The sequence below is a fragment of the Nyctereutes procyonoides genome, unplaced genomic scaffold (genome assembly GCF_905146905.1).
Source record: "Nyctereutes procyonoides isolate TBG_1078 unplaced genomic scaffold, NYPRO_anot_genome, whole genome shotgun sequence".
Taxonomy (NCBI): Eukaryota; Metazoa; Chordata; class Mammalia; order Carnivora; family Canidae; genus Nyctereutes; species Nyctereutes procyonoides.
In genome coordinates this window covers 20736550-20880728 of record NW_026575041.1, presented here as the reverse complement: position 1 = coordinate 20880728, position 144179 = coordinate 20736550, and the positions used below count along the sequence as shown (strand labels likewise).

Below are 144179 nucleotides of genomic sequence, written 5' to 3'. Positions count from 1 at the left end.
TCTCTCCTTTTGGAAGAATGGGCAATACAGAAGGCCTAACATGTATTTGCATGGCTGGTTTTGCAATGGAGTGTGGGCATATAGGTCATAGAGTTGGAAAAAATGCACCTCTGTGCATGCAGCATCTTTTTTAGGAATCCCTAGAGAATCTGGGTCCTAGCTGCTGGGAATTCAACAGTCCTCCTGAGAAAGTGTCAAGTTCTCGGAATGCAGGAGTCACATGTTACAGTTCTTTTCTTTCTTCAGGAATGCTGGTGCCCAAGAGCTTTCCAATAAAAACCTGATGATTTGAAAAGCATGTGTGCCTTGTAATCATTAAGAAGGAATTGTGAAAACAAGGGGCTCTAGTAGTTGCAAAATAACATCTGTGAGGAGGGTGCCTGAGTGGCTCAGTTGGTTAAGCATCCAACTTTTCACTTCAGCTTGGGTGTTGGTCTCAGGGTTGTGAGGTCAAGCCTGAAGCTGAGCTCCACAGTGGGTGTGGAACCTACTCTTAAAAAAAAAATCTCAGGAGGGGAGGGGCAAGATGGCGGAAGAGCAGGGTCCCCAAATCACCTGTCCCCACCAAATTACCTAGATAACCTTCAAACCATCCTGAAAATTTACGAATTCGGCCTGAGATGTAAAGAGAGACCAGCTGGAATGCTACAGTGAGAAAAGTTCGCGCTTCTATCAAGGTAGGAAGACGGGGAAAAAGAAATAAAGAAACAAAAGGCCTCCAAGGGGGAGGGGCCCTGCGAGGAGCCGGGCTGAGGCCGGGGCGAGTGTCCCCAGGACAGGAGAGCCCCGTCCCGGAGGAGCAGGAGCTGCACCAACCTTCCCGGGCGGGCGGAAAGGGGCTCGCAGGGAGTTGGAGCAGGACCCAGGAGGGCGGGGATGCCCTCGGGCTCCCGGGGACACTAACAGACACCTGCGAGCGCAGGAGAGTGCTCCGAGCTCCCTAAGGGCTGCAGCGCGCACGGCGGGGACCGACCGGAGCAACTCGGAGGGGCTCGGGAGCGGCTCCAGGGAGGGAGCTGCGGGGCGGGAGCGCGAATCCCACAGCGCAGGCCCCGGAGCACAGGGCGCCGGGACACAGCCCAGGATCCGGCCTCCCCCGGGACAGGCAGAGGCCGGGAGGGCCCAGGACAGCAAGGACGCTCCTGCCCCGAGCTGAGCAGATCAGCGGCCCCGCCCCGGAGCCTCCAGGCCCTGCGGACGGAGAGCCGAGAGCCCCGAGCCCCGTAGTTCCTGCGGAGGCTGAATCCAGGCTTCCAGAGTTGCCATAGCAACTGCGACTGTTCCTCCTGGGGCCCCACGGGGTAAACAACCCCCGCTGAGCCCTGCAGCAGGCAGGGGCAGAGCAGCTCCCCCAAGTGCTAACACCTGAAAATCAGCGCAACAGGCCCCTCCCCCAGAAGACCAGCTAGAGGGACCAGTGATACTCCCCCGTGTTCCAATACAACTTGTTTTTGGCCACTCTGCACTGAGCAAAATGACTAGAAGGAAAACCTCACTTCAAAAGAAAGAATCAGAAACAGCCCTCTCTCCCACAGAGTTACAAAATCTGGATTACACTTCAATGTCAGAAAGCCAATTCAGAAGCACTATTCTACAGCTACTGGTGGCTCTAGAAAAAAGCATTAAGGCCTCACGAGACTTCATGACTGCAGAATTTAGATCCAATCAGGCAGAAATTAAAAATCAATTGAATGAGATGCAATCCAAACTAGAAGTCCTAACGACGAGGGTTAACGAGGTGGAAGAACGAGTGAGTGACATAGAAGACAAGTTAATGGCAAAGAGGGAAACTGAGGAAAAAAGAGATAAACAATTAAAGAACCATGAAGACAGATTAAGGCAAATAAATGACACTCTAAGGAAGAAAAACCTACGTTTAATTGGGGTTCCCGAGGGCGCCGAAAGGGACAGAGGGCCAGAATATGTATTTGAACAAATCCTAGCTGAAAACTTTCCCAATCTGGGAAGGGAAACAGGCATTCAGATCCAGGAAATAGAGAGATCCCCCCCTAAAATCAATAAAAACCGTTCAACACCTCGACATCTAATAGTGAAGCTTGCAAATTCCAAAGATAAAGAGAAGATCCTTAAAGCAGCAAGAGACAAGAAGTCCCTGACTTTCATGGGGAGGAATATTAGGGTAACAGCAGACCTCTCCACAGAGACCTGGCAGGCCAGAAAGGGCTGGCAGGATATATTCAGGGTCCTAAATGAGAAGAACATGCAACCAAGAATACTTTATCCAGCAAGGCTCTCATTCAAAATGGAAGGAGAGATAAAGAGCTTCCAAGACAGGCAGGAACTGAAAGAATATGTGACCTCCAAACCAGCTCTGCAAGAAATTTTAAGGGGGACTCTTAAAACTCCCCTTTAAGAAGAAGTTCAAGTAACTCTGAACGTGAATGGGTTTAATGACCCCATCAAAAGGCGCAGAGTTTCAGACTGGATAAAAAAACAGGACCCATCTATTTGCCGTCTACAAGAGACTCATTTTAGACAGAAGGACACCTACAACCTGAAAATAAAAGGTTGGAGAACCATTTACCATTCAAATGGTTCTCAAAATATACCCTAAAAACTACAGAACACTTCTGAAAGAAATTGAGGAAGACACAAAGAGATGGAAAAATATTCCATGCTCATGGATTGGCAGAATTAATATTGTGAAAATGTCAATGTTACCCAGGGCAATTTACACGTATAATGCAATCCCTATCAAAATACCATGGACTTTCTTCAGAGACTTAGAACAAATTATTTTAAGATTTGTGTGGAATCAGAAAAGACCCCAAACAGCCAGGGGAATTTTAAAAAAAGAAAACCATATCTGGGGGCATCACAATGCCAGATTTCAGGTTGTACTACAAAGCTGTGTTCATCAAGACAGTGTGGTACTGGCACAAAAACAGACATATAGATCAATGGAGCAGAACAGAGAACCCAGAAGTGGACCCTGAACTTTATGCTCAACTAATATACGATAAAGGAGGAAAGACGATCCACTAGAAGAAAGACAGTCTCTTCAATAAATGGTGCTGGGAAAATTGGACATCCACATGCAGAAGAATGAAACTGGACCACTCTCTTGCACCATACACAAAGATAAACTCAAAATAGATGAAAGATCTAAATGTGAGACAAGATTCCATCAAAATCCCAGAGAAGAACTCAGGCAACACCCTTTTTGAACTTGGCCACAGTAACCGGAGAAGGACAAACAGTGTATGTTCTCATTCATTTGGGGAATATGAATAATAGCGAAAGGGAATATAAGGGAAGGGAGAAGAAATGTGTGAGAAATATCAGAAAGGGAGACAGAACATAAAGACTTCTAACTCTGGGAAATGAACTAGGGGTGGTGGAGGGGGAGGAGGGTGGGGGGTGGGGGTGAATGGGTGACGGGCACTGAGGGGTACACTTGACGGGATGAGCACTGGGTGTTATTCTGTATGTTGGTAAATCGAACACCAATAAAAATTAATTTATAAAAAAAAAATCTCAGGAATTCTAGACTTCTAGAGTAATCTTACCTCAAATGAACATCAATGCCTAGGCCATATAACCCATAAACTATGTGTATATGCAATAAAATCCTTGGATGACTTGATCTATGTAAATGACTTTGTCTTCTGGGTCAGTGATTTTCAAATTGGGTCCCGAGACCATCAGCCTGAATATCAACTGGGAACTTGGTAGAAATGCAAATTGTCAACCCCTCACTCAAGAACTCCTGAGCCAGTTACTCTGGGGATGGGTCCCAGCTATCTGCTTTTAACAGGTTCTGAGGGAATTCTAATGAAATCTAAACTTTGGGAACCACTGCTATTATTCACCCCTATATTGATAAAGATTGAAGAAGTTATTGTGCTTTTCTGGACAAAATTCTACTTCTCACTAAATACAAATAACTCCACTAAAAATGTGGGATAGCAATGTAGATACTGATACCTGGCTTGTTTTTTTTTTTTTTTTTTTTTTTATAAATATAAGCTTATTTGGACACAGGCAAAATAATCATAAAATCAGTTCAAGAATTTCCCAAGGGTCCATTTTTCTTTTGATAGTTACGGTTTTGTAATAAATAAATTAATCACACTACCATCAAATAGGTAATTTCATATTCATTTCAGACATATACTTCATTTGTCACTGAGATTACCTGCAGGTGGATTTTTAATGTGGCACTCATCTCTTTTAATATAAAGTTCTTCTTCTAGTACTTCCTTAATTCTCTTATGTGGCTCAGAATACAAGAATTTCTTCCCTATAAAGACATTAATAAAATTGGTTACTTATGACAAATTATGCTGAATTTTCTAGCCATTATACCTACATGAGTAACTATTTCTTAAAAAGACACATCCTTATGTACAAACAGCAGATGATCCACCCTGCGACTCTATTTTGGAAAAACCCCTTCCACTGTAATTTTTGGTTCTTTTGAGACTTTACACTTTCACATAATTCCTGAACTTCATGATAAATTCTAAATACCTCTTTTAGGTATTATGAAGAAATATTTAGAGTTTCCTTAATTAGTTTCAAGGAAACTCATTTATTCAATAAATCCTCATTAAAGAATCTACTTACCTTGGACCAGGCATTTGGCTAGGGGCAGAAGTCAAGCAATGAACAAGACAGATGTGCACACAAGGCCTACAATCCAGCTACATAACACAGAACAACCTCAGCGTTATTTAATCACCATTTTGAGAGATAAACCTGAATTGCAGTAGTGAATCACTTATAGACAATGACTTTTTCCTAGTCTCTAAACCTGGCCCTATAGGACATCACTGCTTTGTGAAGGATTGGTTTATTTGTTCTAAGTACCTTAACAATATTTCTTCTGCTCAGTCTCCGTCTCCAAGCTCTGTGCCATGTGACACTATTCCTAGCCTCTCCTGTCAGGCCCCCTCTCTTGCTCTCTGGGCTCCATGGTGGCCCTTCTGTCAATTTCCCACATCACAGCCTATGTACGTTCAATTTTCTGCCTGAACTGCCTTTCCCCTAATATTTTTCCCCAGGTAACTTCTATTCATAATTTAAGTCTAGGCTTACATGTCAGTTCTCTGAGGAAACTTTCCCTGACTCTACAATCTTGCAATGTTCCTTGTTACTTTTTCTTATAGTACTCTCCTCTCTTCTCTCATTTCATTTATTGCAATTTGTATATGGCTTCATTTGGTTTATATGACATCATTTGTGTAACTATTAGTTGAATATATGTCTTCCTTTCTTCCTTACCAGACTGTAAATACCATAGGGCAGGGATGTTGTCTGTTCCGTTCATCAGAGTCCTAGAAGAGAATCTGGCATAGTAATAGACCAAATGTGTGTTCAAGAAGAACTCCCTGTTGTTAAAGTAGACTATTCTTTTTGATGAATGCCAGTGCAGCCTTGTGAATGTCAGGGAATGAGTAGTGATAGTCTTAATACTCAAAATCTCAAGGCAAGAAACCATGGGAAACCTAATCAACCAAATACTTTAGCTATTTCAGATAGGACTTTAAACTCACAATGGCAGGTACCTCATCTTTTCCAGACTAACCAATAAAGAATCACAAGTGAATATATTTGACTCATGTACAGACTGGTCCAAATGGGATAAAAGAGCTGCTGCCTCTGGCTATGGCCATGGGTCATTCCTAGTCATGAAGACTCACACACCCGCAGACACAAACAAGGTAGAATAGATATACTTTATGCATTTAATTTTTTCCTGCAAAAGTTAGGAGTCATTTAAATGTGGATGGAGGTTAGCATTACTCAAGCTTAACTTTGGTTTAAATTTTTTTTGGTGGGCAGCCCAGGTGGCTCAGTAGTTTAGCGCCACCTTCAGCCCGGGGTATAATCCTGGAGGCCCGGGATGGAGTCCCACATCAGGCTCCCTGCATGGAGCCTGCTTCTCCCTCTGCCTGTGTCTCTGCCTCTCTCTCTCTCTCTCTCTCTCTCTCTGTCATGAATAAATAAATACAATCTTTTTTAAAAATAAAGATAAACTTTTTTTTAGCTAAATCATGATCTTAAGGCAGAAAAGGGTTCAGGAAACATGGCTAAGAAGGAAGAAAATCCTGTAATAGATGAATAGACCAGAAGAGATCACCTGCTCTAAGTTCAGGTCCCTTGATGAATTTCAGCCCTGCTGCTACAAGAATTTACAGAGGAAATCACTAAAGGTTTTGAGGAAATATGAGAAATTGGAGTAGTAAAGAGCTTAGAATAGGCAAATACTCTTCCTAGAGGGAGGGAGGGAGGGAAGGAAGGAAGGAAGGAAGGAAGGAAGGAAGGAAGAAAGAAAGAAAGAAATTCTACAAACTCTAACATAGCAGCTTGATGTTAATCCTCACCAACATTTTGAGTCAACAGATGGCTTGTGAGTACAGACGACGAGGAGCGGTGATCACTAAGTGTTAAGGACTACTAAGGACAATATTACTCTAAACTAAACTGCTTTCTTTTGTTAAGAGATAATAATAATTGTTATAATTTATTGAATGCTACCATGCATATATAATTAGCATCTTACATATATTATTTCTCTGTCGCAAAATCACTCTATGAGCAGGTATAATTATTTCTATCATATAGTTAAGAAAGTAACTCTCAGGAAACACAAAACTAGTCATAAAAATTAAAAGCCATGCCTACCTGACTCCCCCAAACCCAAGTTATACTAAACTAGCTATATTAGGAAGATGTCGTAGCCACAATGTACCTGCATTTCAGCAAGGCATTTGATAAAGTGTATTTGTAGGAGACAGAATGCCCTCACCAAAGATGCTGATTGACAGGTCAGGGACTTCTAGAGACTCTCCTTGGAACTCTTGCAACTACCACATAATTTGCTAATTTGGATATAGGGAGGGACTACCAGTAAACTCACCAAATGTGAGGATGGCACAAACTTGCTGAATGGCAAACTCAGGATGCAAAGGCCTGCTTCTGGAAGGAAGTGCTAAAGTTCATAGAATGGTATTGACGGGGATAAATATAATGACTTGAATTTAAGATTAAACAAATTAACCGCATAAATAAAAGATAGAAAAAGCCTGGATTGGGCAGCCCGGGTGACTCCGTGATTTAGCGCCACCTTTGGCCTGGGGCCTGATCCTGGAGACCGGGGATTGAGTCCCGCATCGGGCTTCCTGCATGGAGTCTGCTTCTCCCTCTGCTGCTCTTGCTTTCTCTCTCTCTGTTTCTCATGAATAAATAAAAACAAAATCTTAAAAAAAAAAAAAAAGAAAAGAAAAAGCCTGGATCAAATGTTTTCAATTGGACAGCAGAGGAAAGAGAAACTAAGGGTGTCACAGACTGCATTTGTTATATGTGTTATTAATATAATGTACCTGCTAAAACAGCTAATTGATACTGAGTCCATTTAATAGAAGTAGAATGTTCAGATTGAGGGAGGTTATAGTCCTCCCACACTATCCTACCCTGATCATGCCTAGAATACTGAATTCAGCCACATAATAAACTGGAGAATGTTGGAAAGGGCTAGCCAGCCTGGTGAGAGTGCTACAAAGTATTTTAAAGATGATCCTAAAGTCTATGAAAGATTTGGTGGCTATTCAAAGAGCCACCTCCATACAATTTAAGAATGTTTTACTGGGAAAGGACCACATTCCACCTATGTGTATTTCAGACCAGATCTGTGATTAAGGAATAGAAGCCACAGAGAGACTGAAGACTTTTTGAAAAAAAAATTTTGGGGATCCCTGGGTGGCGCAGCAGTTTACTTAAATATGCCGAATACTTCAATATCCTGGATTTAGTTTCTCTAAGTAAGGCCTCTGCATACTTGATAACGATGAACGGAATGAGGTACCGTAGTCCTACTGGGGCTGATGCTGAGGGAAGAGGCCCTTTCTCTAGGAGACACTGGTTCTGCGGCTCCTTAAGGACGTGTCCGTGGAGCAGGCCGTGTGGCCCCCTGAGGCAGGGGAGCTGAGCCGCTTCAGCCCCACCCCCGCCCTCCCTCCTGGGGTCCGCGGAGACAGAGGGAGCCACTCCAGCGCCAGGCTGCTCTCTAGGGAGGCAATCAAGGAGGCGAGGCAGGAGGGCTAGAAACTGCGGGCGGTTCCTCTCTGGCCTATTATTTTCCCCGTCATCATTCCTTAGCACCTACTGTAAACCTGCAGAGCACAAGGGCTGTGAAATAGAAGTCCATGGAATGGGTGGCCCGGGGGCTCGGCGGTTGGGCGTCTGTCTCGGCCCAGGCCGTGATCCCGGGGTCCTGGGATCCAGGCCTGCGTGGGGCTCCCTGCGGGGAGCCTGCTTCTGCGTCTCTGTGTCTCTCACAAACACAAGCACACGCCCAGGCGTCCGTACACACCTTCCAGGCAGCGCCACGGCCCATCGGGTTGGAGGCTACCTTCCGTGACCCGCCCAGGCTTCCTGCCGCCCAGCCGGCCCGAGCCTGCCTCGGCCCCTCCCTCCAACCGCGGCCCCCGCGGCCCCGCGCCCGCCGCGCTCACCCTGGCCGCAGGACTGCTGGGGGCCGCCGCCCGGCTGCCCCGGCTGTCCCCCGTCGCGGCCCGCCTCCCGCGCCGCCCCCGCGGGCACCACCGCGGCCTCCTGCCGCCTCATGCCGCGCGGTCCGCTGCGCAGCCCGCGGCCTCCTCCCGGCCGTCTGCCGGGGAACGCCCGGCGTCCCGGTTGCCATAGCGACTGCGCGCCCGGCTTCCGCCCGCGCTCTCCCGGGCACCTCCCAGGCCGCAGGTGTCCGCGCGCCCCGAGAAGAGACGACCGCAGGGGCAGGGAGGGACGCGGGCAGGTACTGGACAGGCGAGCGCCCTGGGTCCACACAGCCTCGCGCTCCTCGCCGTCCCACTCCCTGCTACACACACGTGAGCACAGAAACGAGTGTGGAAGATTCCGAACTTTTGGGTTACGTTTTTAAACGACTCTTGTTTCCAAGCACCTTTGTGTCCACGATCTATTTCAAGCTGTATGTGATACCTAATTTTCAGATGAGAAAATCAAATTCGGGAAAGTTTGAGTAGCAAGGGGAAAAATCCAGAGCTCTGTTTTGGAGCACGAGGTTGCTCGTGTTTTGTTTTTGCAGTCATTAAGAAGTAAATTATGGCATAGTGTTGATTTTATAAACGTTGGGGCGCCTGGGTAGTTCAGTGGCTGAGTGTCTGCCTGCCTTTGGCTGAGGTCGTCATCCTGGGGTTCTGGGATCGAGTCCCGCACTGGGGAGCCTGCTTCTCCCTCTGCCTGTGTCTCTGCCTTTCCATGTCTTTCGTGAACAAATAAATAACATCTTTAAAATTTTTTTCTGAAGGTTAAATGTGCATTATTTTACAGAGTCAAATAGTTCTACCGACTTGTAATCAAATACAGGGGACCCCATATGCCTCCATTTCATCCCAGAAACAACCATTTTCACCCCTCTTGGCTGACAGATTAGTATTTACAACCCATGACCAAATGTTTCTTTTGATGCTTTTATGTTTTTCAGTTTTAGGCATCATATATCTATTTCCTACTTTGAAAGATAAAGATTTAGCTCTCCTTCATTATCCTCACTCACATGTATTTACTGCCCTCTCAAACTCCTAATATAGGTAAATTGAAATTCTAGCTAGAACATTTATATTCCTCCCACTATGTTAACTCTAGTCACAGCTGAGCTTTGTAATATCTTATGGTCGCTTCTCCTTTCTGCTTAACCTTTTAACTTCCTGGAGTTAATAACTGCCTTGGTTTTTAATTGTTTACAGCTATTGTCAGGATTTCCCTTTGCCCCTATGACTCTCCCTTGCCATGGATTCCTAGTTTTGAGTATCCCATCTTTACTGTTTCTTGGTATACTCACTAAATGGGTGAAGTCTAGCCCCAGTAGCTTTTTGAGAAATGGTATATGGGAGGTAAAATGTCCAAGTCCTTATAAGTTTTAAAGTATCTTTGTTTTACTCTCTACTAAATTGGAAGTTTGGCTGGGCAAAGAACTTTAGATTGGAAATTATTTTTCTTCAGAATTTTAAGGTCATTGCATCATTGTCTTTGTGCATCCAGTGTTGTCATAGAGAATTCTGCTGCCGTTCTAGTCCTTGCCCCTGGTTTAGGCCCTGGGTTCGTTCTTTCTTTCTTTCTTTCTTTCTTTCTTTCTTTCTTTCTTTCTAGAAATGTGGAGAATCTTCTCTTCGTCCTCGTTATTCTCAAATTTCATGAGGATACATCTTGATATGGATACATTTTTTTTAATCCATTTTGCAGGGCGCTCAATAGGTCATTTCAATTTAGAAATCCATGCCCTTCGTTTTAGAGTACTTTTCTTGAATTATTTTATTGCCATATCTTAGTTTTCCCTGCTCTTCCTGAAACTCCTGTTATTTTTATGTTAGAGTTCCTGATTTGTCCTCTAATATTCTAACCTGTTTTTCCTATCTTATATGTCTATTTTTACACTATTTTCTAGAATTCTTCGATATTTTCTGAATTCCATTTTTCACTTCTGCTGTCATGTTTTTAATTTCTCAGAGCTCTCCAAATATTCCTTTTTATAAAACATCTTGGCCTTCTATCATGAGTACAATGTCTTATGTATCTGAGAATATTAATAATATACTTCATTTTCAATGTTTTTTTCTTCTTGTATAATTGCTGCTTCCTCCAAGTTACCTAGTCCTGTCTATTATGGTCTCAGTAGCTTTCCTCAATCTTCAGGTGGTCCTTGACTTTCTTGCCTTATCTGGTAATGGAAAATAGAAATCTGTGCATATGGTAGGGGTTATTAACTGGGTGTTTCACTGATGGATGGTGTGCCTCAACTGTTCAGTTATGGAACCCCTGATGTCAGTGTATAAGTTCTTATCTCTTGACCCGCTCTGATTCTCCATGGAGTAAATCCTCTAGTCTCCCTGCTGGAGGGTGTGTCCTGGAAAATGAGTGGGAGAAGACAACTGAAGTATGTAAATATTCATGAAATTCCCCTGTCCAGAATGGTGGTCCTGCCCTCAGTTGTGATTTGTACCTTCCAGTCTAGAGGGCCTCTCTTTGGCTTCCTCCAGAGAATTACCTCCAGTCATCCACTGGGGTGGGAGTCATCCACTTAGCTACTCAGAATGGGGAAATGGAGGGTCTAACCTCTATTTTTTAATGTGGTAAAGTACCCGTAAAATTTAACCATTTTAAAGCATATAATTCAGTGGCATCAAGTATATTCATAATGTCATACAGACATTTCTAGAACTTTTTCATTTTCCCAAATAGAACTTTTGTAACCGTTAAACAAGAATTCCCAATTTCCCCCTCTCCTAACCCCTGGTAACTTCATTCTAGTTTCTATCTCTATGAATTTGACTACTTTAGGTACATACAAGTGTAATCACATACTTTTCTTTTGTTTCTGGTTTATGTCCCTTAGCATAATTTTAAAAAAAAATCATTTCTTTGAGAGAGAGGGAGAGAGTGCATGCACATACAAGTCAGCAGGGAGGGGCAGACAGAGAGAATCTTTCAAGCAGACTCCTCATGGGATGTGGAACTGGACACAGAGCTGGAACCCGTGACCCATGAGATCATGACCTGAGCTGAAACCAAGAGTTGATGCTTAACAGACAAGACATTAATGCTTAGCCACCCAGGTGCTGCACTTAAAATAATGTTTTTAAAGTTCATCTATGACATAGCATGTATAAGAACTGCATTCTTTTTAAAAGTTGAATAGTATTCTATTGTATGGATATATCACATTTTCTTATTCATCTGTTGATGGATGTTTAAGTTGTTTTCACTTTCACCAGTTTCCAATAATGCTGCGATTAACATTAATATACAAGTAATCTATTTGAGTTCCTTCTTTCAATTCTTTTGAGTACGTATCTAAAAACTGGAATTGCTGGATCATATGGTAATTTCATGTTTAACTTTTTTTTTAATTTTTTTTGTTTTATTTATTTATGATAGGCACACAGTGAGAGAGAAAGAGGCAGAGACACAGGCAGAGGGAGAAGCAGGCTCCATACACCGGGAGCCCGACGTGGGATTCGATCCCAGGTCTCCAGGATCCCTCCCTGGGCCAAAGGCAGGCGCCAAACCGCTGCGCCACCCAGGGATCCCCTCATGTTTAACTTTTTAAAGAACCAGCAAACGTTTTCAAGTGGTTGCACCATTTTACATTCCCAACAGCAATGTACAAGGGTTCCAGTTTCTCTGCATCCCTAATACTTGTTACTTTCCTTAAAAAAAAAAAAAAAAAGCCAGCTATCCTAGTTAGTGTGAAGTATCTTTTGTAGTTTAATTTGCTTCCCCAATGACTAGTGATGTTGAACATCTTTTAAGCTTGTAGGCTATTTGTATATCTTCTTTAAAGAGATATTTATTCAGGTATTTTGCTCGTTGGATTCTTTGTTGCTGTTGAGTTGTAGGTGTTCTTTATATATATTGAATATTAACGTTTTATCAGATACATGATTTGTAAATATTTTCTCCTATTTTATGAGTTGCCTTTTCATTTTGTAGATAATGTCCTTTGATTTTAAAAAGCTTTAATTTTGATTTAGTCACATTTATCTGCTTTTCCATCTGATGCTTTTGCTTTTGGTATCACATCCAAAAAAACCACTGCTAACTCCAATATCTTGAGGATTTTCCTCCCATATGCTTTCCTCTATGGGTTTTATAGTTTTAGCTCTTACATATAAGTCTTCGACCATTTTGATCTTTGTATTAACATTACAGTGTGATGTAGGAGTTCAACTTTATTCTTTTGCCTTTGAATATCAACTTGCCCAGGGCCATTTGTTGAAAAGACTACTTTTCCTCCATTGAATTGTGTTGACACCCCTGTCAAAAGTCAATAGTCCATAAATGTGAAAGTTTATTTCTCGATTCTTAGTTCTATCCATCCATCTATATGTCTATCCTTATGCCAGTACATGTCTTGATTAACATAGTTTGCCAGTAAGTTTTGAAATCAGAAAGTGTGAGGACTCTTTGTTCTTTTTGAAGATTGTTTTGGCTCTTCTGGGTTCCTTTCATTTCCATATGAATTTTAGCATCAGCTTGCCAATTTTTGTAAAGAAGTTACCTGGAATTTTGAAAGAGATTGATTGCATTGAATCCATTGATCAATGTGGAGAATATTGCCATCTTAGCAGTAAGCATTTTGATCCATGAAGATAAGCTATCTTTCCATTTATTTAGTGTTTTATTAATTTCTTTCAATAATGTTTTGTAGTTCTCAAAGCAGAAGTGTTGCACTTTAGTTTTTTCCAAAGTATTTTATTCTTTTTTATGGTTTTGTACATGAAATTGCTTTTTAATTTAATTTTGTTTGCTCATTGGTCCTTTTTAGAAATATGATTGATTTGTATATTGACTTTGTATCTTGCAGTGTTGCTGAACTCATCAGTCTTAATAGTTTCAGTGGATTCCTTATGATTTTCTGTATACAAGATCATATCATCTGCAAATAAAGATAATTTTACTTCTTTTCCAATCTGGATGCCTTTTGTTTTCTTGCCTAATTGCCCTGGCTAGAATGTCTGGTATAATGCTTACTGGAAATGGTGAGAACAGACATCCTTGTCTTATTCTTGATCTTAGGTGTAAAGCATTCAGTCTTTCACCACTAAGTATGATGTTAGTTTTAGGTTTTTATAGATGTCATTTATCAGGTTGAGAAAGTTCCCTTTATTCCTAATCTGTTTGTTGAGTGTCTTTTTTTAAAGATTTTATTTATTTATTCATGGTAGACATAGAGAGAGAGAGAGAGAAAGGCAGAGACACAGGCAGAGGGAGAAGCAGGCTCCATGCCAGGAGCCTAATGCGGAACTCGATCCCGGGACTCCATGATCCCGGGACTCCAGGATCTCGCCATGGACCAAAGGCAGGCGCCAAACTGCTGAGCCACCCAGGGATCCCCCATGTTGGGTGTCTTTATCGTGAATGTTAACTATAATTCTTCGTTTTGGTATTTTAGTGGTTGCTTTAATGTTTACAGTGTACGTCTTTAACTTTTCATGTGCTACCTTCAAGAGTAATATACTTCTTTACATATAGTTTTAAGAAACTTCCATTTCTCCCCTCTTAGCCATTATATAATTGTCAACATATATTTTACTTTTGGGATGTTATAAACTGTAAAAATTGTTAACATTGTTGCTTAAATAGTCAATTATCTTTTTATTTTTTTTGGAAGACTTTATTTGAGAGAAAGAGAGAGATCAGGGAGAGGAACAAAGGGAGAGGGAGAAAGAGAATCTCAAGCAGATTTTGTTGAGTACAGATCCCTTCGAGGGGCTCAATCTCATGAGCCTGAGATCATGACCTGAGCAAATCAAGAGATAATAGTCCATTATCTTTTTTAATTTTTCATTATCTTTTTTAAATACTTATTTTCTAAGTTTATAACATTTACTTGTAAAATCAATCTATGAGACCATTTAGGGCATATGGACAATCACACACATTTGTAATTAGCCACCTTAAACATTTTTAAGTGTTAAGTATCTTTACATTGTTGTGTAATAGAGCTCTAGAAATTTTTCATTATGTAAAACAGAAACTCTACACCCATTGAACACCAACTTCCTATTTCTCCCTTTTTCCAGCTCCTGGCAAGAACATTCTACTTTCTGTTTCATGAGTCTGAATACTTTAACTATCTCATATGAGTAGAGTCAGTAGTATTGGTCCTTTTGTGACTGACTTATTTTATTTAGCATAATGTCCTTAAGGTTCATCTCTATTGTAGCCTGCAACAAAATTACCTTCAGTATAAAGGCTTAATATCCTTTTTTAGGGATGATTTATTTATTTATTCGAGTAGGGGAGGGACAGAGGGAGAGGGAGAGAAATCTTCAAGCAGACTCCCTGCTGTGCTCAGAATCTAATACAGAGCTCAATCCCAGGACCCTGAGATCATGACTTGAACGGAAATAAGAGTTGAACATTTAACTGCCTGAGCCACCCAGGTGCCCCAGTCTTAATAGTATTCTATTTTATGTATATACTACATTTTCCTTATTTCTTTTTATATATATGCTATATTCATCTGTCATTGGACATTTGGTTTGCTTCCACCTCTTTTCTACTGTGAATATTGACGTAATGAAAGTGAATGAGCAAATATCTTTATATATTCTGGATATTAATTCCTTATCAGATATATGATTTGCAAATATTTTGTCCCATTCTATAGTTTCCCTTCCACTTGAAACTCTTCCAGATTTCTATTATCTATCTTCTGTATATTGATTTTTTTTCCTTGTCCCTATACTGGTTGTTCTATTTCTATTCAAAATTGGCTATACTAGATATCACAAGCATATATTATTCTACTTCTTTTCCTTTGAGGCCTAGTTTCTTGACAAGATAATTCACATTTGGTCTCTGGTTGCTTACCCATTTTTTATTTCCTACATTCTGTTTCTACTCTCACCCCTGTATTGAATTTAGTCTCTTAAAGGTCACCAAGTATCTCTTAATCTCCAAATCAGTCCATGATTTCTCATATCTCTTGACCTCTCTAATAGCATTTGACAATGTTTTATACCCCATTTTTATTGAAACTCTCCTCTTGGTTTCCAAAACTGTCCATTTTCCTGACTTTTTCGTTACCTCTCTAGTGGTCGTGTCCCCATTGCTGTCATCTTTCTTTTCAGAATTCCAAATTCATCAACGCAGACATTCCCTCAAGTTCTCTCTTTGCTCTTTTCTCTCTTTTTGCTATTCTGTTCAATTCCAACACTTTAATTTTTGCCTTAAGATGCAGTGCCTTTTAAATATCTCTAGATTCAATATTTATCCTGACTCCAAACCTGCATTTCTAACTGCTGGTTGAATGTCACAGTCATAAAACTTTGGAGCAGTGAGAAACCTAGAGATCATCTAGTTCAATATACTTCAGACTGTTCCACAGTACCTAATGGATTTCCTAGAGACAGATCAGTTGCTCATTTATCTCAGGCATCTCCATTTCTTTCTGCACTGTTTTTTTGCTTCATACATATTTATTGAATGATTATTTAATGTCTTATGGACATTAAAAAGATAGTAAGAGGATATTATGAATAATTTAATGCTAGTAAATTTGACAACTTAGGTGAAGCAAATTACTTAAAAAATAGAAATGTGCCAAAATTGGCACAAAAAGAAATATAAACTTAATAGAAGTAATTATAGAAACAGAATTATTAAAGATATTGACATTAAATCAAAACCTGTCCTGGAATGATATAATTCCAATCCTATCCAACTCTTGCAAGAGTTAGAAAAAATGTTAACACTTCTCAATGGACCTTTATACCAAAATCTGGAAGAACACTACAAAAAAAGCAAAAGTGTAGAGCAATCTCCCTCATGAAAATTGATTCAAATATTAAAATATAGCCAATATAACCCAGCATGTGAACAAAAACAGGTTAGCACATCATAGTAAAGTGATTGTACCAGGAATGCAAAGTTGGTTAAAGATTTGAAAATCAAGGAACATAATTTATTGTGTTAAGAAAATAAAAGAAAAAAGGGGATCCCTGGGTGGCTCAGCAGTTTAGCACCTGCCTTTGGCCCAGGGCATGGTCCTGGGGTCCCGGGATCAAGTCCCACATCAGGCTCACTGCACAGAGCCAGCTTCTCCCGCTATCTGTGTCTCTACCTCTCTCTCTGTGTCCCTCATGAATAAATAAATAAAATCTTTTAAAAAAGAAAGAAAAAGAAAATAAAAGAAAAATGAAGAAATTAAACTGTTTTTATCTGTCAGTATGGTTTACATACAGAAAATTCAAATGAATCTACAGATAAACTATTAGAATTAATAACAAGGTCACTGGACACACAATAAGAAAAAATAAATTAAAAAATAAATTTTTAAAAAGATTTTATTTGAGAGAAAGAGTGAGAAAAGGAACAGTGGGAGGGGCAGAGGGAAAAGGAGAAGCAGACCCCTCACTGAATGTGGAGTTTGATGTGGGGCCAATCCCAGGCTTGGGACTCTGGGATCATGACCTGAGCCAAAGGCAAATGTTTAACCCACTGAGCCAGCCAGGCACCCCATAAAAATAAACTTATCAGCAACAAATAAATAGAAAATGGAATATAAAAAGCTGTACCATTTACAAGAGCATCAAAAGCTATCAAATATAAGAATAAAATTAAGAAAAAATAAAAGAACGCTACCAGAATAAAACATTTTCAAGAAAAACTAATGAATATCTAAATAAATGAAGGACAACACCCCCAAAACAAATAAAACAGTTAAGAAATGAGCAGAAGACATGCATAGACATTTCTCCAAAGAGGAGATCTAGATGGCCAACAGACACATGAAAAGATGCTCAACATCAATCATCATCAGGGAAATGCAAATCAAATGCAAATCAAAACAATGAGATACCACGTCACACCCAACAGAATGGCTAAAATTAACAACACAGTAAACAACAGATGTTGGTGATGATGCAGAGAAAGGGGAACCCTCTTGCACTGTTGATGGGAATGCCAACTAGTACAGCCACTCTGGAAAACAGTATGGAGGTTCCTCAAAAAGTTAAAAATAGAATTATTTTATGATCCAGCAATTACACTACTAGGTATTTACCTAAAGGATATAAAAATACAGACTTGAAGAGGTGCACGCACCTTGATGTTTTTAGCAGCATAATCAACAATAGCCTAACTATGGAAAGAGTTCAAATGTCCACCTATTGGTGAACAGATAGAGAGGTGGGGGTAATATTCGTATATATATGAATATTACTCAGCAATCAAAAAGAATGAAATCCTGCCATTTGCAACTATGTGGATGGCACTAGAGGGTATTATGCTAAGTGAAATAAGTCAGTCAGAGAAAGACAAATATGTGATTTCACTCATATGTGGAATTTAAGAAACAAAACAGATGAACATAGGGAGAGGGAAGGAAAAATAAAATAAGACAAAAATAGAGAAGGAGGCAAACCATAAGAGACTCTTAAATATAGAAAACAATCTGAGGCTTGCTGGAGGGGAGGTGGGTGGGGGAATGAGCTAAATAGGTGATGGGCATTAAGGAGGGCACTTGTTGGATAAGCACTGGGTGTTATATGTAAGTCATAAATTCTACTCCTGAAACAAAAACTACACCATATATTAACTAATGTGAATTTTTAAATAAATAAAGGAATACATTATATGCAAGAATTGTATGGGGGATGGATGAAATAGGTGATGGGGATTAAAGAATACACTTATCATGATGAACACTGAGTAATGTATAGAGTTATTGAATTACTATATTGTACACCTGAAACAAATACAATATTGTATATTAACTATACTGGAATTAAAAATTTTAAACTTGATAAAAAATAAATATAAAAGAATTGTAATACAATCTTATAATTGTGTTAATTCTCCCCAAACTCATCTATAATATAACTCCAATCTAAATTTCAATTGTTTTAAAAGAGAAACTTATACATTCTAAAATTGAAGAGTAAATGCAAAGGATCAAGAATGGCAAAAACAACCTTGAAGAACAAAAACAAAGTAGGAATATTTACACTATCAGCCAGGCTTATTATCAAGCTATAGTATTAAAACAGTGGTACTCAAGGAAAGATAGATCAACAAAATAGAGTCTAGAAATAGCCCTAATCATATATGGTCACCAGATATATGACAAAGATGTGTGTGTGTGTGTGTGTGCGCGCGCATGCACGCATGCACAATTGTGTGGGGGTGGGGTGGAGTGGGAAGGTGTGGTCTTAGGTGGCATTGAATAAATTGGATATTCACTGAGAAAAAAATGAACCTTGACTCCTACCACACATCAAACACAAGTATCAATTCAAAATGGATTACATCACTAAAATAAAAACACCAAAGATAACAATGAAAAAATATGTTCATAATCTTGGGGTAGGCATGCATTTCTTCAAAAGGAGACAAAAAGGAGTAACCTAGAGAAAAACAATTGACAGATTAGAGATCATTAAAATTAAGTGATTCTCTTTACTAAAACCACCATTAAGAGACTGAAAAGGCAAAACCACAAACTGGGAGAACAGTTTTGCAATCTAAATATCCAAAAATGACTAGAATGCAGAATATATAAAGAACTCCTATATATCAATAAGGGCACACAGCCCAGGAAGACAATGGAGAATGATGTACAAGAACTTTACAAAAGGAGAGCCAGACAGTCAGCATATTAAAAATTGCTCCAAATCATTAGTCATCAGGGTAATGCAAATTAAAAGTGCAATGAGTTATTACCACACACTTACTAGAATGACTATTTATACAACAACAACAAACCAGGTGACAGTAACAAGGATTGAGAGGATACGGAGCAACTGGAACTATAATTCCTTGCTGCTAAAAGTGTTAATTGGTGTAACCCCTTTGGAAAGCAGTTTTGGCAATTTTTTTTATTAACTGAATATTGCCTGGCAGTCTTTTAAATTTTTTTAAATTTTTATTTATGATAGTCACACACAGAGAGGCAGAGACATAGGCAGAGGGAGAAGCACCAGGAGCCCAACGTGGGATTTGATCCCGGGTCTCCAGGATTGCACCCTGGGCCAAAGGCAGGCACTAAACCGCTGCGCCACCCAGGGTTCCCTTGCCTGGCAGTCTTAACACTAGTATACAAGTCTACAAAAGTGTATACTGTGTACACCCAGACCATATATTAGAATGTTTATGCCAGCACCATTGTAAAAGCTCTAAACTGGAAACAATTTAAAGCCCTTCAGAAGACAACAATAAAATGTACATATATATTATTGTGTGTTCACATAAAGAATACAGCAGGAAAAGAGATATAAACCCCAATACAGGGATCCCTGGGTGGCGCAGCGGTTTAGCGCCTGCCTTTGCCCAGGGCGCGATCCTGGAGACCCGGGATCGAATCCCACGTCAGGCTCCCAGTGTATGGAGCCTGCTTCTCCCTCTGCCTGTGTCTCTGCCTCTCTCTCTCTCACACTGTGTGCCTATAATAAATAAATAAAAAAAAAATAAACCCCAATACATGCAAAAATATGAATGAATCTCACAGATGTAAGGACGAGTGCATGAAGCAAACACAAAAATATACACAATAAATAATTCCTTTTATATAAGCAAAATTAGATGGTGGTGATACAAGTTAGGGTGGTGGTTACATTTGAAGGAGCTCTGAAAGGGAGTACAAGGTAGACTTTTGAGATGCTCGTTATGTTCCATATCTTGATCTGGGTGGTGGTTACATGGGTATGTTCACTTTTGTAGAATTCACCAAGATTTCTGAACTTTCTCTGTTTTCTGTACCTCTACAATTTCATACAAAAATGAAGCATATTTTAGTTAGAAAAAAATAGTATAGAAATATTTTTGCTCATAAAAAAAAGCAGTGTGGTACACTTTGATCACATAATAATGGATTATGCAAGTAAATTACGATTTCTTTTCTCTTTTGTTTCCAATTTCAAAAATTTGGAGAATAATTGTCAATTACAGTAACTATTTGTTTAAGTTGTTTATTTCGTCTTCCTCCTAAATGGCTTTGATTTTCTATTTCTTTTTATTATATGTGTTTTTAATTATATACCACCTCAAATCTTGGGAATTGATTTCTGATGAAAATAAGTACAACACACACCATTTTATCTAGGAATTGTGGTTACCATATTTCTTTACTTTTTTTAATTCCAAAAAACTAAAAATGAACAAAACCAGTATGCTTTTACTTTTTCAATTAAATGTAAAAGATGAGCATGTCCACTAGATGGAAGCAAACCCCAAGACTATATTTTTCTTGTAAAAAGTTAAACATTCTGTTTAATGTAAAAACATACAGTCTTTAGCAAAGAAATAAAAGCTTAATATACTACCAGTTAATAAATTGCTTTGTATTACTTAATGCTATGTTAGTAAAAAACTACAGGGATTAAGTTGTTTCACATTGTGTGTTTAATTTTACAGATTTTATTTATTTTTCTTTTTTTTTTTTTTTTTTAATTTTACAGATTTTAAACCCATCTCCAGAAGTCACCTCAGTGTCTTCCGCTTGGTAAACAGGGAAATTTGAACAAAGCAATGGATGTTTAATGATCTTGTTTTTTCTTGAGAGAAGTAGATGCTATCACCACTCTGGTTTCCTAGTCTAGATTCTAACAGTCCTCATCTAAATTATTTAAAAAGCCAACCATGTCCTTCTTATAGTAGCTAAGCCATCTTTTCAAATTTTTGAATGCTGTCAAATGGATTAATTATTTTATTAATGGAGGAAACATTCCCTCTTGTTATAAAGAGTTTTTTGCCTGGGATTGTAAAATTCCAGTGAGTTGGTGAAATCTTTCTCCTCCTCATCTCCCTCCCTCCCTCCTCCTCCTCTTTTTTTTCCCTCCTCCTCCCTCTCTCCCCTCCATCTCTTCCTTCTCCTTCTCCTTCTCCTTCTGCTTCCTCTCCTTCTCCTTCTTTTTTGATAACTCACAGGACTCTGCAGCCCCCAGAAAGTTATGCCCCTAGAATTCAGTGAAGAGGTTTTTACATGCCACTGCTTGTTATGGAAAATAATAAAAGATGAAACTAGTCATCTCTGGATATCTACTTTTAATAATCAACTTTACTGAAGTATGACTTATGTACAAAACCCTACATTCCATTTAAAGAATACAACCTAATGACCTGGGCAGTTGTATACATCTGCAAAACCACCACCACCACAGGACACAGAAGAACATTTCCATCTCCTCCGAAAGATTCTTAATACTGCCCTTTTGCAAACTGTCCCTGCTGCCAGGCAACCACTGCTCTGTTCTCTATAAATGAGTTAATTGTCCCCCCAAATGGATATTCAATCAGAACACAGCACTATTTCTTTAAGAGTATTTCCTACTGCAATCCTTGGCATTTTGTCAAAAATTAATTGACCATTTCTATCTGGATCTGTTCCTAGATTCTCTTTTGTTGTATCCATCTGCATGTCTATCCAATACCACGCTTTTTTTTTTTTTAAGATTTTTAAAAATTTATTCACAAGACACAGAGAGAGAGAGAGAGAGAGAGAGAGAGAGAGAGAGAGAGAGAGAGGCAGAGACACAGGCAGAGGGAGAAACAGGCTTCACTAGGAAGCCTGATGCGGGCCTTGATCCTGGGTCTCTAGGATCACGCCTTGGGCTGAAGGCGGCGCTAAACCGCTGAGCCCCCTGGGCTGCCCCAACATGCCTGCTTTTTTTTTTTTTTTTTTTTTTTTTTAAGATTTATTTATTTATTCATGACTGACAGAGAGAGAGGCAGAGACACAGGCAGAGAAGCAGGCCCCATGCCGGGAGCCCGACTTAGGACTCGATCCGGAGACTCCAGGATTGCGCCCTGGGTCAAAGGCAGGCGCTAAACCCCTGAGCTACCCAGGGATCCCCCATGCTGTCTTAATACTGCTATTTCTCAGTAAGTTTTGAAATCAGATGATATAAATCCCTCAGCTTTGTTGTTCTTAAAAATTGCTTTGACTCATAACTTTTTGCTCATTTATGTTTTATGCCATAACATGCAATTTGCTCCTAGTAAGGGTAATTTGTATGTCCCCAAACACTACCATAAATACACTACATAAAATAATTTGAGAGAAAATGGAATTTTTGTTGTAATTATTTGATAAACTAATTGGTGATACGTGGATATTAATAATCAAGGACACCACAGATGAAAAGTGGTATTTGAATGTGAGCTTTCATGGCAGTGGGTGATTTACTTAACCTCCGTAAGCCCAATTTCTTCACTCATACAATGGCAGCTCCCTCCAGGGGTTATCGTGGGGCTCACGTGAGATAATGTTAATGAGCTCCTACATCACCGTTGGCACACAGCAAGCATTCAATTGTTAGCTATTAATATTATTACAGTGGTTTGGTGCATAACATCTTGGACATGCAAGAACTTTTATAAACAAGATCAGATGAGATATTTCACTCATGCATTACATAAAAGATAATCAGGGAAGGCTAATGATCAGATGTGAATCTTTTTTACATTGATTTTGATAGATTTCATCTTAGAATGAATTTTTAATTAAAGTAATTACCAAAAAATTATACCATATTATTTTTACATTTAAATACCAAACTAAAATTTTAGATCTGTAATGACATTAAGAGATTATCTACTATTTCCCCAGCTGTTTACACTTGGAAGCTGCTAGCCCCTCCCTATTTCATTCTTCTCTGACAGATGTTGGCTTCTCTTATCCCTTCTAGAAGTAAAAAGCCTGTGTTATCAACCTAATAGCATTTTATGCAACACAATAAAAAAATTTACAGATGTAATGGTACAACCTATTAAAAATCAGGATTTATTATACCCATTGATATAATAATCCCAGAAGTTAGAATTTCCCTAAAAATAAATTCATCTGACCTAAGGGGTAAGTTTCCTAGAAGCCAAAGCTGGGAGTTAGAAGTGGGCTGTTCTTACCGATGATACTCAGTATTGAAGAATTATCTTTATTTTATGTTTTATCCCTATTTTTTAATGTATTCAAAGAATCTTATTAATACTAAAAATTTAAAATAGAATCAATAGGGCAGCCCCAGTGGCTCAGCAGTTTAGCACCGCCTTCAGTCCGGGGCGTGATCCTGGAGACCCGGGATCGAGTCCCGTCAGGGTCCCTGCATGGAGCCTGCTTCTCCCACTGCCTGTGTCTCTGCCTCTCTTTCTCTGTGTGTGTGTCTCTCATGAATAAATAGATGAAATCTTAAAAAAAAAATCAATAATTACCTAGTTTTTGAATGTTTACTGGTGAATATTTGGAACATAAAGAAAACATGCACATCAAATAAAATTTAATTGCATGCTAATGAAACAACTTTGAAGCTAGCCAAATTATGAAATCTGCCTTATGACATACAGCAGTTAACCTTTGGCAATGTCTGGATGCATTTCCAGTTGTCACAACTGGGGAGAGAAAGCAGGAGGTGCCTCTGGCATCAACTAAGACTAAGAATGCCGCCTCACAACCTACAATGCACAGGATGCTCCTCACAACAAAGAATTACTTGGCTATAGTGTGAGGAATGCTGACATGCAATTCCTTTTCTATATGGAACCCAAAACCTCCTCATTGTTCAAGGGTGCAGACTAAAATAAAAAGAATGGATGAAGACCCTAATACCTTTTTCTTCCTTTTGATTCTTCTTATAAGCTTTGCATATCTTCAAAAAAAAAAAAAAAACCATGCAAACCATGTGAAAGCAAATCTGAATTCTAATGCTTTTTTTCTGGTATGTGGGCCCTGAAGGGTCTGATTTTTGTATCAGGTCTTTTTTTTTTTAATATATTTTTTTAATTTTTATTTATTTATGATAGTCACAGAGAGAGAAAGAGAGGCAGAGACACAGGCAGAGGGAGAAGCAGGCTCCATGCACCAGGAGCCTGACGTGGGATTCGATCCCGGGTCTCCAGGATCGCGCCCTGGGCCAAAGGCAGGCGCCAAACCGCTGCGCCACCCAGGGATCCCTGTATCAGGTCTTAATATGATTCTCACAACAGAGCTGTCTTGGTCTAGAGTTGGTGTCCATCAGGATTCATTTTCTTCAGTGAGTTATTAAATTGAGATTTGAAAACACCTGATAGGCATCTTTTTTTTTTTTTTTTAAGAAGTGTAGGTTCCTTTCTTGATTTTTAATTCCTATTGCTTCTGTTTAAGGCAGCTGTGTCTGAAAACAGAAATCCAGTGACTGCTCAGGAGACAGTGGTCCTTATCAACACACATTAACTCTCCAGTGATGTTTGCCTAATTTTCAGACTGTAATTCGGTAGAGATGAAAGGCTGAACACATATATTATAAAGAGGAAAAAAACCCAATTAGGTAGCAGTTTGCTTTTATATATTTATTTACTTCATTAAGCAGATTTTCTAGCCTATAAAGCCTGCTCCTCTGAGATCCATTGGCAAATACAGCCATGTCATTAAATCCATAATGCCGACTATTAGATGTACCTGAATGTTGACTGCATACTTGGTGATGAACCAAATATGAGTGTTTTTGTGTTTTTATTCCATTTGTTTAACATTAACAAGACCTGTCCTGAAAGGGGGAAAAGTTAGGTACAAATTTAAAGAGGAACTCATGTAGTAGGCATTGAGGAGTTGTATATAGAATGAAAAGCCACTTGCAGCTTCTCAGCCCTGGATACACTCTGGAAACACATTTTCTCTCAGAATCTCATTTCCTCCCAGTCTTTGTAATTATTTGCTAAAATCATTTTTTCTTTTTTCTTACTCCTTGGGTTTTTTCCATTGGAGACCTCTGATGCCTGAAAGAGACCTTTGAAAATGGGATAAACAGTGTCTCCAGGAATGGAGGTTTTGGATTTTTGTCATAATAGATGCCAATGAATTGAAATAAATGAATACATCCATAGAATAAAGACTTGAAATCTCATCACTGTGGTAGGTTGTGGATCAGAAAGCTCCCCAGAGAAGCATATTTAAGGTTTAGAAAAATCAAACCCAACTCATTTCACTGTGAGGCTGTGAATTACAGTGTGCTCTTTGAACTATGACAGTCACCTTTCCTTGAGCATATAAGCGAATCAAAATGAAGCCTGTAGTTAGGAGAAACAGATTTTTAAAAAAAGTTTTTGGATAAACTCTTCCAGATTAGAGAAAATCTTGTTTGCAAACTGAGCTTTTTTTTTTTAAATCATTCTTAAAGCAAACTAAAAAGTACAAGTAAGTGAAAGTCAAAAGCACAATTAGTGAAGGGTTTCTGTGAGTAGGAAACACTAGTAAATACTAAGGAGAGTACAAAGGAAGCAAACAATACAAATTCTGTCCTCAGAGATGGAAGGGATTTCTTTATATGTGGAGTTTGCTCCTCAGCTCCGGTTGAATGCTGAGGTCTGAAACCAAGGGAGTAGTCACATCTCAGCTCCTTATAAATAAGGCCTTGTTGACCCCATGCATAAGTGAAAAGCTTACATAAAATCATGGATGCAACTCATTCCAAAGTAAGAGAAGAGCCACGGACTCTGACTTTCAGATAACCAGGTGGCTCATTTAGCAGTCTGCTAGGATGGATAAGGTCCTATTCTACTGTCACTATCTGTCAGCTGTACCTGTCATTTGGTATCCCTAAACAGGGCCATTTTTTTTAAAGAGAATGTGCGCATATGCACATGCACACATGGGGTGGGAGGGAGGGCAAAGGGAGAGGGAGAATCTTAAGCAGGCTCCATGTCCAGCATAGAGCCTGATGCAAGGCTCCACTTCACCTCCCTGAGATCATGAACTGAGCCAAAATCAAGTCAGACGCTTAACTGAATGAACCACCCAGGCATCCTGGGGGCAATACATTCTGCCAAGACCCTTGCATCACAGACACTGATACTCTGAAACTGAGGCATCTCCTAGTCAGAGATCACAGAATAATTAAAGCTCTCCTCATTCTTAAATCCTATTTGTCATGATTCAGTTCATATGTTAACTTTCCTGAGATGTTTCAATGTTTTTTTTAATCCCCAAACCACCAAACATATTTGATTAAATAACATTGTTAGTCTAGAATGAGTGGATCACATGGGCTGGCTCAAAAAGATTAACCTTGGTGAATATATAAGAAGAAAAGGCCCATTGGTTTGGTTCCCTTCCCATACCACGTCAGTTCTGGTGTCTTTGGGAATAGTCACAGAGAGGCTGGTAGTTGGCAGAAAACTCCGCTGGAGAAAGAATAGTTGCTCAATGCATGCTGAATAAATACATAGAGTATGAATCCAAGGAAGATATGTACTTGTTAAAAAAAAAAAAGAATTGGTGCCATTTTTGTTGTTCAAGACTTTTATTTTTTTCTGGATATTTATATTTATGCTTTGTCACTATCCACACTGTGGCTTTTGAAAGCCTGAGCCACTTTGTGGTTCTAGCCCCAACATAATCAACATCTCTTCACTTTTAGAATTCCTTTTCTCTTGTCTCTTTGACTTAGTATGATTTGTATAAAAGGAGGACCTTGGAAAATAAATACTTCCTGTGAACTAGAGAGACCATCTGAGCAGTGCCCCGAACAACACAATTAGGCAGGAAAAACCAGTTGGAGAGCAGATACAGTATGATCTCTTGGACCAAGGTAGAGTTGTGTGCATGTCTAAAAGGCCATGCTGACTCACCAATGGAAGAAGGATCATGTAGGTTGACCAGGGTGAGGTAGGACTGTCCACAGGATTGTGTGAACTGTGGTAGCAAAGGCAGTATATAACATTCACTGACTACACACTTTAGCTAACTACTTTCCTGAAAATGGTCTATGCTGTAAAAGACAAAGATCTAAGCTTTTTTTAAAAAATTTTTTTTAAACTTCTGATGATTCAAGTCACTAATAAGTTAGTTCTTATGGTTGGAAATGAAAGCAAATGGCTATGGTGATGTAGAGAAGACAGCTGAACTGCACCAATATACTTGAGATTTTTAAATTAAGTTCTGAGTTACCTCACCTTATAAAAATACATGTCAATATACTAAATACTCCACAAAGATCCAGGATGGGGGATATTTAAAAATACACTTCTCTTGGATCAGCACCAAAAATATCATTAGTTTTCTATACAACCCGTTACAAGTGTTTGCATTAAAATTATGTCTGATAAAAATTACAAAGTCCACATAGATAGGTAAAGATATATCCAAACAACTTTCAAATACATTTTGACATCAAGGTTAGGCGATTCGCTTGGAAGGGCTTTAGAATATGTACTAGTGAATTTCTACAGTAAAACTTTTGATGGCAACCTTGTATCATGGGGATATTTCCTATCTTACACAAAGGAGGCACTGGTACTTGGAAACAAGAAAATTACTAGAACCCTTATGGTTATGGCTGAGGTGAGGAATTTGTGCAGCCTTCCACGATTTCAAAGAGGTAGTGATAGATGCTTGTCCGCCTGGCAATATCAAATGCAGTTTCTTCCAGGTTGTTTTTCAGACCCGGTTTGATATAGCGGTTCATCAGGAGGAGTTCCAGAGTGTCTTTGCTGTCCCTGTTCCCAGCAGCGAGATGTAAGGGGGTCAAGAGGCCTTTTGTTTGGGCGTTAATATCTGCATCGTGCTGAAGCAAGAAAGAAGCTACTCTGGTATTATTCCACTTACAAGCACTGTGCAGGGGTGTCCAGCCATCCACTGTCACTGCGTGGACATCTGCTCCTTGTGCAATCAGCTCACGCACCACATCTAAGTGTCCACTGTAGGCTGCTCGATGAAGGGGGGTATACTCATCTTCATCTCTAGTGTTCACATGAGTAGCCTTTTCAGACAGTAGCCTCCGCACTGTAGTAAGCTGAGACAGAAAAGACATCTTTAAAACCCCAGCTCCACCAGAAACAGTAAATGAAGAAAATTTAACTGTCTAGTGGTGTCAAATTTACTTAAGTTCAATAAAAACTTGTTAGCAGATGACTTAAGAAATAAAAATGGTTTAAGATTTCTTTTGGGGGGATGCCTGGGTGGCTCAGTGGTCGAGCATCTGCCTTTGGCTCAGGGGGTGATCACAGGGTCCTGGGATCAAGTCCCACATCAAGCTCCCCGCAGGCAGGCTGCTTCTCCCTCTGCCTGTGTCTCTGTCTCTCGTGAATAAATAAATTAAATCTTAAAAAAAAATTCTTTTGGGGGCAGAGAAGGCAACAGATTTAAGAATGAACAAACTAGTGTTAAGTTAACCACATTCTTGCTTCTGCGAATGGGACTCTGAATATCAAACACCAATATTGAATGTATGAATATCATAAATTTACCCCTGGCCCAATTAAGGCTCACTACATAAAACCTTTAGTCCTAGATGAATAATACACACTATAATTGTATTTAATATTTTATATTTCGTTAGCGAAGGAAACATAATAACTGATTTTTCTACCACAGGATTATGACACCAATATATGTAGTGCATAAAACTTTGAAAAATAAACTTCTTTATCAGAATACAATGGCAACAAGGAAATCTAGAGATTAAGGAGCTCAAACTAAAACAACCTTAGAAACAAGTTTTCAGGAAGTGATTTTCAATTTGGTCTTTGGATCTCTGGTGCTCCCAAGTTAAAAATTTATCAAAAAATACGAGACCTTTTTAATTAGTTTAGTTGCACAGACATGGAAGAACTTAGTAAAATGAAGTAGAAGTGGCTAAGTGGGAAGAATAGATGTGATGATACTACTTAGATGATACAGGGCAAATAAATATTCCTGAATCTCATTTTCTTAAACTTTTAGTAAAAGGGAAGAATATTCCTTGTGGGGATATATGAGGATTAAATCAAATAATGTAGAAAAGCACATGGTATATTTGGTATTCAAAACATGTTAATTTCTATCCTCCCTCTTCTAAATGATAATTGTCTCTAGGATGATCTTAATGACTTAATATAAATGATTTAAAAAATATAGGTGATTTCTTGTTAACTTTATAATTATCCCTTAAACTTCCAAATAATACCTAATAGGATGCTTTGTGACTTACTAGGTCCTTTCATGGACATTGCCTCATTTGATCCTCAAATCCTGTATAAAAGATACTGGTATTATCACAGCCATTTTTATAGGTAAGAAAATAGAGGTTCAGGAATGGTAGGATCTGCCCAAAATTACAAACCAAATAGAGGTTCAGGGACAGGTCTTCTGGCTCCGAATCCGATACTTTTTCTACTATAGTATGGTTTCCTTTTTAACTGTTTTTGTTTTTACCCGATTTTTTTCAGCAGCCCAAAGAAGCAATTTGCTTGGATCTTTTTCCATCTTTTTTTCTTGTAATTGATACCACTCTTCAGTTTTTTCATCTTGCTCCTCATCTTCATCAGAATTCCCTACCCAGAGACTTTGGGTACCAGTGGGAATAAGGTGTCCATGTGTTTCCAACAATTCAAGTTGGTTAAAGTGTTCAGAAAAGTCCACAGAATTGTCTGGGTCTGGTTTTCCATTGTCACTTACTTTCCCTCCTTCCATTTTTACTATGATTCTAAATACAAAACATTTCAAATGCCAGGGTATAAATAATCTTTCTAGAGATGAATTACGTCTGCTTTATTTTATCCATCAATATCTGGAAGCACAAACACAAAAATTATTAGTGAAACAGTAATTGTTTATCAACAACATAGATAAGTCTTGCAAACACACACAAATAAATCCTGTCTAAACATTTTGGTTTTACCAGTATTCTTTATATTGTCTAAATACTGGGGCTGAGATTTCAGTTATCTATGCCTTTAATGGTTAAAACTCCTTATGTTTTTTGTTTTCTTCTACTAAGTCAATGGTTATATTATTCTGAATCTATTGGCTTATATCCTATTGTATTATACTAAGAGTGACATATGCTTAAAGCTTTGAAATTATAATTAAAAAGACAGGCCTATTCATAGTTTTTATAAAATAGACACACATGACATAAAGCAGAAACAAAAATCTTTAGTTTCTAATAAACTACTTCAAAGAATTTGGCATTTTTAGAGATGGAATAGCCCCAAGGACATCTGTCCAAATCTCCCATCAATGCAGATCTTTATTATAACATATATAATAATTATCGTATTTCTATCTTAATAATATCAGGTTTGGGAAATTCACTGCTTTAAAATGGAGTCCCATTCATTGATGCACAACTATAATTTAGTTGGCTTCTCGTTTTGAACTGAAATGTGGCTGTCATTCACTCCATTCGACAAATATGAATAGAATGCCTGATATGTGCCGGTCTTTGGGTATTGGGATTTAAAAATGAACAAGATCCATGCCTTAACCTCATTAAGGTTACTGTCTAGGGGAGGTGACTGACAAGAAGAGTATGATCTGTGCTATGACAGGACTTCATCCACATATCATGAGTATACAAGAGGATTATAATTATAATACAGTCCTAAAGGATTAGAGAAGGCTCCTTGAAGGAAGGGACATTTATTCAGCTAGGCTGCCACATTAATTTAGAAACCAATATCAGTTTAAAGAGTTACACAGCTTATTAAATCTTAATCAATTTTTTTAAATGCAAATAAATAATATCTTAAAAATACCATTTCTCAGGCTCCCAACTATATTTGTTGAAATCTTATCAGTCTTTCAAGGCTCTTCTCGGATGTTACCTCTTTCATGAAATCTTTCTTGAACTTCCTAATTAGATTTCTCTCTAGAAGCTTTTTTGGTGCTACATATTGTCTTTTTTTTTTTTTTAACATATTGTCTTATTTCAGCACTAATTAGTTCCTTAGAAGATTATTAACTTAAGGATGTGGACTGTATTTAACTTATATTTATAGCCTACTATACGTATAGTATAGGCTATAAATATAATATAATATAGTATAGGCTATATAAATATAATAAGAGGACATTAAGAAATATTTCTAGAATTAGATTTAATTAAAGCCCTGTCACTTGATTTTGCCTGGAATGGATTTAAAGAAGTTCCAGAGTTAGTCTACCCTTAAGATACCAATTTCTTTCTAATTTCACAATAGTATTCAATCCTAATGTGGCATTAGATTTTATTATTAGTGCCAAAAATACTAGCCTCAAGCTTAAATTTATCACTCATGACTAATAAAGTCTCTGGGCCTATTATGTCATTGTAAAATGTAATGACTGTACTAAAGGATTTCCAAGTCCTGCCCAGCTTTTCAGAGTCTATTGAGACCCCATCAGGATTGCTTTATGATTTATTAGCTCTCTTGGAATTGTCACTTTTTATTATTGAAGTGTTGTTGATATGCAATGTTTTATTAGTTTCAGGCGTAAAACACAGAGATTCGACAATTCTATACATCACTCATTGCTCAGCACAGTACACTATACCACTGACCATACCTACTGTATTATTGACTATATTCTCCATGCTGTACTTTTCCTCTCTGTGACTTATTTATCTCATAGCTGGAAGTTTGTACCTCTTATACCTTTCACCTATTTCGTCTATCCCCTCACTCCTCTCCCCCTGGTAACCGTCAGTTTGTTTCCTGTGTTTATGATCTGTATGCAGAACTCCCACTGGGGTTTTCATTTTTTTCTTTACTCTCAAACTATTCCCTGAACCTTGCAATACAAAAATGACCATACATCAGTTCATCCAACACTCTGAAAAGATACCAATAAAGTTAATTATATCAAATACAGAAACAATAAAGCACATTATTTTATTTGCTTAAAGCACACTCTTTCCTTTCTGTAAAAATCCCCCCCCCACACACACACTTTTTAAAATAAATTCTGAATTTACCGCTCCAGGAACAATAAGTTACATATAAGATTTCTTTTTAAACTTTAGGTAGATTTAATTCAGAGAGTCCAACCTAGGTGCATTTCCTTGGTTCAGGATTCTTAAAAATTGAGTTAATTTTCTTACTTGGTAATATTCCACCAGGAAGAAACAGGGTATGTTTCTTAAAAGAACACATTTCGCCAGAGATCTAAACTATGCCAACGCCTCACGAATAAGTGAGCAACAGACGCGGTCACAAACCCCCTGACAGGTGAAGGCGAGGAGCTTCTGATAGATGGAAACAACCTGCCCTGAATTAAGGACGCATCCATGGAACTAAAGGTCAGATTTCCTAATTCAAAAGTCTCACATCATTTTGTCACTGCACTGTATTTTACTGCTCTCAGCACAAAGCAATCCAGATGTGCTGACCCGGGATCCAGAGGAGAAAACAGGAATAAAAGGGCCGAACGCTCTAGCTCTGGGGAGTGGGAGTGCGCGACAAGGCGCCTAGTCCTGGCCCTCCAGCGCCCTGGTCACTTCCGGGGAGGGAGAAGGCCCCGGCCCGGCCCTCCGGCCCACTGGTCACTTCACAGGCCCGGAGTCGCGCCGGCGGCCTCCCAGCCCGCCCGGGGTGCAGAAGCCGCTCCAGCCCGACCCACGGCCCACGCCGCGGCCGAGCTGCGGGTCTCAGCCAGGGTCGCCAGGCGACCCGCCCCCAAGGGCCCAGCGCTCTTTAGGTGGCGCGAGGGGACCCGGGAGCGCGGTTCGGAAGCCGCAGGAGCTACCCACCTTAAAGAAGGGAGAGCCGGCGTCGCGAGCCTCGCTTCCGGGGTCGTCCCTCGGTTTCTCAGGATTGGCTCCTGCTGGAGGGCGGGGCGTCGCCGCTGCTTTCCCGGCGCCCTCCCGGCGTGCGGCAGCCAATGAGAGCCGAGGAAGAATGGAAGCGAGACGTCATCACTGAGGTCTCGCGAGGGAAAGAGCCGCGGCGGCTGCTGCGGCTGCTGCTGCTGCTTTTTTTTCTTCCCTCCCGCCTAATTCGGGTGGGTGGCCCAGCGGGTTCTGACGCGCAGGCTCCGGAGGTGCTGTTGCTTGTCTTCTCACCCGTCTACCGCTCCTCCTCCTCGGGAAAAAGACCGCCCGGAGGTCTGGTGGAGGAGCTCTGGAGAGCGCAGGTGTGGTGTGATTTTAGGGATTTAGGAACCGCACCGCCTCCTACTTCTGTGGGATGGGGCGGAAGCCCTGTGGACTGCCTCGGAGCAGTGGGGCGGGTTGGCTAGGTCCCGGGGGGTCTGGTGTTGGCTTCGGAGCGTCGGAGGCTGGGAACCTCGGAGGAAACCGGAGTCGCCAGGAGCTTGGCGGGTTCCGCGGGCCTACGGGCGCCGGCGAGCTCCGCGGAGCGCGTGTTCCTGTTTATTTACACGTAGTTTAAAAGCGGGGCCCTTCTGATTCCTAAACAGGACCATTCCTTTGAAAGATCTCGTGTTTGAGCGGCAGATACGGAGTCTTCTCCATGCTCTGGGGTCGCCTGTGCATGCACTTTACACATTTTTGCAGAGTTGTTGGTGTGCTAGACCAGGAGTATTATATGTGACCCTTTCTGCACATTCATTTAGTAGACATTAGTTTTCCGTGGTTTAATCATAATGGTGAAACTAAAATAGCACTGGAGATGTGCTATTTTCTATTGTTAGCTCTTAAAAAATAAAAATATAGCAGGTGCTTAGATGTACATGAGATTCCTAAAATTGGTAGTCTGCTTTTAAAAGAATGTGTGTTTTACGATAATGTAATTTTGCTTTTAGAATTTGGAATCGAGTGGATTTTTCTGACATATTTGATCATACGACCCAGGAGTACTTGGAGAGAAAACTGGTTCCAGACCAGCTGGACTGACCCTAAAAATGAGTCCTGCAGATACCCTGTAAGAACTTGCCTTCTGGAATCCTTTTTTGTTGCTTTGGATTTCTTTCTTTTTTTTTTTAAATTTTTATTTATTTATGATAGTCACAGAGAGAGAGAGAGGCAGAGACACAGGCAGAGGGAGAAGCAGGCTCCATGCACCGGGAGCCCGACGTGGGATTCGATCCCGGGTCTCCAGGATCGCGCCCTGGGCCAAAGGCAGGCGCCAAACCGCTGCGCCACCCAGGGATCCCTGTTGCTTTGGATTTCTAAAGTCCATCAACTATGATCACCATGAAAGAAAACTTACTTAAAAAATTAGTAAATGAAGAGCTTGCTTATGAACAGAAGTGTTCGTCATCAAAAAGAATATTTAGAATGTTAGAAAGTTAATATTACGTGTTAACTAAAAGATAGTATACAGCTATAGATTGAGGTCTTGCAGTAACTGAGTAAATTACTGCTGTATGTAAGCTTATAGTAGGTTTTATCTTAAAATATTGAAGCTGTCAATATTCTTTTAAGTTCGTGAGGGAGTCTTACTGGTCAATGCAAGCCTATTGAAGTGGATTTTTAGAGTACTGAATTGCTCTAGCGCTGAATAAATTGGAAATGAATTTGAGTGAAATGAAAGTCAATAAAAGAATCAGAAGTTAGGTGGAAAAAGCTTTAGACTTGAAGTCTTTCATCCTGATTGCAATTCCTTGGTTAATATTGTGTGACCTTCGCAGGTTAGCAATTCTCTGAACCTTGCCTCAATTTCTTCATCTTATATGTATAATTGGAACAAAATTGCCTTTCTCAGATTAATTTAGATGTTTAAGTGAGAGAATTCATTTGAAAATGCTTTATAGATTGCTATGGAAGCATAGGGTAATATGACTTGAAAGTATTCTGATTGGCCTGGGTATATGTAGGAATTAGAACTCTGCATATGTGTTAACTTTGAAGTTTCAGAAGAGAAATCTTTTCTGGAAAAATCTCACATATAGAGATTTCAATTTTGGAGATCTGTGTGAAATTTCTTTTTAACTTTATTATGGTGTAGTGAAAATAGACTGGGTGGATAAATCCTTCTTCCACTTAGTTGTGTGATAAATCATTTAATTTCTTTCTGTAACATTCTCATTTTTCAGAGATAGTAACACCTACTTCTTTACATGTGGAAGTTGAGATGAGATCGTAGATACATAAATATTTTAAAGAAAGTAAAAGTTAAGTGATTAATTACTACCTTGCTGCTTCAGTGAGAGTACCTTTGAATACTACCAAATTCAAAGGGAATTGTAAATAATTCTGTTTTGTTACTTGGCTGAATTTGTTAATGAAACACTAACTTTGTATAGGGAATAGAATCAAACAAGTGTCTTCAGAAGCTTAAATGTAAGTTACTAGCTTATTAGGATAAAATCTGTGTATAGGGATGCCTAGGTTGCTCAGTGGTTGAGTGTCTGCCTTCGGCTCAGGTCATGATCCCGGAGTCTTGGGATCGAGTCCCACATCGGGCTCCCTGCATGGAGGCATGGAGCCCGCTTCTCCCTCTGCCTGTGTCTCTGCCTCCTTCTCCGTGTCTCTCATAAATAAATAAATAGAATTTTTTTTTTTAAATCTGCTTATAAAGTAAGAGGAAGGACTTTTTAAGTTAACTAGTCAACTTTGATTTTCCTGGAAGAGAGCAAAATAATAAATAGCAAGTTTAGATCTGGGATCAAATTCTTGGGATTTGGGGGTGGGACAGAATTGGAAAACAACGAAGCTTTTAGGTTCAGGGTCCAAAGAATGTGTAAGACTGAAGTAATAAGGTCATACTTTTTTGAAGGAGTCACAGAATCTTTTTAAAATTCAAGTGTGTTTTTTGTTTTAAATTAGTCGTAGACAAACTAATGTTGATAATCTGTTGAACACCTCAAATTTTCAGACCTCTTTTAAAGCTAGAAAAGTGATTTTACTGTATAACTGCTATTTATCTTCTAAATTTAGGTTTTAATCTGAGCATCCTTTTAATGAATTAAATTGAAATGTTCCCCTTTTTTTTTTTAAATACAGTGATGATGAAAATACCTTTAAAATCTTAGTTGCAACAGATATTCATCTGGGATTTATGGAGAAAGATGCAGTCAGAGGAAATGATACGTATGTAACACTGGATGAGATTTTAAGACTTGCCCAAGAAAATGAAGTGAGTTCGGTTTATATTTTTCCGTTTTTACTATGTTCCTGTTGTCAACAGACTCTTCCTTTCTTAAAGTTGATATGTTCCACAAGCTCAGGTGCTCAGTTTACCTGCTTAAGCATCAATATACTAAAAAACCCAAAGCAGGTTTTTGAGTACTTTGTGATCTTAATTCAAGTAGGAGCTAGTTTTGCCAGAAATTTGTAAAAGTTTACGAATATTTATGGGGTGTTTGTGAGTATGCAGGATCTTGTGGCAGTTTCTATTTGAAATGGAAAGATCACTCATGATTTCTGCTTTCCTTTTTTTTTTTTAAATTTTTTTTTATTTATTTATGATAGTCACAGAGAGAGAGAGAGGCGCAGAGACATAGGCAGAGGGAGAAGCAGGCTCCATGCACCGGGAGCCCGATGTGGGATTCGATCCTGGGTCTCCAGGATCGCGCCCTGGGCCAAAGGCAGGCGCCAAACCGCTGCGCCACCCAGGGATCCCTGATTTCTGCTTTCCAAGAACATATACCAGTGTGTAAGATAAGACAAACGTCCATAATGCTCAGAGGCAGGATTTTACGTGGTAAGAACCATAAGAAAATTATAAACAGCCTTTCCTGGGAGTTTAGAGGTAGAAGAGATAACGTATAGAAGATAGCAAGATCGGTTTAGTGAACAAGGTGGCACTTAACTTGGGCTTTGAAGGATGGGTAGGCTTCTGATGGGTGAAGAGCATGAAGAATGTGCATTTCACGGGAAACAGGAAGACGGGCACAGGGGTGAAACAGTATGAGGTATGTTAAGGATACAGCAGGTCAGTTTGGCCATATGTTAGAAAGCCTGCTGAAAGACTGAAAACGTTTGAGCTGCATTAAGGAGGGCTTCAAATGCCAGAATGAGGAGTTTGTATCCAATTAAATGGAAAAATCTTCTGGCAACAGGATATATAGCATGAATTGGAGACCAGACTACCTTTTTAAAGTAGTGGCCTTGGGATGGAAAAGAGGAAATGAATACTAGAAATATTTCAAAGGTTGGATTTGCATACTTCGGGGGTAGAGTTAAGGAAAAGGGAGAGGACAACCTCTGGAGTATGTTAAGTTTGAGCCAATGGTGGTACTAAAATAAAAATACCTTCTAAGTAAGGAAGGAGTGCTTCTTTATGTGAGAAGGTGGTAAATTCTGGTTTAGGCCATTTCAGTTGGAGATTTCAATAGGACATTCAGGTCAACATTCCAGCAAGCCCATGAAAGGTCCTGTTGGACATTTCAGGAAAGACCTGGAGAGTAAATGTAAATGCTTGTGACTTAAAAATTACTATCTTCAACCTTGATTTTTCCTCAAAACTTTGTTTAGTTTTTCTCTAAATCTTTTGGTTCTTCCTCCTGAATGTACATAGAAACTGTTTTTGTGCCTTTATGTTTAGCCCAAAACTTTCATCGTATTTTGTTGCACTGTAGTAGCTCTCATTGGTCTATTTGCATTTTTCCCCTAAATCTATTCAGCATAGCCAAAGTGAACTTTTAAAATCATAAGTCAGATCATACCACTCTGTTGCTTAAAATCTTCGAGTGGCCTTCCATTGAATCTAAAATAAATTCACACTAAATAAGATTCACACTGATCTGGCCCCTGCCAGGAGACTTCTACAACTTTCTGCATTGTTCACTGTGCTCTGTCCGCACTGGCAAGCTATACCCTGGGACCTTTGCACTTCTGCTTAGAGCATGTTTGTGGAGAGGTCTTTCCAGATATCTCCAAATACTCTTTTATCAATTACTCTTTATTTTTTTCATAATATCATATGAAATATTATTTTGAAAATTTACTTGTTTACTTACGATTTTCTCCACTAGAAGGTCAGCTCCATGAGAGTGAAAAATCTTTTCTGGTTTTGCATGCTGTTATCTTAAAATCTAGAAAAGATCTAATAAGCTGTAGATAACTCTTAAAACTTGTTAACAAATGAGGGAGTATCTAATAGTCCTCTTAAAGTGATTTCCTCTTGCCCTGAGGGCAGAGAAACTTGGAGCCCAAGGAGGTCTGTTTCCTGCTAGAGAATCTTGTGTTCTTTCTTTCCTCATAGGTACTAAAATGTGTGTTTTCCTAAGCATAAGCTGCTTTCTTCTACTTTGTCCTTTGCTTTCCTTCTCTTTCCTTGTTTCCCTTTCCACATCTCTTAATTTTAGCACTCTCCTCCCCCACAGCCCCAATGCATATTTACTTTTACCCGATTCTGTATTTAGTATCCCTTATGATTGAAATCTTTTTCCTGACTTTAAGTCCCTTATTTTATGTGTCTGTGCTAGCTAGCCTTATTTCTACTCCTTAATTCCTTGGAATCTTTTTTTAAATTTATAGCTTTGAAACATTATCAATCTCACGGAAATATTGCAAGAATAGTATAAAGAATTCCTTACCCTTCATTCAGATTTTCCTACATTTTACCACAATTGCTTTATTCTCTCTCATTATAGATACATACGCACATACTTTTTTCCTGAACCATTTGAGGGTACATCGTGTGTGTAACCACAGTGCACTTATCAAAACTGGGAAATTAATGTTGATTCAATACTATTACACCATTTTAAGATGCTGCGAATTGTCTCAGTAATGTCTATTACAGCAATTTGGGGCAGATTGGGAGAGTCCAGGTCCTAAACTAGGATTACATTACATTTAGTTGTCATGTTTCTTTCGTTTCTTATAATCTGGTACATTTCCTCAGTCTGCCTCCTTTTTAGTGTTCTTAGAGTCACAAACTAGCTTTCAAAAAAAAAAAAAATATAGAGATCCCTGAGTGGCTTAGTTAGCGTCTGCCTTTGGCCCAGGGCGTGATCCTGGAGACCTCGGATCGAGACCTATGTTGGGCTCCCTGCACGGAGAATGCTTCTCCCTCTGCCTGTGTCTCTGCCTCTCTGTGTGTGTGTCTTTCACGAGTAAATAAATAAAAGTCTTTAAAAAAAATATTGTAAAATACACATAACAAATTTACCATCTTAACCATTTTTCAGTGTACACTTTATCAGCTTAAGCATTTACATTGCTGTGTAACCAATTTCCAGACCTCTTCATTTTGCAAAAGTGAAAATATATCATTTAACTACTCCCCCCTCCTGAAATGTTTTTCGTTTTGTTTTCATTTTCTTTGTTTTTTTTCTATGCTGTTAATTGTGATCATTTTCTTTCTTAAGTCATGTTCATTTTTGAAGGCCTAGCTTAAGTGCCACACTTTTAATAAAGTTTCTCTGACTACAGTAGGATGGAAAACTTTTCCCTTCTTTCCTTTTAGGTTCTTTGGTCTAATAATTAAATCACCGTAAGACAAATTAATAGGTGAAAAACAAATTTTGTATATACAGAAGCCTTATAAGAGTTTTAGACTGCCTGGAAGTTATCTCTGATAATTCCTCTCTTCCTGGTGTAGGCCACCTGTCTAAATTCTTTTCAGGTAGTTAAGGTGGGTTTTTTTGTTTTGTTTTGTTTTGTTTTTTTAAAAAGCTTTTCCTGAGTCTGCTGAGTCTTAACTGCCTTTAGCTCAAAATAGTCCACATGCCAAAGTGACACTTTTTGGGGATGATATATTTCCGTTCCCCCTCACTGCTGTAGCTCAGGTGATCTGTACTGCCAGGTTCCTTTCATATTATTAAGAATTAATCGAGTTTCTTTAGGTAGATTATACACTTCTTGAAAGTGTGAGTCTTGGGCTCTTTTTTTTTTTATAATTCTTTGCTTCTCTCTTGTTTCTAGAATACTCTTCCTTAAAGTTTCATTTATTCTTCATAGTGTAACTCATGCCACCATGTTGGCGTATCTCTTGTGGATTCCTGTCCTCAGATGAGTTTCTTCCCTTCATTAAAACTGATTGTAGGGGATCCCTGGGTGGCTCAGCAGTTTAGCATCATCTGCCTTTGGCCCAGGGTGTGATCCTGGGGTCCCAGGATCAAGTCCCACATCAGGCTCCCTGCATGGAGCCTGCTTCTCCCTCTGCCTGTGTCTCTGCCTCTCTCTCTCTCTCTGTCTCTCATGAATAAATACATAAAATCTTAAAAAAGAAAAAAAAAGGAACTGATTGTGATGTCATTGCTGCTCCTGGTTTGTTTACATACCTGTTCTAGTGCATGTCTGAGTCTGACATCTGTTCAGAAACATAACACTTTGTCTCTTCAGTTGGACTCGGAACATATTTAGGAAAGAGATTGTATTTTATTCATTATTGTGTTCTCAGGGCGCAGTACAGGGAATTGCACATTGTCATTGTTTAATGAGGGCATGGACATCATCTGTTTTAGAAATTGCTAATTCCTAGGTGCCAGTGCCTGGGGAGCCGTAAATAATTGCTGAATGAATTGGATGAATAATCTGAATTGAATTGGGTCTCTTGGCCATAGGTTTTGTTAAGGTGCCACATTTATGTTTGATTTGAATAATGACGACGAAAAAGAAATAGTGACACTTTGGTAAACATGTGTCAGAGGTTTGATATAATTTGAAGATAGATGGCTTTTTTGAAGGTGTTCTGGGAACCTAAATTGGAGTCAGATTAATCACTAGACTGGCAGGCCCATTGAATAAATAAAATATAAGATTTTAAATCTCCATACACAATGTTATCTTTTGTGAGATTCTTTTTTTCTACCTCTTTGCTCTATAGTTTAACATTTTTACCCATAAAACATACTAATTTTCCCACTATTTTCTGTTGATTAGGTGGATTTTATTTTGTTAGGTGGTGATCTTTTTCATGAAAATAAGCCCTCAAGAAAAACATTACATACCTGCCTCGAGTTATTAAGAAAATATTGCATGGGTGATCGTCCTGTACAGTTTGAAATTCTCAGCGATCAGTCAGTCAACTTTGGTTTTAGTAAGTAAGTATATTTAAAAGCTTAAGTAAATGTTTCCTTGTGTATATTTTCTATAAAAGTCAAACACCTTAACAGCTATTTCAACTTCACTATAAGCTGTTTTTTTTTAGCTATTTTCAACATAAATGTAATTCTTTGAATTTTCTGTATATCATTGTATTAATTTGTATTTTCTTAATTAATGGTGGAACTGAGTATCTTCTCAAGTTTTTTTTTTTTTTTAAAGATTTATTTATTTATTTATTTATTCATGATAGAGAGAGAGGCAGAGATACAGGAGGAGGGAGAAGCAGGTTCCATGCCGGGAGCCCGACGTGGGACTCGATCCCAGGACTCCAGGATCGCGCCCTGGGCCAAAGGCAGGCGCTAAACTGCTGAGCCACCCAGGGATCCCCTCTTCTCAAGTTTTTATTGTACATTTTGGTATCTTCTATTCATATTCTTTGCCCATTTTAAAAATTGTGATTTTTCTCTTTTCCTATTGAATTTGCAGAGGCTATTTATGTATTAAGTGTTTGTTAGAAAAAAAAAAAGTGTTTGTTAGGCATGTATTTTATTTTTCCAGTCAGAGGATTGTCTTTTGACTTTTTTTATGGAGACTTTTGTTGACAAATACCTAATTTTGATGTAGTATATACCATTTTTTCCCCTTAAGTGTTGTACTTTGGGGACTGACTGACGATATTCACCTAGAACCTCATGTCATAAAGATAGTCTCATGTTTTTTCTTAAACACTTTATGGCATACCACACTGCATGTAGTCATATGGTATGTTAGCCCACAGCTAACACTCAGTGGTGAAAAACTGAAAGCTTTTCTTCTAAGATCAGGAGCAAGACAAGGATTCCCACTCTCACCCCTCCTATTCAGCATCATATTAGAAGTCCTAGAGCAGCTAGGCAAGAAAAATAAGTAAAAGGTATCCTAATTGGAAAGGAAGAAGTAAAGTTGTCTTTATTTGCAGATGACAATATCATATATAGAAAATCTGGAAGATTTTGTGAAAAAACTGTTAAAAACTGGGCAACCCGGGTGGCTCAGCAGTTTAGCGCTGCCTTTGGCCCAAGGCGTGATCCTGGAGACCTGGGATCGAGTCCCACATCAGGCTACCTGCATGGAGCCTGCTTCTCCCTCTGCCTGTGTCTCTGCCTCTCTCTCTCTCTGTTCTCTCTCATGAATAAATAAATAAAATCTTAAAAAAAAAAAAAACTGTTAAAAACTAATAAATGAATTCAGTAAAGCTGTAGGATACAAAATCAGTATACAAAAATCAATTCCATTTCTACATGTTAACAATGCATTACCAGAAAGAGAAATTAAGAAAAAAAAAGAATAAAAAAAGAAAAAAGAATAGAATACTTAGGAATAAATTTAATCAAAGAGATGAAAGATCTAAATGCTGAAAACTGTGACATTGGTGAAAGAAACTGAAGACACGAAAATGGAAAGAAACGTTGTGCTCATGGGTTGGAAGAATTAAAATTGTTAAGCTGTCCATGTTACCCAAAGTGATCTACAAATTCAGTGCATTTCTATCAAAACTCTAATGGTATTTTTCATAGAACTAGAATAAACAATCCTAAAATTTGTGTGGAACCACAAAAGACCCCAAATATCCAAAGCAGTGTTCAGAAAGAAAGATAAAAGTGGAGGCATCACCGTTGCTGATTTCAAACTGTATTACAAAGCTATAGTAATCAAAACAATGTGATATTGGCATAAAAACAGACATACAAGTCATTACAACAGATTAGAGAACGCAGAAATAAACCCATGCATATTTGGTCAATTAACTGAAAACAAAGGAGCCAAGAATATACAATGGGGAAAGAAGAACAATCTCTTCAATAAATGGTATTGGGAAAACCAGACAGACACATACAAAAGAATGAGGTTCCCCTCATCTTTCACCATACACAGAAATCAACTCAAAATGGAATAGAGACTTGAATGTGAGGCTTGAAACCATAAATGGGTTAGGATGATGTGGCATGTACATATGAACATGAAATATTACTCAGCTATGAGAAGGAAGGACATTTAGCCATTTGTGACATGGATGGACCTCAAGGGCATTATGCTGTGAAATCAGACGTAAAAATCCTGTGTAGCATCCTTAATGTATGGAATCTAACAAAGCTGAATTCAGACTAGGATGGTGGTTAACCAGGACCAGGGCTTGAGGGGAAAAGGGAGATGTGATCAAAGACTATAAACTTTTCAATTACAAAATGAGTAAATTCCAAGGATCTAATGTACAACATAGTGATTATAGTTGATAAAATATTATTTTATACTTGCAAGTTGCTAAGAGAGTAGGTTTCAAATATTCTTGTTATTAAAAAAAAAGTAATTATGTGACATGATGCGAGTGTTTTAGCTAAGCTGTAGTGGTTATTTTGCAATATGTGTATTCGAAATAACATTTTACATCTTAAAGTTATACAATGTTATATCAATTATTTTATGATAAAGCTTGAAAAAATAGGATGCTCCAATAATTTAAAATGTGATATGTATGACTAATGACTTGATAGGCAGATAAGTGAAAATTATAGAGCTTCCAGAAATAGCCTTAACACATGTAGGAATTTAGTATTTGGAGAAAGTGGTGTCTCATATCTCCAAGAAAAATATGGATTGTTCAGTAAATGTACTAGAAATATCAGACATTTAAAAAAAACTTAGATGTGGGAAAGACTTTTCTGTGTATGATACAAACTGAGAAGCCATAAAATTAAAATTGATTGTCTTTGTAAAAGTAAATTTGCATGACAAAAACTGCCTGAAACAAAATGAAAAGTCAGAGTTCAACTAGGAAGAATATTTGGCAATTCATTGCAAATTAGAGTAAGGTCTAATTTCCCCAGTAGGCAAATAACTCTTTCAAATCAATTTTAAAAATTTGAGAGTTCATAAAAACGTAGGTAAAGAGTACAGATATAGTTCACAGAAAAGGTGACATTTAAACATAAGAATATGAAAATACGAAAGGGGATTCATAGGAAAGATACAAAATTAAGCACTACTGAGAGATTTTTCTCCTGTCAGATTGGCGTAGATGAATGATTCTCAATTCTAGGTTGACATTGTAGTCACCTAGAAATATATAAAAAAAAATTACGACAGTTTCTGGGTCAATTACTCTCTTGTATGTGTCAGTGTCGTATCTTAAAAGATACCTAGACAATTGTTATTTCTTAAAAGATACCTAGACAATTCTAACATGCAACTAAGGTTTAGAACCCCAGGCATAGATTTAAAAGCTTGGTAACTTAGTATGCTGATAGAATAAAGGGAAAAAGTAGTCTCTCGTGAGTTGCTGTTGTATTATGTGTAAATTTATCTAATTCTCTTGAGGGAAATTGATATTTCCAAATTTACAAATGCATGCTTATCCTTTGACCTCATATCCTTCTAAGTATTTTCTTATATATGCACAAGGATAATTTTGTACAAGATTACTCATTGTACATTATTTGTGTTATTTGTAAAGTAAAAAAAACTGGAAATAGTCTAAATGTCCATTGGTAGGTAACTACTTAAACACCTTATAATAGCCCATTCAATGGAGTACTGTCTTGCCAAAGAAAGCACAAGGAAGTTCTTTGTGTACTGATAGAGAATGATTTCTAAAACATATTAAATGAAAAAATAGGGTGCAGAAATCTGTATCATGCTGCCATTTGTGTAAGAAGAAAAAAGATGCATTTTATTTGCTAAGGAAAGTATAAGATATTATTGCAAAGATATACTAGAAGTTGCTATTGGCATTTGCCTCTGAGTAGAGAAGCTAGGTGACTAGGTGCAGGGGTGGGTGGGAGACTTGTAAATTGCACAAGTAGTTAGTGATAGAGCTGGAATTTTGAATCTTGGTTTCCAAAATGATGTGTTTCCTTCCCTCCCTCTTCTTCAAAGAACCTTATACAAAGGCTTTTAAAATTCTCAAGCACTCTTTACTTTTCATTAGTCAGATATATCTCATGTAATTCACAAATATCATATATTGCAGTGTTTTCTTTAGGGTAGTACTGTGTGATATTTATTTGAATTGTTCCTTGTCCTTTTATTTCTTTAAAGCTCACTCAACACTAGTGGTCTTCTGCCAACTTACTCAGTTTGCCCATAATTGCATTAATTTTTTAGAGGAAGGTATTGGGGAAAACAGCTTTTTTGTCTTTTATAGAAACATTAATTTTTTTTTTTTTTAAGGTTTCCGTGGGTGAACTACCAAGATGGCAATCTCAACATTTCGATTCCAGTGTTTAGTATTCATGGCAATCATGATGATCCGACAGGGGTAATTATAGGGTTCTTACAGTTTGTTGTCACTTTAGTTTATGGAAAACATTCCTGTCCTTCCCAGAAATTTTTAGTCAAATTGAGTCAGAAAGTCAAATTGACTTTGAATCATTCATATAAGCTTTTATACTGCTTTTTAGATAATTTTTAATAATCTGGGAATAGTAATTGGTATGTGAAGTATGCTTTTATTTCATTAGTGCTAAGATTGACAATAAGTAACCAGGAGTAAGAATAAATACCCAACATTTGTATAAAGCTTTATAGTTTACCTGGTGCTTTTGTGTCTCTTATCTCAAAATCTTACCTGTAGGAAATGATTTCTCATCAACAGTTTTAAATAGAAATTAGATCATCTTATTGCCTATATGATGTGGAAATAATAATTGAGGTTCTACACTTAAAATAGCTTTTTGTTTTATCTGATCATTAATACCATAAATCACTAGTATCTAGTTTTTTTTTCCCCATGGTTTAAGAGATCTATTTACTATTACAAAGCACTTATTTCAGGGCTGGTTTTTATTTTATTTCTTTTCTTTAAGTAGGCTCCATGCCCAGCATGGAGCCCAGTGCAGGACTTGAACTCATGACTCTGAGATCGAGACCTGAGCTGAAATCAAGAGTGGGACACTTAACCAGCTGAGCCACCCAGGCACCCTTGGTTTTTATTTTTGGTGGTCAAGACACCATAAGTTTTGATGAAATGTTAACTTTGAATTTAGCATGTGGTTCCAAATTATTGTAAGTCATTTGTAATTGAAGAAAGGTAATAAATACTTTTACTGTTGTAATTTTGTTCTGGGAAGATACTATCCTAATCTATGTAAGTAGTATATGGAATATGCTTTAATACGTAATAATATGATATGGGATTACTTATTTTTAGATATATATTAATATTCTTTGAAAATATTTTACATAGGCAGATGCACTCTGCGCCCTGGATGTTTTAAGTTGTGCTGGATTTGTAAATCACTTTGGACGTTCAATGTCTGTGGAGAAGATAGACATCAGTCCAGTTTTACTCCAAAAAGGAAGCACAAAAATTGCTCTATATGGCTTAGGTAAGATTTTTTTATTTTATACTGTTTATGTTAATAAATAGTTGCTTACGAGCAACTGAAATCAAATTCTGGAATAAACTTTTTGTTATTTGGAATAAAATGAAGCAAATCTAATTATTCCTGATGAGTGGCTGTAAAATATGATAGAAGGTTTTGGTTGAAATTTTTTAGTATTTAATAAGGACCATTAGCCCTTAATACTTCCTTTATTGACAGTTTTGGTTAAAAAAAAATTTCCTTTAGTGTCTGTTGTTGATTTTTTTTTTTTTCTTTTAGGCTCTGGTATAGAATCTTGAATGTTTAGAATCATAGAGTAGAAAAACTGCGTTTTGGTATCTTGGAAGTCTTTGAAATACCTGAAGCTTCACTGTCCAGTATAGTAACTACCAGCCTTATGTACATAGTGAGCACTTGAAATGTGGCTTGAAATGAGGAATTGAGATATGCTGTATATATAAGATCACAGCAGATTTCAAAGACTTAGAAAAAATGTAAAATACCTTATTAATATATTTGGTTAAATAAAATAAAATTAATTTTACCTGTTTCTTTTTGGTTGTTTTATTGTGGTTACTAGAAAATTTAAAATTTGGCCTGCATTAGTGGCTCATGTTATATTTTTGTTAGACAGTGGTAGGCCAGAACTGTCATCTGTAATGCTTGGAATATTTGCTTTATCAACTTGTCTATCTTCAATTTATCTGGTATCCAATAGGTGAAAACCTACTTGCTAGGCTTGATTCTGTATGAACAACAACAACAAAAATCAAATAATATTTTTAGAGTGCATTCAGACTATTTGTTGAGTTTTCCTTTGATTAAGTTCAGCTTGATACTTTGTTTTATGAATTTCATAGCCTTAAAAAAATTTCATAGCCTTACTATTTTTGTGTATAATTATAAAAATTATATTCCATATTAAATCAACCTTAAAGTGCCCTGAGAGAAATTAGGAAAAAATTTCACACTGTAGCCTTAACCTAGTTTTTATATTTTTTGAAAGATATTAGTATAGTAGAAACCTTAGAAGACTTTATTTACTTCATTCAAGTCTCTCTGATATGTTTTTAAAAGAAGAATTATGGGTTTTATTTAAATACTTCTCTAGAGAATTTAGTCTTTGTCCAGTTTTCATTATTTCTAAAAAGTAGAAAAGCATCATGGTTATCTATATTTTAGAGGTCAGGAAAATGAGATTGAAGTGTTATGTCTGATTTCTCAAGTGATAGAGCAAGAAGTGGAATATACTTTTTTAAAGTTGGTAACAGGTATTTTAGTCACTGCAACATTAGGGATCATATCTGCAGAAAATGGGTGATCTTCCCACTTTCAGACTAAGACAGATCCCAGGTGGCTGCTGGAGCATCACTCAGTCATCTGTTTTCTCCCAAACTCTCATTTCATCCTCTTCTGTTCTTAACTGGACTCCACCTCTTCCCTATACCCTCACTCCAAACCTCTTTACAGTTAGCAAATTCCCTCATACCGTGTTTCCTCTCTGTATGTTGTTTCTATTCTCCGACCTACAGGGAAACTGACTGGTCCCTAAGGCTCTGTGTCCCATGAACTTTTCTCAGGCTTCTTACAGACTTTAGGGCAGGGGGTGCGGGTGAGGAATCACTGATCCTTCTTTTTCCTGCTTTCTTTTTCCTTTCCAGTCTACAAACACCCTGCCCCCTGGAAGCTACCCCTCACATTTTTCACTTGCCTACCCTCAAATTTTGTCAGTGTTCTTAAGGCTTCAACACGAAAGTCAATCAGCCTTCTGCTGCCTTGGACTTTGTATGCCTTGACTTTTTTGTTTCTGATGTATATGTTCTGCATTCCACCATCTGTTCCATTGGTTATACTTTGGAAATTCTCTTTAAGAAAGTAGACTTTTTCTGGTTTTTAGCTTTTGCATTGTTGGTTTTTTTCTTCCAAGGCCTTCTCTAATGACTGCATAAAGTAGTAACTTTCCCCCCACTGATATTGCTGTCTTAGCATCCTTTTTCCCTTTTATACTATTTAAAAGTATAATTTGTAGTTTTAGTTGTTTTTGTTGGCCTTCTCCACTAGACTAAGATCTTTTGGGGTATAGGAAGAATCACTTAAAAGTCATTATATTATTAAAAAGCATAATATCTTTATTTAAAAACAATATATAAGAATATTTTTAAGTATTTTATTTTTTATCTTATCCTTTTTAATATCTCTTATAACGTATATTAGATTGAAAATATGTATAATAAAGGGGTAGTGAAAAACCATATGGTTGAAAATTTTAATAAGAATTTAAGCGTAGAAAATTTAAATTTTTATTCCACATTTTCCAGATTTCAAAGGTATGTATGCCTGACATGAGAAACATTTTTTAATACAAGTATCTTCTCAGCAGCTGTCATGTAAGAACCTGGAACATATTCATTTGAAAAAATGATTCCAGATTTCAAATAGATAAATAGATCTCTAATAAAAAAGTGAAGTACTTAGAGAAGCACATAAGTTAGAAGCAAAACATTCAGTTTTAAACCAAGTAAGAAACCAGTTTTAAAATAATGTGTGTTTCAGGGTCCATTCCAGATGAGAGGCTCTATCGAATGTTTGTCAATAAAAAAGTAACAATGTTGAGACCAAAAGAAGATGAGAACTCTTGGTTTAACTTATTTGTGATTCATCAGAACAGGTAAAAGTACTTTTTGGGGAAAAAAAAATTTTTTTTTTTTAATTTTTGAGTCAAGTATTGAGGTTCCTTAAATGTATTTCCAGGCTTCCATATTTCTATAAATGTTCCTTAGTCTTTGAAAGTTGTCAGTGCAGGATCATGCAAAACTTACATGTGCTTTGTGTAACTGTATTTTGAAATTGTTTCCAATAAATTCATATCTCTAAAGTATATTTATGACCGATGCATAAGATACAAGAATAACCATAAAATTGAATACTCAACAAAGAAGTAGAACATTACCAGTACATTACCTGTGTCTTTTCTTGACCCCATTTCTTTACACATACCCCAGAGGGGAGCACTATTTTTAATTTGTATATAATCAAATTGCTTTTCTTTATTGTTTAATCATGTACGTATCCATCATGAGTATTTTATTTAGTTTTGGTTTAACTAGAACTCTGTTGTATATTTTTCAGCTAGCTTATTATGTTCCTCATTACATTACTAAGATTCATCCATTTCGATGCTTAGAAGCATAATTAATTTTCACTGATATGTACAAACTTTTTCTTGTATTGGTGAATATTTTGTGTTATTTTCAGTGTCTTGCTTTTTTTAAACGTTTTTGTTATGAATATCCTGGTGCATATGTGCAGGTGTTTTTCTAGAATATATTAGATATAACTAGATCAGCTGTCTTTTGTTGGTATCTTGAAGAAGTTTGGTCTATTGGTTGGGTGCAGGATTGATTGAAATGACAAACCAAAGAAGTTACAAGGAAGAATCCAAAGGGCCTGATTATATGATTTATTACTTATTGAACAGATACTTATTGAATGCAGAATCGCTGGTACTTCAACCCACTAAACATTGAGTGAAAAGAAGGCTTTACAAGGCAGCCTTCTGTTGCCTTATGTATACTCTCAAACTGAGTTTTGAAGGAGGAGCAGACTCAGGTTTTAATAAGTGCAGTCTCCTTATAACTTTGCACCACTGGAGTTTGTCCTCTTGTTTAGGTCTTCCCAGTTCTGCTGCACTTTCTACTTTCCCAAAGTAGGAAAAAGTCAGAAGGAAAAATCCTAAGTGATTCCAAGAACTTAAATCAGAATGAGAGGTGGAATGGCAATATTGGGAATGGAAACTGGTAGTATGATGTTGATAATGGCTAGTTGCTGGTGATGTTAAACATTGATCATTTGATTAAGGTAGTATATGCTAGATTTCTCCAGTGTCAAGGTCCCATTTTCCATTTTGTAATTACTATTTTGGGAAAATACTCTGAGACTAAATGAATGTACTGTTTCACCTTAAAATTTTGCCCGCTAATTTTAGCCTCCTTCGGTGGATCTTATTTCCAGCAATGAATACTATGGTGTTACAGTTATTATTTTTTATTTCCCTCATTCATTCTGCATTTATTAATTGAAATTCTTCTGTAAGGAAGATTTGTCCCTTCTCTCATTTATTCATTTATGTTGTTATGGACTCAAGGATATTTTATCCTTTGAGTTATAATCCAGTACTGTCAATTTTTGTTTTTTGCTGTTTTTTTGCTGTTGCTCAAATTGTTCCAGTTTTGACCATTAAGAGTTCTTTCGTATTAGCTTCTGTGTCCTTTCAGCATGCCCTCTTCTTATTTATTTTAAAGGTTTTATTTTTTTATTCATGAGATACACAGAGGGAGGCAGATACATAGGTAGAGGGAGAAGCAGGCTCTCTGCAGGGAGCCCAGTGTGGAGCTCCATCCGACTCTGGGATCGACTCCGGGATCACGACCTGAGCCAAAGGCAGATGCTCAACCACTGAGCCACCCAGGCGTCCCCTTATTTATTTACTTTTGATCATATCCTTCACTTTCTGGTACCACAAGATGCTCGAGGCTCATCTTGTTTTTTTCTGCCCTTGCCCTGGAATCAACCTTTTTCCAAGGAGCCCTGATTGCCTTTATTGGAGAACAGTATTTAGAAACTCAGATACGGGGATCCCTGGGTGGCGCAGCGGTTTGGCGCCTGCCTTTGGCCCAGGGCGCGATCCTGGAGACCCGGGGTCGAATCCCACGTCGTGCTCCCGGTGCATGGAGCCTGCTTCTCCCTCTGCCTGTGTCTCTGCCTGCCTCTCTCTCTCTCTCTCTCTCTCTCTCTGTGTGTGTGTGATTATCATAAATAAAGAAAAAAAATATTTAGAAACCCAGATACTCCCATTAGATGTGTTTAATTGCCACCAGGACTCTTGTAGCCCTCACTGATAAGAGTTAAGGAAATAAGTCCATGTATCTGAAACCATGCATATTCATCTGTATTTGTTAAAAACACATGCAAGCATGAGTTTATACTTAATTCTAATCCAGCCCTACAGGGTTCATTTTTGTCTTTCCATTGTATTTGGGAGTTCTTTCTCTAATAGTTAAAAACCTGGATCATAATATCTATAAGATATTTACTTAATATTTTTCAATCTTGGTTGACATACTAGGTAATTTCAAAATTGCTGACCTGTACCCTTGTGAGAAACAAATTTGCCAACTAATATATAGTGTTTATATAGTGATTTTAGTCGTTAGCTTTGCTGTATCAAGTCAGAACACCACCTCTAGAATTACTTAGGCCAGCTCCTTTTTCCTCTAGTCCCTTCAACGTGATTTTCCAGTTTTTTTGTAATATGGTTAGGCTCATTTGTAACCCTCTGTATTCTTACATACTTTTTTATTGCTCTCATGGACTTATAAAAAAATAGGGTTTGTCCCAGTGAGTGACAGTTCATGAGCCTTTTTACATTTTATTTTATTTCCCGTATGTATTTGTATATGGGCCAGTTTCTTTCCCTGGCTGAAGAACAAAGTAGACCCTGAAGCAGAAGAGCACCTTGTCATACAAAAATATTTCCAGAGGGATATCTTGATCAACTTGTGAGTCACAAATGAGGTTCAGCCTACTAGCCTAATCTTCCCTCTTCCATGAAAGAGTTGGTGGTCTATGAAAGCACAATTGCATCCTGTAGTTTTCGAGTTATTCTGTGTTTCTTCAGTAACTGTGTTAATGTCATACCCTAGATAGGTATTTTTTACATAAAAACATCCCTAGATCCACAAGCCTGCTGCTTCTCTGATTTCGCTTCCAACTCTTCCCTGCATTCATCCTGCTCAGCCACGCTCCTCTCCTTGCCGTCCTTGAACTCACTGACTACATTTTCCCTTCAACACTTCTGCCATCTCTCTGCTCTAGGACTGCCGGACTCAGCCCTCTGCTAGGACTTTCTTCCCTTGCAGGCTTGATTCCTCCTGGCAGTTTTCCGCTCGAGTGTCACCTAGCAGAGCAACCTGTCCTGGCCATCCTGAGCACAGTAGCATTCCCATTTCTGTATCACTTTTCCCTTGATTTTTCTTTATAGCACTTCCCACTACTTGACAGATTATATATGCATATGTGTGCACATATGTGTGCATAATGTAGAATTGCTTATTCCCCCACTGGACTTTATCCCCCTAATGTGTCTTTGGTATCTAGAAGAGGCCTGGGACACCTGGCACATAGTAGACATGTGGTGAATATTTGTTGAATGAATGAATATTGATTTGCCTTAAGCGAATGCTAGGTTGAAGTATTAGAACGCTTTTACTTAAATTCCCAGGGATAAAGTGAATATCCGGGAAAACTTCCTTCTTGTCTTTTCTCATTTTGGGTTTTCATGTATCTTTTAATAATAACAGCTGATCTAGGTATAAAACCAGAGTTTGCAAATCTTCATACAGTATTTTATGTAATATTGAAAAACTCATCTCTTATGTAAGACTGAAATTCTTACTCCCATTATTATCAGTAAACAAAACATGCTAAAAAATGACAGGACATCTTTAGAGATTTGTTTTTATTCTACAAAGTTTAGACTTAACTCACATTCATTTTCTGACATAAGTATATATGTATATATATAATTAGATATATATGAATCCAATTAATTTATATGTTTTCGCTATTGATAGAGCTCATGCTGCCACTTCTCTGATTTCGCTTTTAGCTCTTCCCTGCATTCATTCTGCTCAGCCATACTGTTGATGGAGTTTATGCTTTTCTGATTTTCCCTCTGTAAAGCCTTTTGTGGTCTGTCTCTCAGTGTAGAATTGACCACTTTCTCTTCTGTGGCTCCTATCTGTCTGTGTCCTGCAAGTTTATAAACCTTTGGAGGATTATATCACTTTTTGAGGTATTATCTTTGCATCCCTCATCTCTTGAATAGTTTCTGGCACATGGAAGAGGTGTCATAAGGCTTTAAAGAATGGAAAAAGAAAGATCTGTATTGCTTTACTTAGTATGAAGTGTATGTATACCTCTGGATATTTATATTTATTTTTAAAAATCTTGATACAGGAGTAAACACGGAAATACTAACTTCATTCCAGAACAATTTTTGGATGACTTCATTGATCTTGTTATCTGGGGCCATGAACATGAGTGTAAAATAGCTCCAACCAAAAATGAGCAACAACTCTTTTATGTATCCCAACCTGGAAGTTCAGTGGTTACTTCTCTTTCCCCAGGAGAAACTGTAAAGAAGTAAGTGTTATATTTTCCAAATCAGTTAAAATAAAAAAATTACTTACTATAATACTTTAATCATCCAACAGGTTCAAGATACTGATGGTTTTGTATTTGATAGATTACTTTTTGAAGATTATTTGATGTAATCTTTAACTGTTTTCCCAGATCTTAAGCCATTTTCAAAGGAGAGCATTCCAGTGGTGTTAATAATTTTGCTGCCTATATGGCATGTTGAGGGCCAACATTTTTACTGATTAAATTTCAAGTTAGAGTGCTATGGATGATGATTAATTTCACAGAAGTCCATTTATAAACAAATTCATCTAATGCCATCTAATTGAGATTTTTCTGGTTATAAATGCATTATAGCATATCTCTTTTAATTCTTTAGGGGAATTATATGATAAAGTAATTGATGCTGATGAAGCCCAATTTTTTTTTAAAGATTTTATTTATTCATGAAAGACAGAGAGGCAGAGAGAGAAGCAGGCTCCATGCAGGCAGCCTGATGTGGGACTTGAGCCCAGGTCTCCAGGATCAGGCGCTGGGCTGAAAGCGGCGCTAAACTGCTGAGCCACCCGGACTGCCCCAAGCTCAATTTTTTTTTTTTAAATTTCATTTATTTATTCATGAGAGACACAGATAGAGAGAGAGGTAGAGACACAGGCAGAGGGAGAAGCAGGCTCCATGCAGGGTGCCTGATATGGGACTCTATCCCGGGTCTCCAGGACCATGACCTGGGCCAAAGGCAGTGCTAAACCTCTGAGCCACCCGGGCTGCCCCCAATTTTTATAATGGATTTCACCTTTTGAATCCACTCAGATTTTAACTTTTGTGATGATAATAATAGATTTAAAGGCTATGGTAGTAGGATGTAAATTTGTATGTTATTTTTCAGAGTTGTGCTTATTCATTTCACAGATGTGTGTATATGTACCTACTCACAGGGAATATGTGTATGTGTAATAGTCTGTACTATAGATACTACTGTCATAGCCCTGGTAACATTGATCATGCCTATAGTATGCCTGTCTTCACTCACTGAAGTGTGTAGTTCAGACGGGGAGGAATGAGTCAGTTTTATTCTGGGGCAGAAGAATGTTTAACATATTTTTTCAATTTGATGTGATACAACATCAAATTGTTAAACAAATTTTTAAGAGTATGATTTTGTAAAGAAATATTTTGTAGAAAGTTAGAAATATGATAGTCTTGGTGTGCACATTTCCAGAGAGAATTTACAGTGTGACTAGGCTTTCATTTCCCCCCTCATTTCAGACACGTCGGTTTGCTGCGTATCAAAGGAAGGAAAATGAATATGCAGAAAATCCCTCTTAACACAGTTCGGCAGTTTTTCATGGAGGATGTTGTTCTGGCTGACCATCCAGAGATTTTTAACCCAGATAATCCCAAAGTAACCCAGGCCATTCAGAGCTTCTGTTTGGAGAAGGTGATTCCTCTATATAAGAGCTGATGAGATCTGCTTTAGCTGAGAGATGATTGCCGATGAATTAAATACTTCCACAGAGTAGAAGCCTTTGTGTTTGTTACCGTCTCAGGAAGCCCACAAGGAAGCACTGTTGTTCCATGAATGAATTTAACTGTATCAAAGACCTTTTTTTTTCTTTTTTTTTTTAAGTCTTGGAGGTGGAAGAATGTTAAATGTAGAAGGAACTTTGTTTAATTAAGGCCCCCCCCCTTCCATTTCTCCTCCTCAAAAACCTACAAGTCATCTTTTCTTTTTTTTGTGTTCTGATTTGATAATTTGTTCATTTTATTTATGAAAGCAGGCAGTGGCTTTGATTGGGGAATGGGAGGATACTGTGGAGGATGAGGAAAGCCTTAGCATCTCTAATAATCTCCATTAAGCACCTCTTTCACCCTGAAAACTATCCCAAATGAATTCTGTAAATGTGTTTGCTGTGTGCCTTGAAGTTTCAGCATAAGTACCAGACCTCACCTTCCATGCGGATTTGCCACCCCTGAACCTCTGAGAAATTCTAGAGCTGCTGCAGAAGGTGTATGAATGCACTTAATAATATGTAAATTGACAGCTTAATAACAGTTGCTTACAATTACTGTAATTCTTACAGTTATCACTGATATTCATTGATTGCTTATATAGTCTGGGCATTGTTGACAGCATTTTGCATTTAATCCACTCAACAGTGCTGTAGGTAGGTAGGTAGGTAGGTAGAGTCTATCATCTGCACTTTATAGAAAGAACACAGCCTTCCTGACAACATGTAACTCAGTTAACTGACAAGTTGAAGAGTATGCTGGTTTCAAGAGGATTAGATCCAAAAATTCACATTAAGACTGCAGTTTCTGACTGTTCCTGTTTAGCCCCTATGACACCTGTTCTGTGGTTTCTGACTGTGCCTGTTTAGCCCCTATGACTCCCATTCTCCAGCTTCCCTGGAGGAGGGTATGTCCACATGGTGGCTCACAGAAATGCTGAGTTCTGTTGGACCGAGATCATGTATATGTCCCCAGGAGGTGGAAAATGGATGGATTGGTCAGGCCTATGTCAGGTCTCTCAGCCTTGACACACTGATGTTTTATGCTGGTTCATTCTTTGTTGTGGGAGGTCGCATTGTAGGATTTCAGCAGTAATCTCTTTGACCTCTACCTGCTAGATGCCAGTAGTATCTTTCCCCTAAGTCATGACAGTATTTTTATTTTGAGATTAAAGAAATGCTTGAAAATGCTGAACGAGAACGTCTGGGAAATTCTCAACAGCCAGAGAAGCCTCTTATACGACTGCGAGTAAGTCTGATTTAGATAAATGAAACATTATGGGTTTTCAGAAGATAGTACTATATGGTTTACATAATTTTTTTTCTTTAATTAGAGTATATACAGTAATAAGAGCAATCACCATCTAGCACCAGAAATAATAAAGCTGTCAGGATTTGATTTAATCATAGTTTAATTCTGAGAAGTTTTGATTTTTTTCTAATGTTTTTCATTTTCTAAGTAGTCTGTTGTTCTATTTAAGAAGTTGGCCAAAATCTCTAAGTGCATCTTTTACCCTCTCTCTCCCCTCACTCCCTGTGGCCTTCCTGCAGTTCTCCACTCTTACCAACCTCACATCGGCGCAATGAAGCCTTGCAATGAGGTGCACCCTGATGTCTGGGGTGGTGAGAAACCAGCATTCCTCATTCCACTCATCCTCCTCTGCTTGTTCTTTTCTTTGTTTTCCAACACATCCTCCTAACCTACTATATACAATGTATTTATTTTGGTTATTGTGTGTTGTCAACTACAAAACTGTAAGCTCCATGAAAGCATGGAACCTTGTGAATTTTGTTAACTAATGTATCCAAAGATCTCAGAACAGATCTGGCATATAGCAAGTCTTGATAAATGTGTTGAAATAATGATGTGTTTGAGAATATTAAAAAACACAATTGAAGTGTTTTCCTATACCTGTCAAACCACTTGTTTCCATCATCATATAAAAAAAGTAACAGACCTCTTCCAAACCCCTCAAAATACATAGCCCTTACTGCTCATTTAACATTCTGTTCCTCAGTCCACTATATCAAGCTCTGACCCCACCATCTCAGGTGGAAAAGATGACCCTCAGTTTTCAAAGCCAGTAGCTTGTTTTCATCTGACTGAATCACTCTTTGATACTTGTTTTCTTCCAAGCTGTGTTTGACCCATCCTCTCTTTTAGCCCTCTTTTCAGGCTAGGCTTGTGACTTTGAGAACCACCTATAGAGTGATGATCCCCACATCTTTATCTCTGGCTTAGACTTTGTTGAGGTCCAAGAGCCTCTTGGTACTTAAGGAATAATCAAAACAGCACTGACATCACTTGGGAAACTTTTTTTTTTAAACAATTAGTGTTTTTATTTTTATTTATGTATTTACTTTTAGAGGAGAGGGAGAAGCAGAGGGCAGAGGGGAAAGGAGAATCCCAAGCAGGCTCCATGCCCAGTGGAGAGCCCAATGCAGGGCTCAATCTCACAACCCTGAGATCATGACCTGAGCCACAATCACAAGTCAGAAGCTTAACCAACTGAGCCACCCAAGGTGCCCCTCACCTGGGAAATTTTTAAAAATGCAGAATCTCAGGCCCTACATCAGACCCACAGAATTGTATTCAATAGGATCCCAAAGAGACTTGTATGCACATTAAAATTTGAGAAACTGTGATATACTGTGATATACTGTGAGTAGATAAAAAGTAGATTCTAGAGCCCGAATGCCCAGGTTTGATTCTGGCTCTGCCACTACTGGCTGCATGAACTTGAGTAGCCGGATCTTGGGTCCCTTGGTTTGTACCTCATAGATTTACAAGATCAAAATGAAGTAAATACTACTTGTTGCACTGTAAGTAGTCTGGCCCTATCTATCCCATTGTCACTGCTGAGGTTGAGCTCTGATTTTCTCTTATCTAGCCTGTAAATGCATCTTCCTTCCTGCCTCTGCTTTTAGTTTCTCACTGCCCCCCACAGCCCATTCCCACTAATGCCAAAACACAATCTTGTATGTCTTTCTTGCTGAAAATGACTTAAGGATCCCCTAGTGCTAATAGGAACAAGTCTAAACTCTTGCATAGCATTCGAGTGTTTACATGACCTAGTCAAAACTGAAACTGACTTCCTTGGCCTCTGCCTCCTTTTTCTGCCAGAACCTTCTAAGTTCCAGCTATGTTAGACTAAAAGTTACTATTCCCTGGGTCCAGTGGAGTTTATTTTACTCTTCCGTACGTTTGCCCATGCTGATTCTGCTGTGTGGAATGTGCTTCTCTCCTTCTATAGCATCTCCTTCAAGAGGCTTTCATGACCCTCCCCTTTGGAATCAGCACTTCTACCTTTGTGCCCTCCATCTGCTTTGTATGTACTTCTTAAGCACCATTCTCATTCTGCTTGTACTTACTATTTACACGTTTGTCCTCCCAGTCAGCTTGTGAATTTCTTGACAACCAAAATTATACTTTGTTATGGCTGTATCCCTGGCCCTTAGCAGAATGCCTAGGACATTGTAGACTCTTCAGTGAAGTTTGCTTAGTGAACAAGTTTTATGACTCTTAGCAGAAAATCACAAGTCAAGCTAAGCTTGAGTATCATTGATAAAATGTCTGAAGAGTTTTGGGGAGACCCAGTAGCTTGAGCATTTAGCATTTCTGTTTTATAAAGTGATTGGTATAGAGATGTCATACATAGTTGCTTTGGGAGAACCACATAGTTCCCTTTATCTGGGTAGAGAGCCCATGTTTCTCATCTATGTTTGCCTGATAACATTAGAACTAAGCAAAGTTGAATAGAAAATTGTCATTCTTTTTTTCCTAAACACAGTGAATTATTAAATCATTCATGAATCAAAAGAACAGATATTTTCATTAGTAATTGTCCAAAAGTACATTGTATCAACTAGGGGATCCTCATTAATTTGATGATTCAGTAAACAAGTAACTTTGACATTTGTTCTGCTTCTTGGGGACACAGTGATTATAAAACAGGAGGTCTTGAATTTATGGGGCTCATGTGGAGTGGAGGTGTGAGGAGAGACACAAATAGGTAGCCAGTAAATGAACAAGATGCCAGCTAGTGCTCAGTATGATAAATACTGTAAATTGGGTACAGGCTAGGGAATAGTTTGGATAGGCCAGTGATGTGCAGTACAATGCTGGTTCCCAGAGCCTGTTTTTAGAACAGCTAGTTTAGGGAAATGATATCTCTTGGGGAAAAAATGTAGTATGCATTTCTCTTTGTATGTAGGCATTTCTTATACAGTCTTTGTATGACTGTAAATTTCTTAACGTAGAGCCTGCCTTGATGAGAGGGACTGTGACTTCTAAATAGATTCTGTGTTTTAAAGGTAATCATTTCTCAAAGGTGACATATTGGATTCTTTTCCTGCATAGATTTTCCCAGCATTTCTTTCTTAGTTTGAAAGTATATCCTTAAAATGATAGACCCATTAACTAATGCATCTAGGGCAGGCATTTTGTTTTAGTGGAGAATTTTCTTTCTTTTAAAAGTTTAAATATTTATGTTTAGCAATTTCACCTCCTTTCCAGATGGTACTCTCCTGGTGCCTAGGCTCTCACTATCATAGGGAGATGTAGTCATTCAGACCTTGTGGTAATTCTTGTTGTATCTTGGGTCCATTAAGCAAAGTGTCTTGTGTAAGCTCATAAACCTTTGAAGCTTTATTTTCTCAGTAGAATAAAACGTATAACACCTTCACGATCTTAAACATATATTGTAGAACATTAATTTATTTAATTTAAAAGTATTGAGCATAAACATAAATAACGAAAATTGGTAAACTGTTGTTTCTAGACCTTCATAGCTTATTTTGTATTTCCAGGTGGACTATAGTGGAGGTTTTGAGCCTTTCAGTGTTCTTCGCTTTAGCCAGAAATTTGTGGATCGGGTAGCTAATCCAAAAGATGTTATCCATTTTTTCAGGCATAGAGAACAAAAGGAGAAGACAGGTAAGCTAATTATTTTCACAAATTAAAAAAATGCTTTGTACAGGGTTTACAAAAAAAATCAGTCTTCAGTAAAAGAAGTAGCAAATAATGAAAATATTTTTATATGATTATTTCTAATATCTTAGACTGGCAGTGGAATAATTAAATCTCATCTTCTAAAAATTAGTAATCATTTTTAAACCTGTGGATATCAATAAATAAAGGGGATACTTTCTCTGCAGATGCAGTTTTTTAAAACAGTGCTGCTTAGTAACAGTGCACACAGACTTAAGAGATTTATTGCTCAAGATATAGATTATTGACTATATTATTAATGTTAAGAGAATATACTTGAATTTTGCATCAGGTATTTCAACTTTCAGGTATACGCGGTTTAGGAAGACTCCAGTCTTTTAGAATAAGAGGTGTCTCATAGTTTGATGTTTCTGATGATCAGATAATTAATTTCTAATTAAATTTCATAAAAAACTAATTGCCCATATTTTAATGCCTTTATAAAAATAGGTCATCCAGCTGAAATAGTGCTTCTTCCTAAGAAATATTGATCATGTGAAATAGAGTCTCTTTAAAGCTTTTGAGTCAGAATTTATAGACAAAAATATGGCCCTTATTTATAGGTAAAGCTATTTAGGTTTTTATTAATGGAGATTTAGTGAGCTTCAATTTTCAATGTCAGATTGTGACCAAATTCTGTTATGTTGTTATTCGTTCAGATATATAAATGGAACTCATAAAATACTGTTTTAGGAAAACATCCTTATCAGATAATTATTTTTTTATCCTGTGAATTTTAACTAGTTACTTATTGATAGTGGTTTACTTTAATTATCTGTCCTTATCAATCCCTTGAGATTGTATGGGTGAAGAATTCATAATAATACATAAAATAAAACTAGTACATTGTTACTTGAGTTTCATCCATAGTCAGTTTTATTCTAATGATTCCTTTTTGGTCTAAACATAAATTGCTAAATGGAAATAATAGCCTTTTTGTGTATTTTGTTGAAAACTTTTTTTTTGGCCAGTTCTGCTCCTTAACTACATGTGTGACACTGTACAAATAACATAAGCTCTCTGATGTTTGATTTCCTTGTCTGTGAAATCAGAATAATGACTGAGCCTGCCTCATAGAATCATAGTGAGGATTAGATGTTATGATGTGTGTGAATAGTCTAAACATAGTATCCAGCATAGTAAAATGTAGTGATTATACTTATGAAGCTGTATTAATTCTACTGTCTTAAAATTTAAAAAAGATTTCCTTTCACTTACCTTCAGCACTTTGCAAGAGGCACACTAAACTTTGTTTCTCTCCAGCCTCCAGGCTGTGGTACTTATTTTTCTTTTTCCAGTTTTATTTAATGAATCTGGTCTTAGTGAATCTTATTCATTCTCCAAGTCTTGGTTCAGATGATGGTAATCTTATTCATTCTAAAAGTCTGATTCAAATGATAGGTACATTTGGTATCTGCACATTATTTTCAACCTTCTCTGAGAAGAATTAGGTTATTTCTTCTCTGTGTCATACTCTATTCTTACCTCTCATAGTACTTCCCACCTTTATCATAATCATTTGTTCTTATGGGATGTCTTTTCACCATTTTGTTTTCATGGCCAGGTCCAGCAATTGCTAGACAGTTAATATTTGTTTCCCTGACAAAGGTTATCAGCAGAGTAGGTCCTGGACCCTGTGCTTCTTAGCTTCCTACCTAGTATTCTTTGTATTCTTTACTATTTTTGAGACAGCTCTCCTGCTTAGGAATGCAGCAAAAGTGCTGTAAGCATACATCCAATTTGTCTCAGAATATTAGAAAGATACATACTTAAGGGCTGAGATTTAATTAAGTGAATAATTTCTGCAGTTTCATCAAGTATATTCTTTTTTATTTTTTTAAAGATTTTATTTATTTATTCATGAGAGACAGACAGAGAGAGAGAGAGAGAGAGGCAGAGACACAGGCAGAGGGAGAAGCAGGCTCCATGCAGGGAGCCCGATGTGGGACTTGATCCCAGGTCTCCAGGAACACACCCTAGGCTGAAGGCGGTGCTAAGCCGCTGAGCCACCCGGGCTGCCCTCATCAAGTACATTCTTAAGTGAAATTGGCTTACTTTGTTTTGAACTGTGTAGTGAGTGTTGTAGAGTTCCAAGATACTGCTTTGACTCTTAATAAGAACTGGTGATTTTACCAGCAATTGCTTTTGTATTATCAGGGCAAATGGCACTGTAGTGGAACAGGTAAATAGCATCTTGGTGTTGTTATGAAACAAGTTTTGTCCCTGAACAGCCCCTGAAATGGTCTTGGAGATCAGAGGTCTGAAGATCACCCTGTGAGAATAGCTATAGGAGACATAAGAGTTGGAGATAGGAAAAGAAATAATACATTTTGAGGAAAAGACTATGGCTATTAGCAAAAATGCCATGTTTTTCCCTCAAAATTTACCATGATAAGCTAATCATTAATAGTTTAGCCATACCTCCTCTACTGAGCCAAACCTGCCTTAAGTTTGGCCACTTTAACACTGTCACAGAAGCTACTATTTTCCACGGACTTCTTTTTTTAGGAGAAGAGATCAACTTTGGGAAGCTCATTACAAAACCTTCAGAAGGAACAACCCTAAGAGTAGAAGACCTTGTAAAACAGTATTTTCAAACTGCAGAAAAGGTAATTTTTTAATTATAGCCTACATGTTGAATAATGGCTACAGTAAGATAACAGACTTTAATTTAGGATATGTATAATTGGTACTTCAAACAAAAGGGATCCTCACGATGTTTCCATGAACTAAGTGGGACAACAGTTAATTACACTCACTTCTGGTTACTCTATATCAAGAAAAATTAGTGCTTAATTGATCGTGTTATTATTATTGTGGCTATTATTGTTGATGTTATTATTCTTTTTCTTTTTCTCTCTACTGCATGTTTCTGAATCCAGGATTTACCTCTCTTGCATCTGCGTGTAATTTCAGAACCACTTTATTAAGACAGCCGTAGGATGGTGAAGCTACTTTTATTGTCATGAGTTTATGCCACTTAGATCTGGTTCCATTAATTGCCTTTTGCTGCTGAAACAAATTTCTACATTCTTAATAGTTGAAAATAACACAAATTTGCATTGGTTCTGTAGGTCAGAAATCTGACACCAGTCTCACTGGCCTAAAATTGAGGTGTTAGGGTTGTGCTCCTTTCTGGAAACTAGCGAAGAATCCATTCCCTTCTTTTCCAGTTGCTAGAGGTGTCTACATTTATTGGCTGATGGCCTCCTCATTCCACCTCCAAAGCCAGCAGTGTTCCATTTCTCTGGCCATTTTCCCCCAGTTAGATCTTCTCCTAATCCCTCCTTCTGCCTCTCTCTTCCACTTTTAAGGATGCTCATGATTACACTGCACCGACCTGCTTAGTCCCTGGCAATCTGATTTTACAGCCAGCTGGCTAGCAACCTTAATTCCATCTGTAACCAGCTGTAATTCTCCTTTGCCATCTAACGTATTCATAGCTCAGAGACTAGGATGTGTACATCTTTAGGGGGCCATTATTCTGCCTACTACATTGATTAACCTAATCTCTTAAATCATCATTTTCCATTTCAGGACCCTACATCCCAACCACTCTGCATTCCCACCTGTCTTAAACACTACTCCAGTTTCTTATTTTTACTTGACTTATTCTGGCCCATAAAATTTATTAGTAGGCTTATTTACTGTCCATTGTTTTGTTTTCTTTTGTTTTCCCTTCAGCAGCTAGATAACTTTTTTCTCTTTTCCCCTGGTAACATTACACTGTAATTTTCTTGGCTTATAAAGAATTATTTGGTAAGGAATAATACTCATTTCTGTATCCACTGATTTGTACCTCTTTTACAGAATGTACAGCTCTCACTTCTAACAGAAAGGGGAATGGGTGAAGCAGTACAGGAATTTGTGGACAAGGAAGAAAAAGATGCCATAGAGGAGTTAGTGAAATACCAGTTGGAAAAAACACAACGATTTCTTAAAGAACGTCATATTGATGCCCTAGAAGAGAAAATCGATGAAGAGGTAACTGATTTGGGGTAGAGAAGTCTAGTTAACAAGCTCTCCTTAAGAGTAGCTCTGACTTTTCTATTAAACCACTGTTTAACTACTTTGATTTTCTTAGTTTCCAGTCTATAAAATCAAGTTTGTAAAATGATAAAAGTAGAAAAAGTCTAAATAGACTCTTAAACATGATTGATACCCATTAAATGTTAGCTTTGTTCCCCACAGATAGTATCTTCCCTTGAAGATCATGAAAATGCTTTAAAATGAACCTTGTAGGATGAAAATTCCTGTTCTTTTCAACTTTTTAGTAAGTTTTGTCTGAGATTTTGAATTTCATCTAGAACATGCCTTCTCTCTAAGCATAAAAACAGTGGAAGGATCAGAGGGAAAGCTCTTTAGTTTTGACTGGAGAGAAATTGTAAATGTTGCATGTCAAATTATCAAAAAACAAAGTACATTGAAAGGGAGAAAAGCTTATATGTAGATAGAAGAAAGATTGATAATGCATAATATTAAAGTACCTTAGTAAATGTTAAGAAAAGTAGTAAATATTTCAATAGAATAATGAACAAAGACATGAATGAGGGGTCACGAAAGAAATACAAATGGTAATAAGCATATGAAAATGGTGTTCAGAGGAACTCACATGTAGTTTTTATTTGTCAAAGTGACAGCAATTTGAGGAAAGTATTTAGTATGCTGCTGGTGGGAGTAACAATTTTGAGCTGGTATACTGAAAGTTTATCAGTGTATTCAAGAGGTTTAAGATTTATCCTTTAACTCAGCCTTTTCCCAAGACAACAATGAGGTAGAAATTTGTGTTTGGAGTAATTTATCTAAGTGTTGTCTACAGTGGGGAAATTTGGAAAGTGTGGTTAATGTTGGCGCACACACATACATCTAGATACTATGCCACCATTAAAAATTACACTTCTGAAGAACACGGAGAAATATTTTCAATGTTATGTGTTGAAAGAATGCCATAAATGTAAAACTATATACACTATGATTCCAGTGATTTTTATTTTCTATATGTGTGCGTGCATGCAAAGAATGGAGGAAAATACTCCAAACATTATTAGTAGTTATATTCAGGTAATGGGATTATAGGGGATCATTTTCTGTATCTTCTAGATTCCCTGTAAGCAGAAGAACAAAACATTATTTTTAAAACTTTAAAACATTGACTTTGATTTTAGTGCTTTTAATTAATTAGTCCGCATGGCTCTCTTAAAACCTCATGTCAGTATGCAACTAATAATATTCCACTGCAAGTACACTGGGTATTTAGGGTTCATAAATTTTTGGCAGGGATGTATTTCTCTCTTAAGTACCAGAAATAAAACTTGACCACCCTGCCCAAATGTAAATATAAAACTATAAAACTTCTAGGAGATAACATAGGAGAAAATCTAGATGACATTGGGTATGACAATGACTTTTTAGATATGACACCAAAGATATGATCTGTGAAAGAAGGAATAGATAAGCTGGACTTTTTTTTTTTTTAATTTTTTTTTAATTTTTATTTATTTATGATAGTCACACAGAATGAGAGAGAGAGAGAGGCAGAGACACAGGCAGAGGGAGAAGCAGGCTCCATGCACCGGGAGCCCGACGTGGGATTCGATCCTGGGTCTCCAGGATCGCGCCCTGGGCCAAAGACAGGCACTAAACCACTGCGCCACCCAGGGATCCCGATAAGCTGGACTTTTATCAAAATGAGAAACTGCTCAGTGAATGACAATGTCAGAAGAACGAGAAAACGTGCCACAGACTTAGAGGAGAAAATACCTGTAGGAGACACATCTGGTAAAGGGCTATCATCAAAAAAATACAAGGAACTCTTAAAACTTAGCAATAAGAGGGGCACTTGGGTGGCTTAGTAAGTTAAGTGTTTCTTGGTTTTGGCTTGAGCCCCAAGTCAGGCTCATGCTCAGCACGGAGTCTGCTTGTCCCTCTCCCTCTCCTCCTCCTCTCTGTCTCTCTCCACATTGATAGATAATCAAACAAATAAAATCTTTAGAAAAACCCCAAAACATAGCAATAAGAAACCATTAACCTGACATAAAAACAGACCAAAGACCTTAACAGACATCTTGCCAAAGATGTACAAATGGCAAGTAAGCATATGAAAACATGCTCTATATCATATGTCATCAAGGAAATGCAGATTAACAATGAAATATATACCACTATGCACCTATGAGAATGGCCAAAATCTAGAACGCCGATAACACCAAATTCTGGTGAGGATGTGGACAGCAGGAACACTTACTCATTGCTGGTGAAAATGCAAAATGGTACAGTCATTTTGCAAGACAGTTTGGCTGTTTTCTAAACAACCTCCTATACTCTTACCATATGATCCAGCAGTTGTGCTCCTTGGTATCCTACCCAGAGATGTTGAAAGCTTATGTTCACATAAAAGTCTGCACACAAATGTATCTAACACCTTTATTCATTGCCAAAACTTGAAGGCAACCAAGATGTCCTTCAGTAGGTCAATGGGTAAATAAATTGTGAAACATCCAGACAAGGGAATATTATTTAGACTAAGAAGAAAGGAACTGTCAATCCGTGAAGAGATATGGTGGAAACTTAAATGGGAATTACTAAGTGAAAAAAACCAATTTGAAAAGGCTATCAACTGTATGATTTCAACTACACAATACTCTGGAAAAAAAAAAAACTATAGAGACAGTAAGGTGATCGAAGGTTGCAAGTGTTGAGTGAGGGAAAGGATGAATAGGTGCACAGAGGATTTTTGGGGCAGTGAATGCTCTGTATGATGCTGTAATTTAGGTGGATACATGTCCTTCTATCTTTTTCCAGACTCCTAGAATATAGAACACTGGGAATGAACCATAATAAAAGCTATGGACTTGGGGGTCAGGGCGCCTGGCTGGCTCAATTGGTGGAGCATGCTAACTCTTGATCTTGAGGTTGTAAGTTTGAGCCCCTTCCCCTTGTTGGGTGTAGAGATTACTTAAAAATCTTAAGAGAAACAACAAACTTTGGACTCTAGGTGGTTATGATGTGGCAATATAGGTTCATCAGTTAGAACCAATGTACCAATTCTGGTGGGGAGAAGTTGATAAGAGGGGAGTCAATAAATATATGGGGCTGGAGGGTATATGGGAAATCTCAGTATCTCCCTCTCAATTTTTTTGTGAACCTAAAAATAGTCTTAAAAAAAAAGAAAAAGAAAACAACACAGAAGCAAATAACTTGAGCATCTCCACCTGGAGAGCTATCACCACTCCTGAGAGGGTGCATGAGGAATGGGGGGCATGTAGCTCAGAGCATGGACTTGATCAAACCACCTATGTTCAAAATCAGAACACTTGCTACCTATGTAAGCATCAGTGAGTTTTTTAACCTCTCTCCACCTGTTTCCTCAATGTAACATGGGTATAATAGAATCTCCTTTAAGATTGTTTTGAGGATCAAAAGAATTAATACATGTAAAGTCCTAGAACACTGGCGACACATGGTACCTCCTCAGTATTTTTACTCTGGCTCATTTCTGTGAATGACCTAGCACTTTTGGTATGGTATATCCTACCCAGAGCCCTGGTACATGCTAATCTGTTTTTTTTTAATAAATTAATTTTTATTGGTGTTCAATTTGCCAACATACAGAATAACACCCAGTGCTCATCCCGTCAAGTGTCGCCCTCAGTGCCCGTCACCCATTCACCCCCACCCCCCGCCCTCCTCCCCCTCCACCACCCCTAGTTTATTTCCAGAGTTAGAAGTCTTTATGTTCTGTCTTCCTTTCTGATATTTCCCACACATTTCTTCTCCCTTCCTTTATATTCCCTTTCACTATTATTCATATTCCCCAAATGAATGAGAACATACACTGTTTGTCCTTCTCTGATTGACTTACTTCACTCAGCATAATACCCTCCAGTTCCATCCTAATCTGTTTTTAAAAAATAATTTGTAGGGCAGCCCCGGTGGCTCAGCGGTTTAGTGCCACCTTCGGTCCGAGGCACGATCCTGGAGACCCGGGATTGAGTCCCCACATTGGGTTCCCTGCATGGAGCCAGCTTCTCCCTCTGCCTGCATCTCTGTCTCTCTGTGTGTGTCTCTCATGAATGAATGAATGAATGAATGAATCTAAAAAATAAAAATAACTTGTATCCCTTCTCCCAAATCATAACAATACTGTCATTTCTTTCAGCTTAAACAACCAAAAAGAACCTCTCTTCACTCCCATTTCCCTTTAGCTACTACTCAGCTTCTTTGTTTCTCTTCTATTGCAGAATTGCCTCAGAGTTTTCTGTATTTGCTGCCCTGATTTTTCTCCCTCCCCTTTCCCTTACACCCATCATGCAGGTGTTTTGACCTGTCATTTCAGGAAACTGCCTACATCGAAGTCAGCAGTAACCTCCATTGCTGAATCTATTTCAGTTCATCTGACATCTCCCTTCAACTCTAATTTTTTTTTTAAGATTTTATGTATTTACTTGAGAGAGAGAAAAACACATGCGTGCACGGGGAGGGGCAGAGGGAGAAGCAACCCTCCCGTCCCAATAGGACACCCCCCTCAAGACTCGATCACAGGACCCTGAGATCATGACCTGAGCTGAAGGCAGACACTAAACTGACTGAGCCACCCAGAGGCTCCCCCTTGAACTCTTCTTGAAACCTTATTCTCTTTGGTTTTAGGACCCCATACTCTTCTCCTTTTCTTCCTGTCTCACAGTACATACTCTCAGTTTCTCTTGTTGGTTTTCCTCATGTCTCCCGCCTCTTAAATTGGGAGAACCCACAACTCAGTCCTTGGAGCCCATCTTCAGCTACATCCTCCCTTTTGTAATCTCATCCAGTTGCCTAGATTTAAATTCCATCTATTTGGTGGTGATTTTCAAAAGTCTAGCCCAGACCGCTCCTCCCAACTCAAGATTTCTGCAGCCGGCGGCCCACTAGACATTTCTCTGGGGATGTTTGTTTGTTTGTTTGTTAATCTTTTTTTTTTAAGACTATTTATTCATGAGAGACGCAGAGAGAGGCAGAGACACAGGCAGAGGGAGAAGCAGGCTCCATGCAGGGAACCCGATGTGGGACCCGATCCTGGGTCTCTGGGATCACACCCCAGGCCAAAGGCAGCCACTCAACTGCTGAGCCATCCAGGCGTCCCTCTGCAGGGATATGTAATGCAAACATCTCACACCACTAACATTCCCAGTCTGAATTGCTGATTCTCAACTTTTGCTCTATGTGTTGACTCTTTGTGTCCCCTCTATCCTGTCTTGGCATTACTTCAGAATGTGACTATTTGTCCAGTCTTTATCACTACCATTGCATTGCTATTTCTCACTTAGATTATTCTCATGGCCTCCAAACTTGTCTCCCTTTTCTACTCTTGTCCTTCCTCCACCATCCCCCATTCTGTCCTCATTTCAGCTGTCAATGATACTAACAGTTCAAGTCACTCTTGCCTTGAAAAAAAGTCCTTACAACTTTTTACAAGACCCTATTCAATCTGGCTTTCTGTTACTTTCTTATTTCATATCTGCTTGAGCCACAGCAACCTCCTTGCTGTTTTTCAAAGGTAACATGCATATTTCTGCCCCAGTGCCTTTTTTAAAAGATTAAATTTAGAGAGACAGCAGAGGGAAGGGTAGAGGGAGAAGGAAAGAATCTCAAGCAGTGTCTGAGCTGAGCACGGACCCCCAACGTAGGGCTCAGTCTCATGATCCTAAGATCATGACCTGAGCAGAAAGTCAAGTTGTCAGACACTTAACCAGCTGAGCCACCTAGGCACCCCTGCCCCACCCCTTTACACACATCTTTTCCTTTGATTAGAATGTTCTTCCCTAGTTACTTACAAGATTCATTACCTTTGCTCATAAGTTACCTTCTCACTGAGGCCTTGCATGATCATTCCATTCAGATGTGATCTCTCCTCAGCATTCCTCACCTTCCTTTTTTTCTGCATACTTATTATCTTTTCCAAAACTTTCACAGGTTCAGATATTTGAAGAATTCATGACTCCACTGAGCATACTCATTTAAGATTTTCATCTTAAGGCAAAGGATATTACGCATCAAGAAAAGAGTATCGGCAGGCATTAGAGACCTGTGAGAAGCCAAGCATAAGCTTCCCGTGTTCTCATTTGCACTCAGTGGCCCCTGGATTGAACACTAAGATATGTGCAGAAGTTCCCAGGGCATCTTTTATGCCCCTCTGGTCTCATAATCAAGCCATGCTTCTATCTGGTTATGCAGGTTGAAAACTGTCAGTAGATAAACATCAGTAAATAAATGGCTCCCTAGAGATGACAGTTTTTCTTTTTAAGATTTTATTTATTCATGAGAGACACACAGAGAGAGAGGCAGAGACACAGGCAGAGGGAGAAGCAGGCTCCATGCAGGGAGCCCAATGCGGGACTTTATCCCAGGACTCCAGGATCATGCCCTGGGCTGAAGGCAGTGCTAAACCGCTGAGCCACCTGGGCTGCCCGAGATGACAGAGTTTTCTAAGTCTAGCTGTAAATTAACAGCTAAAACACAATATAACTTCTTATTTTGTTTTTGTTTATTGGCTCCAAATGTGGGCACACAATCTTCCACTTCTTGGGGCAGAATTTCTAACTATTTTGTTCATTGTCGTATTTTCAGTTCCTGCAGTGGTCCTTGGCACATAATGGGTGCTCAGCAAATAGGTGCTAAGTAAATTATTAAACAAATAGAATTTTTCCCTGATTATATAACTATGCTATAAGAGCCTGTTGGGCATGAATTAAAAAAAAAAAAAGAATCTCTGGTATCCCTTTTGGTTCCAGAATTACTATCAGCAAACAGTAAACATTTAGTAATTGCCTTGAAATGATTTCCAGAGGCCCACCCACTTCAGATACTTTTTTTTTTTGAAGATTTATTTATTATAGAGAGTGTAACACATGAGTGGGGAAGGGGCAGAGGGAGGGAATCTCCAGCAGACTACCTGCTGAGTGCAGAGCCCTATGTGGGCTCCATCTCATGACTCTGAGATCACAACCTGAGCCAAAATTAAGAGTTGGACACTTAACCTACTGAGCCACCTAGGTGCCCCCGGAAACTATTTTAGAGAGCCTCCTGGATATCTTACAGCCAGGTATATAAGAATGATTTGAGCCATGTAATAAATACTTCAAGCCTCTGAAAGAAGAGATTTTTGCTTTTAACTATTTTACTGAAGTATAACACGCATAGATTACAGAGTTTTTTCTTTTGCAGTCTACTAGACTGCAGAAAGTCCATTTTTCAGTGACAGTGGAACATTTTGGCAACAGTTTTGCTTAGGGCCTATATATATATATATATATATATTAGAGTACAATTTTGAAATTATAATGTAAATCACTAGGAAAATAGAACTTCTTGCATCAGTCTTTTGTAAGACAAACTGTACTTAAATTTCCATGTTTTTGGTGCAGCCACTCTTTAAGTTTTGTCAGAAAGTTAAAAATAGATCTACCCTACAACCCAGCAGTTTTGCACTACTAGGATACAAAATACAGATCCAAATGGACACATGCACCCCAATGTTTATAGCAACATTATCAACAATGGCCAGACTACGGAGAGAGTCTAAATGTCCATCAACTGATGAATAGATGGTATAAATATATGTATATGATGGAATATTACTTAGCCATCAAAAAGAATGAGATCTTGCCATTTGTAACAACATGGATGGAGCTAGAGAGTGTATAATAATGCTCAGTGAAGTAAATCAGAGAAAGACAAATCCATAGGATTTCACTCGTTTGGAATTTAAGAAACAAAACAGATGAACATATGGGAAGAAAAAGGGAAGCAAACCATAAGAGACTCTTAATGATAGAGAACAAATTGAGAGTTGATGGGGGAGGTGGGTGGGTGATAGGTATTAAGGAGGGCATTTGTTGTGATGAACACTAAGTATTATGTGTAAGTAATGAATCACTAAATTCTACTCACGAAACCAGTATTACATTATGTTAACTAACTAGAATTTAAATAAAAATTTGAAACAAAAAATTCACAAGTTTTATGTTGTAATGGAAAGCATTTCTTAATCAGTTGTAGGCTGTTGTTTTACATTTCCAGGATAGAAATAAGCAACATTTGCGATTTACTGTTTTAATACAGGTACGCCGTTTCAGAGAAAGCAGACAAAAAAACACTAATGAAGAAGATGATGAAGTTCGAGAGGTAATTTCTGATATAAATTCCTGTGCTTGTGTGTTAGTTTGTTAAACTAGAATGACTAGTAGGTTTGTTTAGAATAGTCAGTCCACGGACAGTTGGTGGATATGACTGAGCAAGAATTGGCTTAGGATAGCTGCCTTTGATTTACACCAGTTCAGCCTACCAGTATTCTGCTTGCCGACATCCCCCTTTTTTCATTTTGCTTCATCTAAGACGTATTTAGTTGTGTGATGGAGGGGAGCATATACAACAAGAGCTCTTAGTGATCAAAATTATACATAATTGCGATCAGAGCATCTTATTAGAGTAAGATAAAATCTTGCCCTACTGAGCTGATATTATTTTGGGCCTAAAGGAAGAAACTTAGTATTTTGCTAGCAGTATTATTGTAGATAAATATATAGTGTCCACTTGGCTTTCTAAAATGTTGCAATGGGCCTGACACTATCAGTGTTGTCTTTCTCAGTCTCTGCAGTTTAGGAACTTCTGGTTAGCACCCATTTACTGAAACTTCTGGCCTCTATCTGGTACTCAGTGAATGCACCGTTGAAATATATTTTTCTATTTTCTGATAGTCTGTGGTGTTTTCTGATTGCTATCTAGTATTTAAAGATTATCTTACAACTAATTTACTGTTGGGATTTTGTCTTGATTGCTTTCCTTCATATCTGTTACAGCCTTGCCATTCTACTTTGCATTAGCAATACAGATGGAATACATGGTTCGTTCATGTCCACCAGAAAGTCTCACGTTAGTAGATGAGGTAGACATATGTAGAAAGAAAATATTAAACCTTAGCATGACCTAAAGGGTCACTCTCACTGAATTAATACAACAGTTCTGCTAGTCCACTGTCATTTTCCTAAGTATTTCAGAATTGCCCCTGACAGGTGGTGAATTGGAAAGAGCTGAAGCACTTGACACATCCCTCAAATTAACTTTTCTAACTTCCACTGTTTTCTCTACTACAAACAAAAAAGAATTATTCTAATGAGCCACCCTTACCCCTGCCAATCCCCACCCTCTAAATATTTTTTGCCTTTTTATAAGCACACTCCTTAGGTCAAAGTCAATACCTGGGACACTAACAAGGAAAAACCTGCCTACGGAGATGGGGACTCCCACTTTATTACTTTTTTATCTGAACTCTCTTCTAAAGGAATCCCTATTTAGTGGTTGATCTACTGGTGACCACTAGGTATTCCCACAGCCTTTCAGGTGAAGCAGTTTCAGATACTGACAGAGGAAAACTCGGCTATTGAATAATTCTTTGGTACCATCTCTAAATGCCATGAGATAGACTTTTTTTCTTTCTTTTTAAAATAAAATTTCCAAATTTATATCTGATTTACTTCATCATCTGTCATATCATACTGGCTGCTTCAGATTTTAGGCTGATCCAATAATGCCCTTGTGTGGAATGTGAAGGAATAGGAAAGTGGTATTTTGGGTGTTATTTTTCTCTTCTGTCTTATTACAAAAATTTGATGCCCTGTGCTTACTGTGGGAAAGTTACCCCCCCCAAAAAAAATTATGCCCCAGTTCATTAGAATATGTAGAAATAGGAGCAGTCTAGTAACTCAGTTAATAACCTTTCTTTAGAGAGAATCCAAGAGGATAATCTCAGTGTCTAATTTTGTGAGCTTCATGGATTTCTTCCCTTTGTACAACTTAACACTGTCTCCATCTTGTAATACAGGGAATTTTGCCGTAAAGGGCAAATGTTATTCATTAAATTTTTATTCATTGAATTTTTTCTAGGTGTGTGTCATTTACATTATTTCATTTTATTATTATTTTTTAAAGATTTTATTTATTTGACAGAGCAAGAGAGCACAAGCAAGGGGAACAACAGAAGGAGAGGGAGAAGATCCCAGGATTCTGGGATCAAGACCTGAGCCAAAGGCAGATAGATGCTTAAGCTGTTGACCCACCCAGGTGTCCTGGATCACGTACACTATTTTAGTTTCCATTTTACAAATCATACTGAGACCACAGTAAAGGTTACGTGGTGGGGTGGAATTTGAACCTATTTCTGCCTTCAAGTCTAGACTTTCTGTCATATCCTATCCTATCAGAACTGTATATTATAATAACATTAATACAATGCATGGCCAATGAATGGCTAAAAGTGGGAGATTTCTGAAAGTTTTTGGTGTGCAGAACATCAAAAATCACTGTTCCTAAGAAGCACGGATGCAACTGCTATACCATTTACAAGATGGTTTTTGGAAGCTAAGAGGAGGAGGCTCTAGATTAGGGATCCCTTATCTATTTATATTTGTATTCACCTTACAGAGCACCTTAAAGTAGAACAGTGTTGCTAAATAGTAAGATCGAATGCTAGAAGAAAGAAATCACTTCTGGTTCTTGGGTCATTTAAACTTGACTAACCATTTCAGTTTAACAAATTACAGAAATAGGTCTTTACATGCCCTTTGTGTTTGGAACCCTTAAGCTAAGTTTTTCATTAATCTTTTAAAGAATAAGAGTGAGTATTTTCTACAAGGAAGGTAGTAGAAGACATGACAAATTGCATTTGGGAGTTTTTTAGAAGAAAGCACTTTTGGGTTTAGATTTTTCAGCTATATTTTAAGACTTCAGCAGGTTAATTGGGGTTTCCTGGGTAATTTGCCAGCTTGCCATTTGATGTTATAAATGATCTTTATCTTTAGCATACTATTTAGGACTTGTAATGGAATTTGAGACTTTCGCAAGCTTTAACTCCCAGGCATGTAGAATCATTTCGCTCAGGACAAGAATCCCAGTACCATGTTTAAGTTATTTAAACAGACTCAAGCATTAGTCCTTCCAAGAGGCTTTAAAACCTCTTGTTCACATTGAAAAGCTCTAAGTATTTTCTTTAATTATAAGTTCACGTATAAATAAGAGATCAAACAGTAAATATTTTAGGTTTTGCAGCTGTATATGGTTTTTGTCACCCTTTCCTCTGTGTGTGTGTGTGTGTGTGTAGTTGTTGTGTGTTTTTTTTTTTTTAATAATCCTTTAAAAATGTAACACCTATTCTTAGTCTGACTCATAGTCCAGAGTTTACCCAGCCTCTGATTTCCTGTGTTCTACCTGAATTTGAGGCAGGGTTGATAGCCTCTTTCTAACTGCAGTACTAAGCACTATCAACAAAGTGAAAAGGCACCCCACAGAATGGGAGAAGATATTTGCAAATCATGTATTTGGTAAATGATTAATATCCAAAATATATATTGTAAAGAACTCCTAAAATTCAACCACAGCAACAACAACAACAACAAAAAAAAAACAATTTAAAAAGTGGATGAAGGACTTGAACAGACATTTCTCCAAAGAGAATAAACAGGTAACCAATAAACTCATGAAAAGATGCTCAATATCACTCATCATTAGCAAAATGCAAATCAAAATCACAAAGCCACTTCACACTTACTAAGATGACTATTACAAAAAAGCTAGAAAATAGTGTTGCCAAGAATATGGAGAAATTGTAACCCTTGTGCATTGCTGGTGGGAATACAGAAGCATCTGAGAAAAATAGTATGAGGATTCCTTAAAAAATTAAACATAGAATTATGTGACCGAGCAATTGCATTGCTAGGTATTTAGCCCACAGAATTGAAAGCAAGAACTCAGATATTAGTACACCCATGCTTATAGCATTATTCACAACAGCCAAAAGGTAGTAATAGTCCAAATGTCCATCAAAAGCTGTATGAGTAAACAAAATGTGTATGTGTGTGATGGACTTTTACTTAGCCTTAAACGGAATGAAGTTTCACTCATGCTGCAGTGGACAGACCTTGAAAACGTTACGCTAAGTGAAGTAAGACTTGTGAAAGGATGAATATTATATGATTCCACTTAAACGAGATCCCTAGAGTAGTCAAATCGTACAGACAAAGAATAGTGATAACAAGGGGAAGGGGAAGATTAGGGAACAGGGAGTTATTTTTTAACAGGTATGGTGTGTCAGTTCAAAATGATGAAAAAGGTCTGAAGTTGAATGTTGACAATGTTGCACAACAGTGTGAATGTGCCTAACGCACCTGAACTATACACTTAAAAATGGTTAAAATGCTCAATTTTATGGTATGTACATTTTGTCACAATTTTTTTAAAAATGGTGTAATACCCGGATGGTATATGTTCAAATCTCACAAAAAAGCAAATGGAAACAATGTCCTACCAGTGGCTCTGGACAATGGCTCTGGAACTACACTCATGAGGTAAATTAGAATTCCACTGCTAATTCTTAGAAGTAATGACTTCGGGTATATCAATAAACTACAGGGTCTGTTGCACAGAAAAGTGGAGTTAAAGTATTTGAATGTAACGTTTGAAATGATAAAATGAAGATAAAGTATTTAAACAAAGAGAAATATAAAATTTGAAAATGAAAGTGGGTAATTCATTCCAAGAACTAATCATAAAAGGGCCTGTGCATTTTAAATTTTTGCTAGATCCTGCCTTATCACCCCAGAGATACTACACCAGTTTACCTTCCAAGGATCTGGGAGTGCTTATTTGCCCACATCCGTGTCCTCGTGGTGTATCACTACATCTTTTGATCTTTATAAATCTGAGGGGTGAGGAAGCTGTTTCTTGCTATTTTTATCATTACTACTTTTGTTACTGGTGACTTAGCAATTTTTATGCTTACAAACCATTTATATTTACATGAAACACCTGGTCATGTTCTTTGCTCAGAAATTTTTGTTTTGTTTTATTTTTAGTGCCTAGCTCATAGATCTCTCTGTTACAGCCCTCACAGGAAGGTGTGCACACACTCTGTGCATGGTGGGGCAGTTGCATATTTTAGGGTATTTGTCATGTAAAAGAAGGGTTTTGGGGTTTGTTCAAATCCAGAATAGATGATGAGTTAAGTGCCTTTTTGACATCTGTAGAGATAAGCGTGTGGGATTTTTCCTCCTTCATTCTATTAATTTGGTGAATTATATTAAAGCATATTCTATTATTGCCTCATCCTTGTTACCACTTTGTGAGCCTCCTGGTAATAGGTATCCTGGTTTTTCCATATGTTCCTGGATTCTCTTTGTTTACTTTAGTATTCATAAGATCCTGTAATCTTTTTGTGCATGTAGGCCTTTGTCAGTTTTTCAGAGCTATATTATGCTGGCTTTGTAAAAAGAAACTGGAAGCTTTCTTTATGCTCTGGTATTATGGAAATAGCAGTGGAATTATCTGTTCTTTGAAAATTTGATAGAATACCTGTGAAACTTTCTGGTTGTGGTCTTTTTCAGGGATTTTTTTCCTAATTTTCTCACATTATTCTTTGATATTATTAGTGTGTTGAGACTGTGCGTCTATTGTTGTATCTGTTTAGATTATTTTCCAAATTACTTCTAATTGAAAAGTATTTTGTCAGGATTCTTTTAATTTTCCCTCAATCTTTTTCCCCCTCCATTCTCATTTCTAATGGTGTATATTGGTCTTTTTCTCCTTTTTGTTACGTTAGTGATTTTTGTCAATGTGATTTTGTTCCAGAGGATCAGTTCTTAAATTTACTAATTCAAATGGATTTTTGCTTTAAATTTATTTATGATTGTATCTTTATTGATTTCTAATAATTCCCTTTGGATGGGTTTTATTTGTCCTAGCTTTTTTTTTTCTGTCCTAGCTTTTTGAATATCAAATCTATTTATTTTCATCATTCTTTTTTAATAGGTTGTAGGCTTTTTTTGTAAATACTTCTTTAATTGTTTCATATGTTCTGGTATATTACTATTTTCTATATTTCTACAATTTTGGTTATGTGGCTTAGAGGCAGGTGTTGTTTTATTACCACTAATTTCTAATTTTATTCATGGCAATTAGACAATATAATACCTTTTACTATTTAGAACTTAATTGATATCTTTCTTAGAACCCCATGAAGAATCAGTTAACATTTCATGAGGTCTTGCAAAGAAGTATCTATTTATTTTCAGAGTATAGAATTCAGTACCCATCAATTAGATTGTCTTATTGATTATGTAATTTAGGTCTCCTTTTCCCTATTAAATCTACTTTTTAAAAAAGCGTAGTTGGTTCTTGTTATTCATTTATGTTCTATGTCTAATGCAAACACTAAATTAGTGAATAGTGAACCGTATTACTCCTAAGGGAAATACAGGATTAGGTTCCTGCCGACTACTGGCTACAACATTTTTGTCTGCTGTTCAGTACATAACCTTTCTCATGTGTGTTTCTGTGTTAATTATATTATTGATTCATTAGCACTGAATTTAGATCCAACAACCCTATAACTCATCCCTGAATGAAGTTTATTTAACACATGTATTTCATCTGTAAGGCACATCACAACCTTTTTGTGCTTGGGCAGTATTGGACAGCACCTTAGCAATGCAGTGAATCACCAACCAAAAGCACAGAATGTGAAAAACGTGGTGCTAAATATGCCATAAAAAGGACACTTATTTAAAGTGGGAGAGCTGAAATAGAAAGACTGAGTGTTCCCATTGTTCATCTTCATCTGGGAATGTGTGTGTCAGGAGATTCAGAATTTTTACCACTCTGCACAGGTTCACAGATGACTGCGAAAGTATCAAGAGTGTTGTTCCAGGGGTTACAAATATATTTTGGCAAGTAGGTTATTTGCAAATACAGAATCCGAGAATAATGAGACCGAGAATAATAATGAGCATACTTTGGGACAGGGAAAATGAATTGAAATTTTTTTTCTCCTATTTTTTATTTGTATTTTTTGCTACGTTCCCTGAAGTTTTTTCTCTCTACATCGTAATGCTGTGCTAAGCCCTTCATGTAGTGACTTAGCTGTTACTTTCTTTAAGCTGAGATCATTATAATGAAGCTGGATTGTCTCCCACCTCCTACTTCACTCCTACTTCTACCCTACCTGCTTTGTTCTCATCTCCTCATTTAGCCCTGCCTCTCTTTATTTCATGATAGAGCTTAGAAATGCTCTACCCACCTATTCTTAGACCCAGAATTTTTTATTCCAAACAAGAAAGATTGTAGTCATGATCCCTTGGGATATCTAGATCAATTTTAGAAAGCTCTACACTGCCTAAGACTCTTTTCTACCTTGTTCCCTAGGTCACATCTTCATTATATACATTAACTCTTCAGAGATTTTGTGTTTTGAAGTTGGAGCTATTTTCTGATTTTATTGAAAGTCAATTATGTCTTACTTCTGTATTCCTTACTATATTTTGGTTGGTTTAAGGGAAGAGCTCAGGGCAACATTACTTTTATTTCTAATCAGAAAATCTGTATTCATTTCAGAGTTAAAATATTTCATTAAGTCTCAAACTTGTCTTTTCTAGGCAGTTTCTTATCAAATTAAAATTTGTGACATATTCTTGGTCCTAAGTTTTTTATTCTTTTCCAGGCCTTCAAATGATATTCCACTCAATTCTTTTTATCGTGTTTTTTTTTAATGTTTTATTTACTTATTTATTTGAGAGAGAGCAGGCATGCACAAGTGGGGAGGAAGAGCAGAGGGACAGGGACAAGCAGACTCCAAACTGAGCATGGAGCCTGATGTGGGGCTTGTTGTCTTGACTTTGAGATCACAATCTAAGCTGGAATCAAGTCAGAGGCTTAAGCGACTTAGCCACCCAGGCACCCCTTGTTTTATCTTTTTTTGCTCTTAATTCTTAATTTTTTTTAAATTTCTTTATTTATTCATGACAGTCACACAGGGAGAGAGAGAGAGAGAGGCAGAGACACAGGCAGAGGGAGAAGCAGGCTCCATGCACCGGGAGCCCGACGTGGGATTCGATCGATGGGGGAGGGGAGCTCTTCTGCTTGGCATTTCTATAGCATGATGAGTGAAAAATAATAGTGTAGACAGTTTGAATATTAAATGTTATCTGAATGACCAGATTAATGGCTTAGGACACTACATTATCTACTAATGTGTATTTTCTCCTTTCTCCCTCTTAGGCTATGACGAGGGCCAGAGCCCTCAGATTTCAATCTGAGGACTCTGCTTCTGCCTTTAGTGCTGAGGACCTTATGAGTATAGATTTGGCAGAACAGATGGTTGATGACTCTGATGAGGACACCTCAGCAGCAACCAGTAGAGGAAGAGGCCGGGGCCGAGGCCGACGAGGAGGAAGAGGGCAGAATTCAGCCTTGAGAGGAGGGTCTCAGAGAGGAAGAGGTTAGCACTGAGTACCACACACATTCAGACTTGGCCATTGAATGGTACATGCAGGATTGTAATCCTGTCCCCAGAATTAAGTTATGCAGTCCTTTCACATTTGATTTTTATAATGCATAAAGTCAGTCTTTAGTGTAATTCAGACAGGTATATTTTACTTAAGTAAATTTTAATGGCCATGTGCACATAAGATTTTTTTGGCCCATAACATTTGCTTAAGAACTTCACTTCTCACACAGTACCTTTCAGGTACATTTAATGCCATATTTATTCTCACACGTAAAAAGTAATAGGCAAATATGAGCTGCTAAGGAAAATGGCTACCTAATGACCATTGACAGCAGGAAGAAACTCCCAGGTCATAAAGATTATTATTTTTGTTACTGTCATAAGGTACAAATGCCCACATTTTTATGAAGTAGCTTCATAAAATTTATTCAAAAAGAAAACTACTGTAAAACAATTTGATTTCCTAAAGCAGTCATTAACATTAATTGCCATCATCGTATTGATGCAGGACTGTTGTCATTGAATAATCCAAATAATAGAAAATTGGTCATTCCATTACTTCCTGATGCGTTATATAAATTCATTTGTAGGAGTATTTTTAAATAGTTTTTATTAAATATTTATTCATAGGAATTTTAAGCTGGTAAAATAGTACTTAATTTGAAAATTTCCAAGAGAGAACCCCATCCTCTAGTGATAATTTATTTTCATTATCCTTAAGTTTACAAAATGTTTCCTTAAATTTGTTTAGAATATTATGAACCAAATGTGGTATTAGTATAGTTTTTGAAAATTGATTAGACTATTATGTATTTCTTGTTATATATGTCTTTGACTTTTTGTACATGAACTTTGTTTTGATGTAACTATTTATATTTCATTTTGGCCTTCTTTTGAAAAAAAAACCCTTGGCTACCAATGGAATTGTATATTGACTGCTCATTATTCTAACAGTAGGCACTGGTCTGGAGACTTCTACTCGAGGCAGAAGTTCAAAGGCCACTACGTCAACATCTAGAAACATGTCTATTATAGATGGTGAGTATGGATTGCAAGTTATAATCTAGCAGTTATTTATAAATTCCAACATAGGAAGATCTAGGAAATCCCCATTAGGAAACCTCATTGATTTGTGTTGCCATCACTGGGGAGTCAAAAGGATTATTAGGATTACAGGATAAACTATTCTTTAAAAAGTCTTTGCCATTCATCAGAGCTACTGAAAAGGGTGAACCTTAAAAATTATTTTTTATTATCCCTTTTGTTTTTTTATCCCTTACTTTTAGACAGATTTGATTATTTCCTTTATAGAGGGACCATGAAGTCTGAAAAGTGAGTCAGTATGTTAACAATGATTAAGAGAAAGTGCCGCTTCTTAATAAATATATCGTTTACTTTTTTATGCTGCTTTTCTCTGGTTCTGCTGTTAGCATAGGGAAGTCCTATGATGTGTATTTTAGATAATACTCATAAAGACTAGTGTTTTTGTAAGAGTTACTGCATGCTTCTCAAAGCTCTGTAGTTAGATACTTATATCTGTTTTACAGAAAAGGGATCTGAGGCTTTGAAAAAATAGGCAACTTACTCATTATCTCACAACTAGTAAATTTTAGAACTTGGGTTAATCCTACATTCCCTAGACTCCAGAACCAGTGGTTAACCACTATATAGTTGACCCTTGAACAGAATGGGTTTGAACTGTGGAGGTCCACTTACATGTTGGGGGAAGGGGGGCTTTGATAAATACATTACTGTATTTTCCCTTCCATATGACTTTCTTAATTACATTTTCTTTTCTTGAGCTTACTTTGTTGTAAGAATACAGTATATATACAACGTACAAAGTAAGTGTTAATCAACTGTTTATATTGTCAGTAAGGCTTCCAGTAAATAGTAGGCTATTAGTAGTTAAGTTTTGGAAGAGTCAGAAGTTAAATGGGGATTTTTGGAGTGTACCGGGGTCAGTGCCCCAACCCCTGAGTTCAAGGGGCGACTGTACTGCTAGTTTCCAAAGCAAGAGAAGATTAGAGACCTAATTACTGGTTCTCAGTAGAGGAGTCTTTGTATTATACAGAATAACCTATCTAATTAATGTGAAAATAAAGTAAACCACCCCAGAAGGAAGTAAATTGTGACACCATCAGAGGAAGTCTTCAACATTTATTGGCTGGCAACTGACATTGGAGGAAGGATACAAACATCAAATTGAGTAAATGACTCTTAAAAATACTTATCAAAAGTTCTAGGGGTGTCTGAGTGGCTCAGCTGGTTAAGCATCCAGCTCTTGATCTCAGCTCAGGTCTTGATCTCGGGGTTGTGAGTTCAAGCTCCATTTGTTCATGCCCAGTGTGGAGCCTACTTGAAAAAAAAAACAGTAATTTTTAAAAAGTTCTATTGTTGTACTCTTACTCAGTGATTATTCAGTACTTGAGAGCCAGGTGAGATCCTTATCTTGACTTCAGAAATATGTTGCCTTTTAGGAAATGGCATCCAAAAAGGTGCTCTTCCATTCTCGGCAGGAGTAAGGTAAAGCAGAGAAGGAAAAAAATAGACAACATAGAAAAGACCTAGGCAAAGTTCAATATGGAAAGGCCTGTGACTTTGAACAAATCACTCATACTCCTACGTTTGTTTACATAATGACCCTACATCATGGGTTGTTCTGAAGCCGAAAGGTAGAGCCTGGCACATAGTAGTCCTCTACAAAATGTTAGTTATAAAAAACAGAAAGAAAAAACAGAGGGATACAGAAAAGCAAAGTGAATAAAACATGTACATTTCCATGTTAAGTCACCAGAAGCTGGTTGCATGTGACACAAAGTCATACTCACCTATACCATAACTCAAACTGCCTTTTTTCGTCCCGGCTAAATTATTTTATATGAAGCTTTCCTTGGCACCAGTGGGCATAATTAATCACTTAAAGTGAGTCTTTGGGCTTCCATTTTGTTGTTGAGAAATGAGCTATTAGAATTGTAAAGCTTGCTTTTTTTTTTTTTGAAGTAGTCTATTTTTCTTCCAGCTGGCTGTTGGTGTTCTGCAATTTCACTGATGAATCTAGATATGAGATTCTTTTTTCTCCTGCTTAGGATTTATTAGGCTTCATGAAATTGTGAATGAGTGTCTTTCATCACTCCTAGAAAATCTTTCCCTTTAGATAATACCTCTGCTCTTTTTCTTGCCTTCTGGGTTTTCAATTAAATAACTGTAAGAATCACTGTCTTCCTGGGAGTATTGATCTCTTTTGTATTTTCCCTTTTTTTTATCTTCCTGTGCTATATTGATCTTCCAATTCACCCATCTGTTTTCTTTTGTTTTAAGTAAACTCTAACCCCAATGTGGGATTTGAACTCGTGATCTCAAGATCAAAAGTCCCATGTTTTACTGACTGAAGCAGGCCCCCACGCCCATCTGTTCTTAAAACTCTCCTTTGAGTTTTTTATTTTCATTGTTTTTGGTGGGGATAGAGATTCTACTTAGTTTTTTTGAAATATGCTATGTGATTTTTAAAATTCCCTGCAGATATTTTTAAGTCTGTCTGTAATTTTGTGTGTGCATAGTAAGGATATTTGTTCTGTATTCTGTGGCTACTAACCCAGTATCTGAATGTCTTTGGCCACTTTTTAAAATGTCTGTTTCTGATTTCTGTTTCTGTGGATTCTCATTTGTGGTAACTTATTTCCTTGCATATTTTGTTACCTGTTGTCCCTAAGAAATTATCAGCAATAATAATTTGAGATCAAGGATGAACATAAGTTCCCCAGAGACAACTCATATTTGTTTCTGGGCCACATAAAACTACATTTAAATTTGTGACTTTGAGGTTCAACCCACTGATAATGTACTTGCAAAATCCTGTTTATGTCTGCCTCTCTTCTTGGGGTCCCAGCTTAAGGGAGGGAATATGCATTAGGCCTCTCCTCTTGAGCAGGCCTTGAGCTGTGGTAGCCCTTTCCCTCTCTCTAGAGAAAACTGTCAAAACCAGTGTGAACACTGGTCCAGATCAGTGGAAAATGATTCTGATCAGAAAATGATTCAGATCAGAAAATGATTCTGCTTGCCTCTTAGAGTTTGAGCTTTTCTTCTGTTAATTCTGTTAATTCTTTATGTGATCAGTAATTCAATGCCATTAGAATTTTTTTTTTAAACATTTGTTGAAGCAGTTTGGGTTGCTTTGAGTACCAGTGTTTGTCTGAAAAACCTAGCCCACAGTAAACAAACAGAGATTTTTATCTTTATTTTCTTCCTTAAAACTCACATGTGGCTGCCTCCTTTGCATCTAAAACTTTATATCTCATAGTGTGTTTTTGTGAACATTTATTTCTCACTTCTTACCGTCAGCTCCTTTCAGAACTACTATACCTGTGAGACTTTGCAGACATTCTTTCCTGAGTCCTGCTCTGTGACCCATTGATAATGTGGGATAAAGCTTCTGTTTGTATAGAGAAGACGGAGACCAGTCAGAGTGCTTTAAAATGTTCACAAATAATCCCCCCTTTTAAGTAATAACGTTCATTTGTAAAAAGTAAGCCAAATTAATATGAAACTTAAGATGTCCTGAATTATGCTTAGGAAAAAATCTAATTGTGGTGTACTTCATAGCAGTTGGTGTAGTTAAGAACCCAGGCTTTGGAGGCAGACCTGGTATGGTCACCCACCTCTTTACTGACTGGCTCCATGCTCTTGCTTGGCAAGCATTGCAGAACAGAGACTCGACTCGGTCTTTTTCGTCATGGTGGCCATAGTGCCTGGCTGTAGTTGATGCTCATTAAATACTTGAGAATGGCTGAATAAAAATTACTTAGAGATATATAGCATACAGGTTAAAAACATTGTTCCTGGGGCACCTGGATGGCTCAGTGGTTGGGTGTCTGCCTTCAGCTCAGGTAGTGATCCTGGGATCCTGGGATCAAATTCCACATCAGGCTCACCTCGGGGACCCTGCTTCTCCCTCTACCTGTGTCTTTGCCTCTCTCTGTATGTCTCTAATGAATAAATAAATAAAATCTTTAAAAAGCAAAGCATGGTTCCAAAGTCAGCCATTGGTTTGAATTCTGACTAGTTGATTTACTAGCTATGTGTCCTTAGGCTTTCCATCTTCAGTGTCCTATCTGTAAGATGCAGTGATGATTGAATTTGTTTCAATGGGTTATTTTGAGGATTAATGAGAAAATACATGTGAACTATTTGGCACAGTATGTATACATTTTAAGCTCCCAATGAGTATAAATTGTTTCTATTCTATGAGCTTCAGATCCTTAACTATAAAATTGGCAGTGTTGTACTGATTCCACAGAGTAGTTACAAGGATCAAATGAACTGAGGGAGTATATTACTTAGCATAGGATTTAGCAAGAATTCAAAAAATGATTGCTGCTATTAGTATTGGTGGCAATGTTTAAAGTAAACTTAAGAAAATGAATGTTTTATAAATATTAAATTTGTCTTTTATGTAAATTTTTTTGGTCTAATGGTTTTACAGTTGAACTGTCTCTAACATTGGGACTTTTTCTAAAAAGTGAAAGTGAAATAGACTTTTTAACAAACATGTGTAAAACATTTTTATTAGGTTACATTTGGTGCTGAGTCTCTGACAAAATAACCATGGGATACTAACTATAGCTACTGTGATGTTGGTGATAAAAGTATCTTTAAAATGATAATTTCCAGATCCCTGTTGTAATTGGAGGTATGAAGAGAGCTATAAAGGTAAAATTCTATTATAATAAGCCCCATGGAGTGTAGAGATTTACTATTGGGATTTTATCGGGAATGGTAGATATTACACGTACAGCCAGCAGCTGTTATGAGTTGGTAGCCCAGACTTTTCCACTGAAGTTTGTCTGCAGAGGATGGTGACAAAATGAATATAGTACCTCGGAAGGGCTCTATGAGTGCCATGGAGTTTACCGTCACAGCCGCCACTACTACATCTGCTGCTACTGCTGCTAGCTACATTATTTGAATACCTGCTACTTCTAGGCACTTGGCACAACTATTTCCATTAACTACTTCTTTTTATCTTTTCAGCAATTTTATTTTTTTTAAAGGTTTTATTTATTTATTCATGAGAGATAGAGAGGCAGAGGGAGAAGCAGGCTCCATGCAGGGAGCCCAGTGCGGGACTCAATCCCAGGTCCCCAGAATCACACCCTGGGCCGAAGGCGGCGCTGATCACACCAGTGAGCTACCCAGGCTGCCCTTCAACGATTTTCTGCATGAATTATTATTAACACTATATTCTAGGTGGGGAAACAGACTTAATGAGCCAAGGGAGCTTGGCTCTAGTCACCCAGCTAGTCAGTCAAAATGAGTTTAACTCTACAACCACCATACTTGTATTGCCTTCCTAATGGAACTCAGTGCTTATTTTTCTGATAATGTTAATTTATCTCACTGACATTTGTTGGGGATGAAAAGAAAGGAAGGATTTATTTATTTGTTTGTTTATTTATTTATTTATTTATTTATTTATTGGTAGGCTCTTTTCAGGATGTGAGAGTTTGAGGAATCAATTAGGGAATAATTGTTGAGCAGAAATATTCTGTAAGAGTCACGATGGCTAGCTTATTTTTTTTTTCAGGTGCCCTGTTTAGCCTTTTGAGCAGAGTTAGGATGTGAGGCCCCAGTAATTGAGTAGAACAGATAAGTACTTTGCTTCTGCCCTTAATCTTTCCTCTCAGATGGACATCACAAGACTTAGGGGATAGAACCTGGAATAGAAACAAGGGACAAATCATAAATGTATGCTAGGTAGAACAATTCCTGAGTTCAGATTATAGGAATCTTGGACTTTGTGGGTTTCATTGAGCTTTTGTCTTTTTCAAGGCCTCTTTTTTTCTCCTCTTGTCATGTTTAGTTTGGGGGTTGTCTTAGGGGAAAATACTGTTTTATATTAGGAAACTGGTAAGGCTTATGAAAAAATAAAGCTCTGATTGGCAGTTTGAAATTTATTCTAGGTTTTAAATATTCTACACCCAATTCGTTGGTGGGGTGAGTAGGGCGGGTTGCCTCACACCACTAAGCAATTCTTGGACATCAGCTGAGTTTCCTACAGTGTGACTCAATTCTCACACTATCTACCCACAGTAATGTCAGATTCCACAGGGTAAGGGGCTGACTTCCACAAGATTGCTTCCCTCTACCTTAGAGGCTAATCACAAATCCAGCTGTGCTTCTGACTGACTGGCTATCAATCAGTTTCCCCTAATTCCCTCTTTGGGTTTAATTACTTTGCTGGAGCAGCTCACAGAACTCAGGAAACTAGCTTATTCACTAAATTATTGGTTTATTACAAAGGATACAAATCAGCAGCCAGATAAAGAGATATAAAAGGTAAGGTCACAAGCAGAGGATTTGTATCCTCAGAGATTTGGGGGCCGGTACCCTAGCACATGGAAGCATGTTCACCACCTCTAAGCTCGCCAAACCCTTCCTTTGGGTTTTTATGGCAGCTTCGTGACCATTAATTCATTAAATCATGGACTATTGGTGATTCATTCAACCTCTTATTCCCCTGTCTGCCTGGAAATCACAGGATGGAACTGAGTTCCAACCCTCCCTTCCTGATTTCCTGCTTGGTTTCCCTGACAACCAACCCCCAGCTTCAGGCTTGGTCCCAAAGTCATTTAACATAGCAAAAGACTCTTTCCGGGGTACTTAGGAAATTCCTAGGCTTTTAGGCATGCTGCCAGAAATGGGCACAAAACCCAAACACGTATTTCTTTTTTTTTTTTTTTTCAAACACATATTTCTTACTATAAAATCATAGCATCATGGCTTTGACCTTGGGAAAAACAAAGGGTTAGCTAAATTTCATGTTTCTAAGTTCCTAAAGCTAAAATGTAAGGATTTCAAGGAAAGTTTTCTCATAGCATAAAAAATACACTGTTTTCTAGGATTTCCTCTGGACTATTTCTTACGTACTGAATATGGCTAACAAAGTAGAGGAAAAGAAAGCTCTTACCAGAACCGCATGACTCCTAATATAGCCACAAGGAAAGATACTGGCAACTGTAAAAGAAGACATTATGAGAGTTACCTTCAACATATTTGGAGTTTAATCCATTAGATGATCAGGTTTTATCCTTCATGTAGTTCTCTGTAAAATATTTCTAGTACAGGTGTATTTATGAACATAACCTGTTATTTGAGTAAGTCAGGAAGTTAGGAGACTGGCAGCTAAGCACTGATTTATTTGAACATGTAATCCCACCTCCCTTTAGACCTTTAGATCTTAAAAAACATAAATGGTTTTATAATTGGCCATCATGGATTTTTGTAAATAGAGCTTACAAAATCTTCAGCTAAAGATATGTACAAATTTTTCTAAGTTACTTTAGGAATAACATAGGATGTTTATTCTTTTGCATTATAGCCTTTAAATCTACAAGACAGCAGCCGTCCCGAAATGTTGCTACTAAGAATTATTCAGAGGTAAGATAAAAAGTTTTATAGTTGTGTGTTAATAATTTATGCTCCCTGCATTATGAATTGTCAATTCTTTGATCTACAAAGTAAATAAAAGAAGAAAAAGTGGAGAACATTAAAGCTGGAGAGAACTTTATGGATTCTCCAGACTGGGGGCTTCTAGTATTTTGTTTTTAAATAATGTATCTCATGATTAAAAATATTACTGCATACATACATTTATGGATTTCTGAGGATAAATAATCTTGAGCCAAAAAAGTCCATGCATGAAATATTAATACTGAAAATTGGAGTTCAGTGCATATAGAGGTCTTATTTAAATCTGGCTTCCTTTTGTTTCTTATCCTCTCACAACACTGGCTTATGTGCTGATGACTGGAGCTAGACTTAAGACAAACTAAGCTGTCAGAATGTAAGGACCTCATTCTTAAGCTCTAGATTTAACATAAGCCTCTGAATTTCCTTTGGATTCCAAGATTTTATGTGGGCTTGACTCTCATCTTACCTTACTTTCAAAACCCACATCTCTTTATTCCTAAGGCAGTACTCTTCCCTCTGCATCAGGGTTTCTCAGTAGCAACACTATTGACCAGATAAGTCTTGGACCAGGTAAGTCACTGGAAGGGACTGTCCTCTGCATTGTAGAGTTTTTAGCAGCATCTTGTCTTCTACCTCTAGATGCCAGTAGCAACTCCCTTAATTATGAAATCAGCAGTGTCTCCAGACATGCCCATAAGTTTCCAGAATAATAGTTATTACCACCTTCCCATTGAGAGTCAGTGTTCTATTTCATACCTGTCCCAGCAACATTTTTTCAAATTTCATTCTTCATCCCTTCAATATGTGACATGATTGGCCACCCTCCTTTTCCAGGAGACTTCTCTGCCCTGATTCTTATTTTGTCCTTTTAACTCCCTTAATTTCATCTTCTTTCCCCCCTTCTTTCTGTTGTTGTTATGTGGATGTACTGGCACTGACTTTTATCCTGAGCTCCATTTTATTTGCATTCAACTGTTGCCTGCTATCACTTCCAGATCATCTAAAAACAAAATGAATGGGTGACGGGCACGGAGGGGGACACTTGACGGGATGAGCACTGGGTGTTATTGTGTACGTTGGTAAATTGAACACCAATAAAAATTAATTTATTAAAAAAAATAAAAATAAAAATAAAATAAAAACAAAATGAGCACATCCCCAAGGTAGCTTTTCTAGAATTTTCTCTTATAAGGCATGAATTCAAAGGGATCAAGTGCTAATTTTTTCCTTCATTTTTTGATTATGGTTACACAGTGGTAGATTGGAGGAGAATTGAATACATTTGATTCCTTCAAGGCACATAAGACAATCTCCTAATAGTTTTATGACAAAATGCAGAAATGTTGGGTGGATTCATAGCTTCTTAAGCAATTGCATTTAACAATTTTTTATTAATAGTTCAGTATTAGCCTGGAGGGGGAGAACTCAGGTGTTTTTTTCACTGTTTTGTCCTTGGCTTCATTCATTAGTTGAAAACATAGCAAATGTGTATATTGAATGTCAAGCTAACACAGAATGTGGAGGGATGAGTAAGTAGTATTTTGGATGATAGAATCAAGAATAACAAGTATCTTTCCTGAGACACGTAAAACTAACAAATGGTGTTTAACTGGGATGAATGTAATAAAAAGGTAGTACTTCCCACATGGTCTTATACCTAATTTTAAACTGGGAATGGAACACTAATTGTCTGACTCCTCACTAGAACCCGAGAAAACCACAGGTACCATCTGCACATGACCCTGTGTGAGTAATTCACCAGTCTAACTGCATGTTCTTCTAGATACCTGGCTGCTGTTGGTGTCCAGGAGAAAAATGAGCTCAGACATGCATGCATAGGATACCATTTGTGATTGAAGAGTGACATTGGAGGGAGCTCAGGCTAAGTTTCAGGGTTTTTTTTTTGTTTTGTTTCTTTTTTAAGATTTTATTTATGGGCACTTGGGTGGTTTAGCGGTTGAACATCTGCCTTTGGCTCAGATTGTGATCCCAGGGTCCTGGGATCCAGTCTTGCATTAGGCTCCAAAGGGAGCCTGCTTCTCCTTCTGCCTTTCTGTGTCTGTCAAGAATATATAAATAAAATCTATTTAAAAAGAAAAAAGATTTTATTTGAGAGAAAGAGAGAGCACAGGCAGGGGGAAAGGGCAGAGGGAGAGGGAGAAGCAGACTCCCTGCTGAGCAGGGAGCCTGATGTGGGGACTTGACCCCAGGATCCTGGAATCATGACCTGAATCGAAGGCAGACACTTAACTGACTCACCCACCCAGGCGCCCCTAAGCTTCAGTTTTAACAATTACTCTTTACTAATGTGGTTTCTGCCCCCTTTTTTCTGACTTTTTTTTTTGTATATTAAAACATTTTTTTTAATTCAGCTATTTGTTTTTATTCAGATGTTCCATTCTCATAAATACTATTGACTGTTTTGTTTTTCCCTTAGGTGATTGAGGTGGATGAGTCAGATGTGGAAGAAGACATTTTTCCTACCACTTCAAAAACAGAACAAAGGTAGGTGCAGTGATTTTTCTGCAAAAAGAAAACATCTGAAAAAACTTTCAATTATCCAGAATTCTACCTTTATGTTTTTCTGTGCCATTGAAGTTTAACAGATTTATTTTCAGCTGGTCAAGTAAATAGGGAAATGAATGAGCAAAGGCTAGTTCATAGAGGTGATGTAGCATTCTGCAAGTATTTTTCAATAAAACTTAAACTGTAATTTGTTTTGCCTTTATTACTCAAGGATTTTCCTAGTGGAGTTCTATGTTCTCTCTAATTAACAAAAAATAGTTTTGTTTTGTTTTTTTTTTTAATAATTGATTTCAGCCCCTCTTCTTCATTTTCGCATTTTTACATACTGAGTTACACAGGGTGCTGTGCTAAACACTAAAAAGAGGAGCACATTGAATATTCCTGCCTTCAGAACACTTGTATGCTTTTTCCTGTCCTTTTGGTTTTTGCCATTTTTGCTATTACTGTAAAGCTTGACTTGTTGCACTGGTAGCATTTCTCTGTGTCAGTATTGTAGGTGGACACTGCTTAACTGAAGCTCAGTTAATGAATATTTCTACTTAAGAAAATAATCAGGAGCTTGTTTTAATTCTTTTTTTCTGTGAGCATTATATTAGGTCTGATGGGGGATAGAATAAATGTTTTAAAATGCTTACTGCCTTTAGGCAACATAAGTTGTAGTGGAAAAGAGAGATGAACACATTTCAATCCATTAAAAGATGATGAGTCAGTACATAATTATGTGTGAAATTTTATGATACAGACTAGGTGCGAGTGCTCATAGGCCCTTAGAAAATGGAACAAGAATTATGGGCTATGAAAGAAGAAAAAGCTTTCTAGAGGAAGTAAAATTCACTAAATTTACATTTAGCTGAGGTTTTGAAGATAGGAATCATCTGGAGCAGAAGGGTGGGAAAGGACATTTGAGAATAATGCCTGAGCAGGAGCTGTTAGCTGTAAGGGAGAGAATGAGAAAACACTCTTCCTCAGTGTTTCTCACCCTTGTTTCCATGATCTCAACTTTGTGTTTTGTTACCTAAGGATAAAAATTCAATAGGATTTAAATGAATTGAAATAACAAGGGAAATTAAATACTAAAGAATGAAATTTTGCTGCGTAGGATTGAGCTTGGGACAGGCCAAAACCATTGTAGTATCTCAAATTTTTCACCTACCCTCTACCTTTGAGCCAGTTTTCATTCCTGTGGTGTGATATTGACCTTGAGAGTATATACTTTATGTGAACTAAGTGTCTGTGTTGGGAAAATTGGTAGGTATAGTTCCACATCCACATATTTGTTCAGTTAAACGTTATGCTAGGAGCCGGGGGTAGAAATATGGAAGAAATGTCTCCCTCCTTTGAGGATTTCCACTTTAGCAGTATGTTAATTATAAGGCACTAATATCCAACAATGTAAATGTTCAAGTGTAATGAAATCTAATGGAAGTGACACTGTCTTCTAGAATAGGTTATCAAAGGCTTGACAAAGAAGGTAGGCAACATGGGGGGTGATGATGAACAGGTGTGTAAGAATGCTTAGAAGAAATTGTCAGGGAGGAAGAATTTCTCCTACCCTTCAAGGTCTTTCTCGCTGGGCTAAGAATCAAATTGACATGAGACAGATAAATAGGAGGAAATCAAATTTAATTTCAAATGTAGGGGGAATCCACACAAACAGGAAATTCCAAACTGACAAAATGAGGTATTATAGGTCATTCTGGACTGAGGAGAAAGGGGATAGGGATCTTAGATGTCAATGGGAGAGAAAGCAATTCACAGGAAGGTGAAAGAGAGCACATGCTTGGTATAAACAAATGTTTGACGGGCCACTCAATCAGTAGGACAGACAGAACATTGATCTTGCTAGGTTCCTCTCTGTCTACCATATGTGGTTCATACCATAATGTAGTTACCTATCTATGGTGATAGAACAGGCTCAATATCGAAATCCTTTTTAAGTATTTGAGAAGAAGGTAAAGAGCTTTTCCTGAATCTGCTGAGTTTTGATTGCTTTTTAATTCAAAATAATCTTCATGCCAAAGTAACCCATGTTGGGGTGGCCCACCATTGGCCCCTACAAAATTATTAGGGTGCATCATTAAATAGTAATGTGACAGGCCACAGACATCTGCTTGGAAAGGGAGGAAGGCCTCTGAGGAGGTTACGTTTAAGTGAAAATCTTATTGAGAGACTTGGCCTTGTAAAAAGCAGAGGGAAAAGCACATGCAGAGTCTCCTGGAAAAGAAACAAACTCCCTGTAGTGTAGGAGCCAATGACTAAAACACGGAAAAGAAAGAATTTGAGGTAAGAATAGGAAAGTCAGGAATACATCATGAAACAGGAACAGTGGAGCAGGGTAAGGCATTTCGACTGTATTATAAATGTAGGCAAATCCATGGAAGGCTTTTGAGAGAGTAGTGGCACCATCTGGATTAAGTTTACAAAGGATCCCTGTGGTACAGGAGGCAGGGCACAAGTAGACTGACCTGAAAGGAGTGTAGTCCCCCAGAAGAGAGATGATGGAGGCTTGCCACCAGAGTGATAGCAGGGGAAAGGGGGAGAATAGATGGTTTCAGGGTGTACTGTGAGGTGAACATCACAGAAGTTGGGGATGAATGGAATATTTGGAGTGAGAGAGAATGAGGTATCATGATTGACTTCCAGGCTTCCTGCTGCAACGCTTAATACTTAGAAAGGCATAAAAGAAGAGAAACTGATTTTTGTAAAGGGATAATAGGCAGATAATCAAAAGTTCTGCTTTAGATGCGGAAAGTTTGTGCTGCCTGTGAAATTTATACGGGCAGGTGGTGGTTGTAGGCAATTGGATATATTGAATCTAGAGCTCAGATAAGAGGTTTGAATGATGCATAAATTTACCTCTCAACAGCACATAACTGATACCCTAATACTTAACTTGAAGGCCATTGGAATGGATCGATCACCTTAAAAGAGAAGGTAGAAAGAAAAGAAGGCTTGTGTTCCAGTACCTGGGATTCAACTTTTAGAATTTAGAAAAAGTAGCAGCACATGAGAAAGGCCCAGAAGAGTACAGAGTTGCCAAAGCCATTGCTGCCCTTGGTAGAAGGAATGCAAAATCCCAAGACTTGGGCTCAGATACAGGTCAGATTGTATATTTGTGGTCCAGAGTTGAGGATAGATTGCAGTAGTTAGCTCATATGAAGATTTACTTGAATTTCTCAGTCTTGAGTTACTGTCTTAAACTTGAATTTAAGGATTCCTTTGGTTCCAGCCAATAGAAACCTAACTCAAATTTGCTTAGGGAAAAGAAGATTTATTGAAAGAATACGAAGATATGTCACTCCGTCGAAAGAAAAGAGTTGTCCCTTCCAGTACTTGTTTGGCCACACTTGTCTTTGTGAATTAGAACACACACACAAAGAAGTGTAACTTTCTGAGGTGTTTTTTTTTCTTTTTTTTCATCATAGTTGAGAGGAATATAGAATTTTAGCTTACATGAGGGCCTTATTTTTCATTATTGGAACTAATGAAAATATTTTAGTACATTTGACATACATTTTAAGGGTATTAAAGAAAAATGTCTTGATTTTGTGACCATTTTGGGTTGTCTACTTTTCGGTACAATAAATGTCTGTTTCATTCTTATTTACTCTTGAGATAGTAAAAATAACTGAATCGTTTACTCTTCTGAGCCTTTACATGTGTATTAGCTTGTGTGGTGCTCACATGTACCACATTATCCCTAAAGTCCCTTGGAAGAAAGTGAGGCACAGGAGGTTAAATGACTTACCTACAGTGGCCCAGGTAGTCACACAGCCAGGCATTCTGCTCCAGAACTGTCTCTGCTGTCACTTCATAGCATAATAGATTCACCTCTCAAACCATTGTACAGGCAGTAAGAACCATTTAAATGATGAGAGGCAATTTAGAAATTAACATTTTGGCAGCAGGTCTGAAATCAGCCACAGCAGATTTGTGTTTCTGATGACAGCAACTGAATGACAAATTTTAGGTTGGTTTTAAAGAATTGTGTACTGGTGCCTTGGTTATTTTGATTATAATTTACAGTACTTAGGCTCTTTGACTTAGTAGGTATGGACCTTGTACAAGTTTTTTGGTTTTTTTTTTTTTTAAACCTCTCTGTGCCTCCATGTTCTCATTTATAAAATGAATATAATAGTATTTACCTCATAGGGTTATGAGACCTAAGTGAGTATTTATAAATTGCTAAGTACAGTGCCTGGCACACAGTAACAGCTCCATAAGTGTTTGTTAAATAAATTAAATAACAAGCAAGGGAAAATAGAGCAAAAGTAGCAGGAGGAATGGTAAGCAATAAAAGCACTAATGTGCCCAGGAGGTGACTTGAAAAAGGAAATCACTTCCAGTTGTGAAACTGCCTTCTGCCAGATGGGTAACAAAAAGCCTACTTTTCCCTAGAAAAGTTGTTCCAGGCTCTGTTCTTATACTGGGAATAAGAGGACCCTTCAGGTTTGATAGATGTGGCAGATAAAACAACTTCCCTCAAAAGAGTGAACAGAAGACTCAACCCCATGGGGCGGGGGAGAGGAACAGAGATTGAGAGGATTCTTTTAAACCGTGGAGTGGTGGTGAACTCACATTTTTGCGGCACCTTTTATGTGCCAGGCACAATATAAGGCCAATTTTTTTTTTTAAAGATTTTATTTATTTATTCATGAGAGACAGAGACACAGGCAGAGGGAGAAGCAGGCTCCATGCAGGGAGCATGACTGATCCCTGGTCTCCAGGATCCTGTCCTGGGCCAAAGGTGGCGCTAAACCACCTAGCCACCAGAACTGCCCAATATAAGGCCAATTTAACATGTTACCTAGTGTTTATGACACTGCTACAACTGACTTCTTGGCTGAACATCTTTAGATAGGAACTTTAATTTATGGCTCCAAATGATACCCAAACAAAAAGGGAGAAAACTTAGAGCTTCTGGCACTCAATTTGATACACCCTCTCTATTTTTTTTACCCATCCACATGAAGCTAATCAAGTTAAACTCTTTCTCATATCTAGAAAAGGCCCATTTATTCGACCCAGCAATTAAAACAGTATAACCATTTCTTTCTCTCTCCCCCACTGATTTCTAAGGATAGGGAATCCTTCACAGAGGAGATCAGTAGCTCTTTGGGCTCCCCCAAGGCAGAACTTAGGACCCTTGCTATGATCAGGTAAGCCACTGTCCATCATGGATGACTGGCTTGTTTCTGGGTCGCATTGGTTATTTGGGGACACATCAGAAGCAGAATCAGGTCTCAGTGGGTATTTCTGCCATAAACCCCCTGTTTGTCCAGCCCCCCAACAACACATTAATCTCACTCTGCCACCTTGGCATTGTGGCCTTCTGTTCTTGATGGTCTGCTTCCTGTCACACATAGAAAAAACGTCCACCACTGACCAGTTCCTGCTTAGGTCAAGTATGGAGGATGGGCACTCCACAGATTTCCCTTGAGAAATCTCCTGGATCTCTACTCCTAAAGTCATGTTGTTCCTTCCTGTTCTTTACTTTTATGCGCAGGAACCTGTGGGTTTTTTCCTTTTTCCTTCTGACACCTGACCTTGATTCTAACCTGCTTGTCCAGACAAGATCTTCAAACATATTTCTTTTGCTATAACATTCCAAAGTGTGATAATAATTAGCTAAGAATTCACAAATGCTGCTTTCCTCTAAGAAGTCAACAAACTTTCTTAAAGGGCCAGATGGTAAATATTTTAGGCTTAGCAAACCTAGAGGCAACATTAAGGATATTTTGTAGGTATTTATATAACTACTGAAGTGTACCCCCATTTCAAAATGGGAAAACTGTTCTTTGTTCATAGGCAGTAAAATCCAGGCAGTCTGGGTAGGCTGAAGCGGCCTGATCTAAGAGGATTTAGAATTCTTACTGATAAAAAAAACATGAATGTGAGTTCCATTACAAGTTAAGCTTCAGAAGGATGGGAATCATGCTCTTCTTGTTCGCTGATATTTCCCCGGGCCTTTCACAGTACCTGGAAAAGAGCAAGCACTCAGATATATATGCTATTTGATTTGGATTGAACATGAATAATACAAACAATGAGGCAACCCTAGAAAGTGGCGAGCCTCTTCTGAAATCCCTTTATCCTGTTAAAGAAACATAATTGATATTTGAATAAAAAAGTATTTCAGTGTTAAAATTTTCAGGAATGGGGATGGTAGTAGATGCACGTTAATTTATGCTAAACACTGTAATAATAAACAAGTATTGGTGTGGTGTTTCATGTATGTCAGGCACTGATTTAAGTCTTTTGGTATATTTACATACTAAATATCTAAAAAATGTATTACTATCCTCATTTTATGGATGAGGGAATTGAGGCAAAGAGGCTAAGTAAGTTGCCTGAAGCCACATAACCAGTAAATGACAAAACTGGAATTCAGGCCCTAGCCTCAGAGTCCTTCTCACCATTGAGGTTTTTTGTCTCTAATATAGATTGAAGGGAAGGCATTAGCTATTTTTAATCCTGGCTGCTACTAGAATGAAAAAATGAACTTTATTAAAAAGGTGTTTCTGATGATTTCTCTGGTTCATTTTCCTGGTTTTTTCCATGTTTCTGCCTCAGGTGGTCGAGCACATCATCAAGCAAGCGCATGTCCCAGAGCCAAATAGCTAAAGGGGTCGATTTTGAATCGGATGAGGTAATAAAGTAATATTGTTAAATCTTTATTAATTTTTAGGTGTTTATAAAATTTGAATAAGGACTACTAAGCTAGTTGCTGTAAATAATTTTTTTAAAATACTTTAGTTGATAACTTCCTTTGAACTATACTTAATGTTAAGAGTCAACAAGTAGCATTTGTTGAGTACCTGTAAATGTAAATGCTCAGATATAAAAGGCCTGCCAATTTTTAAAATATATGATATTCACTGAATTCTTGTTTAATTTGCCCTATGAATTTTTGGATCCAGAATAGTTATTCTCAGCTTCTGTCATTTATATTTGGAGGACTGATGGTGATACTCTGGAAATTTTTAATGTTACTTTAATAAAGTATTTATTAAGTCCTCCATATATGCTTTACACATTTCATTAATAAAATGGTACATGGTGGTGCTTCTCATTTACAGAGGTGTTCAGGTGTTGAACACATGGCAGGACGTGTGAAAGAAACTCCAATTTCAGGTGGTTGTCTGGGCCAGAAAACTATCAAATCTCTTCTAAACTGAATGAGCAGGAGTAGGAAGAGGCAGACTCAAGACTAGCCTCTTGGTTTTACTCATTCATTGGTTCAGCTACGTTAAAGCCTGGCCTTTCCCATTTCTCCATGGCAGCGAGTTGAGGGGCCTTTGCTAGTTTTTGATGAATTACTTTAAGGTGTTTCTCTTAACTCTATAACCCCTTTCATTTCTTTATTTTTATTTCTTTATTTTTATTTTTTTTAACTTTTTAAAAAGATTTTATTCATGAGAGACAGAGAGAGAGAGAGAGAGAGGGAGAGAGAGGCAGAGACACAGGCAGAGGGAGAAGCAGGCTCCATGCGGGGAGCCAGACATGGGACTCTATCCGATCCGGGGTCTCTAGGATCATGCCCTGGGCTGAAGGCGGCTCTAAACTTGCTGAGCCACCTGGGCTGCCCTATTTCTATATTTTTTAAAAAAGATTTTATCTATTTATTTGAGAGAGAGAGTGTGTGTGTATAAGCAGTGGGGAGTGGCAGAGGGAGAGAAAGAAGCAGATTCCCCACTGAGCAGGGAGCCCCTGCAGGGCTCTATCTGAGGATCATGAGCTTGTGACCTGAGCTGAAGGCAGACACTTAACCCACTGAGCCGCTCAGGAGCCCCATTTCTTTATTTTTATTTTTAAAGTTTTTAAAATTGTGGTACAAACCTTGCTATCTTAAACATTTTTCATTGTGCAATGCACTAGAGTTAAATATATTCACTTTTGTGCAATAGATCTCCAGAATTTTTTCATCTTCCAGAATTAAAAATCTTCACCATTGAACAACTCTTCATTTTTCCCTTTCCTCCCAGCCCCTGGTAGCCACCATTCTACTTTTTGTTTCTATGAATTGGACTGCTTTAGATACCTGCCATAAGTGGAGTCCCAGTATTTATCTTTTTGTGACTGGCTTATGTTACTTAGCATAATGTCTTCAATGTTCATCCCTGCTTGTAGCATATGACTCAGACCTTTCATTTGGAGCTTCACCTGTTGCTGTCATGTTCCTGTATCCCAGCTGCGTTTTGAGCCAGCTTTAGGAGAAGACCCACCAGCAGTTCAGGCTACAGAGAAAAATGGCAGCATGAGCTCCGTCTACCTGTGAAATACTACCATGTTGCCTCTGGGAGGAAAGCAAGTGGCTGTGTACTCATTGTTCATTCTAAAGCATCTAGACAGACATGTTAATATGTTACAGTTAGAGATTTGTATATAGTTCATGTTAACTACAAGGAAAAACTATTAGCAAATTATTATGCCAAAGTTTGGATTTATCTCTGATTTATTAATAAGTTCTGCCTTTGTTAATAGCAGAAAATGAATTACTAAATGTGATTTGTATTTTTTAAGGACTCCATTTCTCACTAGAGATAGCTAACTTAGCTAACGTTTGAATGTGTTGATTCCATCAACAAAGCCTAACACCAAATAATTATCCCTTTTTATTAGTATCTTAAACATAAATCAAAAATTTACAAGCAAATTTGCTTTCTTCTAAATGTTTAGCTAGAGAATACATAAGAATCATTTTATCCTTATTAAATGTTATAATTTGGGCTTATCTGAAGTTTGTTGGTTTTCCTTCTCTTTAACTAAATTGTTAGTACTGGTATTTGATATTCCTGTCTGCTCTTAATATGCATATAATCTTCAGCCTCATTCCAGCACGGGAACTTTCATACTACTTCTTTTTCCACAAAGATATTTGAAAGATTGATTTGTTAGGTGGTTTTTTGCAGCAGTCCGAGAGTAGCTGTCTACTGCTAGCATGAAATGGGTAATGGGAAATAAAAATTACAGCTATTTCTGAGTTAGGTCATGTGATTTCATTATTTAAGGGGGTGAGTTTCCAGAACATTAGGTAACACCAGTAATAAAATGTAACTGGAAAAAAACCTATTCAAAAAGCAGAGGGACATCTGGTTGGCTAAGTGGTTGAGCATCTGCCTTTGGCTCAGTGATCCCGAGGTCCTAGGGTGGAGTCCTGCATCAGGCTCCACACAGGGAGCCTGCTTCTCCCTCTGTCTGTATCTCTGCCTCTTTCTGTGTCTCTCATGAATAAATAAATGAAATCTTTAAAAAAACACACACACAAAAAAAAAAAAAAAACAAAAAGCAAACAGAAATGACTTAAAGAATATTAATTTTCCTGGTTTAGCCACACCTTATTTGCCTTTATTAAAGTTAATAATTAAGAGAAATGTATATGGTATATATTGTAGGGCTACACACACACACACACACAGATATATATATCTCACAGTTATTTTCAGTGCTTGCTAAGAATTTTATTGACTTATTTAACAGGGAAATAGCTACCAGAGAAGAGAGGAAAAGATAAATGAACAAACTATTCATATTTATAACGGAAATAGAAAAATGAATGTCTGCCTCATGTGAAAGGAGGAAATGGCTTTTACTGGTATTATTGTTTACCCATGTCTGTCTTGTCTGAGTGAAGCGTGGAACAATCACTCACATAAATTTGTATGTGATTTCAGGATGACGATGATGATCCTTTTATGAACATTAATTCTTTAAGAAGAAACAGAAGATAATATATTTAACGGCACTTTGAAGTTTTCAAGATTCAGGAAAAATTAAAACATGCAAGCTAAGAGTTTACAGTTGAAGATTGTTTTTGCTGTTACCTAAAGAATTTGAAAGAGACTTATTTAACAGGGAAATGTGTAAGAATTTATGTTTTTGAGTAGCATTTCCTGTACATGACTCTTAATTGAGAACCTTCCCAGCTCAAGGACATAACAGAACAACATTGGTTCTCTTTATTTTTTATTTTAGTTGTTAACATTACCTGGGGCGCTCTATAAAATCAGAGTGTTATTTTCTTCACAGATATTAGTATACATCTTACTGAAAGAGGGCTTTGCTTCAATACCATTCATCAGAGTAAGGTTTGAAAGAAATCTATCACTCTGTGTTTCTGCTTCATGAACAAAGACTATGTGAATATTTTATTGTAGTTACATTTAGCTGAAATTGAGAGAAAGAGCTTATAAAATGTAACCCCTTTATAATTTTAGTAATTTCTAGATTCTGGGTTTCCAGAAGGTAAAACACATCTATGTGAAACTGTGCCTAAGCTCACTGTTTGTTATTATGTATTATTCTTTTTCTAAAGCTTGTGATAGTGTCAGCCACCTGAGATTTTGAATGTTAGGGGTACCTTATGCTTTGACTAATGAGATGTATTTGTATTAAAAAATAGAACAATCTCAGAATTATTAAGTTTTTTATTTCAAAAGATTGCATTCCCATTGGGTTCCCATTAGTTATTTTCTTCATTCGTCATGGTTCTTTGTCTTTTTCCAGAGCGCTCTCATCTATTTCTACAAGAAAAAGTGTTAAAACAACAACAACTTACTCTTAACTGTATTTTTCTTGGAAAATATTGAAGAGCTTTTTTAGGTAGAGTGGTCAGTTGAGCACCATGATAATATTAGATTAAATTATCGAAATATAACTTCTGTGGACTATGAATGCCAAAACTTCATAATAATAATATTATATCCTAACATCGGATATGGGCAGTTCCAGAAATCTTAGTGAGGCAGCCTTGTTAAGTTTGTATTTTCTCCTATCCAAGTACTAACCAGGCCTGACCCTGCTGAGCTTCCACAATCAGGCACATTCAAGGGGTTATGGCCATGGGCAAGCTTATGTTTCCTTACTCGTGTTCAGGGGGGACATAGCAATTTGGCCTCTTCACATTTAAGTTCAGTAATTCCATCTCCATCTGAAGACTGATACAACACCTCCTGGAGTATTCCTTCTTTTCATCTCTGAGGTAGCTGTATCTGAAGACTCCTTAGGAAAGTCACGGATCTTGGCGGTATAACAGCCTAACATTTCTTCATTTGTAGAATTAAACACTTGACTGAGCAATATTCATGATTACTGACATGGCCACATCTGGACTATGTCAGATTATAAAAGAACATTTGCCTAGTGGCTCTCTCCATATTGTAGCCCTTTGAAATTGTCTTGATCAAGATCTGAGATATTCTATGAGATAAATTGGGATAAAACATGTTATATTTTTTAAAAAAATATTTTTTGTACCTAACTGGAATATAAATACTGGTTATCAGCATTAAATCAGTGAAGGCGTTGTCCTGTGAAATAGTCTCAGGTACATATCCCCACCTCTGTAATCTTCCCAGCAGAAAAGAAGCCAGGTATGAGAGTTGCTTTCCATGTAGAATGAAAGCTGGTTTGGTGGTGGTATCTGGGCAGTGTAGCACTACCCCTGCACAGGGCAGTCAGTGTCTGCTGATGGCTCTTTCTCACCTGCCACAGAGATGTGCTTGGTTGAAGGTCGTAGTGAAGGAGGCAGTCACAAAAGCATGCTGACAAGTTCTTAAGGAAAAAGAGTAAGACTTTTTCTCTAAAAATTGCACCACAGTATGAGAAAGGTAATAAATGTCATGCAGTAAGCTCCTAGGAAAAATGATTCTATGGCAGTTAGAGAAGTGAAATTCCTAGCTAATCCAAGTCATTTTGTTAATAGTGCCATGTCCCTTCAATAAGGTAAATAAAACATGAAAGAAAATCCTTTCTGATACAGTGTTGTTACATAGTTAAATATGCCATCTAGCCTTGATGTTCTGTATTGATGCCATAAAACCTGGAGTTTTCTGGGTTTTCAGACGTGTTAATACAGGTGTGTATAGGTGATTCCAGATGATTGCAGAGCACCTGCAGTTAAGTTGCTCTTAGAGGCTGAGAGAGCAGTGATGCAAACCTTTGGAGGGAAAAATCCTTCCATCATTTACCAAAGAAAATAACTCTTTCTGATGTCTTGTTCCTATCATAAAAATATAGCAGTGCATTTACAAGGTTAAGAATGCATTATAGTTTTAGGAAATTCTAGAAGTATGACTGGTGCTTAGAAATTTCAACTATTTAGGCAAATGACTTAATTCAAGTATAAAGAAACAGTCGTCCCCCCCCCCAACTTTTAAAATTACAAAGTACAAAACCAGAAAACTCCTGTGGTTTAATAAATGATTGTAAGGTGAATGCTCATGGCATCTCTATGCAGGTTAAGGAGTAGAAAGAATTATATCACTAGTTCCCCAGAAGCCCACTGAGTTGTTCGTCCCTCTCATCTAGCTAATCAGTCTGACTTCTGTCATTGAGAAGCTCCTATTTTTGCCACAAGGTGGTGCTTCCACCATTAGATGGTGAATAGGAAGATGCAACAGCAAATCTGAAATGAAGAAGTTAGAGTTTTACAATAAATTTGGGACCTATGCAACAATACTAAGCCTATGCAGTAATACCAAAATTAGCCTTCTAATCTTAGATGTAAATTGCTTTACATACTTCACCAGGCTTCGCCTGTTACCAAGGAGATTGCCAGTTGGATAAATTTTACAACTAATGGTTCAAGAAGAAACTTGTTTTAATAAAGAGAAAAGCCCTTTAGTAGAAAAATCAAAAGTCTCCCGTTGTAAAATTTGTCTTTTGAAATGTACCCTATTTAAAATAACTTTGCCCCAATGTAATTTGGTTTTTCTATCATACATTTAATTCATGGTATTCTGTGGCTTTTTAAAACTTGTAAAAGTTTTATAGAATAAAGGTTTGTGTCTTAAGTCCAAAGAGCTTCCATATTCTTGAATAAAAAATATCTTCATTTTGCCATTTGCTTATCCCTTTTAAGACTTATTTTACCTTAGGGATCCCTGGGTGGCGCAGCAGTTTGGCGCCTGCCTTTGGCCCAGGGTGCGATCCTGGAGACCCGGAATCGAATCCCACGTCGGGCTCCCGGTGCATGGAGCCTGCTTCTCCCTCTGCCTGTGTCTCTGCCTCTCTCTCTCTCTGTGACTATCATAAATAAATTAAAAAAAAAGACTTATTTTACCTTAATGTTTATTAGCTAGATCTGATTATACTGGAATTTTAGTTTGATCTCTATAAAGCCAGTTCACACAGCTTGCTATCGCCATGCACATTTGTATATCTTTACCATGATTGATCACCAGATCTGATTTTAGCTGTTTTTAAATTATAAAGGCAATGTATATTTATTCTTCAAAATTTAAACATTGATATATATATATCAATATATACATATTGTGTGTGTCTGTTTCCCTATAATCCTCTCCCCAGACTTAAATCCCAACAATTAGGTGCCTGGGTCGGTGGTCGCGCGTCCTCGTGGGGAGGGTGCCGGGCTTGGTGGCCGGGAGCTGCTCCCAGGTCGGGCGAGGCGGGGGAGGCGGGGGCGGCGGGGACTAACCCTACCCCTTGCCCGCAGCCGCGCCGCCCCGCCCTCTGCGCCCCCGCCCGCGCCCGCGCCGCCCTCGGCGGCCCCTGCCGCCCCGTCGGGCCAGCCGGCCTGATGGCGCAGGTGGCGGCCATCCACCGCCATCCACCGTCCATCCACCCGGGTCGCGGCGGGCTCGGCTGTGGGGCACGTCGTGGGCAGCGCCTTGACCGGAGCCTTCAGCGGGGGCAGCTCGGAGCCCGCCCAGCCCGCCGCTCAGCAGGCCCCCACCCGCACCCGCACCCCAGCCCCTGCAGATGGGGCCCTGCGCCTACGAGATCTGGCAGTTCCTGGACTGCTCCACCACTCAGTGACCTGTCCCTGTGTGAGGGCTTCAGCGAGGCCCTGAACCACGGTCTGAGCTCCCTGCCCTGAAGAGACAGGTACGGACTGGTGCAGATCCCTGAGCCAACCCTGCACCCACCTTCACGCCTTCACCGACAGCCAGACCATGACCTCAGATTGTACCCATGTAGCTGGGATTGGGAGTGAGGAGGGGGGTTCCTCACCCCACAGATGACCCGAGACGCAAATGTGCAATTAAAAGAGTTTATTTTAGACCATTAAAAAAAAAAAAAATCCCAACAATTAGGTACATACTTCTCCAATTAACTTTAGCATGATCACTGACAAAAATTATTGAATTAGAACCCCAAATCATATAATTAAATAATAGTTCCTGTATCAAAATGTATTTTCAGCTTGGACTTGACATCCTCATTTTTCCACATCTGTCTCTTCATGTACCATTTGTACAACATTTAAGTATAGAGGCTGTGTAGATGTTTCAATGTCTGATAAGGCTAATCATCCCTCCTAGCTTATCTGATTTGCCTTTCACATTTAACGCTACAGTTCAGCGGGGAATTAATGTTTATGTGTGATATGTGGTGTAGGGATCATGTTTGGTTCTGTTCCATATGGAGATGCACTTGCCCCCAGCACCATTCGTTGAAATGACTGCCCTTTGTCTTGCTCTGCAGAACTGTTTAGTCATTCATTAAAGACCATATTCATATATACAGATCTGTTTCTGAACTCTATTCTGTTCCATTGATCTATTTGGAATTAATTACTATAGTTTTTAGATGAGCCTTTTATATATATTGCTTGTGACCTAACATGAGGTTTTAACAAAAATAACTGCCTAGTTTCAGGCTGGCTATAATTCTCAACTGTTGCCCATTGCAGTTGATTTAATTTACATCTTGATTTTAGTCTCAGTCTTCACTAGACATTTCCTTTGATAGTCAAAGATAATGATTTTGGTTGCCAGGGCTAAAACTTGCTGTTTGAGATTAGGAAGATACCTTTCCTTTCCTTGCTAGGATCTTTGTGTTATCTCACCTGAATATCAACCTTATTTACCTCGCTTAATGTTCCCTTGCCTTTGTGGGACATAACTGAATCAAAAGAGGATGATAGTGTTTGTTATGTCCCTATCTCATACCCACCTTTCCTTCTTCCAACCTGCGTTGAGACTCTTCCTGCATATTCAAAACAGCCAATTTAGGGTTTCTTCCAGCTCTAGTCCACTGCCCAACCTCCTCTGTGTCTCTACCCACTAGTTCCCTTCCATCTGCACTTTCAGCTCCCTATCATGGCCATCTCCTTGTATTCTGCAGGGATCCCTTCTCATCACATAGCAGCAGATGCTCATATTGAAGGAAAGGAGGGAAATGAAGGAGAGACCTGTGTATTGAGTTTCTATCCATGCCAGGACCAAGTTACGTGCATATTATGATTTAATTCTTACAACAATGCTATAAACAGTCATTATTATCCTTTTGCTATGGATAAGAGTAAAGGTTTAAGCATAAGATTACATTTCTTTTTTTTTTTAATTTTTATTTATTTATGATATTCACAGAGAGAGAGAGAGAGAGAGAGAGGCAGAGACATAGGCAGAGGGAGAAGCAGGCTCCATGCACCGGGAGCCCGACGTGGGATTCGATTCCGGGTCTCCAGGATCGCGCCCTGGGCCAAAGGCAGGCGCTAAACAGCTGCGCCACCCAGGGATCCCCATAAGATTACATTTCTAATAAATGGTAGAGCTGAGATTTAAGCTAATTCCTGAATCCAAGTCTCATTCTTTCCACGTAACCACACTGCCTCCCATAATTGAGGCATGTCCCGACTCAATTAGAATCATTAGCTTCAAATCCTGATGCATCTTTGGACATGGATTATACAAAAAAAGGGCAAAGTCCAAAGGAGACGCTCAGTTGGATCTAAAGTTGGTCATTGACCTAGGCAGGGTGACACCAGGAAGAGAGCTTTCCCTTGGACAGAAACATTTCGGATGGCTACAGGGATTCATACTAAACAATGAGTAGTAAATATAGGTGAACCATTGACCAAGTTCTTGTGAATATTAAACATGTCAGTGGCTTCCAATTGGTTTAATCTGTAATAGATGGTTGACTCAGAATGAACTTCCACTGGGATTCTCAGGATTGTTTTAGGAAATTTCATGTGTCTATCAACTAAAAACCTCTTTAATAGTGATTTCCCACAGGAAGTGTTTCTGTATTTTGTCTTTTTCCCCTAGATCACATTTATTAGTTTTTTTCTGGTTATGAAAATATTCTAGGAAACCCATAAAGTATTAAATAGCATAAATAAAAAAAATATGTATGTATTTGTGCATATAGCTGTTTCTTTAAATTCTTAGATGTTAACTTTTTGGACATAAAGTATGGTCATATTTAAAGATTTGGCAAAAACTGACAAATCACATCTTTGAATGGCCAAAGAACATGAATTTAAAAATGAGAAACTGGAATTGCAAATAGGTAATAAACTTAGGACTTTATTAGTAATCAAACTTTGAATGGTATGTCATTTTTAACTCTCAAAATAGAATTTTTTTCATTCATTCAACATTGAGTGCCAGCTGTTTCAGACACTAAGCAAATACTCACCTCCTCCAAAAAAAAAAAAAAAAAAAAAAGAAAAATAGTAATAGATACGACCTCATGGAATTTTTGGTCTGGAAGAAATACCATTTACTGAACCCTTTTTATGTGCCAGGACTACACTAAGCACATGTAAACACTACTGCATCTCAACCACAAAACTCTATGAGGTGGGTATTTTTATGTACTATGAGGAAGCAGGTGTTCAGAGACTGACTTGTATGAGTCACATGGCTGTATAGGCTGTGTCCAACTCTTTACTAACCTCAAAGATCTCACTACTAGCTTCTGGGTGAAGGGAACTTGTAAAGCCTAAAATCAATGGAGGAAATCCTTTTCGGTGGATTTCAAGAAGTTAAATGATTAGGTATTGGTTGGGTAGTGAAAGAGGGGCTCTCCTGTTGCTACTGTGAGTATAAATGTATGTATCCTTTCTGCAAAGCAATCTGGCAAAATTATTAGAAGCCTTAAAATATTTTCATCTCCTTTACCTAAAAATCTATATTTTGAACTCTACCCTAAGGAGAGAATCAGAAATGTGGGTTTAAAGATTCATGTGCAACTGATAGAGTATTTGATTAAAAAAAAAAAGTGTGTGTATTGTAGATAAATGATAAAATCATGCCATCTCTGGAATTTGCTTCAAAATAAACAACTAGGGGAGGAAAAATGGTTTGAAGCTTGATGATGGGTACATGTTTATTTACTATATTTCCATGTAAAAAGTAAAAAAATATGTATATAAAAAGATGATTCCATCAAGCATGATTTGTTATAGTGAAAAATATGGTATTCTATGAGATAAAGTATGCAGCCATTAAAAGGATGTTTTTGAGAAAAATTTAGAACATGGAAACTGCTCTCAGAATAATGCAGCAGTACACAAAACTGATAAAACTTCAGTTATGTACAGAGATTTAAAGGGGACACGCCAAAATGTTAATAGAATTGTGGTGGGTTTTATTTTCTCATGTTCTTTGTAACTTTTTTTGCAGATACCATTTATACTTGGAAAAAAAGTTAATTTACAGAGAATAAGAGTCCGTGTACCTATAACTGGTCCTTTATCATTGTCACTGAGGGGGCTCACTGGCCTGATCAGCCAGCTGAGCCACCATGAGCCCGTGACAATTTGGAGTCGCATGTTAGGGGATGGCAGGGAGGAAATCACAGTGTGGGCTTTGTAATTTATACCCTCTCCTTCTGCAGAGCATAGCCAGTGTGTCTGTAAGCGATACCTCCATTGCCAAGGGGTGATGGTGAGATTAACAGCTCTGCTTTAATTCTTGGAGGGCTTTGGAATTTTTTGTCTGTAAAAACAGTCTATTTTTGTTTTTACATGGGCATGCACTAAATATTTAGTAAGACCTGCTCTGTGGAGGTACATACGAGGCTTGGTTTAAAAGCTGAAAAGACCAGAGTGCCTACAGGTAAGGAAACTCAGTTTAATGGGAGAAGCCAACATAGTTGTTCCATCATATAAAAAAAGGCTGTGGTAGAGGTATGGTTGAGATCTGACCTCTACATTTAAATCCACCTTGTTTACTTCACTGTATATAACTCTTCCTCAGAGAAATATCATATTTCATACACCACAGATTTCCTTAATTCCACTGCCTGCAAGGTGAATTTTCAACCGTAATTGCTAGAAATTGTCTTTATTGTTGTACTAACTTTCTAAAATAGAAATCACAAATTAATATGAAAAAAGACTACTTTTTCTGGTGCTCAAAACTAATGACCTCAAGTGGCAATTAAAAAAAAAACCTATTAAAGCACTTTTCAAGAGTGTAAGATCAATGATAGCTGTGGTTTACATCCTATGAAAATGAGTGGCAGATCCAGTGATGCCTTCTAGAAATATAATTTTTACTTGGTATTATTTAAAAAAAACAAAACCTAGGAGACATCATTCCTCCCTCTATAAGATGCAGTGTTAACCAAATGGTTTAAATACCATGCTCAATTATCTTCTTTTACTTTCTGAGGATCTGATTTGAAACAAAGCACATAGCAGAAATAAAAGAGAAAAAAATAGCTCAATGGTAATTAAGAGTATAGAATTAGAACTGGTGCTAGGATATATGACTCAACCTGTAGGATTGCAGAAAATCTCCTTGAAACATAAGCTCCATGGCTTCACCTGTTAGAGGAATCCTATCTTCCCTTTGCCCCCTCAGAGATGTAATGAAGAAATCCTCATTTTCAGTTGTTAACTAGCAAGAGAACCAGGATATATTTCCACAGAAGGTAGATTTTACATTGAATTTAGAAGATGGGAGTTTATATAATTTCATATAATTAAAACTTAAATATGTCCCAGGATTCTTTTTTAAGATTTTATTCATTTATTCATGAAAGACACAGAGAGAAAGAGAGAGAGAGAGAGAGACAGGCAGAGGGAGAAGCAGGCTCCATGCAAGGGGGCCGACCTGGGACTGGATCCTGGGTCTCCAGGATCACACCCTGGGCCAAAGGTGGCACTAAACCGCTGAGCCACTTGGGCTGCCCTGCCCCAGAATTTTAAAAGTAGATATGGCAACTCTTTCTTGGCTACCTTCCCATCCTTGTCTCACTTCTCTACTCCCCTATTCTAGGGTTGTGGCAGTCAAGGGATCAGTGAATCTTCACAAGAGATAGAACACCTTAGCTAGGTCTTCAAGAATGAAGAGTTTTTCTGGGTCTGGGATCAGAGAGAGGATGATTCTAGACAGAAATAGCATCTTGAATGCAATAGCATCATGAACTGGGATGGGCTGTGAGATGACCCCAAGATTCTAATCATGGTGAACAAATGAACAAGAAAAGGAGCAAGTGCTATGAAAGTAAGGATATAATGAGTTTAGTTTGGAGCTTGTTGGGTTTTAAGTGTATGTGGGTATTGAGTGGGAATTTCCAGGCAACAGTTGAATATGTAATATCAATCCAAAACTTTCAAGAGGACTGGTAAGTAGAGATGCAGATCTTGGAGTCACTTGTGAGTGATGGTCCAACCAGTGGAGATGGTTGAGATTTAATTCAAGAGGACTAGATAATGGAGGATGGCACCAACAGTAGCTAGGAGTTCTGTGGTGGTACAACTAATGCTACCATTTGTCTACTTTATGGATTAAATGGGCTATTACCAGTTGGCCCAATATACACTCCACCATTTATAAAACTATGTAAATGTGCAGAGGGAGTTCAAATAACTCACAAAGTACTTGGAGCCACAAAGTGTACATTGGAATTGGGGTGTATTTCTTTTTACTTATCCTAAATATATAATTTATATCATTTTAGCCTCTGGCTCCAGTGTACTGGAACTTGGAAATGGATTCCAAAAGTAACATGCCTGCACACTGTGTTTTTACTCGTTGAGAATATCTTAAGCCATACTTTATACTTCAAGTCTACTTGATTTATTTGTAACTAAAGTATGATGACATCCCACTTTTGCCATTAAAACAGTTCAACGTTGAGTGACTGTCATGTCTGGCATGATGCTAATTGTTCTTTCTTCCCCTCTGCCACTGTGATTGGCACCAGAGAAGAATTGTGGGTGTGGTGAGTTTTTAACTAAAGTAGGACCTTTTCAGGAAATAATATTGGTGTTAAAGGACCTACTGGTTGTGGTGCCAGGACTACTGATGTGGTGAGGCTCCCAAACTTCTTTCTGAGGCCTCAGGCCTCCGTGTGATATTATTATTCTGTAATTCTTTGTCTTGTGAATGCCTGTGAGGTGATTTACTATTTTTCTTCTACCTCAAGTCCATTTGAAAGAGTTAAACTGGGATGCCTGGGTGGCTCAGCCGTTGAGCTGCCTTTGGCTCAGGGCATGATCCCAGAGTCCTGGGATCGAGTCCCTCATAGGGCTCCTGCATGGAGCTTGCTTCTCCCTCTGCTTGTGTCTCTGCCTCTCTCTCTCTCTGTGTGTGTCTCTCATGAATAAATAAATAAAATCTTTTTTTAAAAAAAGTTAAACGCTCTGCTCTTTGGTATGTTTAATACATGTGACTATTATTAGAGACAGAAATATAATTACTATTTGGCATATCCTGACTATTCACAGTGTCCTTGGTTTTATTAGAAGGCACAAAGGAAGGAGCTGCTTCATTCTGTAAGAGCAGCTTTGTGTCCTCCCAAATCTTCATAATAGCAGCTATAATGTTACAGAACAGTGAATGTCTCTCAGGAAGGAACCTCTTTTTAGGACCTAGTCTTGGGGCACCTGGGTGGCTCAGTTGGTTAAAACTTAGTCTTGATGTGGGGCGGGTGGGGGGATTTTTTGTTACATTAAGCACCGGGCTATTGTTACAGTTGGCGGTAAATTGAGGCCAGAAGAGCTGAGCTGGGAGCTCGGGAGGCTGAGCAGAGAGCCAAATACCTGGGGAAGAAGTGGTTCTAGACTCTGTTTCTAACCTTGGATATTGTGTGTAGTCTCCATGGCTTCAGAGCACACTGGTCCAACTTCCAACTACCAGCACCGGCACCAATATTCACTTATCTACTTGCCAGCGGGAAGTGCAGGAGAATTGATTACAGCCCAGGGAGCGGACAGACCTCCGCCACTGATTGGCAGGAGTGGGGAGGAAATCTCTCTCTCGTCCACTGGTCTGGACAGCTGAGGTGTTTGCTTCACAATGGCTTTCCCGACAGGTTTAAGCTGCAGTCACTCTCAGTGGTAGCCGGCCTGACAATATACTCTTTATTGGCCACCTTCTCGTCCTTGTCTCACGTTTCCACTCCCCTACCTGGGCTTGAATCATTGACGGAGTCCCAGCAGGATGAGACGACACAACAGACGGGACACCTGACCCTTAGCATTCGAACGAGGGCGAGGCCTGCAGTCACAAACAGTCAACCCATCCCTGCATGTCTAGAACCAGGGAGAAGGTGGTGAGACGTCCACAGAGGGGCCTCTGAAAACTCCGCCTGCGGGAAAAGGAAAGCTGGCCGCTAAGGCCAGAAAAGTCCAACAACTTGCGCAGGCTTCACAGCTAGCCGGTGCCAAAGCTGGGATCTGAGCCTGGAGCCACGGGTCCACGCAGGTGCAGGGGGTGGCTGGCTGCGGTGACTGGGCGAGACTTCACAGCGGGAAGAAAACGGGTGAGCAAGACATCAGGATCTCCTGTAGGGTAGGCAGAGAACAGAAACGCGGGGACACCGTACTAGGCTTCCCGGCCTCCGGGCAGGGAGCGGCACCGAGCGACTTCTCTCCTTTGGTCCTTTGATCCTGTCACAGCGAGTCCTGCTTTGCGGGGTTTCCTTGGAAAACCAAGCCCCCACGTTGTTTTCATCCGTGTAAGGAGGCGAGGGCTAGCAAGTCGTCCAGCAGGTGTGAGGTCTGGTCAGTGAGGGGCTCGGGGAAGCCCTGACATCCACCGCGCTGGGCGGCTCCCGGTTCCCGAAGCCGCGGGCCCGGCTGCGCCGCTGGGCGCCTCCTCCCGCGCGGGCTGGAGCCGAGGCCGACACAGGCGGGGCCGCCCCGCCCCGGCCCGGGAGCCGCCGACCCCGCGCGCCGCGCTTGCCGGGGCACCCCCAGTCCCCCCGCCCCCGCCTGCTCCTCGCGCGGGGCTGACTCCGGGGAAGAGCCTCGGAGCCGGGCGGAGTTTCGCTCCCGGCGTGGAGCGGGCGGGGGGCGGCGCGCCACAGAGGGCCGGGCGGGCGCGCGCCGGGAAGGAGCCTCGGCAGCCCCGCGGGGTCGCCTCCCGCACGGGGCCGGGCCGGAGACAGAGCGGGAGCGGGAGCGGGAGCGGAGCGGGGAGCGGGGCGGAGAGAGAGCGGGAGCGGGAGCGGGAGCGGGGAGAGAGCGGGAGCGGGAGCCCGGCGGAGAGAGAGCGGGAGCGGGAGCGGGAGCGGGGAGAGAGCGGGAGCCCGGCGGGAGCGGGAGCGGGAGCGGGAGCCCGGCGGAGAGAGAGCGGGAGCGGGAGCGGGAGCGGGGCGGAGAGAGAGCGGGAGCGGGAGCCCGGCGGAGAGAGAGCGGGAGCGGGAGCGGGGAGAGAGCGGGAGCCCGGCGGGAGCGGGAGCGGAGCGGGAGCGGGAGCCCGGCGGAGAGAGAGCGGGAGCGGGAGCGGAGCGGGAAAGGGGAGAGCAGGAGCGGGAGCCCAAGTCTCGGCGCTGCCCCGCGGGTGGAGGCGCCCGCTCGCCGGCGGCCGGCGGCGCAGAGGCGGGAAGTGCGGCGCCCCCTCCCCTCCCCTCCCCTTGCCCCTGCCCCTGCCCCTGCCCCTGCCCCTCCCCTCCTCCTCCCCCTGCCCCTCCGCCCTCCCCTCCCCCTGCCCCTCCCCTCCCCTCCCCTCCCCTCCCCTCCCCTCCCCTCCCGGCGGGATGGGCCGGCGCGGGGCGCTGCTCTGCCTCCTCCCGCTGCTGCGCGCCGCCGAGCGCCCCGAGGGCCGGGCCGACGAGCCGGGCCTGGAGGCGGCCGTGGCGGGGCCCAACGCCTCGCACTTCTTCTGGAGCAACTACAGCTTCTCCGACTGGCAGAACTTCGTGGGCCGGAGGCGCTACGGCGCCGAGTCCCAGAACCCCACGGTGAAAGCGCTGCTCGTCGTGGCTTACTCCTTCATCATCGTCTTCTCGCTCTTCGGCAACGTCCTGGTCTGTCACGTCATCTTCAAGAACCAGCGGATGCGCTCGGCCACCAGCCTCTTCATCGTCAACCTGGCGGTGGCCGACATCCTCATCACCCTGCTCAACACGCCCTTCACCTTGGTGAGGCCCCGGCCGCCCCGGCCGCCCCGGCCGCCCGCCCCGCGCTCTCTGCCCCGCGCCCCCGCCCAGCTCCCCGCTCCGCCCCGCCGCCCCCGCCGCCCCCGCCGCCCGGACGCGTCTGCCCGCCGAGCCCCTCCCTGTGCCTTCAGCCCTGGCCTCTCTGTGACTGTCCTAACGTCTGTGCTTCTGTCTCCTTCCCGGCCCTCCCCCGGCCCTCCCTTCTGCCCTTCTCTGTGGTTTGGCGGTTCTGTGCTCTCTTCCTCCTCCTTCTCTGTCTCTGCCTCGTCACCTTCTGAGCCTGAGCTGCTGCAGCTGGAGGGCAATGCGGTCAATGCCCGGGGTCACCCAGGGCCAATGACCACTTCCTGTCACTGGGCACTGGGCACCGGCCTCTCTGATGATCAGACGGTAAATCGAAGCTCCTGGAAATGTTGGCAGAGATGGCCCTGAAGTCCAGCTCCCTAAATGCACACCCCCTCCTCCACCGCCACCCCAGGATGTGGCTTTGGGCCACAGCTGCTATATCAAACAATTGCTAATTGTGCATGGAAACTTAAGTGCATTCTCTTAGGACACTTATTTAAACTACGTTTCTCTTTTCTGGTTTGAGAGTGAGCCTGTGTAGGATGTGTGTGCTGGGGAAAAGATGAGGATGAGGTACGCTTGGGTGCCCAGACCAGGCTGGCGGCCCTTGCACAGGGGTGGCACATGAGCCTCCCCCAAGCCCCGGCTGCTCAGCGTCAGTGGTGTCATTTCCGTCCCTCTGTGACTTGGGAGTGTGGTGCTCCTGGGTGGGTGGGGACTGTGAGGGCTAGGACTGAGCAGTCTAATGATAGTCATCCCTTATGTTTCTGTAGCCTGAGTGATGTCTTTTCACTTTATGTAATAACCTTATTGTTATCTGACTTATTACCGAAGCAGTAGCTGTTCGAACTCCATCTCTCTCTCTCACACACACACTCAACCTGACATAATAGACAAGCCAAAAGAAGAGAGTGAACTCCCCACCTCTGCGAACATTTTAAAACTACATTCCGTCTTTTGTCCTCACTTACGAGAACATCGCCTTTTGCAGATGAGGAAACTAAGGCACAGATACAGGTTCAATCCCTTGTCCAAGGTCACTTAGCCTGTAATTGGCAGAGCCAGGATAAGACTTACTTTCCTGACTCAGGTCTGGGGGTCTGCCCACTAAGCCACCTGATCCGGAGGTGGCAGGTGAGGAGGGCTTCTTGGCCCATGTTAATGATGCTTCTACTACTCCAAACCATGAACTTGTCCTGCTCTCCTGCCAGCTTATATCTAACTGATTCCTGGCTACCCAGAAACCTCTGCTCACTAGCCAGGGTTACCTTGAAGCACGAGACAGTGTATCTCTGGCTCCGCTTGGCTCCCACCTCTGCTCTGGGTTTCTAACCTGACAATCTGCAGTGCTGGGGTTGGGCCACCCAGGATAAGAACTGGCCCGAGGGTATGGCCCTTGTGCTGCCGCCCAGAGCAGGATGCAAAATTAAATCTTCCACAGACGCAGATGTAGGGGTTGAGGGAGAGAAGCCACCCCAGGCTAGGCTGTACCTGAGACCTGGCAGGTCCTGCCTTGCATGATCTCCTGCAGGAGAGGAAGTGGCAGCGTCCTGAGAACCCAGAACTCCTCCGAGATGGTCCAGAGCAGCTTGACCTTGAACCTGACCCATGTAATTGCCCCAATCTAAACTCTTGTTAGAGCTTACAAGGTGCTGGAAAGCAGGGGGGATGAAAGAGTTGGTGAGAGGATGGAAGAGTTGGGGGTGGGGGAGAATCTTCTAAGCCCTTAGCCAACCTTTCAGACTAGGTAAGGCATCCAGCTGGCCGGTGATGATATTCTTCCTCCCTTGTCTCCTTTCCTGTCCACTTTGCACATGACAGTGAGCAGAAGTTCAGCTCTGGTCATTGAGAGAAGAGCAAACAGTTACTTCCAACTCCCACAGCAGTGACATGCACAGGATTTGGTGGAGCCTGGAGGAGACACTCAAGTATTCTGTCCTGCCCAGAGTCCCATGAGAGGGTCAAAGGAGACTACAAAAAACAAAACAAAACAAAATAAAACAAAACAAAAAAACGGGGCACTTCAAAGGGACCTGGAAGGGCAGGGGTCTCCCAGGTGGAGGTGAACGCTCCGCTCCGTGCAGACAGAGGGACTGTGGTAGAGCAAAGGCAAAGGGACCAAAGCTCATGGTGTGTTGGAATGTTGAGTGACTTGATGCAGCTGAAGCAGAGGCAGGAGGCACAATGCGGGGTCTGTGGAGGGCCAGAGGCAAGCGGAAGTGGGTCAGAAAGGGAGGCTGGGACCAGCCTATGAATGGGCCTGGATATTGGGAAGGCATCTGGCTCTGTCCTGAGGGCCACGATGATGCTAAGTGGCGGAAGGTGACAGTAATCTGATTTTTAGTTAAGAAAAATCCCATCAGCAGTGTGAAGGCTGAATTACAAGTGGACCAGATCGGAGGACAGGGGAAGCTGCTGAGAGGCTGTAAACCATCATCCGGGTGAGAAACAACGGGGCACTCCGTGAGGGCCATGGCCTCGGGCCCGGAGAAGAGGAAGTGGATCTGAAAGCCATCTCAAGGCAGCGCTGGTTGGCTTTGTCATGTATTGAATGTGGGAGGTGAGAAGTAGGAGTAGCTGAAGAGTTCTAGCTCAGTAATATCACTGGACTGCTCAGAAGCCTCCTATGGCTGCTCCCTGCCAACCCCACAGAGATGGAGCGAAGAGCCCTGCCCTGGTGACAACCGGAAGAGGCACATACTCCGCTGTGAACCACCACATGGTGTTCTTTCCATCCGGCTGACTCTGTTTTTTTCTCTATCGGTTTTTCCTTTCTACCCCAGCCCCTTCCCACCCTCCTTGGGGCCCTGACACCCTCCGTCTGGGCTCTCTGTAGGGCACTGAATCTTTCCCTCTCGCATCCTAAGATACCCGAGTCACCCCCCAGACTCGTTCAGAATCAGTGCTAGATCCTTCTTGGGCACGGGGCATCACTTACTCAACGTTAGAGAGCACAGCCCACACGCTGTGTTGTGATTTTTCAGATGTGTCTCCCCTATTAGCTGGAACACCTGTTGGCTAAGAATGGATGTTATTATTACCATAAAAATACCTAATAATATCTTTCTACCAATCTACCAGACATGGTATTCTACCCTTTATAGACTTTTTGGAACCTTAAACCTGACAATAACCCTACAAGGTAGAGATCTTTAAGCCTTGTTTTGCAAATAAGGAAACTGAGGTTCTGAGAGATTATATACCTTGCGCAAGGTCACACAGCTAGAGACTATCAGAGGAGGCAAGTCCAAGTCCAAAGCCCATGTATTCTCACGCTCTCCTGGCACCTAACTGGGTGTGGCTCCAGCAAGACAACCAGGTTCTGTAAAATCACGTGATTGAAAACGAGGTATGCTGGAGAAAATCATGTGTGACCCACAGTTTAGTAGTGTAGAATGGAAGAAGGGAGGAGCCAGAAGAAGCCTCCTGAGGGATGGTCCTCAGAGGCCACAGGGGCTGGGGGCCAAGGTCAAGGCCTGTTTGTCTTCTGACCTCTGTGAGCTGGTTTCCAGGTCCGCTTTGTGAACAGCACGTGGGTATTTGGGAAAGGCATGTGCCACGTCAGCCGCTTTGCCCAGTACTGCTCCCTGCACGTCTCAGCACTGACGTTGACGGCCATTGCTGTTGACCGCCACCAGGTGAGGGCACCGACCCATAGCACCCTGTCCTTCCCCCTCGGGCTTTGCTTCCCACGGAACTGCAGGGTCCCTCAAGACAGTGTTTAGCACATTTTGTAATAATAAGTGTATTTATTTGTCTTATTGACGGGTATGAGCACTTAGATGAGACATTTTAAAACATGCATGCTAAGTGCTACAAAAAGTCATTCCCAGTTTGTTTTTCCAACAAAGGCTCATTTTTTTTAATTTTTATATTTCTTAATTTATGATAGTCACAGAGAGAGAGAGGCAGAGACACAGGCAGAGGGAGAAGCAGGCTCCATGCATCGGGAGCCCGACGTGGGATTTGATCCCAGGTCGCCAGGATCGTGCCCTGGGCCAAAGGCAGGCGCCAAACCGCTGCGCCACCCAGGGATCCCCCAACAAAGGCTCATTGATAACATTTGATGTCTCAGAAGTTAATGAGCTTGTTTTGGGGGTAGAAAAGCGAACCTGAAAATCACAGATTGAAAGAGATTGGCAAATCATGGCAGGTCAGAGACGAAGGGGATGGATATCACCTGACCCAAGTTGTTGAGGAGGAAAACAAACTAGGGTGTCCAGGTGGCAGGAGCAGGCCTCAGGGTAGGGCAGGAAGGCCCTGCTCACTGTCTTGCCCCATCAGATGTACACGGGTGGATATGGTAAAGAAAACCCGAGAGGACCTGGGGGTGCTTGCCTTAGAGGTGGATGGCTGCATGGCAAGCACCTCTCACATGCTGCCTCAGTAAATCCATGTTGTATCCTTACATCTGTACTGAATCAAGGCATCAAAGCTCAGAAAAATGCATGGGTAGCTTTCCCAAGATCACATGCCTGGTGAAAGATGAAGCTAGGATTAGCACTGAGATCTGTCTGGCTTCAAGCCTCTACTCGGATCACTAAGGCCACTTCCCCTGCTCTGAGAAGGTTCAAAGGCGCCATGAGGCCACTGTCATAAGGGCTACCAGGACAAAGGGAAGGTAGAATTTATTCAGAGTAGCTCCCAAAGGTGCAAAGACCAAGGGAGAGGAGGCTTCAAAGACACAGCTCAGTATGAGAAAGAATTTTCTAACAGAACAACACTGCCTGGGAAGGTAATGAGTTTCATTTCACTGGCTGTTTTTAAGCAAGGGCTGGATGACACTTGATAGGAATGTTTTAGAGGACATTCATCATCTGGTAGGGAATTGGACTTGGCAAATTGTGAGATTCCTTTAGTCCTGAAATTCCATCATTTTGACATTTATATTACTGATGCTTTGGGCAAAGTCTGAAAAGGCTGCATACAAATATTTTCTGACTTTTCTTAGCCTTCCTCCCTAATCCAATGAGAGGGACTCTGGGCCGCCGTTACCTGGCCTCTGGTTACCCCTATTTAACCCAAAGGTGGTTGGCCTGAGGCACAAGGGGCTAGTCTTGCCCACACTGATCATGTTGCTGTGACATAAACTCGAAAAACAGGGCTCTGTCCCAAAGCCAGTGAAATATTTGAGTGAAGTCCAGGCCCCTGACCCAGGCTTTCACTTCCTTCAGCAACCCAAACACCGAGGGGGCGTGAGGGACAGAGATGGCAAAATCCAGAAAGGGAATGTATTGAGCAGCTTATAAAGCCTAGTCACTTCCTTCCATAAAACCTTGAAAAAAACTGGAGAAAAATTGGGGTGGGGGACACAGCCAGGGTGTCCACTGTGTCCTGGGGTGACATCTTTAGGTGGGGTGGCAGCTCTTTATGACCTCTCCCCCTGACCCTGGCTTCACCTGTCTCGGGATGCCTTTTTCAAGAAATAGTCCTCCTCATCTTAAAGATGCCATGAAATTCCCACGCCTTTATTTAAACCTTTTGGGAGAACGGATTGTCATAGTGTAGCAATCGCAGGATGCTTTGCAGCCCAAAGCCTACAACGCAGGCTTTGCTATAGGCCTGGGAAAACCGGACCCTGCTGCAATTTTAAAAATAAATACAATAACTTAAATAAATAAATATAAATATCTAAATAACATTTACCCAAATAAATGTCGGTACAATGTCCTAAGATAGATGGGGAGAGTCTCCTCTTCATATTTGTCATGTCAGACCCTCTCAGAGCCCTCCATAACCCAAGGGGTCCAGAATCATGGGGGTACCATGGCTTGTTCCTCTGCTGGCCTCCTGTGTGCCATGCAAGCAGACCTCCTACTTTGCCCCTTCCCCATCCCCCCACTGCCCCCTGGTTCTGCCACATGGTGTGCAACAGGCGTCTGTGCTTCCCAGAGTCTCGGAGTCCATTCGATAGCCTCTTTTTACCTCTGCAGGTGGGCTTTGGGGGTGGCGCAGCCCAAGGGCTTCATACTGAATTAAGGGGTGCCTCTTTATAAATAGGACCTACCTGCCCTATTGTGACATGTGAACTGTGTTGTTGGGATTCTGGAGGCTTCAGAACTTCTTCAGCCAGTGATGTACAGTTTATTATCCAGGTCATCATGCACCCATTAAAACCCCGGATCTCGATCACAAAAGGTGTCATCTACATCACGGTCATCTGGACCATGGCTACGTTCTTTTCACTTCCCCACGCCATCTGCCAGAAATTGTTTACCTTCAAGTACAGGTGAGTGAACTCATATGGCGCAGCCTGGGGACTCAGAGGTCCTTGCCTGAGGGAAATCTGAGTCCTCTCTGCAAATGACTTACAAGTACCTGCTACACCCAACTCTTCTGTCTCTTTCCCGTCCTGTCCTCTTGCTTCCTCTTGCTTCCAAGGCCGGGCCTATGGGCGGCATTCCTTCTGCTTTTTCTTCCCTTTATTGCTCAACAACTTTAGCTCCCTCCTTGTTGTCCACCCAGTTTGTCTGCAAGGTCAAGGCAGTAGTGAACAACTTCCTTCACTGGGGACACGTACTCACACAGTCACACAGATGTGAGATTCAGAATCCCCTGGGACATTTGCATTCTCTCGCCTGGCTTACAAACAGACCATGCCTGAGTCAGTGTGTTTGAGGCGGGATGCTCCACTTCCCCCTAGCTCCTATTCAGGCTTCTTTGTTGTGTGCTCTCGCAGATGAGAATTTCTTTCAAAGGACTTAGTTGTTTGTTTGTTTTAATTTAAACACTTGTGTGTGCTACTTGTTCACTGAAGGCGATCTCCCCAGCTGGACTGGTAAGGTTGGGGGAAGCTGGGACCGTGTCTGATTTGGCTACCCTGCTATTCCTAGTACCTAACCTACAGTCTCCACATAACAAGCCCTCGAAGTGTAATTACTTCCTTGCTGAGTAAATGAATGGACGGATGAATGAATGAGCTTAGAGTGATTTTCATTAGTTCATAGTTGTTTTAGATGAGGTTCTTTAGAAATGGACCCTGAGACACAGATCATGCTTGTGATTTTTTTTTTTTTTTGAAGATTTTATTTATTCATGAGAGACAGAGAGGCAGAGACATAGGCAGAAGGAGAAGCAGGCTCCATGTGGAGACTCAATCCTGGGACCCTGGGATCACCTCTTGAGCTGAAGGCAGATTTTCAACCACTCAGCCACCCAGGCGTCCCCATGCTAGTGATTTTAAGGAAGTGCTCCCAGGAGTAATGGGAAAGGGAGTGGGGACACAGGGTAGTGAATGGAGGGAGAACAGGGGAAGGTGCAATTCTCGGGTTGGAGGGATGTCAGGAGTAGCTACAGCCAGCTGCACAGAGGACTCTAGAACAAGGGGAACACAGATTAGTTCAGCCTCGAGGCAAGGGAGGTGGGTTTTCATATTCCAGGCTTCCCCTGGGGAAAACAGAGACTCCCAGCCACCTTCTGGCTCTTATTCTGGCTCTTGTGGATCTGGAAGAGATGATTTCAGTGGCCCCTCGAGGAGTGCTTAGCATCTACAAGATCACAGGAGCCACTTCCAGGATCTGGTGGCCTGGCACTCCAGACCAGTGAAGGGGATCTGAGGGGACCTAGGAGGTACAGTGCTGGTGTGTGCTATGCTAGCTTCTCTGCTGCTCCTCCTGAAATGTATACTTGAAAACACACATGTCTGTGACATACACAAGATCAAGGGAATAAGCTTGGAAGACTGATTGCAACTACAGTTGATCCTTGGCCAACCCTAGTTTAAGCTGTGTGGATCCACTTCTATGTGGATTTTTTTTTCAATTAGTATAGTCCTGTACTGTTAATGTATTTTCTCTGTTGATTTTAATAACATTTTCTTTTCCTTAGCTTACTTTATTGTGAGAATACAATATGTAATACATACACAAAATATATGTCAATCAACTGTTTACATTCTCGAGATAGCTTCCCGTCCATAGTAAGCAATTAGTAGTTAAATTGTAGGAGAGTCAAAGTCATACAGGGGTTTTCAACTGTGTGGGGGTGGGTACCCCTAACCTCTATGTTGCTCAAGGGTCAACTGTAATTTATAAAGGCTCCCTCCCCAAGTTCTATGATATTGAAATGAATCATATGCCCAAATCCGCTAGCAATCAGACTTCCATCTGCCTTCAGATGGGGATGGGGAGCTTTCTTTTTTTCTTCCCTGCTAACGAGAGCAAGGAGAATTCTCTCCCTTTCAGTAGCAATGACAACCAGCACATATAACCAGAGCAACAAGCCACATGGCGTGAGGAGAAACCAGCCATTTTGAGTTGTGGCTTAGACATTTTAGGGTTTGACTACCTTGTTCACACCCACAGTCTGGACATTTAGATTAGGACATGAGGTTAGGATTCCCACCATAAGTTCTAGCCTTGCTTTTCCTGGGTCACCTTTTAAAATGACCCCTCAGAGTTGAGGCTATGAAAAGAGAGTGACCACCGCCACAACCACTTCTCCATAGTTGGTGCTTGCAGCCCTGTGCTCTATTTCCTGCTTCCTTGGGGCCTGGGACAGAGGACTGCCCTTCCCCCAGATCCTTGTGCCTCCATTCTGGGATTTGTAAGTAATAAGTCTCATGACCTGACCTCTTTGTAGGAGTGTATTGAAACTGTGCCTTCCATCAAAATGGCCCTGGGGTTTTCACTGCCCCAGAGTGGGAGCTTGGATACCAAAGGAGGTACTTGCCAATCCTGTGTGGTCATAATCTGTGTAGTCTTAACACACTAGCCCTGGGGGTTCCTCAAAGAGGACTAGGTCCTCAAAGAGCCCTAAGTGCATTCCGTAGAAAATAAACACTTGTTATATGAATGTCTGAAGGTAGGTTAGTCCAGGCTTTGCCACTCATGTTCTCAAGGCCCATCATTTATTAGTTCCTCTCTGGAATGAGAATAGGTAGGAAAATGAGGAATTCCAGGGTTTTCTGAGTACATTGTACTCTCAGGATGAGTTAGTTCTAAGATGAGGAATACCAGTGTTCCATTCATTCACTGAGTAAGTATTTACTAGGTTTCTGTTATAGGCCAGGAATAATATAAGGTTAAGAAGACACAGAGAAATCAGGTATTTTCCTTATCTTTATAGAACTCCCAGCCTAGTGGTAGAGCCAGGGATGTATCACATAATTACACTACAACAAAAGTGCTATAAAGGATTTACCAGGAGCCCAGTGTGGAGAAAGGCCAGGGCTTCTTGGGATAAGACCTTTCCACAGTAATGGCACACTTTCCTCTTTCTTTCTCTCTCTCTCTCTTTCTCTCTCTCTGTTTCTCTGTCTCTCTCCCTCTCCCCTTGCCACCAGTGAGGACATTGTCCGCTCACTGTGCCTGCCAGACTTCCCTGAGCCAGCTGACCTCTTCTGGAAGTACCTGGACTTGGCCACCTTTATCCTGCTTTACATCTTACCCCTCCTCATCATCTCTGTGGCCTATGCCCGAGTGGCCAAGAAGCTGTGGTTGTGCAACACGATTGGCGACGTGACCACTGAGCAGTACCTGGCTCTACGGCGTAAGAAGAAGAAGACCATCAAGATGCTGATGCTGGTGGTGGTCCTCTTTGCCCTCTGCTGGTTTCCCCTCAACTGCTATGTCCTCCTCCTATCCAGCAAGGTCATCCACACCAACAATGCCCTCTACTTTGCCTTCCACTGGTTTGCCATGAGCAGCACTTGCTACAACCCTTTCATCTACTGCTGGCTCAACGAGAATTTCAGAATTGAGCTGAAGGCATTACTGAGCATGTGCCAAAGACTGCCAAAGCCCCAGGAAGAAAGGCCCCCCTCTCCAGTGCCTTCCTTCAGGGTGGCTTGGACAGAGAAGAGCAATGGGCGGAGGGTTCCCCCAGCCAACAACCTCCTGCTTTCCTCCCATCTCCAGTCTGGGAAGACAGACCTGTCTTCTGTGGAGCCCATTGTAGCCATGAGTTAGCTGGGAGTGGGGGTGGGAAGAGGCAGGAGGAGAGCTCTGTCTCTAGGACCTGAGGACAGAGCCTGCAAGAAAGCCTGTTCTCTGATACATGACCTTTACAGTGCTGAAAACAAGGTCCTACAGAAGCCACAGGACCCTTGATTTCCTAGGAAACGCTATCTAGCTTTCTACCCCATTTGATGTGCAAACTACAAGACAGCTACCAATTAGACACGTGTTTATGAATTCCTGTCTAAGAAATGCTATGAGGCATATCACCCTGGCTCCCTGAGCCAGAGAACCCAGGACAGCTTCAGCCCACATGAGGGCTGAGTCAGCCAGCTGCCTAACAACCCTTCCTGCCACCAAGCATTCGTAAAGGACACCTGAGTCATACTCAGTCAGGTGTGGCTGACCCAGATACACAGAACTCTACTTGAACAAGGTTCATTGGCCAGTGAAAGGTAAGTGAGCCAGAGCTAACACAGAGCTTTTTTAGCCTTGCTTTCTGAAGTCCTGGGCCAGAATGAATCACGATAGTGTGGTGGCTGGCTGGATAGATGACAAGAAAGGACCAGTTCGGTCCCTTAAAACAAAGAGGGATCACTGAGTTCTCTTAAAGAAAAATTGAAACTTTGGAAAATTTAGAAAAGCACAAAGAGGAAAACAAAAATCACCCCCTTCTGCCATCAACTGTGATGTTTTGTTAGTATGCTGTGGATTTATTTGCAACTTTTCCCTTTGCTTGTATACATGCACACATGCGTGCCTGTGTGCATACACTCTTCCTTCCATTCTGAATTATACTTTCTCATGTAGAGAGAATCAAGAACAAGGCATAGCAGAGAATTTCTGAGCCCCTCTCCCAGGACAGGAGTAGTGTCCATCAGAAGAGTTGGAAGAAGAGGTGGGAGAGGAACTCAAGGAGAAGGCTGTCATGGAGCCAACAGGCTGCCTTCATTTATAGTCAGTGGTAGGAAAGGCCTGGATGAAGCACCTCTTCTCAGATAGCAGCCATCATGATGAGCCAGTAAATAAAACTCATCTAACAGGCAAAATTCCTTCTCTCCTGCATTCACATGGAACAAGACGTGGTAAAACATTGCCCTGCTTTTACAGGAGACAATGGAACAGGCTCTCCAACATGCCAGAAATAATTGCACTCAGACACTTCACATCCTCCCAAGCTGTCTAGACAGGCCACTCCTCTGTGTTGTCTGAATAATAAAGCTTCTTCATGCCAGTTCCCCGAAGACCACTCACTTGTCAACATCACCCTGGCGGCTCATGTGTCACTTACAGAAACCTATGACATTGTGATAGTCCTTAAGGACTCAACATGTCAGAGAAATCTCATCCCAGAGACTGAGTGTTTTCATCACCTTCCATCTGGTCTTGAGTGACTCACTGCTTCACCCAGAAGACACAGGCAGAATAGAACTTAATTCACCCACCCTAAATAGTTGCCACTCTCACACTGGGTTTAGGTTACTTTCTAGCACCAGATAGATCTTGAAAGCAAACATGAATATGGAGCTGAGAGGGGAACTGACATTTGGGGAGAAGGGGATTACCCAGAGTTCACTTAGATCTCTTGATGTTTCATTGAAACTGAACTTGGTCATATTATCTGCTCTCCTATAATGAACCATGAGAGTTCATTATACTGTTCTCTCCACTTATGAGAATGTTTGGAATGTTTGACTTTCATGGGACAGAGAGCCTTCCAAGCCCCGATGGCCAAATAACTTCCATGCCTGGACCTCTTGTCTCTGTGGTGTCAAGAAGTAGCTAATGGTTTCATCTTAATGCTGCCATGGAAATTCTTCAAACCAGAAAGAACAGGCAGCAGGACTACAAATAGTTTGTACTGCTCTGGAATCATGGGGAAAGCCTCACTTTCATCCTTGCTGAAGGCCTCTAGAAATACTGCCAAGTTGACGAATGCTCTTCTCCGGGGGAGAAGACCTGCAGATGGCCCATTAGGTCTGGGTCTCCTGTCAGTACCTTGTCTTCCCCATTCACCTTGGTCCCTGTGTGCCTCATAGGAAAATGTGATTTGTATTTGTAAATGTGAAATTTGTAAAACTTGAGTCTTTCCAATGTGTCATAATGAGTATTTCATTATAAATGCACTAGTCTCAATAAAATATATTTTGGGTGCATGGACTATGCTTCTTGGGCTTCTGATTAAACCACAGTTAGTAACCTTTAACATGGGGATCTATGTGGATTACAAAGAGAGCATGAAGATCATCTGCCTACACCCCTGCATTTTACAACTGAGGAAGTGCAAACATGCTCTGGCTAGGGTAAATAGCCAGCTGGAAATCTCTGATCTTGGTCTAGAGCTTTTTCCACTGAGCTGGCTGCCACGTCCTTTCTCTTGTGATTATGAATCTGTGCTGAGGACCCAAGACTTCACACGTGAGTCTTTGGTGATGTGGAATGAGGCAAAGCTGCCACTGGAGCCTCAGGATTGGTTCTCCTACTCACAGTGTGTAATGGGTGCCACATTCCTGTGTTGACCAGGATTTCTGCCCCACTGGGGCTGGGGACCCCTTGTCCTACCTGCTTACCTGGTAGGAGACTTCTTGGTATACATAATTACTCTGATGCCATCCAGAGCTCAGGAAATCAGTTTCACATAATTTCATAGAAGGCTGTATACAGGGGTAATTTACTGAGCCTAGGGGAAGATTTGAAAGAAAAATGAAAGGCATAGGAAAAGGAGAAAGGAAGTAGGATTTGCTGACACCCAATATGAGAGATACTATGCTAAATGCTTCTCAGCTCATGATCTTATTCACCTTCATAGCAATCCTCCTAGGAGGGCATTATCATTTTCACATTGCAGTTGAGGAGTCAGGCTCAGCTATATCATACAGGAAAATTGGGCCAATGTTACCTTCTTGGAAATTAGATATTGAGAAGGCTTGTAGAAAAGAATCTTCATTTGTTTTTGATTTAATTAAATTTAATTTTAATTTAAATATGTTCTACATATTTCCTTGATGGTGAGACACTTTGAGGTAAAACCTGTTAACCATCCTAAAAACAAGTGCTTGAAATACGTGTTTTAGGAAATGCTTAACTAGGTGGATCCCAGGGCCCTCACAGCTCCACGGCCAATGAGTCCATGTTTCTGGTATAGTCAGGATCTCAGGCTGCCTTGAGAACTCAAATTCTAGTTAGAAACATCTTCCAAACAGACTATAAGTGACTTCCAGATTGCTGGTGCCCTGCTTGACTGACCATGGTAGGTAGTCAAGGCAGACAGTTGTCTTTTAGCCAGCTGGGGCCTCAAGGTCCTCAGGGTCCTCAGAAATGGGCAGAACTCAGCTAAACCCTCACTGCTCCAAACTAAAGGTGTGACATGCCCCCAGGGCCTCTGTGCTGCTGTCCAAGGTACAGGTTCTAGGATACCAGGAGGCTGCCAGAATACCTGGGGCGGGGGAGCAAATCTTGAAGATGGCAGGGGTACATCAACTGGGGAAACAAGCTTGTCTTAAAGTGTTGCCTGTAGGTGGTAGAAGATGCTCATAATGCTGAGATCAGGTCATTAGCATCTTGCTTTGGCATTTCTGTGTACCTGTCCCCACCATTCTCCCTCATTTCAAGGAGTAGTTAAAGAGGGAACAAATAAGATACAGGCAATGCTGGATGACATTTAAATAATATTCTAATGGTATTTAATGTGAGAAAGCCCTGGAGTTCACTCTCCTTTCTGAGACTTTGTAGTATCTCTTGCTGAGAATAAGCCATTTGCTGCTTTATGGAGACAGAGTGGTTGATGTTAATTGCTCCTTCTTTCCTCTGCTTCTAGTTTAGCAGGAACTTTATCCTCAGACCAGTCATGAATTTAGGGTGCTTAGATTAAATGCAAGGAAGGCAAAGAAATCATGAACACAAGATTTAGTATATTGGTTACTTCAGATGGAGGAGAAGGGATATGGGTTGGCATGTAGGATGATGAGGCTATAAATAATTGTCAAGGTTCTACCTTTTGTTTTGGGCAACGTTAAGAGTGAGCCATAAACCAAGGATTATGATTAATTCAATTCTGTGCCTCTGCAGTACATAAATAAACAAACAGTAAACCAATAAAAATAGGGACCTAGTGGTCCAAGCCTTTATTTTCCTTCCCTGTATCCTTCCAATAAAGTTACTTCTATGAATGTATTAAAACACCAAATAGAGTTCACTTCAAAGACAAGTAGGATATGACAATTACATTTCCTTTTTACAAATAACCTTGCTTTTCTGGAGTTAAAACTTCTTTGTTTCTGGCTCAGTTTTCTATGTCACCATCACTAATTCCTTCCCAATTTTTCAGCAGAGTTAAAAATTTCTTTGTCACCTGACCACAAATATCAAGTATTTGCCAATTCCCATCCCCCACAGCAGCTGGGCTGTCAAATGTTCCTCCCTGGGATCGCAGATCTTTCTGTCTGCAGAATACATGCTTTACCAGGATCTCCCTTCTCCTCTACCCAGTGGCTAGGTCTTGCTGTTTTCTAGATCCCTGTCTTCCTCACTTTTTATTTACTCCTTTATTTTGGAAGACCACATTCTCTAGCAGTTGCCCAAGGAAAGGTACATAGAAACTAACTGAATTTTGAAGATATTTCTACTAGTTTTCTATTGCTGCCGTAACAAATTACCACAGTCTTAGTGGCTTAAACAACACACATTTATAATCTTATACTTCTGTAGGTAGGTCAGAATCTGACACAGGTCTCATGGGGCTAAAATTAAGGTGTCTGCAGGGTCACATCCTTTTCTGTAGACTCTGGGACAAGACAAGACAAGACATGTCTTTTCCAGCTTCTAGAGGACACCCACATTTCTTGGATCATTGACCCCTTCTTCCATGTTAAAAGCCAGCAACATGGTATTTCTCTGAACTTCAATAGTCACATTTCCCTCTCTCTCCTCCCATCCCCTCCAGTTTTCAAAGGTGATTACAAGGATGTAATTTGTGATCCTTTGTGATTACATTATATCCACCTGAATAATCCAGGATAATATTCCTATTTAAAAAAAATATTCCTATTTTATTTTTTAAATTTTTTTATTTATGATAGTCACAGAGAGAGAGAGAGAGAGAGAGAGAGAGAGAGAGGCAGAGACACAGGCAGAGGGAGAAGCAGGCTCCATGCACCGGGAGCCCAACGTGGGATTCGATCCCGGGTCTCCAGGATCGCGCCCTGGGCCAAAGGCAGGCGCCAAACCGCTGCGCCACCCAGGGATCCCAATATTCCTATTTTAAAATCATTGATTAGCTGGGATGCCGGGGTGGCTCAGTGGTTGTGCATCTGCCTTCGGCTTGGGGTGTGATCTTGTGGCCCCGGGATCAAGTTCTACATGGGGCTCCATGCAAGAAGCCTGCCTCTCCCTTTGCCTGTGTCTCTGCCTCTCTCCCTATGTCTCTCCTGAATAAATAAATAAAAAATCTTTTAAAAATAAAAATAAAATAAAAAATAAATAAAAAAATAAAAAATAAAAAATAAAAAATAAAAATAAAATAAATAAAATCAGTGATTAGCAACCATAATCCCATCTGCAACCTTTATTTTCCTTTGCTTAGCATTTTCATAGGTTCTGGGAATTAGGATGTGGGAGGCCATTATTCTGCCTACCAGCATTGCTCATCTACTTTCCAGCACTTCTGCTGGGACATTGGTTGTTTTTCTGATTCCTAGTCCTATATACATTACCTAAGAGGATCTATTTTAGGTAGAGGCCAAGCAAGTGAGTTTAATGACTGTAATAGGAATCCTTACCTCTGCACCTATGAAGTACTGAATATTGGCACCAACCTCTGTGGTTCCTTCAGAGATGTGACATTGCTTTTGGTTTATGTTTTCACTGGGAGGAGGAGCTTCAGGGGCTTCCATTTCATTCTACTGTAACTGACCTCATGTGTAGAATCTGTCAGTTGCTAAGTATTCTAGTTCTATACTTAAGGACTCAGGAATTAGCCACAGAATAAACTCGGGAACCCCACAGGAGTGGGACATAAGCCACAATTTCATTTTTCACTTGACCTCTGTAAGTCCTCACTCTCACCAATGGACCACAGAGGCTTTTTCCATCTCTAAGAATTGGTATGAACCAAAAGCCAGTCCAGTTATCCCAAATTGATCATTCCATTAGCCCCTTTAGAGAAGCTGTTTGGGAGACCTATAGTACTTACAGTGATACTGTCATAGTCATTTCTTTACTCAAGGGATCCATGATCTGTACACTAACTCAGGTATGGAAATTAAATGAGGGGTTCTGACTTTCAAATGTGGTGGCTAAAGTTAGGTCTCCATTTGCCCGACCTACAGCTGGTTGGTTTTTTTTTTTTTTTCATTTTGTTTTGTTATACAAATCAAGTATTACCTTAGTAGAATGTCCTTCTATTTATTCAAGGCCCCTGTGATAATTCAGTCACCATGAAGATCCAGTGGGCCAAATCATTGATTAATGAGCTGACCCTGCTGATTGTTATAGCACCCTTACCCTCTGTGCCACTAGAGGTGAGTACTATACATGGCTCTGCCACTCCAGATCCAATGCCATCAATTTCACTCACATTAGGAAGTCCATTTCAAAGACAGCATCTGCACACTTATTTTTTGATGCATGGAAAAGACCTACTCTAGCATTTTTACATATGCCTATGTTTCTCTCACTAGTATGTTTCTCTATGCCCTGAAAAGGTCTGGTCCCTCTCAGAGGACATTTTTAAGGGTCAACTCATGGGTCACATCTAATAAATCCACTGTACTAAAGCTATTTCTCAAAATCTTTGCATTACTTCTCCCAAATTATAAGGGAATTTATGACATCTCAGGCTCCTTTGGCATAGGCTAGTACTGAGCCCAGAGACAATAGAAACCTAGCAGATCATTAAATTAATTATAAAATTATTATTGCATATTAAATTAAAACCATTATCAAGACCCTAAATAGCTAAAATAATCTTGAAAAAAAAGAACAAAGTTGGAAGTTTCATACTTCCTGATTTTAAAACTTACTATAAAGCTATAGTAATCAAAATAGTATTAGACTGGCAAACAGACATATAGACAAATGGAACAGAACAGAAAGCCCAAAAATAAACCTTCACATATATGGTCAAATAATTTTCAACCAAGGTGCCAAGACCAATGGGGAAAGGAGTCTTTTTAACAAATGATGTTAACGGGATCCCTGGGTGGCGCAGCGGTTTGGCGCCTGCCTTTGGCCCAGGGCGCGATCCTGGAGGCCGGGGATCGAATCCCACGTCAGGCTCCCGGTGCATGGAGCCTGCTTCTCCCTCCGCCTGTGTCTCTGCCTCTCTCTCTCTCTCTCTCTCTCTGTATGACTATCGTAAATAATAATAAAAAAAAAATGATGTTAGGTAAATTGGATATCCATATGCAAAAGCATGAAGTTAGAGCCTTACCCCATATAGCACACAAAAATCAATGCAAAATGGATCAGACCTAAGTAGAAGAGCCAAAACTATAAAACTCTTAGGAAAAACAACATAAGGAAAAAAATATCCATGACATTGGATTTGGAATGGTTTTTTTGGATAAGACACCAACAGCACAGGCAAGAAAAGTAAAAATAGATAAATCAGACTACATCAAAATTTAAAAATTTTGTGCATCAAAGGAAGCAATCAACAGAGTAAAAAGGTAACCGATGGAATACAAGAAAACATTTGCAAATCAAAGATCTGGCAAGGAGTTCACAGTGAGACTATACAAAGAACTACAACTCCACAACAGCAAAAAATCAGATTAAAAATGGGCAAAGGATTAGCATAGGCATTACTCCAGAGAAAATATACCAAGAAGCATGTGAAAAGATGCTCAGCATCACAAATTATTAGGGAGATGCAAATCCAAATCACAATGAGATACCACTTCATACTCATTAGGATAACTAGTATCAATAAAACAGAAAATAACAAGTTTGGAGAGAATGTGGGGAAATTGGAATGCTTATACACAGTTGGTGGGAATGTAAAATGGAGCAGCTGCTAGGGAAAACAGTAGGAGAATTCCAAAAAAAATTGAAAATTGACTTGCCATATGATTCAGAGATTCCACTTTTGGTTGTAAACCCAAAGGATTCAAAAGTAGACTCTTAAAGAGATATTTGTACTCTCATCTTTGTAGCCAGCATTATTCACCAGCTGGAAGGTGGAAGCAACTTAAGTGTCCCTCGGTCTGTGAATAGATAAACAAAATGTGGTATATATAAACAATGGAATATTATTCAACCTTAAAAAAGGAAGAAAGTCTGACACCTGCTACAACATGATGAACCTTGAGGATATTATGCTCTGTAAAATTAGCCTGTAACAAAAAAGACAAATATTGTGTGATTTTACTTCTATGAGGCACCTAGAGTAGTCAAATTCACAAAAACAAAGTAAAATGGTGGTTTCCAGGGGCTGAGGGGAGGAGGGAATATGGAATTGTTTAATAGGTATACAGTTTGGGATTCTGCAAGATGAAAAGAGTTCTGGAGATTAGTTGTATGACAATATAAATGTATTTAACACTACTGAACTGTACTTTTAAAAATGATTAAGATGGTAAATATCACTAACCATGGTAAGCAGAATTTTAAAAAAAGAAACTGCGTGCTCTTTTTTTGGTCTTATTTTACTTAAAAAATGGGTAAGATGTTAAATATTAGATGTATTTTAACCACAGTTTTTTTTTTTTTTTTTTATGATAGTCATACAGAGAGAGAGAGAGAGAGAGGCAGAGACACAGGCAGAGGCCAAACCGCTGTGCCACCCAGGGATCCCTAACCACAGTTTTTTTTTAAAAAAAGAATGTAAACTGCATATCAAAAAACAGAAAGCTATTCTCAGCAGCCCAAACTTAACCCAATGACTCCAGGATCTCTGGCATGTTTTCCCAATTTGATAAATTCAGCCTAATTTACATTTTCATTCTTTCCTCCCTGTTCTAGCACTCTAATAATCCACTCTTACATATTTACCTACATGTTTATATATTTCAATTATTTAAATCACACAATTAGTTTGGTGTGTAATATCTCCTCTGGGTTTGATGTTATAAATGGCCCCTTATGGCACCCTGGTTTCTAGCATTAGCAGTGGAATGTAAAGAGGCTTGACATTTCATTTCAGGTGTTCTCCGATGAGGTTACTCTAGGTCTGTAAGCAGGGTGGGTCAGCTTCATCTGATAAAGAGGTACAACTGCTTCTTCAGCTAGAAAGGCTCAGTAAAGTATGGGGTTATCAGAGTCATCTGAATAACCACAAATATTCCCATTCCAATTTTCAGGGTGCCATACTTCTCATATAAATGCCTTAACTTTCACATTAGAGACCAGGTGAGGCTGTGAATTCACCCTCTGTTGTAATTTGGCAGCCCCCTATGTCTGTTTAACCACTATATTAGCAGTTTTGAGATACAGGAAAGTCTTTCAGGACAATGATAGACTCTCTCATTCTCTCCTGTAAAATTCTCAGCCTGTCAATTTCTTTTTATTTTATTTTTTTGTCATTTTCTTTTTAAAACTATTATAGCTTAGTTAGAAGAATCCATCCCACATTACAACTCATATTTTTCTTTTAAAAATAGTTTATTATTTTATTTATTTATTTATTTATTTATTTATTTATTTATTTATTTATTTATTTATGAGAGAGCATGAGCAGGGGGAGAAGAAGAGGAGGAGGGAGAGCGAATCTGAAGCAAATTCCATGCTGAGCACAGAGCGCAATATGAGACTCGATCCCATGACTATGAGCTCATGACCTGAGCTGAAACCAGGAGTTGAACACTTAAAGGACTGAGACACCCAGGTGCCCCACAATTCATAGTATTTCTTATGTCCTTGGTAATAGTTAATTGCTGTGGCCACCAAAGCTTTGCCTTCAATATGCATTGCATTCCAAGTGACCATGGTGGATCATTTAAGTGACTTCTCAGCCAAAACATGCTATAGAACACTGCCTCATCCTGTAATACTAACCCAATCCCCACTGCCTTCCAACCCTATGAAATAAGAGAACTAATTCCAGATCCCCATTTCTTTGAATGTCTGTAGCCTGCCACCAGTTCTGGAATAAATTCTTTACTAATAATCAATGTCCTTTGCTACAGAAAACAGAACCTACACTAGCTCATTCAAATCTAAATGCAATTTTTACGGGATATCAGAGAGAGAAGATTTTCAGGAACACTAGGGAACCTAGTTGGGATGTTTTATAAGCAGAGGCACAGCAGCCAAGAGAAATGCTCAGTTATTCTGTGGGACAATGCTAAAAAACAAAAACAAAAACAAAAAAACAAACAAACCACAAAAACCCACTGATGCAATTGACCATTATTTGCCACCTAGCATTATAGAATCTCAGCTACAGCTGCCACAAAGCAATCAAATGCCTCAAGTTTAGTGTTTCCTAGAAAAGCTCTTTGACCTTCACCTAGGTCACTGATCAACCCAGGTCTACTGAAGTAGACTTCACATAGCTCAGTTCTAAGAATGTGTCTGCCAGAACCTGGGCCACATTAAGATTGCTAGTTGCAAGTTACGGACTATGCAAAATTTTAAAGGATTCCAGGCATGGAATTTAAAGCATTACAGGACCATTGGGAAGTCTCTGTAGAGGCATTGAAAGAGTACAGGTAGTCAACCCAGATAGTCACTTCGAAGGAAGAGTTACCTAGCTCTGTGCCTCAGAAATGCTGGATACACTTTTTAGCTCTTATCCACCCAAAGCAATTTTATCAGCAAGAAACTTGATTTTCTTTCTGGAGGAAGCTGGAATCTCTTCTTTCCCTTAATATACAAAGTTTTGCTGAAGCACTTTTCCCACCTCTGTTGGTCTCTGAGGGCACGTGTTAGGCCATCATTTCTGGAATTCTCATTCCTTTTTCTTGATCCAAGATATAGAAAGCTTTTTAAATTGAATTCTTATCCTACAACCATGCTAAATCAGTAATTCATTCTAGTAGACTTTTTTTTTGGCAGATTCTTTAGGATTATCTATGTACATGATCATGTCATTTGCAAATAAAGATAGCTTTACTTCTTCTTTATAATATACATGACTATTGTATCATTTTCTTGTCTTATACTAACTAGATTTTCTTCTACCATAGTGAATAGAAGTGTTGGGCATGGATGTAGATGTTGTATTTTTTAGTTTTGAAATTTTTAGTTGGTTCCAGATTTGGCTATTCTAATAAGTGTGTAGTGACAACTCATTGTTGTTTGACTTTGCATTTCTCTGTTGACAAATTACGTGAAACATCTTTTTTTTTTCAGATTTTTATTTATTTATTCATGAGAGACACAGAGAGAGGGGCAGAGACACAGGCAGAGGGAGGAGCAGGCTCCATGCAGGAAGCCCCACACAGGACTCGATTTGGGGACCCCGGGATCGTGCCCTGAGCCAAAGGCAGATGCTTAACTGCTGAGCCACCCAGGTGTCCCTGAAACATCTTTTCATATATTTATTTGCCAACTGTATATCTTTTTTGGTGAGGTGTCTGTTAAGGTCTTTGGCCCATTTTTCCTTTGGGTTGTTTCTTTTCTTATTGTTACATTTTAAGAGTTTTTTGGTAATAGTTCTTTACCAGATGTGTCTTTTAAAAATATTTTCTCCCAATCTGTGGTTTGTCTCCTCATTCTCTTGACAGAACAGAAATTGTTTTAATTTTGTCCCATTTCATAACTTTTATCTTCAAAAGCAGTTGCCTAAACTTTTTATGCCAACGTTATAGAAGTCCCATCCTTCACCTATTCAATTACTTTTATAATTTTTATTTCGTTGCTGAGATTATCACTCCATTCATTCACAATGAGTATATTGTCCTGTAAAATACTTGAGTAGTTCCAATAGTGGCTGTTTTAAAGTTTCCTGTCTGCTGACTGCAACTTCTAGGTCATTGCAGAATTGGTTTCTATTGCCTGATTTTTCTTTAGAGAATGCATCACATAATTCTGTTTCTTTGCATGTTAAGTGATTTTTTTATTGATTGCATTATGAATATTATGATGGTATGTTGGACAGATTCTGGATTTTATGTTTCTCTGAAGAATTTTGTTTCTCTTATTAATATCCCCCGTGATGGGCTGGAGATGAAATCTCAACCCCCTCAACATCCATGTACTGGGCTCTGCAGGGACTCCCCTGCACATGCAGGGTTTAGTGATCTGCCAATGATCTGCCTCAGTTTATATTAAGATTTTGTGTTTCATCCCTTTTGCAGCTCCATCTTCTCCACAATTTCTACCCCTTGCATTCTAGTCACTGTGCCTACCCTGAACTCTGTCTTGTGCTTCTCAAGGAGGAAGGTTCTGGCTTTCTGCCACCCTGAGCTTCATGCATATTGAGGAATTTCTCTAAACAAAAAGGCTTGGACTCCCAAATCATACCAATTGTCACTGTTTTCCAAGAGTGGGCTCTTCCCCCTTTCTACCTGCTCTCTGTCCCTCTCTGATGCATTCATAAAGTTGCTTTAAAATATTTTTCCAGGGCAGCCCAGGTGGCTCAGCAGTTTAGTGCCACCTTTGGCCCAGGGCATGATCCTGGAGTCCCAGGATCGAGTCCCACGTCAGGCTCCCTGCATGGGGCCTGCTTCTGACTCTGCCTGGGTCTCTGCCTCTCTCTTTCTCTCTTTCTCTCTTTCTCTGTGTGTGTGTCTCTCATGAATAAATAAAATCTTTTTAAAAATAAAATAAAATATTTTTCCAGATTTTTAGTTGTCAATACAAAGACACTGATCTGACTTAGATTTTCTGCTATTACCACTCTGAATGAGTTTTTAAGGTCGTTTCTCAGCTAGGCTTTCTGAATTGCATGAGTAATGTGAATTTGGCTCCACATCCAAGAGTAGAGCTGGCTTAGATTTTCAATTTCTTGTGGGTAACTCTATTTTCCCCCCTTGGCCCAGAATGAGTGGGAAGTTTCCATAGCACTTCCCCTGGCCACTCAGTATCCTAGTTCTACTGTGACCATTCAGTTGGAGAGTGTACTCACTTATAGGCTTCCAGCATCAGGCTGGAAACTCCAGACCTGACCCCCTCACCCTCCTGAAGGTGGCCTTCACATTCACAAAGGCACTATATCCTCAGCATCTAGAATGTGTAGTCAATCCTGATATTCTCATGGGCAGTTCTCATATCAACTCCTACTCACCAGTTTAGCTTTTAGTTTACTCCATGTTTATGGAATTTGGATTTTTCCATTTCTTAGTTTTGGACAACATTGCTAGGTGCTTGTAGTAGGCATAAAGCTTCCTGCATCAGCCCAGGCACACATTTTGAGCAAAAGTCCAATAATTTACTTTGCTTAAGAATTTCTTACACTATGTTTTAACTCCAGCTTCTATTTATTATGCATTGACTACTTGAGAGAGGCAATTTAGTATGCAGTTTAGTCCACTGAAATTAAAAGCTTACTTAAGAGTCACCATACACCAAACATGATGTGCACATTTCAGGCATTCTAGCAATTCTTAGGAAAATTGTCAATGAAAAGATTCAGGAAGTATACAACAAATAGTTATTGATTCAGGCATTCTAAGTGCTAGCAAAACAGTAGTGAATTCTCACTGTAAACACTGTGCTATGAAGTATTTCTATCTCTGTTTTATAAGCAAGGAAACAGACTCAAATAAGTGAGGCTGAAGTGATTTGTCCAATTTTGCAATTGGTAAGAGGTGTATAGTGGGTGTCAGACTTGAGTGTTTCTAACTCCCCTGGTCATGCTTTTGACCACTATTCTATGCGGTTGTGGGTCTTGCCAAAAATTATCTAGTAGCCATGATGAAGGCCTGGAGTAGAGAGCTCAAGGAGGCTGGCTTCAGTGCCTAACTATGAAGCTCTTAGAGATGCTAAATGGATTTGGAACCTCTCTATGCTACCCCAGGAAACACCACACCATGTTGATTCTTGGCAGTCCCTGTTTTAAATTTGTGATTTCAACGATCACACCCCAAGGGGTCCATGACATGTAGTAATTTACAAACCTGACCTGATTTCTTTTCATCCTTCAAAGCTTTTAAAAATTCAAAGTTTTAAAAATTACTGAAAATGAAAAAGATCAAAATAGAAACAAAAATCCCTGACACCTACACATGGCCTCACACTTTAGAGGACGCTACTTTTAACCATTGCAGTCAAAGCAATACTTGTTCCTAAGCCCCTTCATTCTTGAAGCTAAGAGTTACCATATTACACTTCTAGCCAAAAATATAAGCTACTCTCTTTCACTTCCTAATCCTATCTGGAATGAAGTTTTAATGGCTGGAGCTGCAACACCCAACTTGTGATCCTGAAGAGAAGGCCAGGAGAATTGCTGTGACGTTGGCCCTGACAACAGGTATTTCTGACCTAATGCCAACAGCTACTTACCCCTGCATTGCTTGTTATGGGGAATAGGGAGGGGAAATAAAAGCCTACTTCTTTGGTCCACAATACTCAGATTTTCTATTAACTGAAATGGAAGCATTCTTAAATAGTTCACCTCTGTAACTTTAAATAATTTATTCAAAATTCCCCTTTCTTGATTATCAATTCACTCCAATATCTACTTATTCTCTGTCTTAAAACATGAGTAATCAGCTTACTTACAATTCCCCACTTCCTCACTTTGCCTGGACTCTTTCCAGACCCTACCTGCTTCCTCCTTTTGTTGCCCAAACAATCATTTTAATTCCATCCAGTGGTATTGTATGAGACTGCTAGGGGTGCCATAATAAAATACCACAGACTGGGTGGATTAAACAGCAGGAGTTTGTTTTCTGATAGTTCTGGAGGCTACAAGTCCAAGATCAAGGTGCCACCAAGGTTCTCGTGAGGCTTCTCCTCCTGGCTTGCTGACAGCCCCCTTCCCACTGTGTTCTGACACTGCCTTTCTTTTGTATGCTTGAACTAGAGGTGAGGGGAAGAGAGTGAGAATGCTCTTTGGTGTCTCATCCTTTTCTTATAAGCATACCAGTCCTATTGGATTGGGTCCCACCCTTATGACTCACAAGGTCCTACCATTTAACCTGAATTACCTCCCCAAAGTAGCTTCTTACACTTACTTCCAAGAGAAAGTAGATGTGATTGTCCAGAGATTAGAAGCTCAGGCTACTTTAAAGAGGGATGCATTAGGAAGGACCCAAGTCTTTAATGTGAACAGGACCAATCCATATATGAAAGGCAAAAGGGGGCACCTGAGTGGCACTGTCAGTTAAGCATTCGACTCTTTATTTCAGCTCAGGTCATGATCTCAGGGTCATGAGGTCGAGCCCTGCAACAGGCTCTGTGCTGAGTACAGAACCTGCTTGGGATTCTCTGTCTCTCTCTCTCTGTCCAGTCAGCTCTAATTTTTTTATTAAGTGGAAGATAAAGCTTAAAGGAAAAATAAAAAATTAAAAACTTGAATAAAAAATAAAAATAAAAAAATAGATTATGAGGTCATATATAGGAAGCATGTGAGTTTTGACTAAAATAATTTGAACGACAATTAGGTGCCAGTCTAAACATTCTCACAAAAGTCATGCCTAGGAGTTTGCTAAACCCTTGGGAACATCTTTTTGAAAATATCAAAGATCTGCTGTTCTGTGAGAGGGATACCTGAGCAGTTTGTTTTTTTCTTCTTTTTCAGATAAAATAATGAAAGTTCAGTGTATGTTGTTTGGTGAATATTTGTCATTAGAACTATATGGGGCTAGAAATCAACTAATCTGAGCATATGTAGGATGTAATGTTGCCTTCAAACCTCAGTGTGAGTAAAAAAAAGTATAGTACTTACAAAAAAATACAGAGAAGAAGAAACCAATAGCTTGGACAACATGCTAGATTTTCATTTCTTTTTTTTCCTCCAGATTCTCTTCAAAGAAAAATTATTTTTGAGCTTTATTCCCTTGGCAATGAATAATTTTATTTTTGTTACCCTCCTCCCCTGGGGGGAAAAACATTTTATTTTTACTAGCTAGAGCAAGATCTTGAAAGGAAGAAATAAGTCACCATTGCCAACAAGTTCAAAAAAAGATGGAGCAGTTTTTTATGAAGGATAGAGACACAAGTATGTTGAAATAACACTTCATTTTATTCAAAGAATGAATGAATGAATGAATGAATGAGTGAATGAATGAATAGATAGATAGATAGATAGATAGATGATAAATACAAAATCAGAGAGGGAGACAAACCATAAGAGACTCTTAATCATAGGAAACAAACTGAGGGTTGCTGAAGAGGAGGAGCATGGGGAAGCGGGGTAACTGGGTGATGGGCATTAAGGAGGGCACGTGATGTGATGAGCACTGGGTGTTACATACAACTGATGAATCACCGAACTCTACCTCTGAAACCAAGAACACATTATATGTTAATTAATTGAATTTGAATAAAATTTTTTAAAAACTTCATTTTATTCTAAGCCTTACCAACTTAAACTGAAGAAGCACTGAGTTGAAATTACCACAAGAGGAACACCTGGGTGACTCAGTGGTTGAGCATCTGCCTTTGGCTCAGGTAGTGATACTGGGATCCTGGGATCAAGTCCCACATCGGGCTCCCCACAGGGAGCCTGTTTCTCCCTCTGCCTATGTCTCTGCCTCTTTCTCTGTGTCTCTCATGAATAAATAAATAAAATCTTTAAAAAAGAAAGAAATTACAATAAGAAGCCATTAGGTTTTGACAGAGGAGAGTTCTCTGAGCAATGTGAGGCTTTAGGACATGGAATCATTTTCTTAGGAAGGCTGAGAAATCTCTTTCCTCAGAGGTGCTCATTTGGGAAGTAGGGCTCAGTGAAGAATCCTTTGCTGAGGATTTGTCTCACCCTGTGACTCTGAAGCCAGAAGGTGTAGAGGGTGTGGTGGCTAATGCCATGGCTCTTCAAGGGTTAGACAAACTGGGGCTTAAATCCATCTCACCCATGTGTACTTTTAGGCAACTCAATTTCTCTGAGCCTTGATTTCATTATCTGTAAAATGGGGCAGTTGTAAGGATGAAATAATGCATATAAAGTGCTATTTTCTTTTGTAATTTTATAAATGTTCGATAAATGGAAACTCTTGTTATCATCTGTCAGATTCCCTACATAGCTCAGAAAGGAAGGCAAAATGAATTAATGTTGATGGAACAAAGACTCTGGCAGATACTGTGCTGCCAGGACTTTCTATTCACTCTCTCACTTAATCTTACAAGGTCATTGTACTTGGTACTCGTGAGGCTTCATTCTTCCCATTCTTCATTCCTATTGGTTCCCATTCTTGAGACTTTTGTTTTGGTTTGTTATTGATTTGTTTAGGGGGCATCTGTCCCAAATGTATTTAAAGACCATTGTTTTGGAGCATACTGTGAGTACCAAGAGATTTAGATTCTGTTGTGAGGGTGCCTTGGACAGGGATGGACACTGCTGGCCTCAGCATTAGCTTGGCTCTTAAAACTAAGTTACCCCCATACTGAAGAGCCCCATCTCTTTTTTTATAAAGTTCCTCCCACATTAGAAGAAAATACATCTTTCTCTTTTTGTTATGACCCTTTCTCAAGAGCCTCATCCTGAGCTGTCAAACCCACTGGGTTGACCACACAAGAAAGAAATGCAGCTCTTTTTGTCACACTCATGGACATGTTTATGCATGCTGTTGGGTGTTGGGTAGATTAGAATTTCATAGGATCTCATTTTTAGTAATTACTCATCTAGCTTGAGGGTTCTTCTCACAAAAGCAAATACCTCAGTGAACATGGGAATGATCAGTTATGAGTGCATGAACTCCTATTCTTAGCCAGAGCTTAGAATAAGGCAGGACCTCCCCCTGGGTAACCCAGTGGTCTCCAAACTGGCCTCTAAGTGCCAATCTTGTCCCATCCAATTAATTCCTCATGCCATGAGTTAAAGTAGCCCAAAGCCAAGCCTGTAATCTTCTGACTGAAATGCTTTAGTGGTCCTTGTTGCCAACCTGCTCACAAAGCCTCACCTCCTGCTAAACTGAACTATTGACTTGAAGTTCCTTAATGTTTTGGACCTCTGCACAGACAGACCCTCCTGCTTGTGTCCCTTATTTACCAAGAGTTTCTTCTTTAACTCCTATGTCTTTCATGTATCAGCTCAGGATTGTGCCCCTTAATTTTGACCCTGAAGTTAGGGGTTAGGAGTCCCTCTCCTGTGAAAGCTCAGGACTTTGATCTTCCTCGAGCTCTTTGGATTGTAATTGCTTCTTTGCTTGTCTGTCTCTATCCCATTAACTTGGTTGCTGCCTGGGGGAGGAAATTATGTCTTACCTTTCCATTAGAATTCTCTTGAGTGCCTGGCACAGAGTAACTAAGAATACAAATTGATTGGATATCTATGTAACACAGATAATATTTTACAAAGACTTCTGTATTTCCCCTCTTAGACATTTTCCTTTCCATCCTCAACAGTCCTTAAAGACATTAAGATTTGGGGGTGCCTGGGTCACTTAGTCGGTTAAGCATCTGCCTTTGGCTCAGGTCTTGATCCCAGGGATGGAGCCGCATGTCAGGCTCCCTGCTCAGCACAGGGTGGGGGTTCTGCTTCTCCCTCTCCCACTGCCCCTCTGCTCATGCTTTCTCTGTCAAATAAATAAATACAATCTTAAAAAAAATATTTAGATTTTGCCGTAGGACTTATTGCTTCAGAGAGGGGGCTTGTAAACATCTCTAGAAGAAAGGAGGGAGTCAATCTGAGTTGATACTCCATTTCCACCCCAATTTGTCTAACATCAAGTGGGTTCTGTCACTAACTACCCAGAGTGAGCACAGATCCTGCGGGATCAGGGCAAACTCCTCTGCAAGACTGCCCTCACTTCAGATGTCAGCCACAATTTCAAGGGCCTCCAGGCCACCCACACTTCTGACTATCTGACCACAGATTCAGGGGTTCCCATGCTCCCTCGGGTGGGATAATTCACTAGAGAGACTTACAGAACCCAAGAAGGCACTATACTTATGATTATAGTTTTAATATAAAGGATACACATAGGGTGAGGTATGAGAGGGATGCAGGGATTCTTTGCCTTCTCCCCATGAAGGCAGGTGTCATCTTCCTGGAATATCAGTATATTCACCAACAACTTCACTGAACTTTGGTGTCCAGAGTTTTTACTGAGGCTTTATTATAGAGGCATGGTTCATTACATCATTCGTATGTTATTGAACTCAATCTCCAGTTCCTCTACCTTCCCCAGAAGTTAGGCTGGCCCCAGTTCCAAAACTCTAATGATGTATTTGGACTTTTCAGTGGTCAGTCCCAACCTGAAGCTATCTATGGGCCCACCATGAGTCATTTCAGTAGCATAACAAAACATTGCTATCAATCAGGGAATTCCAAGGGCTTTGGAAGCTCCATGCCAGGAACCTTGGACATAGATAAGACAAATTCTTTATTAAAGCACTTTTGGGTTTAGAAGGTTAGAGAGAAGTTTGGTATGGACATCCTAACTTGGTTACCAATTTCTATATGAGTGAGGAGGCACTGCCAGCCCTGGCCTCCAAACCATCTCTCCTCACTCTGCATAACACAGGAACTGTAATTTCCACCATTAGCACCACCACTTGGGAATAAGTCATTGAAATCTCAGGTTAGGTTATGAATAAATCCATTTAATCTGGTGAAGATATGGGCGATCAAAGACCAATTCAAAATCCATTATCAGGTTAGTTCCAGTAGACAGCAGGATCC

The 144179-nt window shown here is 39.6% G+C and overlaps 4 protein-coding genes across 6 annotated transcripts in view; 2 read left to right on the top strand and 2 right to left on the bottom strand.

The window, feature by feature from the left end:
* CUNH11orf97 (chromosome unknown C11orf97 homolog) overlaps positions 1-8614 on the bottom strand; it is a 21858-nt gene extending 13244 nt beyond the window's left edge. The window contains exons 1-2 of the mRNA XM_055320653.1: positions 8481-8614; positions 4160-4264 (exon numbers count right to left, since the gene is read on the bottom strand). Coding sequence (XP_055176628.1) covers positions 4160-4264; positions 8481-8592 — 217 coding nt within the window. The 5' untranslated portion in view covers positions 8593-8614. The remainder of the gene's footprint in view (positions 1-4159; positions 4265-8480) is intronic.
* Positions 8615-26188: 17574 nt separating this feature from the next.
* On the bottom strand, positions 26189-33018 carry ANKRD49 (ankyrin repeat domain 49). Of its 2 annotated transcripts, none has more exons than XM_055320289.1 (3): positions 32946-33018; positions 29648-30002; positions 26189-28247 (listed from the first exon to the last, which is right to left on the bottom strand). In XM_055320289.1, the coding sequence occupies exons 2-3, from the start codon at positions 29903-29905 to the stop codon at positions 27786-27788; spliced, it is 720 nt and encodes a 239-aa protein (XP_055176264.1). In that variant the 5' UTR covers positions 29906-30002; positions 32946-33018; the 3' UTR covers positions 26189-27785. The 2 variants fall into 2 exon arrangements, with proteins under 2 accessions (XP_055176264.1, XP_055176265.1); XM_055320290.1 differs by lacking the exon at positions 32946-33018 and adding an exon at positions 32298-32510.
* Positions 33019-33133: 115 nt separating this feature from the next.
* MRE11 (MRE11 homolog, double strand break repair nuclease) lies at positions 33134-101869 on the top strand. Of its 2 annotated transcripts, none has more exons than XM_055320720.1 (20): positions 33134-33328; positions 33959-34077; positions 36102-36234; positions 40932-41092; positions 45303-45390; positions 46318-46459; positions 49010-49124; positions 53474-53659; positions 54923-55094; positions 56333-56413; positions 59974-60100; positions 62663-62763; positions 63965-64138; positions 72251-72313; positions 80231-80450; positions 81414-81497; positions 88837-88895; positions 91366-91433; positions 98028-98103; positions 101129-101869. In XM_055320720.1, exons 2-20 carry the CDS (start codon positions 34058-34060, stop codon positions 101183-101185), a joined length of 2127 nt encoding a protein of 708 aa, XP_055176695.1. In that variant the 5' UTR covers positions 33134-33328; positions 33959-34057; the 3' UTR covers positions 101186-101869. The 2 variants fall into 2 exon arrangements, with proteins under 2 accessions (XP_055176695.1, XP_055176694.1); XM_055320719.1 differs by lacking the exon at positions 101129-101869 and adding an exon at positions 99585-101122.
* Positions 101870-114146: 12277 nt separating this feature from the next.
* Positions 114147-126670, top strand: GPR83 (G protein-coupled receptor 83). Its single transcript, XM_055320736.1, has 4 exons — positions 114147-114530; positions 118127-118252; positions 120710-120843; positions 123898-126670. Exons 1-4 carry the CDS (start codon positions 114147-114149, stop codon positions 124520-124522), a joined length of 1269 nt encoding a protein of 422 aa, XP_055176711.1. The 3' UTR covers positions 124523-126670.
* Positions 126671-144179: the final 17509 nt, after the last annotated feature.

What these genes read in the sequence shown, in the direction of transcription:
- MRE11 (XM_055320719.1), top strand. Translation starts at nt 34,058, where the DNA reads ATGAGTCCTGCAGATACCCT. An exon ending in TTTGTGATTCATCAGAACAG is followed by an intron (nt 49,125 to 53,473) that starts GTAAAAGTACTT and finishes ATCTTGATACAG; the next exon opens with GAGTAAACACGGAAATACTA. An exon ending in AGAGCTTCTGTTTGGAGAAG is followed by an intron (nt 55,095 to 56,332) that starts GTGATTCCTCTA and finishes TTTTATTTTGAG; the next exon opens with ATTAAAGAAATGCTTGAAAA.
- ANKRD49 (XM_055320289.1), bottom strand. Translation starts at nt 29,905, where the DNA reads ATGGAAGGAGGGAAAGTAAGTGACAATGGAAAACCAGACCCAGACAAT. An exon ending in GGGCTGCTGAAAAAAATCGG is followed by an intron (nt 28,248 to 29,647) that starts GTAAAAACAAAA and finishes TTTCTGTCTCAG; the next exon opens with CTTACTACAGTGCGGAGGCT.
- GPR83 (XM_055320736.1), top strand. Translation starts at nt 114,147, where the DNA reads ATGGGCCGGCGCGGGGCGCTGCTCTGCCTCCTCCCGCTGCTGCGCGCC. An exon ending in TCAACACGCCCTTCACCTTG is followed by an intron (nt 114,531 to 118,126) that starts GTGAGGCCCCGG and finishes GCTGGTTTCCAG; the next exon opens with GTCCGCTTTGTGAACAGCAC. An exon ending in TTGCTGTTGACCGCCACCAG is followed by an intron (nt 118,253 to 120,709) that starts GTGAGGGCACCG and finishes TTTATTATCCAG; the next exon opens with GTCATCATGCACCCATTAAA.